This window comes from Vanellus vanellus, assembly GCF_965231255.1.
Source record: "Vanellus vanellus genome assembly, chromosome: 7".
NCBI lineage: Eukaryota > Metazoa > Chordata > Aves > Charadriiformes > Charadriidae > Vanellus > Vanellus vanellus.
Window position 1 is genome coordinate 16,001,375 of NC_138912.1, and position 142,636 is coordinate 16,144,010.

The following is a 142,636-nucleotide window of genomic DNA, read 5'->3' on the forward strand; positions in this document are numbered from 1 at the left end:
GCACAGAGCCTGAGTCTGGAATAAGGAAGGATGGAAAAGAAGAAGAAAAAAAAAAGAGCAATGAAAGCAAGCTCCAGGAGCCTTCCTGGGACGTAGGACATGTGGCCCTCCTCACAGCCTGCCCCTGCCCATCCCCTGGGATGGGGGTTGTGGGGGTGAGGGGTCTATGCACAGTCACCTTCGCAAACCCTCCTGTTCCCCTGTCTGCACTGAGCAGGGTCTGAGCGGTACCCATAGCTGCCTGCTCCCTGCCAGTGCCCCGTCCTCTGGCACCGTGTCCAGCCGCAGGTTGGGAACATCAGAGACTTCTCCCAGGGGACGTCCGGCTTTGCTCTGGGCAGAGGGAGAAGCATTTTGGATCCCATTTCTGGAACCCACCCTGGGCTGCGTGAAAGCTCCTGGAGTCACATTTTGCCATGCAAGTCGGGGTTGTACCAGGACATCGTGGGAAGGCAATGGGCAGAGCTGGCTGAGAGACACCCACCCCAAAATGCTCCCAAACACCTCAAAAGCTAATTTAAAAAGAAAAAAACCCAGCCAAACCTTCCTGTACTGTATGATCACAGAAATCCCAGAAAAGCACAGAAAACAGACTCCTCCATCCCCTGAAAACGCAGGGTGTCACGCACCCCCTGGCTGCCCGCACCCCTCCCCATCACCACCACCTGTTTCCATGGCAACAGCCAAATATTACGGGGTGAGGACCTGAGCCCCATTGCTGCTGAGCTGGCCCCAGGGCCTGGGGCAGGTCTTCTCCCTGGCTGCTTATGTGGAGGTATCACGGGTTTGGGCCTCCAGATTTCTCCCACCCCTCGCGGTGGGTTTGCACCCTCCCGGCACAAACACATACCCAGCTTGCAGTGGGGCACTCGCCCCCCCCTCCCCGATCTTGATCCCAGCCCACCCCACCCCACACTCCTGCCCCAGCCCAGCCGCAGGGCAACCCCACTGAGAGGTCACCTTCCCCCCCACCCCGTCCTGCTGCCGTGCGAGGCTGAGAACGCTCATTTCGTGACACAAGTGGCTCAAGTACACCCCCACGGGACAAAATTCCCCCCAGGCTCGGGGGGGATGACTGTCTCCGTCATCCTCCACCGGCCGCCCGCACCTTCCCTGCGCGCTCCCGTGCGTTCTCCCTTATTAACAATGACCTTTCCACCGCGCTCGCCACCGATTCCCCAGTCCCAAATATCTTTTAAATGGGTTTCAGTAGCTGATGCGCGCTCCGTTAAAAGGCCACCGCACCGCACCCGCGCCACCCTGCGTCCCCCCACGCCACAGCCCCCCCCCGTCCCCACGCAGTGCCACCCGTGCACACGCTCGCACTAACATTTTAATTAATGACAACGGCTTTTTTTTTTTTTTTTCTCTCCCCTCATAAGCACTTTAATGTGTGTTTGCAGCCCGGCTGATCCCCACAGCCATGGAAATATTAGGTTGACGGATGTGGTCTGTCGCCAGTGCTCCCTCAACGGGTCTGCCTGTCAGCTCGCCGATGATGACATTAACACGGGAAGAAAGTGATGACAAATGCCCGTTATCAGGGAACGAGGCCTGTGACAAATCGCACGGCGCCTCGCGAGCAGCCCCATTACGCTGTAATAAAAAAAGATGGATGGCTCAGCGCACCGGGGCCCCGCGCTAATGCGATTTTGCCTGGTCTCTCCGGGTTCTAATTAAGGCAGAAAACGGAGAACGAACAGGAGTCCCCGGTGCCCGGCCCCCACCCGACCCCCACCTCAAACACCCTGTGGTGACGGGCACTCGCCCTCGGGGACGGTGCCCCTCTGGCCACCCCGGTGCTCCAGCCCCTTGGGAGAGGGGATTTGGGGGGGATGCAGAGAGATGAGAGGTGCAGATGGAGGGGGGGCTTGTGATAGTGGGGGTGGGGGGGTGGGGGGGTGAGGGGGTGGGGAGGCGACCTGTGCTTGCCCATCCCACTTCTGCCAGGTGGGCTCAAGGCTCCTCCATCCAAGGCGAAGGGAGGAGGGGGACACACAGCCACTGTCAAGCGCGTCACTCGCAGACAAATGTCACCTCCACCATCTGCTGCAGCGCGCGAGGCTGAGGGGGGAGCTCTGCGTGGCGGAGAGGCGCCGGGACAGTGTCACCCCAGGAGGAGGCTCAGCCACTGCGGAGCGGGGACGCCGACACCAGGTCCTGTGGGGATAGAGAGGGGGTGGCCATCAGGGGGTTGAACAGTGCATGAGAGAGGGCTCTGGGTTGCTCGTGGGAAGCAGAGGCTTGTTTTGGGGTGGGGTTGGGGGAAGGCAGCTGGGGGATGGGGTTTAGGTCCCCCCTGGGGGACACGACCATCCGTACTCACTGAGCACACCCATGGCTGCGCCCTCGGTGGCAAGGAGATGGCCACAGCTGCCAGCAAGGGTGGGAGAGGGATGCATCCAGCACCCGCTGGGGGAAAGGAGCTGTGAGCCCCCCGCCACGGGGTACACAGCGAGGATGAGCACCTCACGGCCCCTGGATTCAGGTACTTTTCCCAACGGACCCCCCACACCTCCCCGATGCCACCCACCCACTGCAGCCGGGTGTCTCCACACCCACCCAGCTGCCTGCACACCCCTTGTCCCCTCCCAGCGCCCCGGCAAGGAGGTAGGTCCAGTATCCCTCCCCACCCCACACCCTCGTTCCACTTGGGTGTTTACACTGGGGTGCAGGAGAAGGAGATGTGTAAGCAGCAACTCATTCCCTGTCCTCTCCGCAGAGACCTGAAGAGCATCCACAGATGTGGTCCTACTTATGGGGTGTGTCAGTGGGCTGTAGATACCCCCACCAGCGCCTTCAGTCCAGGCCCCGAGAGAGGAGCAGTGGCACCGCCATCAGGGTCCCTCCACATGGCCGGATCTGGCCCTGCTGGCACCTTGCAGACATGGCGAGAGGCCACACCGGTGGGGCTTTTCCATCTTCTCCGCGTGCAGGGAAGTTCTGTGCACCCCCTCAGCCATTATCAGACCTGATACGGGTGACACCAAGGGGCTGCAGCCCCCCCATGCACTTTGGACCCCCCAGGGCAGCATGGAGCTACCATCTCCTGCTGTGGGTTACGGCTGAATCCAACTTGTGTTATTTGCTTTGTGCCGGGCAGTCTGCAGGCTCAGACTCTCCATTCTTTTGCTTTGCTGTGTGCATCCCCACAACTCCGGGCAGCACACAGCAAGGCACGGGGAGTGGGTGGCACGGGGTCCTGCGAAGGGATGTCGCTGTCTTTGAACGATGAGGACAGAGGCTCAGACGAAGGCTGCTCCCAGCCCAGCCACCACGTGTCCTGCTTTTGAAAGTTCTTTTTCTTTTCAGTGCATGGTTGGATTTTTTCTGGCGGGATTTGTGAATGATCCCTGTCGTGTCCTAGGGGATTTATTGGTCATTTCAGGGAGTTTTTTAAAGCTCCCATTTATTTACAGCTCCCTATGCCCCTTCCATCTGCCCAGGCCTTCAAAGGCGGGTTGACAAACTTGAAATACTGCTGGAGCAAAACTGATCCCAAGTGACAACCGTGTTCAGTGGGAGCATGCCAGCTCTAGTAAAAGCTGCTAATCTGTAGCTGGACTCACCTAACTGTACTCATCAACTTTTACATCCCAGATCTAATTTTAGGCCTGATCAGAGGGAGAGCTGAGCAGTGTCCTCCAACATCTTCTTCTCAATGAAGCTCTCAGCCTCTGGTGCTGTCTAGCAGCATAGATTTAACCTGCTCTCCTGAAGCCAGCGGCCAAAAGAAGTGCAGAGGCCATGGAAATTACTTCAAACAAATCACCTTTGCTGAAAGCCAGCTGGGAACGCGCCGAGCTCCTGCTTCCGCAGACCAGAGGACGTGCTTCCCCAGCTGGGCTGAGCTTTGGATGCTGCACCCAGACCTGTCAGTGGCCAACACTCAAGGGTGGTGCAAGCCACGAGCTGCTGGGGCCTGAATCCAGCTTAGCCCTAAGAGGGACCCTAAACATAATGTTGCAAAATGACCTGCAACAGAGTCATTGAAGAATGTGCTAAACATCTTGGGGAGGGGTTGCTGGCAAGGGTGTGAGCTTTCACTGTAGCCTCACAAAGTTAACGCTCCTCGGATGAGAATCTGGGAGCAGAAACGTGTGTTATCAGTTGGAACACGAGTGTCAGCCTGGACACCAGCGGACCCCTCAGTTTGCAAACAGTAGCAGGAAGCCTGGTGGGACCGCGACAGACCCATTGCACCTGCGGGATGGCCAGGCAGTGCCAGCACAGGCTCGCAGAGCCCTGCGCGTCCGGCCGAGGGGGTGGCAGCCAGTACACCCCAGCCCTTGGCAGTACCGCCCACCGAAAATGAGCCCTTCCCACCACAGGCAAGCAGGCAGATACTGGGCTCTGGGTGAAAGCCACAATGTCTTATGTGGATATGGTTTGCCACATCCTCATCCTTCCCAAGCAGAGAGCCGAGGCGGGGTGTCAGCAAGGCTGCGTCGCATATGCAACACCAGCCTGAAATTTGGGTGAGACCAGCGGCATTTAACTCCACTCAACATCAGTACAAACATCTGCCAAAACCTGTCCCTGGCTCTGTCTCAGAGGCGATGGTAGGGGACAGGTTTGTGCAGACATCTCGTGGGGATGCAGGTTTCACCCCAGGGAATATCTCTTAGCCTCAGGACCCTGCACTGCCCCTGGGATCATGCGTGCCACCCTCTGGGTGAGTCCCCAGCCCAACCAGTACATGCTGCATGAAAAATACACTGTAGACAGAGCTCCTCCAAGCAAAATAAAGCCAAATCAGGAGAATCAGGAGACTGGGCAAGCAGGGAGCTCCTGCAGTGCAGCCAAGGGGTGGGAGCCCTCCAAGCAACGGGACCATGGTCAGGCTCGTTCCCGGTTTTCCCTCCTCTGCTTGGGCAAAGCTGGGCTCCCGCCAGGGCTCTCGGTGTGTGGTCAGGAGCGGGGCAGGTGTTTTTTATAGCTTCCCCAAGGGTTCCCCGACCCCACTCAGACCACCTAGACTGGCAGGTCAGGCTGGCATCATCCCAGGACAGAGAGCAGCTGCCTGGTGGCTACACAAACAAGAAGGTTTGCAGCTGTGCTGAGGTCCCACCCCAGTGGTTGCTGAAGGCAGAAATTGGGGTGGCAGCTGAAATAGGTGTCCCCGAAGCTCAGCTCCCATAGTCTGGCCATGCTGGTGGGGTGGTTATCCAGTCCAGCCAGGAAAGCAAACAGGACTTACTTCTGGAACACCCAGAGAGCATGTCGTGATGGGGCTGAGTGACACAGGGCCCATGTGAGTCTAGGACCTGGAGGGACATATGTCCTAAGGTAGGGAGCAGGAGGAGTGTAGCCCCCACAGGAGATTTCTGCACCCAAGCTCATGGATCATAAAGCTGGGGCCAACAGACCAAGGGGCATGCTTCAGACCACTGACTGTGGCATCACACTCTGCTGTACCCATGCCAGGTCCTCCTGGTCCCTCATCCCAACTAGCCTGGGCCAGGCAGGGGCTGAGCTCAGATACCTGGTGCCCTCCCTGGGTCTGCTCTTAATGTTCCTGAAGCCATCAGTCTGTGGGTGCCTCAGTTTCCCCCCAACAAGGAGACATCCCTCCAGGCTCAATGCTGCTGACCCAGGACCCCCCTGGAGGTAAAAGAGGAGGAGAGCGAGGTCAGGGAGAGCCCTCAGGAGACGGAACAGGGACAGGGTGGAGGGGGACAGGCTGGGAGCTACGTCTGCTCCAGCCCTGCTGCCCCTGGCTCTGGGTAGCCATTGCAACGGGAGCCTCGATAGCCTCCCCCCGCCCTGCGTCCCCCGTCCCCAGCCCTTACCAGCCACTTCACTTTCACTGTAGCTCTGCTGACCTGCCATTAGTTATAATGCCTGAGCCAAAGTAGGAGGTCAGCGCAGGCTGGCCCGCACATAAATCAGCTCCCTATGGGCAAGGAGACTGGGGGACAGCAGTGACAGGCACCAGCCACATCCTGCAGGACCCCCACTCAGCCCTGGGATGCTGCCCAGGGATGGAGGCCTTAGCCCACCTCCCTCACATCCAGCCAGGCTCCCTGGGGACCATGCTGATCCTGCCAGCAGGTCCTCAGGCTGTTGGGAAGCGCTGTGCCACCCACCCCGTCTGGTTACAGGGGTGACAAGGGACACAGCGGGGTCCAGCCAGAGAGAAGTTGCCCACGATGAAGCAGGAGGGCTGAGCCCCTAAAAGCCTAGAGGGGGGATGGAGGACCAGCTCAGGAGGTGTCCACGGCAGAGCTGGGTGCCCACAGGGGTGATGTGTCTGGAGCCAGGTCAGAGAGGTGGCACTGGGGGGCTGAGGGGACAGTCTGCAGGCGGGGGGCACCTCCCGCGGCCCTGTTGGGGGCAGCCTGGGTGGACGGGGGGGAGGGAGGGGTGTCTCCCCCCAACATGGGGCTGGCTGAGCAGAAGCCCGTGCTGCCTGCAGCCTGCCCATTGCTGCCGATACCCAGTCCTTCAGCTCCCTCTGCCGCCTGCGAGGGCGGCGGCAGCCCGAGCCCACCGCATCGGGGCTGGACCAGCCGGGAGCAGCTTCTCAGCCGCCCAGGGTCCCCAGTAAGGTTCTCACCCACGGGCGACAAAGGTGGCTGTACCAGCATCCCCACCACTACTCGGGTCCGCCGACCCGGAGAAGGGGTGCGGGCAGGGGGTGGTCCCGGCGAGCTGCGGGGGACATGGGGCACCCAGTCTTGAGCAGCCCCTGGTGCGGTTGGGGAGCCCGGTGGGTGGCTGCAGACCCCAGAGACCCCAAGGAGGGACAGACCGTGGTGAGACCTCAGCCTCGGTACTAGACACCCGAGACTCCACACAGGGACGGCAGCTCTGAAGTCCAGGCGTTTGTAAACCGCTCCTTTTATCTTAGGTGATTTTTTTTCTCCGGGTAGACACGTGTGTCCACGAACACAGGCTGCAAGTGTCAGGAGCTGCAGAGCAGCCAGTCTATTTCTTTTTAAAACTTGACATAAGCAGGTAAATTATCCCCAAGTAACGCATTTACCACGAGAGGGGAAATGTTGGCGCTGCTGCCGGAGCAGGAGCGCCTGCCTCCCATTCCCGGCAGTGACGGGGAGCCTGAGTTATGGCCCTGTTGGAGAGACAGCGGGTTTGTAAATGCCTCTGTTTGTGCCATTTTCCAGCCCAAACAGAGCCCATTGATCACCAGGGCAGGAGCAAAGCGAGTGAAGAGAAGCAGGAGCAGGAAAGGAGGAGGCACGCAGCCAGGGCCATGCACGGGGCTGGTGCGTCCTCGTGGGATGCATGGCCATGTCATGCCAGGACCTGGACACATGGTGGGATGCTCAGACCTGGCCTCCCCTGGGACCTCTGTGTCCTTTTCCCACTGGGAGATCCCTGGTCCGAGGACACAGCCTGTATCTTTCACCCCTCGAACAAACTGGTTTGTTTGGATGCAGACAGCAATTGCAAAAGGGTTTAAGTCAGGACCACATGGCACTACAGGGGAAGCTCCCTGTGCCAGGGTGGTACGAGCAGGGAGCCTTACGGCACATATATTTGGTGTGAAGCAGGTTGGTTTGAGGGTGAGGACTGAGCCTTTAGTTGGCCACATCTCACAGCCTCTAAATGTTACCATGGCTCCTCAGAGACAGGGACGCTGCTTGCACACAGTGAACACCAGACCCTGAGCCAAACAGCAAACAGCCTCAGGAAATTCAAGGAGGAGGGAAACTGAGGCACAGAGTGGCAGCGTAGCAAGTGGCGACATCCTGGGTTTCATCCAGAGCCTCAGTACTGGGCCCTTTTACAACCCCAAGCACTCGCTGTAGCACAGCAGTGCGGAGAGACTTATCTGAGCAACATATAAACGGCTTTGAGTGAATTTCTGCCCCCCACCCCACCCCAAGACAGGCAACAGGAGAGCTGTTTGCCCAGTGTCTGAGCTGAACCCGAGCAGTCTGGGCATTCACATCCCCCACGCTGCTGCAGCATCCCAGCTGCTCACGTGTGCAGCGAGCACGGAGGAAGTATCTCAGCACCATGGGACATGGCAGACATGGGGGCCATGTTAGATCCCCAAAAGCCATTCCCTACAGTGGGGTGGGGTGGCACAGCTACTCCAGGCACAGGAACTGCCCTGTAAGAGCTGGTGTGCTTTAGGCACATGGTTACAAAGCCCCGCACCCACTCTGTGAGCCCTGCGCAGAGCTGGGATGCTGCACACAAAGGTTAGGCATGGCCAAGGGGCTGTGTTGGATTGGGGCACTCAGCTCACGAGATCCTACCTGCAAGACACAGGCAGGTTGTTCCCCATAGCCCAGGTAGGAAATTGAGGCAGGGAGGGCTGCTGGGACACGGGGAGCAGGGGAAGGCGGTAGTGGGCCTGTCCTGGCTGCATCATCCCTGCTAAGCCATAGGGAAAGTCACTCATCTACCAAGAGTGAGGCCACTCTGCAGACCACCCCCATGGGATCGGGGTTAGCATCCCCCGCACCTGACTGGGAGGATGATCCTGAGGTGCCCAAGAGGGCACCAGCTCTGAGCTTTGCTCTTCCAGGCACAGGCTCATGCTGACCACCAGCCCCTGCTGCGGCCTCCACCACAGTACGTGGCACAGCATCCTGCCATAAATCATGCCACGTTCCCATCAGGGTAGCCCTGCCATCACCCAGGTGGATCTTCCAGCCAGAGATCAGCAGTACTGGAAACAGAGACTGCGATGCTAAGCATCAACATCGGGACCTGGTGCATCCCCTCCTGCATCCCTCACTCCTGCTGCCCACTGGCTGCCCAAGCAGGGCTCTCGCTCTGCATCCACTCACCCTGGGGATGCCCCACGGGGAGCTCTGCCCCCCCTGCCAGATCCCCCCTGCCTGCACCCCAGCAGCCCTTCCCTCACGCTCCACGCCGTGCCAACATCGCCCCGGCCATCAATAGCGCTCGGTTAATTAATTTGATGGGAACAGCAGGGACCGCACTTTGCATTTAGTGAACTTCCGAGAACTTCCAACCTCATCTTCATAATTGGCCTCATAAATTTGAGGAAAGAGAGAAATCAGCAAAGCCAGAGGAGCGCAGGAGGCAGGAGAGGCCCCGCACGCGGGAGGGCGGGCGAGCGCGTGAGAAGTGACTCTATTTGGTGTCCTTATTTAATTTTATTGCAAAGATCCATCTTCACCCGCCCCCTCCCTGCCTAGCCCTCTCTCTCCCGCTCTCCCTGCTGGGTTCACCTAATCATGATAAATTCATATTCATTTCCCTGCCTGCTCCGGCGGGGGGAGCAGCTCCCTTACATTCGCCCGGCCATGCTGTCATTAGCAAATATTTATTTATAAATACGGAGTGCCAGCCTTAGAAGCCAAACCACCCCTTTTCCCCCAGCCCTGGCACCCTCCCACCCCTGCAAGAGGACAAGCATGACAGCTAAGGATGGGTGTCCCCCCCACAGGGCAGGGAGCAGGGTGGGAAGAGCTGCCTAATGCTCAGCGCTGCAGGGACTTGGCCCAGGCTTTTTCTTCCTTTTACCCAGCAGGAGGTGAGAGGGCAGAGAAATGCCTGATGGGCAGATGGGAATCGCCTGAGCCCCCAGTCTGGGCCCACCTTAGGGGTGCAGGGAGGTGGGGGGGGGGAGGAGCAAGAGGGTCTGTGGCAGGAGCTGAGCACCCATCCCAGCTCCCTGACTTTCCATTCAGTCTCTAAGTGCTGCTGTGTTTGGGTTTATTTTTAATTTTCAGGATGATCAGACTCACAGCCAGGGAGGGCAGGAAGGGGATGCGCTGGGGAGGGGGAAGAGCCAAAGCCCCTTCCTGGGAAGTAGGAACCAGGCGACACCTCATTAGAGATGCCTAAAACCATCTTTGCTCACCCTGCCTGCACCTATCCTGGGGGCTCAGCACCCACCTCCTCCCAGGCACTCCAAGAGCCCCATCCCTTGTACCTTCTTCACAACTGTGGCATCCCGGGGTTTAAAAGAGGCAGAAGCTGTGCTGTGGTGAGGGGGTGCCCTGTTGCAAGGGCAAAAGTGGGGTCTCAGAGGAGTACGTGGCCTCAGGGGATGCCAGGCTGGACTTGGCCCCTGGCTTGGTGTCTGCAAGCAACTGGAAGGATGGAGAGCAGGATTAGGGGCACAAAGAGCAGACTGTGTGGGGCAGCTCTGCCCCCTGCATCCCGGGCAGGAGGGACTGTCCAGCCCAGGGGCTGGCGGTGGGCAGCACGGTCCAGCCCCTCATGTTTCTCTTGCATCAGCATGAAGGAGAAGCAGGAGTCTTCAGCATCCAGAAATGTCACCCCCAGATGCTCTGGACAAGCTCTTTGCCGTTCTCCTTCACCTCCTGCCCCTTTGCATTCATGGCAGCTGCACCCAGGGGAGATGGCCCCCATCCATCCTTGGCCCACCCGGCTGCAGCTGGCCACAGGAGGGCCCTCTGCCCTCTCTAAAACTCATGGGCAGCGAACACGTCCCTGTGTCTGCCTTCCCCCAGCCCCCAAGTAAAAGCAGCGTGAACAGCAGGGCCAGGGCTTTGATGTGCTGCTGCAGCACCCGTTTTCCACCAGGATGTGAATTGTGTCCCTGGAGGGAGTGGGGTGTGGGGTGACAAAGGGGAAGGAGTGAGGGGCCAGCAGTGCCACATTTCCCCCACCTCCAGTGATGTCGCCAGCACGTGGCCATGGTGAGAGGGGCAGCCCCAGCCTCCAGGAACAGCTCATCCCGGCATCGAGAGCTGGAGTCAAACCTGTTTTCATCAAGGGACCAGGGTGAGCAGCCCCATACTCTGCTCCCTGCCCCAGCCCAGGCAGAAATAAGCCTTTGCCCAGGGCTGCCAGCCTCCAGGATCATCCTAGCAGCACCGGAGGGACGAGGAGCCCCCATCCAAGCCAAGCTCCCTTTGGGGCAGGGCTATCCCCAGTCCTGGACAAGGCCAGCTGTGGCCATGTCCAGCCAAGCCTGGCTAACCCCAAGGATGGGGACACACTCTTCTCTGGGGCTGCACAGCCCTCCTGGGGACAGAGTGCTCCCCCTGGACCTCCCAGGCCCTGGTCTGGTTCTGACCCTGCTTTGGCCCCAGAGAACGCAACCCAACCCTCACTGCCTCTGCCCACCCACGCCACCAGCCCCTGTCCCTCTCCAGCTTTTCCATCTCCCTTTTGAGCCAACATTTCTTGCTGCTCATCTCCATGTGCTCCCTTGGCTTCCAGGCTGCTCAGATTCCCCTTGGACAACCAAAGAGTACCTCCATGCTCAGGAGACTGAGCTGTGTTCCAGGCACAGGAGACAAAGCAGCAGCCAACTCTCATATACCCTGCTCTTTGATGAAATATGGAAAAGCTGACAGCAATCCCTTCCTGACTCCACACCTGAAGTAAGAGCTCAGGCCAAGGCTCAAAGCTCGGGAATCATCCCTTTCTCTGGGCCTGGCCAGTCCCAGCTCAGCCACAGGGCCAGCTGGATGCTGGGCCAGAGCCAGGTCCCAGCTCAGCCACAGGGCCAGCTGGATGCTGGGCCAGAGCCAGGTCCCAGCTCAGCCACAGGGCCAGCTGGATGCTGGGCCAGAGCCAGGTCCCACTTTGCCATGGGAGGATGGTGGCCAGCAACTCCCTGCCCAGAGAGCCAGAAGTGGTGGTCCAACAGCGTGAAGGTCTCCATCACCTTTTCCCTGCCTGTACTGAAAACAAGGAGATAGGATGGCACAAGAGGGGATCCTGGTCAGCCAGAGGGAAGAGTCCCAATAGCTGCAGGGCGGAGAGCAAAAAGACAGAGATGCGAAGGAAGAAGAGAGAAGGGATTTATTACACTTCAAATTTCAAAGCACCAAGACACACCAGAAGACATTCATTTCCATCAGGTGTTCAGCAGAAAGGCTGGGCTGACAAATGACACTGCTGGGGTCAAGGTCTGCCCAGCAAACACCCCAGCCCCACTGTTGGTGCCCAGCAGCCATGGCTGACGGTGCAGCAAGAAACTGTGCAAACCCATCAGGTTTAATGTCCTTGTGCCTGCCCTGGCAGCAAACACGCAGCTTGTCACTGCACATGACAAAGACATGGCAGAGTGCAAAGCAGGTCCACCACAAGACAAGGGAGTGGGAGGCCAGGCCAGGCCCAGAGGGAGCCCCGGGGTCCTGGCACAGAAACACCCAACCTGGCCTTCCTGACAGCTGATGTTGCCGAGCAGCACCCCTGCCAGGAGGGACCACTGCAATACCCGTAATGGAGACAGAGCACTCAAAGTCTCTGGGACATTCATCTCCAGAATATAAATATAGTTGAGGTTTCCTGAGAAATAAAAATCACTCCCACGGAAGGGCCAGGACACATGTGCATGTGTACTCAAATACACACACACACTCTGATCAAAGACCAGATGACTCCATGGCTTCCGCACATACAAAGGGAAAGCTTTGCTTTGCCCAAATTAGATTTAAACTATCTCCTCGTGTTTCTCTCTGCCTCCATGCCTTCTATGCACAAACACACAGCCCCGCCAGGTTGCATTCAGTGCCATCACATTCAAACCTCCCTGAGCACAGCTCCCCTGAGCCGTGAGGTTCGCTCCTCTCCTGCACTGAGAGGAAAGGAGTCCTTGGGGCCAGACGAGGGGGATCACAGCACACAACGGGCTCAGAGCAAGCAGGCACAGCACATCAGGTCCCTATGCCTCCTTCAAGGCTCACCTGGCACCAGGGGAAGCTGGTGGCAGTCGCAGCAGCCTGGCCCCACCCAGGTGAGACCCACCAGAGGACACAGGTCAGCTCAGATGGAGGGAGGACACAGCAGCAGCAAAGGGGGGCCCTTCATGATTCCCACAGTAGCAACTGCTAGCAGCAGTGTGAAGGGGGAAGGTCTGTTCCAGGGCCAAGCCAGACCCTGGCTACCTTCATACACAGCTCAGGCCAGAGATTTGGGGGTTTCTGTGCTCAGACACAAAGGAAGACACATCCCGCTTCCCCTGTTCCCAAGCACTGGAAGGGGCTGGATCACAAGACTCTGCAGCCCAGCGTCCTGAAGCTTCCCCGGGGAGAGGAGGGCCAGGGTAGCCAATGGGCAGCAAGCCCCTTTGGTAGTCAAGGGCTGCCTGAGAGCTGTGACACAAGAGGCTGTGTGTGGCACCAAGCAGTGCTCCAGCATAGTTCCAGTCAGCCTCTGCTGGGTGAAGCCACACAGCTCTACTAGCAACAGGGCTCTGAGCTTGTGAGGAGCCCCAGTTTGCTGTGAGGTGTTCCCCAGTCTACAGTCACCACAGAGCAGCATGGGGGAAACCAACACCCTTCAAAATAGCACCACGGCAGTGGACCCAGGGTGTTGGGTGAAAACCAGCTGTCACCAGTCCCGTTCTGAGGGCTCTCGGTAAGGCAGCCCCAGCTGAATGAAGACATCTCTCTCTGTAGGGGTGGGCAGAGTATGGCCGGATGCCACCTTGACGCCTCCAGGGCCTCGCACCACGGCTGAGCTGAGCGCATGCTCCGAGAGGCTCATGCCCTTGGTCTTGGCCAGGGCCCGCATGGAGCGGTTGAAATGAGCCGAGCCAGTGAAATAGAGCAGAGCACAGGCAAACTCACTGTAAGGCACCACAATGATGTCAAGCCGGCGGTGACGCTGGGCTGGCCCAGGGAGGCGGCACACCCCCAGGTACTTCTTCTGATCTCCATTGTCCTCCTGACTCACCAGGTCATCCGTAAGGAAGCCTAGGGAGAGAGAACAGGCAGAGAGGAGCTGAATGATAGAGGCTGACACCTCTACCACAAGCTCCCCACTGTCCAGACAGCAGCTGAGGTGTCTCATAATGTGCTGTGGGACCCCAAGGGAAACCCAGCCTCAGCCTGGACAGCCTCAAGCAGACAGGAGAAGCCATGCTGAGCTGCAGCAATACTCCCTTCTTAACACTGGCTGCAGAGCTGCCACTGGAGCGGGGCCAGGACCAGGGGCAGTACTCTAAGGACTTACAAGATGTTCTGTCTTTGGGAAAACTGACCACCTGCTGTGCTTCAATGAATGCCATTCACCTTATTGCCTCCTTGCCTTGGCCATGCTAGGAACAGCTTCAAGCACCACGTGCCAGTCTCCAGACCCCTTACCGCTCCTGTGGAGGCTGTCAAGCAGCTTGCTGAACACCCCACGGTGAGATTGTCCATCTGGGTGAGTGACCAGCACATCCACGTCTCCACAGGTGGGCTTCCCCCGACGGTAGGAGCCACATGCCACACACACGAGCCCAGGCTTCACGGCGAGGGCAGCTTGTCTGACCTTCAAGAAGAGAAAGAGGGATGAGGAGTCAGAGACCAGACACTACTGGCACTACTGTCAGTCATCAGCTCTTCAGGGCACTGGGCTGGAGCTGGGTTGGGTCAAGCAGGAAGATGCAGCAATGCTGAGGAGGCAAAGTACAGTGTAAACTGTCAGAGCTTTTGGTTTCTGAGACAGCAGGAGAGAAGAGGGTTTTCAGCTCTCCTGTGGGCCAGGAGGGCAAAGCTCACTAGCTCTGCCCACAAGGAGAATCAATTCCACACAAGATAGTCACAGGTCCTGTTTCAGAAGCAGAGGTAGGCTCATGGAGAGTCTCCCCAGCAGGACCCCAGACAGGAGGAAACCTGCAAGTGTCCCTTAGAGTCCACTCCTGCCAGGAGCTCTGCCTTTGCAGGAGAGCTGGGCTTCCTGACACAGAAAAATCACAAATGTGGCAGTGTTTTAGACCGAACAGATCCCAACATTCTGCTGCCAGCAATCAGACACGTATAATCAGAACTTCCCCTAACGCAGCCACCTCCAGGATGGACTCCAGATCCTGTTTTGTGCAGATAGTGCTAATTCTGATGGCTTCATTCATTAAATGCTTAAGAAAGGCTCCCAGGTCCTTGGACAGGAGTAAAGTATTCTTGGTCTGATCGTGCCAATCACCCTGCTGGCAGCAAATAATTAGGGGCTCAGCAATCCCCAGTGATGAGGCCATCACAGAGGCTGGGGTTCAGGAAGGCAGTGTCCGTGCCCAGAGCCCCTTGTCACTCTTGGGGATCATCCTTCATTAGCAAGAGATAAACCCATTAACCTTTGCCCCAGAGGTGCTCCAAGAAGCCACAAGTCTTTCTCATGCGGAGCAGGCCCTCCTCTGGTGTCCTTGCCCCCCTTCTGTCTTTAAATGAAGATTTCTAGAAAACTCCCAGCCCCACCCAAGAGCCTAAAAGCTCCTCAGATCTCACTGTGACAGGCAGCACAGACAGTGACTAATCCCTCATTCTCTCTCCTGGGCCTGGATCAGAGGTGTGTGCGTGTGTATGGAGGGGAGTGCAGTAATCCCATCAAGATAACAATAGACCCACCCCCAAGAGCCAGCTCCTCAACCCAGCCTGCCTGGGAAAGGGACCACTCACCACCAAAATGGCTAATCCGGCACACGGGACTGACACCCCAGCAGGAGCCTGGCAGGAGTGTATTCTTTGTGGCCAGGCCCTGTGGCCGAGTGACAGGGTCATGCTGGCTGCTGCTTCCATGGTGATCAGAGAGCACAGGGGTAGCAATGACAACGTGTCCCCGAAGCTCTCTGCTCACATTAGGGTACACCGGTTTAGCACTCCATAATCCTGGAGTGCCATGGCATACTAGAGCAAGCAGCACCCATTGCAACCTGGATTCCCCTTCGCTTCCAGCAAGGATATCCACGCTCTGTCCTCCCACTGACAACTAGCTCACAGGGTGCTCACAGCTTCCTTTGGAGAAGCAGCACCAGGGAGACACCTCGGAGAAGACGAGAAGCAGGAAAGAGGAGCTGGGAACCTGTTCATCTCACCATGCCACACACAGCCTTTTTCAAAGCAGTGTGTAGAACCGACACCTGTGAAGTATCCTCCTCCTTGCCAGGCACTCAAACTGAACCTTCCTGCATGGCAAAATAAGGTGTCTTCTGTGCCCATACCTAAAAAGGGTCCCCCAAGCACTGACCCTGCTCAGAGGAGAGGCTGAAGAGCTCAGCTGTAACAGCGAAGGACACTTCCATAGCATGCAACCTCCTGTCAGGTCCCAGCAGGTACTCCACTCTGAGGGCCCAAGGCCAAGCTACTCACGGTCTGTTCTATCTCTGCAGCTTCCTCCCGAGGCATGCGCTCCAGGAAATCTGTGTAGTGCTTTAGGCCCACAGCTTGCTGGCTGGTGAGAGTCGCCTTGGTGCGGATATCATCCAGTGTCCGGAAACCCTAGTGTAGACCATGAGATGATATTCAAACATCTACCGAGAATGTGTCCTTCAAATATTTTCAACCAAGATCTGGGGAAGATTGTATTTAACCTGTCTCAAGTCCAGGCCAGTCACAGCTTCTGAGATCACACTTCAGGACTGGTTCCTAAAAGAAGGGATTTAGGCAATCCCACTACCCACACGCACCTCTAATCTCCACCCCACAATGACTTTGAATCTTAACTAAACCTGACAGAAGGCTACTGTTCTTAAGGTACTGTGTTCCTACAACTTGAAAGAAAACAAGTGATGCAGGTAAAGGAACAACACCCAGAATACCCCAATGAGGAAAGCCTACAGTGTGAACAGAACCGTATTTTTAAGACAGCAAAGATTCCACTCACAAATCAAACACTACAGGAAACCAGGCTTCATTAGCTGTGCTCAGGAAATAAATTGTTTTTAAAGAAGGAACCCATCCAGTGCAAGGTAGACGGCTGCTCTGACAGTCAACAGACCAGCAACTGGACCAGGAACTTTCACAGCCAAGATGCTCTAGCTCAAGCCTGGCGCTTCGCAGTGTTATTTCAGTGAACAGTGTGAGATGAGCTCCAAGCAGCAATGCTAACGGAAGAGGTAGTGCATCCCCCACTCCTCCTATTGCATGTCTCTGTTGCCTATCCTCCACCCAAACTCATGTCTCAGCTGGGTGCACCCCATTTTCCCCAAACACACCCACAATGGGCCTCAGCCTCACAGCTCCTCCCATAACACCAGACTCAAATCCCATCTGTGGGTATTGGCAATTGGAAACTATTTGTGAAAGTAATTCTCCTGCACTCAGAAGCAATGTTGAAACCCTAGTCTGAGAACCTCTTGTATAAGGCACTAAACTTACCTGCTGGTACCACATCTGAGCTGTCTTGACACCTGCTCCCCAAATGTTGGAAAACAACTCCAGCACAGGCACACTCTCACTGATGTGATCCAGCTTGCGCAGATGCCCACTCTCCAAGATCTCCAGGATCTTCTCTGCCATTCGTTTCCCAATGCCAGGGATTTTACAGGCTTCCTAGCAAAAAACCAGAGCCACTACTGGAAAAGTGAAGACTACAGACAAGCTGGGGAGTTGCTACCCACTCAAAGCCTGGTTAGCCATTTGATCAGTGATTCATAAGGGGCAGGACTAGTTCTGACTGCTGCTCTCTTCTCTAGGCCAGGCTTACATAGGCTACATCAATTCAATGCCAAGTGGAAAAGGACAAGCATGCAGAACAGGATTGAAACACTAACACAATGAATGGCTGGGCTGTTACAGCCAATCAGGCCTAGATCCAGTTAGTTTGATATATTATCTCAAATGCTGGCAGTTGCTGATGCTTAAGAGGAAGGTGAAAATGTCCCTGCATTGAGCCAGGAGAAGGCATTTATCTCATTGGTGCTCAGATCTGGCCATAAAAGACTCGGACTCCCCTTTTCCGCTCATCTGAAAACACCACAGGTGATCAATAAATACAACTTGCACTTGCTACATAACTTCCATCAAAACCCTCCAACAGGAGGGAATTGCCAAGGCCTGAAGAGAGACTATTCCATGTACAGAAAGAAAAAGGAATCTGGCTTGTAACGGAGTTCGGATTCTGGGTCTGTCTACCTGCTCCACCACCCTGGGAAGGTGTTTTACCTGGTAGGAGGTGACTGGTTTGTGGTAGCTCTTGAGTGCATTGATGGCTTTGGAGTAGCCCAGAGCTCTCCACTTGTCTCCCTGGACAGAATAGGCCTTTGCCAGCACTTCCAGTTTCTCTGTAATGCACTGGTTGTGGTTCTCCTTCTTGCTGTTGGAGGAATGGGCACAAACCCACTTGCTGGCAGGCTGGGCCACCGTGGAAGAGCTGTCACTGGTCTCCTCTGATGATTTCACAGGGTAGCGTCCAGAAATCAATGCTTCCAGATCTCCCTGGGTGACACTAGCATCTTCTCCTTCACTGTCTTCATCATCAGAGACTTTCTTTAGGGAGAGGTAGAAAAGCAGCCATGTGAGAATAAGTGCGTGCCTCACATATGTCCCCTTGGCACAGGCTGCTCCTGAGAGCACGAAGTCAGAGCACTAATCAACCTTCAGGGCATGCAGTGCTCAAATTGCCATCTCTGGAAGCTATGCACACCAGAGCTCTTCATGCCCCAAGCTACACATGTGCATGTAGCTTCAAGGGGTACATCTCACAAGGGACTAGAGACTGCTATCCACCTGTGATCCAAGCACGCACGCACACACACACCACTCCTACAGCCAAGCTCCTGAGACCTAACTGAGCAACTGCTGCCAGCAGCATGGCATGACAATGCTGAAATCCCTGACTTGGGGAGAACCCGACTCCCTGCTCCCACTGGGAAACCTTTTGCTGGTCTGGTGGCTGCATAGACACATCTCACATTCAGACTCTGCACCTTCCATCCCATGAGGCAGATGACAGGAGATAGCCACCGAAGCCTGTTTTCACATTACAGGCACAAAATCTTAACAAGGTAGTAAATTACAACACCCCCCCCCCATTTTCCCCATGGCTATCTGCAAGAGAAAAGGGGTAGGAAGGAATGACACAAAGGACTTCACATTCCTCAGTGACAGAAGAAAGAACCAATGTATACATTTGCTGATACCCTCAGCATTAGGATGCCTCTGTGTGGACTTAAGAAACAATGAGCCTTGGCTTCAGGTAACTGAACAAAAGCAGATAGAAGTGGGAAGCCGCACAGAGGCTTTGTAGACCGCTTTGCTCACTGGGGTCCCTCTCTCTCCTGGTGTACAAACACAGGAGTCTGTGAAGATCCAAGAGCTGCTGTGCTGTGGAAGTAACCCTGAATGGCACAGGGCTTGTTTGGGATCAGTCCAGCAATTATGTGCAGCACACAAGTCCTGTTACGAGTTTCTGCAGAGCATCAACCTAAGTCAGAGCCATATCCTTACAACCTCTGGTTCTGCTGGCTAAGGAGATTTGGAGACACAATTCCTGCAAGGTATAGAGCTGAAGTCTTTAGGCAGAAGAGGCAGGATGTTTCCCTTTTGTAATCTTGTTTTATAACTCTGAAAACTAGGTCAGACTGAGGATTTGGTAGACTAAAGCAGTTTTATTCACCTTGAAACTGTTGAAACGCAACTCCCTTAAGACACTGTTCCCTCCAAGGGCAGCAAAGCCTCAGAGTGTTCAGATCGGTTAGTAAGCCCCTTAAAAGCATTTAAGGACCATGTTATCCAACCACAATGCAAACAACTCTGCAGCTGGAGCATGCAATTCCCAACCTCTCAGCCAGCAGTGTCATATAGGTGAAACAGCACATAAACCCCTGACTCTCTAGGCTTCACCAACAAAGCTGATGGATTCTTTAGAATCATATGTGCAAAACCAACTAGTCCCATTAGCTTCTAAGATACTCCAGGATCCTACAGCAGGTGACTTGCTGGAGCTGGGTAAGACTGGGATGCAAATGGTTTGGCCTGAGCACAGCACAGGAGCCAGGACAGCAGCTGAAGCCCAGTAGCTGAGGCAATACGCCACTTGAGAGGGAGGCAGGCAGCCTGGGGTAACAGCCCTGGGGTTCAGTCAGTGAATAACTGGCACTGCTCGCAAAGGCTGCCTTGCTGAAAACTACTGCATCCAGATGCCAGTCACACAGTGGTTGCTACAGTTTGACTGGTAACGGGGTTTCCTCACAGGAGTTTACATCCAAACACAGAACTCCCAGAGCAGCCTCTGTCCAGTATGAAACACTGGCACACTCATCTCTTCGAGTAAAGAAATCCAACCAAGCTAGAAAAGACTCCGTGCTTAAATGGAGACTACTTCTAAGCTGAGATTTCAGATTCAGCTTTAGTGTTTTAGCTGGGTCTCAAAAGTGGTTGGTACTGTCTTTAAAGCATAACCCTTGGGTTTTCTTCTCTTTCCCAAACTCACATAGTCCAAAGCTTGGGACAAGGGATTATACTGAATTGTATACAAATAATGCTTTTGCGCACAGACTAACAGGAAATATCATTGCTGGAGGGGATTTAAAAGAAAAAAAGGCAATAAGGCTTCGGACTCCAGCAGCTGTCTGACCATGCAAAGTAAACATGAGCAGAAAGCAGGGCACGTGCCACAGGATCCATAACAGTACTAAAGATCCCTTCTCCCACTAAGTGTGAGATTTGTTAATAACTATTGCCACTCAATTAGAGTTACAAAAACCAGCAAAGATGGGGTAACTGCAAAGGTGATGAATTTCAGAAACAGCCAACTCTGCCAACAGTACACTGGATAGTAAGCCTAGGGAGAAAAGATTCCCCCCTACGCATATTCAAGAGAAAGCTTAAAACAAAGGAGCCCTCAGTGGACTGCCAGTTAGGGAGTAACTTTGTGGAACAAAATTTGAGACTGTGTTAGAAAACAGATGCCAGAATTACAAGGCAGCTGCTGCTCTAAGAGGTCTGGGGTAACTTTACTACAGATAGATTTGAATGATGCCAATGCCCAAAAAGAATTCAGCAAACTTGAGCAAAAACAGAGAAAGGAAAGAAAGTTAACAGCAGGTCGGAGAAGCTGACTCACAGCAGAGGCCACTAATAACCCAACACAGATATTTTAAGCATACCACCACAATCGTTCAAGTGGCAACCTGATCCACTGCACATGTGTCTGAACAGGGTGCTTGCCAAAGAGTGGAGAATGGGTCAGTATGGCTCAGGGAGGAACACTGGATGAAATATCAGAGCGAGCTTCCTGAAAGGGAGATGTTCTCAGCTAGGGAATACTGCTCAAAAGGACGCAGGGGAAACATGATCACGGGAGTGAGCCTTGGCCTGATCAGAGCACCAGGACTGCTTCAGCTCGAAATGTTCTGATGGTGACAGGAATTTCAGGGGTGTTGTTTCTACTTTTAACACCTAAAAGGGACAAAGAGAAGCAGTAACCATGTCCACAGCCTGAGTCTGCCAGCACCAACCCACTGAAACATCCAAACGCCTTCCCTTTGCTGAGAAAATCTGGCACTGTGTCCCTGCAGGGATGCTCTTAGCCAGGAAAAGCAACATGCATGATCTGTTCACAAGAAGGGCTGGTGCGGGAAGCCTCACCTCAGCCACCTGCTGCTGTCCAAGGGTGCCCAGGCCTTGCTGCAAGGAATTCCCGACCTGTGCTTCAGTGTTTGGTTTCACTGCTCCCTCCTCTGCTGGGGGCTGGATCTCTTCAATGCCCAGGACCTGCTGCTGCTGCTCTTTCTGCAGTTCTCCCTCCTCCAGGTACCTGTCATGGATCAGATGCCTTAGTATAGGAGAAGAAAGACTTCTCAGGCCCCAGAATTTTGAATGAGAAACCCTTCTGCATGTTTTGGGATGGAGCAAACAACCCATGTGAATTGTACTCTCACAGATCACAGATTAATTACTCTGGTTCTGGCTCAATTCCCCAGTTTCCATCCAGCTTGGCTGACCTGCAACTTCCACTCCTATTTACTTCACTCTTGGAGTCTTTCTCCAAAATTTTGCCAAAATATTTTGATCCTAACCTGTGGCTGACTGCTGCTCCATTCCTTGTTTCCTCTTGTGCCTAGCAGTCAATTCTCTCTCTACTTTTCATCGGCAATAAGTAAGAAACACCATTTAATCCTCAGCATTTTCAAAGAAATCTCCTTGTTATTGCTGATGGATTAGGAAGAACTGCCTTTAGCACTGTAGCAAGTGACAGGACTCCTCTTACCACTTCTGGACCCCATTCCATGTTTTGCTACCTCACAGAATGGCAACTGGTCACAAAATCACTAAATTTCACAGTCTGTATGGGGAAAAGTGACTTTAAGTCATGCCCACAGGAATTGCAAGGATTGCAGTCTGAGATTTTGAGCAGAGGTCAAATTTTAGTGCTGTTCAGTTTAGTATAGAAGCGCTGTAGAGAGGAATGACAGCATAGCATTTGCATACCTGTGAGGGATAGAGACACCATAGCCAGCAGTACTCAGCAGTTTCTGGTCTCTGATGCAAGCACTTAGCCAGGATGCCTTCACTAGCTGCAATCCTGAAGGCAGCTTGGTTAATTTAAGGAGCCGAAAGGCCCGAACCCAGTCCATGTCTTCAGCCACAATGATGTGTGTCACCTCTGAGGAGAGCTGGTTGTGTATAACACCCCCATTCTGGACAATGTGCTTGTGGAAGATCTCCGCCCTGGCTTGGCCGATGCCAGCTTGCAACACATAGGCGGTGACTGGTTTCAGCCACTCTGCTGAGGAAAACACAGGGGCAAGAGCTCAGTCGCAACAGAAACAGTGTCCCAAACCAACTAGACTACGTATCTCATGTAGGACTTGATGGCACCAACAGTAGCAGGCAGTCTTTGGGGGACTCCAGCAGGATATGCCAAAGCAACCTGGTCACGGTCTCTACAGAGAACACTTGAGGGCCAGAAAAAGCCTTTGGGGAACAGCACCCCCAGTTAACAAGCTTGGGTAGGAGTATTATATACCATGGCATGGGCACACAGGACTTACCCTCAGGTATCTCTGTTCCTTCCTCTTTTGGGATCTTTGGAGGGACGCTTTTCTCTGAGTCATCCCTCACTTTCTTCCTCTTGGGAAAGGCTTTGACAATCCCTTGTGGCTCCATAGGCCTGGCAGGAAGCTTAGCTGCAACTGCTGAATACCAGTAAGAAAGAGGGAGGTTGTTGCTTAGAACAGTGTTACACAATCACAACTTAAGATTCACTCATTTTGCTCGCTGACTTTGTTGGCTTGGGGGTTGGATTTTTTTGGTTTCGCCTTCCAAAAACACTCACCCTGAGGAGGACACCTGGAAACAAGAATTTCAGCCCACAAGGTCAGAAAAATTAAAGTTAGAAGCCACTAGAAAGCCACTTAAGAAGACCCTGCTTAAGTGTCTTAGAAACCACTAAACCTAGGTTCTTATAATAGAAAGTACTCAACTACTTTAACATTTTGGAGTTCCTTCCTGCCCAGCCAACAGAAGCAACTTTATTTCCCAGACATTTCTTAAGCACATTCCCATGAAGAGGAAAGGCCTCTCCTGCCAGGGCTGAAATCCAGTCACTAACAAGAAGAGGTAAAGCAGCTGATCAACACCAAGTGCTTCATAGCCACAGAAGGAAAAGCGCCAGCCCAGCTCCAGCTGGAAATACCAGATTAGTAAAGATTAACTAGCCAAGTCCAATACAGTTACAACTATAGTTTTACTATCACAAACCTTGTAAAGGCAAACTCTGGAGCTTTAACTACTGACCCAGGCTACCAGGAACTTCAGTTTTCTGTAGCCCAAACAAACTCCTGAATTGCTGTATATCCCAACAGCCCCTTCCACCCGGCTGCAGTGTTAGGTCAACACCAACTTGGTTTCCTCTCTGTGCAGCACTTTGTGTTTTACTTAGAGGTTTCTCACACACAGGACAGCAATAAACCTATCACATGAAGCCTGGAAGAGCTGAAAATGGTCCCACCTGGCCGTGTCTTCTCCTTACAGCCACCTTTTCATCCAAGCATTAAACACAATCCTCTCTGAAGACCCACCCAGAGCTGGACTCGAGTCCTTCCTTCTGCAAGGAAGAGTTCAGCTTCAGGGGAGAAGAAACAGCTACATGTCTAAAACTCAGCTTCACATAAACTTTTTTGTTTTCACGACATTTTAACCAAAACGCCACCACTCAAAAGAGTAATACTTTCTACTATACAAAAACAAAACAAAACAAAACAAAAAAAACCAAAACAAATACACAAAAGAAAAAAAAATCTAAGCTTTTAGGTGCCTAAATCCTCTTCAGGACTTGGAAGAGCGCTTTACTAGGTACTATTTTACTGCATCTAAACCAAAACATGCACACCAGGTACCAAGCTCGCCTTGCCAGCATCCTCAGGCCACGAAGACTTCTATGCCACCAACCCAACTCGTCTCAGGGCTAGCGGCGCCCAAAACCTCCGGGACAGAAGACGATTCCCCCGAAACCTCGCGGCCGGGCCCGAGCCCGGGGGAGCCGAGGGCCAGGGGAGGAAGACGGGACCCCCCCCGACCCCGAGCGGTCAGAGAGCCGAGACACCCCCTCCTCCCCCTCAGCGGGGAAGCGGTCGGAACCCCCCGCGACCCCAGCCGCAAGGAACGGAAGGGCCCCCCCAAACCAGACTGGGCGGGGGGACTTCCCCACAGCCGGGGGCGGAAGACGGGCCACGGGACCGGGCCCGACCGCGGGGCCGCTCTCACCTACAGGCCGGGCCAGGGGCGGTGGGAAGTACTTCCGGTTGGCGGCCGGAAGTGTCCGTGTTGCCGTGGTGACGGGGCCCGGCCGCCATGGCGGTGCCGAGCTGGCTGGAGAGGCTGCGGGCTGCCAGCAAGACAGCGCTGGTGCAGGACGGTAACCGCAGCGGCGAGACGGGATAGCCCCCCCCTTCCCTCCCCCCTCCCCCCGCCCCATTTTGGGGTGATCCTGAAGCGAGCGAGCGGGCGGGGAGACAGAGTGCTGCCGGGGACGGCCCTGCACCCGGGACAGGGCCCCAGGAAGGGAAACTGGGCCACCAACGCGGGGACACGGCTCCAGACAGGGGGATGGGTTGCCAGACAAGGGGATAGGGCCATATACCCAGGGATAGGTGTATTCCTATTTACCCCTACCACTTGCCTTGCCTCTAGGGAAGCGGAAGATCCACTACCTGTTTGAGGATGGGAAGGAGATGGCTGAAGAGTATGATGTGAAGACCGGTCAGTTAGTCAGTAAGTGGTGCTCTCGGCTGGGCCCCAGCAGATGGGGGTCCAACCTCCTGGTCAGGAAAAAATTGCCCCTAAGTATTCTGGGAGATAAGCATGCCTATTGCTAAATTTTGTAGGGACATAAGCATGGTTCAATTTGGGTCCAGGACTCCCTGACTGCCATGGCATAGCAGACCTTGTTTTAGCCAAGGATCTCTCCCAGACAGCTTATCTGTCACAACAGACTTGGACGGACTCAATGGGATTGCCATCTTGTGCAGCCAGGCACCAAGTCTGTAGCACATGCTGGGCTGAAATATGCTTTTTGGGTGGCTTCTGCAACCACAACCACAAGGTGTCGGTTATGGCTCTTGTCCAAAACCACATCAGCTGCGGCATGGCACCTGTTGCAACCCCACCATGGCTTCGGCACCAAGTAGCAAAAAAGAGAGGCTTTCCGTACATACTTTCTGACTTCAGGAATAGGCCAGCTAACAGATCTACTCACACCACAATGGAAATGACTGGAATTAAGAGGCTTATCTTTATCATCTCAGTGTACTGGGCAACTTCGGCAGTCATTTGCTGGAGTTGTTCTTCTAGAGCAGAATAATGAAAACCCTTCTTCTCCCTTCCACAGGTAGAAAATGGCGAGAGAAGAATACCCTCGGGGGTTCTGGCAAGTGGCAGGTTGAAGTGGGAGAGCCAACCTCACCGCTCCTGGGCACACTGGAATCAGAGCTCATAAAGGAAAGCAGCTCCAATGTATGCAAGGGTCTGATGGCATGACTGTACCTAAAACGGCTTAGTCTTGTGCTTACAGCAGTAGTTGGTAGACCATAGATAACTCACAGCCCCAAGAGACAGCCTTAACCTGCCCCCGGCACTCTGCTACAAATCATCCCAAAGGTGTAGGGCTGGGTAGAAAGAAGGCACAGCTTAAATTGTTTTGGGGTCTTCAACAGATTTGTGGTTTCCTTAAATAGAGAAACTGTACTGATGTGTTGGCCAACTACTATTCTGGCTTTTGGAAGGGCAAGGAAAGGAAGGGCAGTGCCAGGATAAGTCAGTGGGTGGAAAGCAGAGGCAATGACAATGAAAGGCCAATACAGGCAGTGCATAGCAGGCTGCTCCTTAACATAGCATGGCCTGTTTCATCTTCATGTCCCACTAGCTTAGGGGACAGAGGTTTTAGTCTCTCACCATCTTTTCTACAGACCTGAAACACAAGCACAGCCCTGCACAGCAAATTGGGGCAGAGCCAGGTCTGAATCCAGCAGGTCCCTAGGGTAGGCAGAGCTCAGTATTCAGTTGCCTATGAGGAAGGGGCCCATTTTTCCTGTAACCCTGTACTGCAAGACTCCCTCACTGAACATTTTCAGCCTCCTACAAGCAGGTAGGCAGTGCCTGGGTAAAGGCAGAGCAGTGCTCACTCTACGAAAGTGATGCTTAGGCAGTTTCTTGAGTTAATCCCTAATACTCCAATGTGAAAAGAGCTTCTCCCCTGTGGAGCATCTCAAGGTAGTACAGGAAGAAGGGGACAGGGAGGAGAGGAGACAGCGGGAGGGCCCTTGCTAAAGGTACTTTTTTTCCGTAGCCTGTCTTCATGAGGAAGGATACCCTGAGCAGCTTCCAGTGGCGGATCCGTAACCTGCCCTACCCCAAGGAGGTCTACAGCGTCTCCGTGGAGAAGGAGCAGCGCTGCTGTGTCATCCGGACCACCAACAAGAAGTCAGTAAGGACAGCACTGCCAGTGCTGACAATCCCTTGGGGTGGGCTGGCTAGTGGTTGCACAGGGGGGTTGTCCTGTCTTCCCTTCTGTTCCTGGTGTGCAAGGGCTGAGAAGCCCCACACAGCTCCTGCTGTCCAATTTCCAATCCCAACTGCCCCAGACATGTTTATGGCAGAGCCCCTCAAGCTCTGTGCTGGCCTTTGCAAACTTACAGTTCCAACAGCATGGTGTTTGCTCTGTTCTTTATGCTGCTCCCTTAGAAAAATAAAGTAAGAGCCTTGCAGACCTTTTGAAGCTAGGGCATCCCATCTTCTCTCTGCCCCAACATGATACCTTGAGCTAATCATATCTCAGAATGCACAGAGCTGCAGGATTCAGCAGGTACAACAGTCGTGGGCACACTGGCAGACAGATTTCCCTAAATAAACCTGTAGTCACAATGGCAATGCTATGACCTGGAGGTAGCAAGAAAGAAAGACTGAATGAGTCTAGAAAGGAAGCACCACAATATTCTGCCAAAAGAAATTTGAGATGGAGGCAGGGAAGCTGTCAAGCATCATCTTATACTGTGACAGTACATGGCCTCTCTCATGGAATGAAACACACAGTGCTCAAAAGCTTTTACAGCCTCCGTGAGATAAGCCAGGATGAGCAGTAGTTTTGGGAAGAGATAGCAAGGAGCAAGTATTGTGAGAACAAGGGAGGATAGTGGAAGATAAGTGAAAGCTATTTACAAACTGGGGTAATATACCAGTGTAGAAAGCTGGGCAGGCTGCTCTCTGCTTGCCTTCCCTCCCCAACATTGCTGCAGAACAGAGAAGGATCAGTTTCATGGCTAAAACGAACCCCGGTGTTTCCCAATCGGCCCCCTGCCCTCGTTAAGCCGCTCTTAGTAGCTGGCTGTAGGTGGTGCTGTTGGCAAAGAACTGCTGCACTTTTACTGCTGGACACCTTTCTGATGGCAGAACCCGCAAGTCTTCAGGCAAGGGTTTGCCACATCAGAGGCCGTGGCAAGAGGATGTTTGAGCTCTGCACATGAACACACCTGGACGCTCAAAAGCAGGAGGAGGCAAGGCAGGAGGAAGGGGGAGCCTGCCCCATGAAAGCAGCAAGCAATTACGGCTCTAATAGAGAGACTGGCCTGAATCCATGCAGAGAGATTCATACAAGAGTGGTCCTTCACTAGGGAGACCTATGTAGCAAAGATGAATGAGTCCCATCAGCCACATGTAGGTACCTATGGAGCTAGGACAGGAAGGGAGTACGTGAGCCTAAGTCCAACCACATACTATCACAGACAGGCTTATCTGCTCCCAGTCCTTCTGATAGTAGTGTGTATGTGGGAACCTCCTTGCCTGTGTAGGTGCTGTAAGGTTATAGCGTACCACTGAGGCTTCAGCTATGCCCTACCTAAGTTCAAGCATTTTTGTCCCACCCTTGGGATAACAGTAGTCTCTCCCCACAAGCAGTCAACTCCTACACACTTATAGACTAGAGACAGTTAAAGGACCTGAAAGTGGCTGATGACCTGCATATGAAAATTAAGGACTTTTGGAATGAAAGCTGAAAGTCTCCTCACTGGGGACAAGAATGACTTTGCTGTCAGTAGGGAGCAGGGACAGACTCCAGCACCAGAACACTTATTACAGGCTCCAAGATATCTTATATCATTTCTCCTGGGTCTTGGCCAGGGCAAGACACCACTCAGCACTAATTCCAAGATAGCAACAAAGGCATGGAGTCCACGGAGAGTGTGCATCGCTGTGGGAGAGAAAGGAAGCCTCGGAGCCTCTCCAGCCCTTGGAAGTCAGCCACGCTGCTTCTGAGCAACAGAGCTGTGCTGACCGCCAGCCAGAGGCACAAGCAATGGGATGGGTTGCCAAGTCACTACTGAGTAGCTCAGCACTAAATTCTCAGCATACCAGTAGCAGTTTTCCCTACAGGCTGACAAAAAGTGGGTTTCCAGTAGGAAAAATAATAGAGGTGACTTCACATACGCACTGTGGATCTCGGGCCAGGACCCAGGCTCAGAGTGCAATACTGCCCTTGGCCATGGGGTGAGAGGCGAGGGCAGAGAATCTGCCTGCCTCAGCAGGGATAACCGCCCATCAGCTACCTCCCCAGCCCAGACAGGAGCTCTTCACTTCCACCCGTCAATCCCGTTCCCTCTGGCCTCGGCAAGGGCTGCTCAAGTGGGATTTGCTTAAAACCTCTTGCTGTAAAATAAATCCATTAAACTAAACTCTAAAAACAAACCCAGAAAGCCACCTCCCCAAACGCCAAACCTGATTCAATTATTGTAGCAAGAGGCAGTGGTAACGTTAGGAGGAGGAGGGGGTGGCCAGGCAGATCTGGTTTCCTTTGATCTTGTCACAGATTTTAGTTTGAGGCCAGCCAAAGCCATTCTTCTCCCCTTCTCCTTAGTCCTGGGGCAGCAGAATGCTGCTGTTTCATTGATGACTCCCAAGGCCCTTTGAAACAGTGGGTTTTTTTTCTGTGTACTGCTTTTTTTTTTTTGTCTAATCGGTAAGAAGTTAACACTTCCTTAACATGTCTTTGTGTTCATCTAATCTCTGCTGTTTAACCTTTGACATCTCCCTTATTATCCATGTCTGCCACCTTTTCCAAATACCGACAGCAGTGACAACACAGAACGGTTTGAGCCCTGCGGTAACAAGCTGTGTACATTCCTCCCACTGCACCAGGAGAGCCATTTGCCCTTTGTAGCTGTTTTCACTGTGACTTGGAAAATAAACTGCAATTTGGGCAGAGGTAGCTAGAGAGGCCAAGCCTCACACACAGCCAGCTGAATGGAGAACCACCCCTCATGGCATGACAGCAGCAGCTGCCTGTTCCCGCCCTGCTCTGGGCACTTCAGTACCAGCTACAGGACAATTCCTTGAAGAGGATTGCTCGTGAGAGTGCTGGAAGAGATTAAGAATCCAGTCATACCTCTACACAGTCAGAGGACCATCAACTACTGTATTTGGTGCGGCTCCAGAGAGAAGCAGCAGATGCAGGGCAAACCATGCCAAGGAAGAAAGGTCTCAGGCGAAGACAGACATGGGTCTACAAGGTTCTGGTCCCAAAGTCTTAGGAAATCTCTTAGCTGCCTAGACAGCTTATAACCACTCCACTTCCATCTGAAAGCCCAAGGTTTGGTCGGTGGAGAGACACAGGCTGGATAAGGAGCTGGCAAAAACCTCTCTGTCCTCTGTTTGGATGTGAGTGGTGATTGGGAAACTGGGATAGAGACCAGGCAAAGTTCAGCCAGGGGAGCTGGGAGTGCGGAGGAGCACCACAGCCTCCATGGGGGTTGCATGGAGATGCTGCAGAGCAGAGGGTCAGGTGACTGTGGGCAGCTGCACCTGGAGCGCTGTGCCTGAGCACCACTGTGCCACCAAAGCAGGAATTGATCTCAGAACAACAGCAAGAGGCCAAAAAGATGGGTTTAGGAAGGATCGCAACACAAAACAGTGCATCACTCAGGAAATTAAGTCACAGGGCACAAGGCTTTGACAGCTATTTTGTCAAATAGTTGTCAAGAGCTAATGGAAGCTGCTACTTAGAGGGAATGAGAGGCCATGAGCAGGGACAAAGACAAGGGACACCTCTTGGTAGGGCTGAGTAGTCTGTCCCTAACCATGTCTGGCACTACTCAAGGGCAAGCTGGAGGGACCCAGCCTGCTCTCACACACTAAAGCCCTTCAGGACTTTGCCAGCTCTGATTTCCCATTTGGAGGTTTGTTTTCAGTGCTCCTGCCAGCCTGGGGGCACCAGCAGGCACTCAACATGGCACAGGGTCCTCCTGCCAACCCTGAGAGGTCTGTTGTCCTCATCTATGGCTTGTAGAACAGCACTCCATAGCTCAGCACTGCTAGCAGGGAAACAGGAACCCCACCTTCCTCATTTCTGTCTCCTCTCTCATTTGTAGGTACTACAAAAAGTTCTCTATTCCTGACCTGGACCGATACCAGCTCCCCTTGGACACAGCAGCCCTGAGCTTCACCCATGCCAACAACACCCTGATCATCACGGTGAGGTTTTAGCCACACAGAACAGCACTTTGCCCTTCTCTTTATGTCCACAAAGAAGTTAAAATTCTTACACATGGGGAAATGAGGCAGAGCAGGGAGATCTGCTGAGGGTCACTGATGAGCCCCCTTCTGTGTCACACAGTCAGTGGGAGTTTCAGATTACACTGGGCATGCTGATGCAGGCCAGGACAGCCAGAGCTGCAGGAGAGGCCCTGCTTGCTGTGCAAGGTGACTTGCAGGTGAAAGAGTGTCTGTCGTGTTCCATTTTCCATGTATCCTCTCCCTCAGGCCTGAGCAAGCCTCCACTCTCAGTGACAGCAAGTTTCTCTTGTCTCAGTGCATAAGTGTTAAGAATCTAAGGACCTGTTGCACTTAGAGATCTCACAGTCTTAAAAAAAAAATTGAAAAAAAAAAAAAAAATCACTTGCTGGTTTCTGCCAGAGAGGACACACTTCCAGACACATGGTAGAAGTGAGAGACTAGCAAAGCGGGCATGTGTTGTTGCAAGGAGCAGACAGAGGCAGACAGATGCTTTTGAGCAGCAGGTGCTCAAATTCTTAAATGTAGAAGTCACCTACCAGAGAGCATCCCCTCAGAGGGAAACCTTGCAGCAGAGCTGGAGGTGCACATGCAGAGGAAATAGGCAAAGAGGAGCACCTTGAGTCCTTCTGAGCTTCTGTTTGCTATGGGCACAAACCCTTGCCAAAAAGCACCTGTGTCCACCGCTAAACTGCAGCTGGGCAAGGGGGCTCTGAGGGTAGGACAGAGGAACTGCAACTCTTACTTCTCTGTCTGTCTGTTTAAAAATGCATATAACACGTGTGAGCATACGATCAGTGCGCACACAGGGATCTGCATGACACAGCTTGCCAGGCTATTCTAGAGGGGTTGGTGGGGGCCAGGACTCTACATGCAACTGTGAAGTTTTACTCACACTGTAAAAGACACTCCAGATCTTGGCAAATGTCCCTGGCATGGTGGCACCACCTCTCCAAACAGGCTTTGGAGGCAGCTGATAACAGAAAGGCCTCCCTTGGCAGGAGGGCCCCAGCTATGCTGGTAGCACCTGGCCCCAGTTGGTCTGCTTGGAGCAGAGGCTGAACAGGAGTGCTAAGGGCATTTCTGTCTGTCCTACAGTACCAGAAGCCGAAGGAGATCCTGGCTGCAGAAGAGCAGTTGCAGAAAGAGCTGAAGAAGATAAAGCCAGCAAACAATGGGGATGGCGACTGTAAGACACAGTAGACAGTGGCTGCTAAGAGGCTGAGGTGGGGGGCAGGTCTCCAGCACAGGTTCATGGTATTTATTTTGCCTTTTCCAATAAAAATTAGTCCTGTTGTTAATAGAGATGTTTGGAGGAATCTTTGCAGGCCCAGAGAGGTGGCAAGGCAGTCGGTCTCTTTACTGCCTGGTCTGATAATTTACACAGACATTTGTGATCCTTCTACGAGTTGTGGGAAGGTGCAGCATACAAAGGAAGCACACCACCTCCACGCCCGGCAGCCCGCTCCCCATCCTCCACGAGCAGAAGCAACATGAAAACTAGGTACTTCCCCTTGGGAATTCCCTCTGTCTGCCTCCATTTCTGAAGGCAGTATCATTTGGAAAACAAGATCCCCCTCCTCGCACCCGTTACCTGCCTGGGATATACTTGGAAGCAACTCCCTCCTGTGCCATCATGCAAGGTCCTTTGTGCAGTTAAAAAGATGCTCTGGTGACTCTGGTATCTCTGCAAACAGCATCAAAGCTGATGGGCATTGACTGGATGGGCATTGCCTGAAGGGGCACAGCCTACAAAACAGGATGAAGAGGACGACACCCAACTGCTTCCTTACCACCAGCCATGTGCGACGTGACATGCAAAATGCAGGCAGCTGTGCAGAGCACAGGAACCAAAACGCAGCTGCCTTCATTTGCATGGCACGGAGTGGAAAGTGGCAGTGGGGGACACTGGCCAGCTCAGAAGCAGCAGTAGCACACCCCTTCCATGAGGGCACAAACATGGCCCATCACAAACCTCGCTGCACAGATGGCACCCCATGCACAGGGACAATACCAGCAGTGCTGCTTTAGCAACTTGCCCTCCAACTGGCTGCTGTCTCTACCCGGAATCAGTCATCCCTGTACTTAGATTTCTTCACGTCCTTCCATCCTGGTTCATATTTGAATGGCTGCTACCCAAACAAACCCTACTTTTAAGCGAGCCAGCCACGGGCTCCCAGCATAGCTCCCCTGATGAGGGCTGCTTTCAAACCACAAAAACTCCTTGGAGCCTGGGTGGCATCCCCAGTTAGAGCCTCACTGCTGGGTCGCTCCAGGACCCACCTTGCACAGTCCTCCCCAAGACAGTGGAGACACCATCAACTAGCAGGGCTCAGCAGAGCCAGTGCGCCAGCCCCACTTGCAGCTTCCCCATTCCCCAACGTCACCTGAAGTGTGAGGTTGCATCCTTCAAACCACCAGCGCTGGCACCACCGCGGAGCTGCAGCTCTGCTCCAACCTTCAGCCAGGAAGAACCTAAAAGCAGCTACAAGAGTGCAGGACCCACCAACATAGGCTGCAGAAGATAAATGGCAGGACTGGCAGCAGCAGTGTTGCAGGCAGGCCTGTCATGGGAGGAGTTTCCTGCACCAGTGATACTTGTTCACCTGCTCAGCTCACATGCTCATCCCCACTCTGGGTCTTGCCCAAGTCCCAGTGCAATAAAGAACCTCTTCTCCCACCCCACAGTTACTCTGGTTCCTTCACAGCCTCTCCCTAAGGACACTGCCGAAGACATTTAATATCTCCATTCCTCCCCTCCCAATTTCATTAAAGGACCTGTAACACACCAGGACCTGAGAAAAAAACAGACCTCCCCCACTCCCAAGCTCTGCCAGCTCTCTCTGGTCTTCTATCTCATGCCTAATCACCTACCTCCTCACATGCAGAGGCCCAAAGTGCTCCAAGCAATACAGCAGCAGTATTTAGCAACCCATGATGCAAAGCACCATCATTTCAGCAACAGCTCAGTGTTACCAATAGCCTAGAGGTCACCTGAGAATCATTATCTTGGTCTGGCAGCCTTTGGGATCTATAGCTTTGAGCTGATGGAAGATTGTTCCAGCCATGGCATCTTTTTACAGCAGTAGATCATTGCTTGGGGCACTTGGACATCAACTCTGCCACTTAAACAAGGAGAATATGTAGCACCATGGTAGCTAGAGGGGAGTCGGCAGCAAGCAGGCACGAGTGGCAGCAGAGGGACTGGCACAGATCAGGAACTATGCTGGAAAGATCCTTGTGAGAATGTGACCCTGCAGCAAAACCATGCTTTTAAATTACTTTGCACCCTGAGCTGCTGTCTCGCATCCACTGGGAATGGAGGGCTCCCTTCCAGAAGGCGAGGAGCTGCTCGGTTCCACTCCTGCCCTGCTCGGGCAGGGGCTCCAGCAAACATCCTCTTCCAGTTTTTGTGCATCACAAGGGAAAAGCAGCCTCTTGACAGTGGAAATTACCTACCAAGTTCTAACAAAGGACCACGCTGTGTGCTTTGCTCTAGAAGTGCTCCCAGTTTGTGATACAAAACCTCTCCTTTACCTATCCAGGGTACTCAAACTCACAGCCAAGTAGGGTTCACGTACCTCCTGCCCCAAGGAGGACCAGACCCCAGACACTGGTGCATTCACCCACAGGACATTCATCCAGACATCCACATTCATCCAGACAGCAAGACAGCACAGAACACGCTGAAAGCTATGGTTGTCCTGAGACCCAGCTCGGGTTCAGAAGGCTGACACAAAAAGGAACAGAGCCTGCTTAAATGCACCTACAGGATCCCAGTAAATCACATCAAGGCCTTGGTGTTTGTACTAGTCCAGTTTGCTGCTTCATTATGCAGGCAGCATGCGAGTTGCAGATCCTACTTTTTGAATTCTTCTTTGACTAAGTAACACGAGATACAAGATCCCAGGAACTGCCTTCAACGCAGCAGTGTCACAGGGCCTAGCCAGGGAGAGAGACCCATTAGACATGTAGACAGCATCTGAAAACAGGCCCAGCCTCCTCTACCCAGCCAAGTCTCTGCAATCAGCAGGTAACAACACAGCCCCTTTGGAACTTGAAACAAAACATACAGTCTCTTGTTTCCCTTCAGAGTTTTATTTAGCAAAACAACCATTTCAGCCCTGCCAAGTGCACAGCCTGACCTGATGGCCAGCTTGGGGAGGCATACACTGAAGGCAGGGCTGGCTCTGCCTTTTAGCTCAATTCTTGCTCTTGGCTGCGAAGGACAATGCAAGCAGCTGTCAGGAGAGCAAACGCAAGTGAAAGGTGGGCCCTGCTCCAGGCACCTTTCCCTTCCACCAAATTAGTCCACCCCACACAGCCTAGACTTGCTTCACATGGCTCAGAGCTCAGCTGATCTCAACCTGACCAGCACACACACAGCTGATAGGGCACCCCGGCTCAACTTGCCCCTCAAATGCTGTATCCACAGAAAAAGAAGAAAAAAAGGAAAATAGAACACAGTTAATAAAACAAACCCTGACTTGCACAAAATAAAAAGGGTAAAGGACAACCGGTCTTTATTTCCACTAACGGGCAGGTGAGGTTGAGAAAGTCTGGCCCTTTGTGCACTCTTCAATATAGCTTTCTGGCAGGCAAAAAAAATCCCTTCAGAAGCCTTGGGGGCCATTCTCACCTCTCCTGCCCTGCGATTCCCTGAGCCAAGCATCAACTCTGCTGAGTTGGGGTGACCAGAAGAAGTTGTGGTGCTCTTCACGGGGCCGTGAAGTCTAGGACGTGCAGGGCTGATGCCAGGGCAGCGTACAGATGGGTGGTACTGAAACGGAGGCAGTACACTGGGCTGCTGGTAGGTGAAGACAGGTGAAAGCTCTGCAAGAAAACAGGAGAAACAACCTTTCAAAGAAGAGGTCAGCCCAAAGACCCCAAACAGTGTTACAGACCCAAAGGCAGAGATGCCTGAGCAAAGCAGGCTTTTCCCTGCATATAGGTTAGGTTCCCCATGGTGGGCTTGCCCCAAAGATGGTCCAGCACCCTCTGTCTCTTCTTCCAAAGAGACACAGGTGCTTGGCTGCCAGAGAACAACTCAGCAGCTCTGCTGCTGCCCAGCCTCTGGCCAGCCCTCACCTGCAAGCACCGAGTCTGCCGCTTATCCCAGAGGCGCACCACGCCGTAGTATGAAGAGCCGCTGGCAATCATATGGTTCTTATCACTCCTTATGCAGTACAGGGCGCTGTCATGGGGCTCTTCCCACTCCTGGACACACTTCCTGCAAGGACAACACAAACCAGAGAGGGGCTGAGCCTGAGCTCTTCCACCACTGGAACTGAGGCCCAAATTGCCTGAAGGAGCTAATTCAGCTGCAGGCAAGTCCCCAGACACTGTACAAGGAGAGCCCAGAAGCCTCACGCAGGCCCCAGATGCCAGCAGGGTAGGCTCACCTGGTGCTGGTCCGTATGTCCCAGTAGCGGATGTAGGTGTCATACCCACACGAAAGGAGAAGAGAGGGTGTTTCGTAGAAGACATCAAGGACTCCAGCTCCACGGTGGAAGTCAGTCCCTAAACAAGTCAACAGCTGACCACTGCAATGAAACACAATAGGGGAAGAGTCATTCAGAGCAAAGCGCCCTTCCAATTCAGCTGGCCAGAGCAGAGATGGTATCACAGAAGTCTCCTAGATCTCATGTCTGTGATTTAACAGAATGCAAAAGCCTGCCCAGTCTTCCTCTCCCTCCCCCAGCTTCTGCTACTTGGGTTGGGCCACTAATTGCCATGGAGGGTGACCAGCAAGAGTCACAGCTGTAAGAGGAAGAGCCAAGGAACAGGCACAGCTGACCCCCAGAAGAATGGGATCATTTTCCTTGGGAGAAGTGATCAATACTCTGAATGACAGGTTCCATTTCCATGGGAGACAAGTCTCAACTTAGTCAAACTCTAGATAATCAGCAACAGCCACTTACCTGATCAATCCCATCCCATCCCAGACTCCATCCTTCAATATACTGCCTATTGGGGTATTTCCCTGTATCTTTGACACACAGTTCAGATCCACAGGCAAATTAGACTCTCCTGACCCAGTCTGCCATAGCTGCTCTTCTCAACCCCCTCCAGTGACACTGCATACCGCAAAGACCATATCTGGGGCCGGATATGACAGGTCAAGAGCAACCACCCCAGGGCTGTTCTGGAGATCGCTTTCCAAAGGCTAGCTTTTTTTTTTTTTTTGACCCCCCCCTCCTTTGTGATTCCTTGATCGCTCTGAAGGAGCAAAAGCAAAATCTCCATGAAATTCTAAGACAGATGCTTTATGGCCATATCACTCTGCTGCTTGTTCACGCGCAGAACCAGCAGCTCACCAGGTGGATGGTACCCGGTGAAGGCCTACCCTGCCAGACTGCAAGAAGGAGCTTGAGAACCTTTCCTGGGCCATAGGAAATTGCATCAGGTACAGCCTATCCCCAGTATCACACCACCTACCCCAGCAACAGCAACACCCAGCCACGGCAGACTTTTGGGAACAGAGAAGACAATCTGCCTAGCTGCTTGAAATGGTCATCTATTACAAACCTTCTTTTTCTTCCTCCTCCTCCTCACACCCTCTAAATCAAAAATGCCAGACACAATAAACCTTGAAGCACCTGCTTTTCAAACCCTGCCACATGGCCACCCCTCTCCAACAGGCTCTTGGTTCTCAGGACAATGAAGCGGTCCTGAAAGCCGACAGCACAGATCCCGCAGTGGGGTCACTCCCAGCATCTCCCCCCATTATTTTGTTACTTTCTGCTCCTTGATCCAGCATCACACAGTTCTGAGGCACATCGCCAAATGCCTTAATTCTGTCTGTAATCTGGGCTAAAGCCCTCGTCGGGGGATAAAGACCACACAAAAGAAGAAATAGAGTCCCGGGAGATGTTAAAACAAGTAAACACCTTTGTGTCAGGAGAGAGAAATCGCTGATAAAGCAGATTAGCGCCTCGAGCCCTGGTGTCCCCAGATCAGAAGGCGAGCCCTGGCCGATCTTTGCAGCCAGCACGCTTCTATGATCACAGAGCTGGCGGCATGCTGGGGCCAGCCTGTTTCCCCACAGTCACTCTCCAAAGAGCAGATTATGTAGAATAACAATTTCTTTGTGGCTGTGTAATTCCCTCCGTGACCGTGGCTGTGGGCAGCTACATTGGCCCTTGATGCCAGGGCCCTAGCAACCATTTAGAGAGGCCAACCAGCCCTAGCGATGGCCCCCCCGTGCAAACCTCTCGGACAAGCTTTAACATCAAGTGCATGAATTAATCCCCCCCAACATGAATCCAGGGGTGCTGGCTTATTGGACTTTGTGTTTCTCCAGGCAAGTGATCGAGGGGATTCTAGGCTTCAGCCCTTTGCAACCTTCTCACAATACATTAACCCTTGGAAGGTTACTTGCAAACCAACCCAGCAGCAACTCTGCACCTGTGTGCAGGTCGAGAGGTTGAAGCATTCACAGTCTGAGCACTGGGAGCAAGACCTGCAAGGTTTGGCTGCGGCAGATGGGTCCTCAGCTCCACCACAGACTGAGACATGGATGGGCATCTCTGAGCTCTGGCACTCTCTTGCCCCTCCAAGCACACGGATCCCCTCCATCTGCTGTTCTGCAAAGCCAGGAGGACAGATGGACATGCACACAACCCTTCTCAAGGCTTCCACAAAACCTTCTTCATCCTACAAGTTGTATGTGTGGCCTAGAGTTGTAAGACATACAACAGAGGTATGAGGAGGAGTCAGCTGCTCTCACAAACAAGAACCCTTGGACTACCTGTGAAATGAGTAAGGGGCCAAACTCCCCAGCCTGCAGAGTCCTCTGCCAGTAGCTCGGGCAGGAGCAGGAAGTTACTCACAGGAGATGAGTTATCTCAGCAAGTCCTAGGCAGCACCAGCAGCTTGGACCTCTCTCTCCCTGCTTCCGCATGCTACTGCTTTTTTCTGGTTTTGCAGGTTAGCCCCTGGACTGGTGCTCTGAGCACATGGCACTTTGGCAGAGGAAACAGGATGGGCAGCTGCACATGGGCTGCGCAGGCCAGCAGCACATCTGTTTAATATCTCCTGCTAGCTAGCTGAAGCCCGATTGTTTTATTTCCCCTCCACCATTTTCCCTGCTAACACATTTAATATATAAAGGACTAACTGAGCTCAGGAAAAGCAAAGCACTGTGCTGAGGAAAGGTAGTAGGATGCAGAAGCACATCCAGGGATCTTCTACTCACTAGGACTAGCTCTCTTCCTCTTCTCAGGTGCCTGAAATGAGTCACAGCAGATCTCCTCATAGTTTCCCACCTCTAACAAGCACCCATCACACTCAGAGTGAGCCTGGCCATACTAAAGCTTGTCTTCCACCTCAGTCTGCAGTACTGCAAGATGGCAGTAATTTTTAATGGCAGCCTGGTAATGTCTCCAAGTGAAAAATTTCAAAGGGACAGGGATAGGAGAAACCAGAGTCTGGATTCCTGCTTTCAGAGCTTCCTGTGCAGCACTGAACACCACCCAGGTGCCTTACTCCCAGTGTTTCTCCATGCGTTCACACCTCACTACAGTGGTACCCGAGCATCCCAGCAGAGTCACACCTGTTTTCCTCCCTCCACTTCCCTTTCCAGCCTAGGCAACAAAAAAAAAAAAAATGAAGAAAAGGAGGTGGAATAAAAAAAAAAAGGGGGGGGGGGGGGCATGGATTAGCTTTTCTTTGCAGGCAGGAAAGGAACACAGATACTTATAAATTACTGCAGCAAAACAAACCTTGCATTGCTGGTTTGTTAATCAGTTCAATACCCTGCCCCAAGAATAGGTCAGCCAAAGCAGCTTTCAACTGGGAGGTCCAGCCCCTGCATACAGCAGCAGTCCTTTAGCAGTTTACAGAAACAACATATTAGTTGCTACAGTGAAGCACTTATAATCTGACACAAGGGGAAAATCATACTGTGCTGTACACTGGGCACACAAACCAAAAAGACCTAAGTGTTCTGGCATGTGCGTACTTAAATTGATAAAAATGCAGAACACGATTAATATTTCTCCCATTTTTCAGCAGATTAAGGTGACTCTGGACCAGCTACCACCATGCCAGCCTAGCTTCACATCTCTGCAGCATACGCAGCCATGCTGAGCAGGGAACTCTCTCCCACCACACGTCTCCCAGCCTTGGGATCACAAGTTAGTGCCCCCAAATTGTCCAGTCTTCATTATCCCAAATACTCCCTGCCCTCAAACCCCAGTCCCCAACAGTTTCCACATCCTAGGGAGCAAATCCCACAGCTAATCCTGAAGAACCCATACAGGATCAAGATAACCCATCAAGGGGCAACAGATGCGCCACCCATCACCAATCATTTTCTAACAACTTACATGGGCAGAAGATACTTACTCAATAAGGGACAGAAAGAGATGTGACAAATATTTTGAACCTTGTTTCTCACCAGCTTGCAGAGATCACCAGCACCAGCCAAACACAGCAGGGAACAGCCTTCTCCTTTCCTTTGTGGGCCTCTTTTCACCCTCTGCACCCAAACACCTTCCAAAACCCAGGTAGCTGATCCTCAGCACTTCAGATGCCAGGATGCCCCATCCTTCTCAAGCACTATGAAAGTTAGTCAGCAAGTGACTATGAAGTCCAAGCAAGAACAAGCATGGAAGGTCCACACCACCTCCCCGCCATGCCCTGGCCCTTCCAGCAGTAGGAAGTAGAGGCTGTTTCACTCCCAGGCCTTCTTCAGACAAGCCAGGTAGTTAGCTGTGCAGATGGTAGGAGTTTTGCTATGTTTTCTGTACTGAACAGCCTGGGCCAGATAGTGCCAGGGTTCAGTCCCAGTGCTAGGTGGCACCAACAGAAAGAACTCTGCACCAGTGGAGCTCTGCAGCAGAATCACAAACTGGTCTTTCCAAGAAACCAGGGCTGTCACATCTAGAGACAGAGCTCTCGGCTTCAGCACCTTAACCACAAACCACCTGGGCCCACGCAGCACCTACAGACACACAGGTAGGCCTCCAGTGCCCAGCAGGAAATTCACAGATATTGCTAGTTTCTCCTACTTTCTCTTAAGCACCTAGACAGACTGAAATCATATTAGCAGTAATCTGGTACCAGCTCACAAAGAACAGAGCCAGAGCAAATCCAGCAGCCCATTTTGTCCCTACCACAGGAAAGTTGTGTTGGCACCAGCCTCCAGACTCCTTGCTGATAGAATAAGATGTTTAAACACAGTCCCTATGCCTGGGAAATGTATCAAACTGATGACACCAAACAATGAAAGGCATTTTGCTCAGGCACTATAGAGAATCCTTTGATTCATCTCATCGATTCCCATGTTCTTCAGAAAACAAGACTTTTTAAGATAACTTTTTAAATAAGCTATTTGTTTGGGATTTCTACATTTCATTCTTTTCTTTCCGTGCTGGAAATCTAGCCATGAGCATTGCTATCATGATTCCTCCAGAAGACAGGAGCCTTCTAGCCTGGAAGCAAAGTGAACTACAAAAGAGTGGCAGAAACAAACCGTTTTCTTTAAGTTTGTTTTGTTTTTCTTTTTAAAAACAGCTTAAGGCTCTATTACTCCTCACCTCAGCAATATGAAGACAAAATAAGATCAATCACGGCAGAGCCCAGATGGTTAGTTTCCATATAACCCACAGGACGCTGCTGTCACAAAGTTAAAGCCATATACAACCTCCCAAGCCACAGTGATTATTTGTGGGATCATAAAAGCTCAGGATTTCCCTGAGACCTTGCTGATAGCTGGAATCCAAAAGAAGCTGGCACCTCCCTCCCTGTACCCTGCTCATTTACTGCAGGTCTTGGCCAGCTGTCTCCAATACACATGAACTACACTCTGAAAGCTGGGATGAAACAATAAACACTTTTCTCCCCACCCTCAATTTCTGGTGACCCTGATTCACTACAACTGATATTATACAAATATGCAAATTCTAGGAAACTGCTGAATTCAAAACATCTGCTGAAAATACAGATATGCAAAATTGAGGACATACTCATTTGCTCTGGAAACCTCATCTGTGAACCGTGATCATCCATCAAAGATGAGAAGCCATTGCTCATAAACAGGTGACTATCAGAAACTGAGCAGAGCTCTGAACCAATATCTTAGACCCAATACCTACTTGCAACAAGCCAGGTCTGAAAGGGGAAGAGGGTCTTTCTAGCGGGGCTTACTGACAGAGCTTTAAACTAGGCTTGAAGGGGGAGGGGAATAACATCAGGCTTGCCTGTGACAAGCTGTGGGATGACACAGCAGGGTTAGAGGGACAGGATGCTAGTGAGAGCCCTCATCCTGTTGCTCTGAGACATGCTGGCTACACTGCAGCACACTCGGAAGTCTTACAGAGATGAGCCAGGGACTCCAGAGGTAATAGGAGCCAGAGGGAAAAACTGATGACATACCTCAAAGGAATTAAGGGGTGTTCCTCTAAGAAGGTGACACAGCCAACAGCCCAGCTGAAGTGCCTCTACACCAATGCACACAACACGGGCAACAAACAAGAGTTGGAAGCCATCGTGCTGCTAGAAAGCTACGACCTAGTTGCCATTACTGAAACTTGGTGGGATGAATCCCATGACTGGAGTGTGGCTATCGATGGCTACCAGCTGTTCAGAAGGGACAGGTGAGGAAGGAGGGGTGGAGGTGTTGCCCTCTCCATCAAGAAATGGATAGAGTGTGAAGAGCTGTCTCTGAAGAATAGCCACAAGCAGATGGAAAGATTATGGGTAAGAATTAGAGACTGAGGCAAAGGGAGCCCTGTGGTTGGTGCCTACTACAGGCCACCCAATCAAGGGGAACCTATTGATGAAGCTGTCTTACTCCAGCTACAGGAGGCATTGCGCTCGCAGGCTCTCATCCTGTTGGGGGACTTAAACCATCCCAACACCTGCTGGAAAAGTAGCATGGCGAGCCGTAGGGAATCCAGGAGACTCCTGGAGTGCATCAAGGATAACTTCTTAAAACACATAATAGACAGCCCCACTAGAGGGGTTGTGATACTGGATCTGTTGGTCACCAATGCAAGCAAGCTCATCAGTGATGTCAAGACTGGAGGCAGCCTGGGCTGCAGTGACCGCGCACTAGTGGAGTTCACAGTTTGGCAAAGAGTAAAGTTAGCACCCTGAATTTTAGGAAAGCAAAATTCCAGATCTTCAAGGAGTTAGTCAATAGGACCCCCTGGGGAACTGTCCCCAGGGACAAGGGAGCATAATAGAGCTGGCAGAACTTTAAGGACACTTTCCGCAGACTGCAAGAGCTCTCAGTCCCCAGGTGTAAGAAATCAGGAAAGGAGGGAAAGACACCAGCATGACCAAGTTGAGACTTGCTGGTCAAACTAAAAGGCCAGAAGGAAATGCACAGGCAGTGGAAGCAGGGACAGGTATCCTGGGAAGAGTACAGGGATGCTGCCCAGTTGTGTAGGGATGAGGTTAGAAAGACCAAGGCGCAGCTGGAGCTGAACTTGGTGAAGGATGCAAAGAATAATAAGAAGAGCTTCTACAGGTATGTCAGCCAGAAAAGGAAGGTCAAAGAAAGTATACCTCCCCTGATAAGCAAGACTGTCAAACTAGTAACAACAGATGAGGAGAAAGCTGAGATACCCAACAACTTTTTTGCAAGTGCAGCATCCTGCACCTGGGTCAGGGCAAGCCCCGGTATCAATACAGGCTGGGGGAAGAAGAGATTGAGAGCAGCCCTGCCGAGAAGGACTTGGAGGTACTGGTAGATGAAAAGCTGGACATGAGCTGACAATGTGCGCTCGCAGCCCAAAAGGTGAACCATATCCTGGGCTGCATCAAAAGCAGCATGGCCAGCAGGTTGAGGGAGGCGATTTTGCCCCTCTACTCCAGTCTGGTGAGACCCCACCTGGAGTACTGCATCCAGCTCTGGAGCCCTCAGCACAGGAAAGTCATGGACCTGTTGGAACAAGTCCAGAGGAGAGCCACAAAAAAGATCAGAGGGATGGAATACCTCTCCTGTAAGGAGAGACAGAGAGCTGGGGTTGTCCAGACTGGAGAATAGAAGGCTCCAGGGAAACCTTTCAATACTTAAAAGGGACCTGCAGGAAAGATAGGGACAAACTTTTTAGCAGGGCCTGCTGCAATAGGACAAGGGGTAATGGTTTTAAACTGAGAGGGTCGATTTAGACTGATAAAAGGAAGAATTTTTTCACTGTGAGGGTGGTGAAACACTGGAACAGGTTGTCCAGAGAGGCAGTAGATGCCCCATCCCTCGAAACATTCAAGGTCAGGCTGGACAGGGCTCTGAGTGACCTGATCTAGTTGAAGATGTCCCTATTCATTGCAGGGTGGTTGGAGCAGATGACCTTTAAAAGGTATCTTCCAACCCAAACTATTGTATGATATACTTTGTTAAAAAAAAAAAAATGTGGAAAGAGCACTGTTCAGTTCAAAACAGTGGGATATTTGAGCTAAGTATTGCACAGAGAAAGGAAACAAAAAACATTTAAAAACAATTATCGAAAGTGCAGCATCTGCACAACTTCTTTCATCCAATCTGGAGAGTGCACCAAAACCAAAAGGAAGAGCTCTGCAAGGCGCTTTGCAACAGCGACTGAGGCACCCAGGGCATGCAGCAGCTTATGCTAAGAAGGGAAAGGCTTGGTCAAACAACATCTATAATGTATGTACAGAGATACACAGATCTTTGGCAAAGCTGTTCTTCATATAGTTATCCTAAACTAAGGTTACCCTTGCATTTAAGCCAAGGGTACTAATTCCTGCAGGGAGATGCGAGATTGGCTTGGGGAATTTTGAAGGAGCACCTCCATGTGAAAAGGCTCAGAGATGCTGTTATAAGTGATTTTTCCGGAGAAATGCCGCTCTCAGCTTCCTCAGCACAGCTGAAGGGACTTGAGGCAGTAGGGGGGAATGACACCAACGATGGTTTGAGATTGTGTCAGGGGGGAGAGACAGAAGAGGGAGTTTTGCCTTCTTTTCTTCTGCTTTCTCTGAATTGGCCCACACACGCTTTAAATGGTCCAATAAAAAGATACAATTTCTTTACCTTTCCAGCTCTGGGACCCTGTGAGTTTTTGTTGTTCGGGTTCCCGTAAGGTTAAGTTCAGAGGATAAACTGACACGCTGGGCTATGGGAAAAAGCCAGTTTCTTCAAATAAAGCCACAACGGTGCAAAAGAGACCCTGCTGGGGCTTTTATTTGGGAAAACAAACAGAAATGGCACCAAGCCCTTCTGCTTTACGAACCAATTTAACTACAAAACCAATGTTCTCCCTCTCGGGGGTGAGGAGGGGAGAGAGACAGAACACTACAATAGTCCAAAACCTTGGGGAGAAAAAAAAAAAGAAGATAGGACAAAAAAGGTTGTCTGTCCCCTTTTCTTTCTTGTCCATGGCTCCTTTTCTTAGCACACGTGTGTTCTTGTAAAAACGATTAGATTGCAATTTGTATAACATGGTGACCCCCAAATTCAGACATTTAACCCCTTTTCTCTGCAAAGAATGTCAAGAATGTCTTCTCTGTCTTTCTTTCCAACGGGAGGAGTAGGGGGGAATTCTCTCAAACTGTGATTTCTTGAGGGAAGAGAAAAAGAAGGAGGCGAGGAAAAGAAGCAGGGAATTCTCAAAGCCTCTCGCCTTTCGCCCCACTTGTGTGGGAACAGGCGGCTGTATTGCTCCCTTTCTGGACAGAGCTCTGCAGGTCTCCTTTAGCGGGGAGACAAAAAAAAAAAATGGAGAGTCCAAATCAAAACAAAGCCATCTGTTTAAATGAGCTACTGCTAGCCAGTGGCAGAGGGGGTTCCTCATTCACTCCTTCCCATTCTTCTCTCTTGCCTCTGTTGATTCTCTCTCAACCCAGGGAAAAATAAAGATTGCTTTTGCTTTGGCTCAGAGGGATGAAACTGATTGATGCGCTTGGAGTGTCCAGCCCCCACCCACTCTCTCCAATTGTTCAGTGCCTTGTAAAGTTGTCATAAATACGCCTGAACAGGAGTGCAAAGGCCACAGCATGCCCTGGACATGCACACATCCAAAGGGCAGCAGCTGGCCTCATGCTCGTCCACAGTGAGACAGGGCCAAGACCGCCACGGGAAGGGCAAGATTTAGGATAAACAAATGTGTGTTCTTCCTCTTACAATAGTTTTACATTTAGGTTAAGATGCACCAGAGCCCTCTTAACAAAAAGGCAGGCAGAAGATGCCCAGCTTGTGTGAGAGGGTTCAGAAAGACAATGTAAAAACAACAAAAAAACAAAAAAAAACAAACAAAAAAAAAACACCAAACCAAAAACCACCACCAAACCCAGAAATCAGTAAAGAACTACAAGGCCCCAAATGGTTTTGAGAACACACGCATACCATACATTGCACAGACAAGACTGAAGCTATCCATTATAGCCAAGAGACAGAGCTCTGAACAAAACAAAGTCTGCTAAAAGCAACAGTCATCCAAGAGACCACCACTTAAGAGGCTCCCTGCAGCAGCAACCTTTCTCCAGCACTGGCTCAAGTAGTTGGCTATAGGCCTGGTGTCCTGTCTCCAACAACAGCCAAGATCTCAGAGCAAGAGAATAAAATACTACAGTTCAGAGCTCCAGAACTGGAACTTTCTGCAAGAAGGCAGGAATTTCCTTCTGGCCTTGTCAAGTGTTTAATTCATGTCTTCAGACATGAGATCTGTTTATATCCTGTCTTGCTGCTCAAGTCACAAGTGGGATTGCCAGCTCCATGAAGAAGGATCTGCTTTTCCCTTTGCCTAGATCTACATCTGAACTCTCCATCCTACCTACCTTACTGCAGAAGGAACAGTTCCCGAGGACCAAATTAGAAATCCAAAGACAGTCATTGTGCCAAACTGATTTAATATGAACAGACCAAGAAAGGGTTCACCTGAAGACTAGAATTCCCCTATGACAGACCCTGGTCCGTCACTTCACCAACCCTTTTTCCTTTGAATTTCAGGAAGACAACATGGTATTTGTGTTCTTGATTAACCAAAGAACACACAAATAGGAATACTGAGAACTGATGCTTTAAAAAAAATAGCCAAAGCCATCTGTGGATGGGAAGTGGGAACAGCACAGCAAAAAACAGGCAAGAGAGCCTCGGGAATAGAGAATGAACAGCCATCTGAGAAAGGCAACTACCTGTGGATCATCCCACTGCAGTGAGTGGAGGCAGCAGAAGGCACAGATTTGCATTCACTTACCTGATGGAAGCACAGCCCACAAAGCTGTTTATCTCACTGTTGGAGAAGTTTTGGATTGGTTATTGTGATTTAAAACTGTGTTCAGCCAAGACAGAGATGCTGAGAAAGAAACCCAAGCCTAAAAGGAGCAGGAAGCCTCTTTCCCACAGAGCCTGGAGAGAGTCTCCTTGGCAAAAACAGATATGTGGCATGATGAACCTATAGAAAAGCAGGGCAGGAGAGGGGAATCTGCATCTACAGCATGGTATTATGATTCTTCTGCCCCTCAAGTTCTGTGAAACTTATCAGTGCCAGGATAATATTTGTTATTGCTTGTCTCTCCTGTTACCAGAGATACCCACCCACTTCTCTGTGACTGGATAAATCCAGTTTAAATGTCTGGGTGAAAGACTCCTCACACTTCTTGGAGTCAGTTACCTTTCCTTTCAATGCAGCAACTCCAGTTCTGAATCCATTTGATCCCTCCACCCAACAAACTCCTTTTGTTATTAAATTAGAGGGTCTCAAACTTGTTTAAACCTTGAAGTTCAAAGCTGTGGAAAGAATGATCTTCTACAGAACTTGCTTTAGAACACAACTCTGAGAAGTCTGTGCATCTCAGGCCAAGCTTCTACATTAAAAGCTTTTGTTGAAAACATTTAACAAGCTTTATAACAAAGAACTAGATCTGCAAATTCTCATTTCATTTATCTATTCCCCCACAATAAAAAAAAAAAATAATCTGAGCACAACAGGATGCAAAGCCAGGGACTGGATTTAAACAGGAAAGCATCAGCAGCGATCAGCTAACCAGGGTGTTCTGTGCTACATACTGCAACTGTCAAATTACACTTGCTGTTTAAGAACAGCACAGGGACCCTAAGTTTTAAAGCTCTCCCATCTTGTTGACAATTGCTCATATTCACTAGCTCAATGGGTCTAAAGAGCCACCAAAGTGGATGCAGATCAACATATGCCAAAATTTGAAAGACAGCAACTCGTTCTTGCCCACCCCACTGCACAGACTGATGTAACGTAGCAAGGGTTCCATAGAAGCACATACCAGAGATGAAGCAGCAGGTAGTTAGCAAACTTCAGCCAGCTGCTTATGATGGCAGTGCTCATGCTGGCTCTCAGAGAGAAAGAACGCAATGCATTAACACTAGAAGCAAATAAGGATTACTAACCCACTCAGCAGCTGCCTGGCTACTCTGAAAGACTCCTCCCCACCCCTCTGCTGAGGGCACCAGCCACACACCTGAATCTCCCTTCTCCCCCACTCCCAAGCCACTCGCATGAATCCTCTACCTTCCACTTCCCCAAAACTTGCAGACATCAAAGGCACCTGCCTTGAACACCTGAAGAGCAGGGGGGGCTGACGGTCAAGAAAAGCAACTCTGTATCTTCCCCTTCCATGCACTCTATTTTTTTTTTCCCTCCATCCCTTTGAAAAAGGTGGCAGAGATAAATGGAGAACAAAGAAACAAGAAAAACCCACAGCTTTGGCCCACACCCTGCCTATTACTTAAGGGGGAAGGAACTCTTCCGAAAGAGGAGGAAAAAAATGTGCTCAGACACAATGGCTCAAAAGGCCAGGCAGCAAACCGGGCCACTTTGTACTGCTAACAAGGGAAACCTAATTACAGGAAGAGGGCAAAGAGGGACAGATAAAAGGGATACAAAATTTCAACATCTGTTGCCATAAAGGGATAAGAAGTGGGGAAACGCAAAGTGTCAGTTTGGTGTCAGTGACGGCGTAAAGCCACTTTCAAAGGGCTCAGGAGAGGGAGAAAAACCGAACAAGAAATTAGAGGGTTCTTAAAAAAAAAAAAAAACACCAAAAAAACCACACAAACCAAACACACACAAAAAAACCCACCCTGCCAAAAATGCTTTCAAAAGGGGGGAGGAGATGGACAAGGACTGGATGTTTAAAAGGTAGAGGATCTGGGGTGGCTTGCAGGGCACAGCTAACTTTGGCTTAGTTTTCACAACAGCTCTCTTGCCCTGCGTCTGTCGTGTTGCGTCACAGGAAAGGACAATGTAGGACTTGTGCATTCAAAGTGTGTACAGCATGAGGACTGCCAGACACATCACCCGTCCATTTCAAACATTTGGGCTTGGCAGAATAGCTCCAAGAGTTGCTGCAAAGTGACCTCTGGAGTATCCTACCTTATGGAAAAGCATTCTTGAGGCAGGGTCATTTGTCTCCTAAGGACCATGACTACCTGAAAGGAGGCTGTAGATCTCCCGAGTAACAAGCGATAGGGACAAGAGGAAATGGCCTCGAGTTATGCCAGGGGAAGTTTAGATTGGATATTAGGAAAAAATTTCTTCACAGAAAGGGTTGTCAAGCATTGGAACAGGCTGCCCAGGGAACTGGTGGAATTGCCATCCCTGGAGGTATTTAAAAGATGGGTAGATGTAGTGCTGAGGGACATGGTTCAGTGGTAGTGTTGGCAGTGTTAGGTTGGTGGTTGGACTAGATGATCTTAAAGGTCCCTTCCAACCTAGACAATTCTATGATTCTGTGACATGCAGACCATCACAATAAGCTGGAGAGCAACCGTTCTCCACAAGCAAACAACGACAACCGTTCTCCACAAGCAAACGACAAATGCTAGCCTTGTAGCTCTTCCCAGTGGTGCGTCACCCTTGTCTCCCAAGGAGTTTAAACTTTGAAAGAAGACAGGAGGTGGGAAGAGAAAGAAAGAGAAACAGGATCTGAAGAAAATTTCCTTTTCTCTTGCTTGCCATTAACTGGCTGTTCTGCTGAGCCACACACTAGCACTGGCAGATGGGACAGGAAGGTCTGAGCAGGGAAAGGCAAAAGGGAGCAGAGGTACCTGACCTGCAAGAGGGGCAGCTGCCATCATATCCCTCACTAGCGCAGAGAGTCAAGGGGACTTGCAATAAACCAAGGAGTCCGCAAGGCCTGATACTTGATGCAAGGACACAGGTTAGTATCCAGTGGCCTATACTGCTAATCATCCTCTTTCCTGTGCAGGCCTCTAATCACCAAAGTTATTCACACACACCCCTCTGCACACACCCCTTGATCTTGAGTGGCAATAAGTGCACGGCAACTTCCCCACCTCTAAAAGCAATCAGATGGCACAATGTAGCATCTGTGGGATGAGACATGTCCTCCAGAGGTGTAGCTAGCCAGCTTCAAAAGCACAAGAAAAAAAAAAATAATTCCTGCTTCATTACAGGAGAAAGGGCCAGGTGTAACAGCAGCTGGAATTTCAGCCATCAGAGACAGTGTCTTGGCATTATGTGGTCATTCCCCTGCTTTAGACTCCCCTTGACAATTGCTTGTTGCTGCCTGTTGCAGCTTTGATCCAACGCCATCATCTCAACAGAGCCAGAAATGAAAGACAGTTGTGGGGGTGGGACGCAGCAAGAGGTGTTTCTTTTCCCCACTAAAAATTTCCTTGCCGTCAAACCCAACCAAGCCCTTTTCAAAGCCCAGAACATATTTCCAGGTGAAGACATTATCCCCGTCTTCTTGGAGGGATGAGAATGGCTGCCTCAGGGTCAGGGAACAGCAAAGGTCATAAATACGAAAACATACCATGACCAACAGCTACAAGCACCAGCCAAGGACTTATCTGGCCTGGAACTAAGAAGATCAGTACACAAAAGGTTATTTAAGCCTTAAATCCTTTTGTAGCATGTTCCAGCTCTCAGCTGTTGGAGAAAAAGACCACCTACCCCAAGGGAAGAGAATGCCACAGAAACTGCTGCAATGTTACTTACACACAGCTCCACGCAGAAAAAGCCCAGCTAACTGAACTAGCTGGTCTTCAACCATGCTAAACACCCAAGCGGTACTACGGATTCTGTAGTTTTAAAGATGTCTTAAGCTGCCATTTATTTCAGTGGCCAGTCCAGCCCAAACCATGACAGTATTGCTTTACATGCCTCTTTTTTGACAGAAAAGTTGCCTGGATTCTGCTCTTACAGGTAATGTCCTTGCCATGTTTGGCCTCTGCAGGTCAGACTCTGGCCTTTTGTGGCCACAAGGAAGAGGTAAGCAGCAAAGTCTGGCTTTGTCTGCCAGATGTTAGCAGGACACACTGGGCACAGGAGGAGCTTTTCAGTCCTGGGTAGTTCTAAGATTTTTGAGTTTCCATGCCATGGTCGCAATTCTGGAGTATGACCAGGGAGACAACATGCACATGCCTCAAATGAAGAGACAGCATTTCCCTACAAGATGGCTTCTGGCAACCACTGGAGCCTTCGAAAAGGAATCCAAAGCTCCGCTAGGAAGAACAGTTTATGGAGAAGTCAAGACCTGGAAGAACAGCTCTGTAGTTCCTCACTATGAATGATCATATCAAGCTTCACGTGCTAGTTTCCTGGCCATGCTCCCTACTCACCCTCCGGCCCTGCACGTGCTGACGAGACTCTCAGCTCACACACAGGTCCCTGGAGAGGAAAAGACCCAGTGGCACGGTGCATTCCAGCTGTGACAGGTGAAGAGGGAAGAATAAGTTTGACACTCCAGCCATTGCAACAGAGGCCCAGTGGCCTAGGTTGCCTTGGCTTTTTTATTTGCCTGTCACTCAGGCTTTGACGTTATTGAAAGATCAAACTCCGTTGTGCCTGTTCATTACCTTAATCCTATTTTCTACACAGCTTTATTATCTCTTCAGGCTTCCCTGGGAAAGGCTGTCAGAGAGGCTGGGGCAGGGGGGAGAGGGTTGCCTATCTCCTCACTCCTGTCAGATGCCTCTATTCAAGGACAGCCGGAAGACTTGATGGGCTGGGGTACCTCAGCACAGCCTACATCCTTATGGGGTACTCCAAAGGCACCATTGGATAAGGTCACTGAGAAACATGCACCATAGCTGAATGCACTGGCGCTGTCTTTCCTGCTCTAGTTTGTCCTTTGTGGGATGCATTCTTTGCAAAGTCTTTATTTTTGTTACTTCAGAGAAAAGCAGGTTTAGATCTGTATTTGATGCAGTTGACTAAAATCTAAACTATAGATTAGAAGGCAATTGGCCTCAGACCAGCCCTGCATCCACACCAATCCTCCTCTATCTCCTTTCCCCACATGCAGCTCTGCTGACACCCCTCAGACCCCTTCTGACATTGTCCCCCTCCCTCCCCTCCCAGAGCCCACTCAATCCTGATGGCACTCCCTTGATAATCTGTGCTGTGCCACTCCTACCCAGAGCATACCAGTCCTGGAAAGCTGAGCTAGAGTTCAATAATCCTGTCAAATATTTGCTATCTGTCCATCACTACACAAAGACCCCTAGGCTGAGAGTTTCAAATTTGTCAGCAGTCGAGTCTCACATCAGGATGATCCCAACATTTCCCCAGTTGCTAAGGTCAGCACGTTCACCGAACAGGAACTACTCAATGGCCCCAAATCGGAAGCCACAGCAATTAACCTCCTCAATGCTTATTAAGACAGAGAGAAGACAACATGCTTGACTTAAGTCAATTCTGTAGATAACCTGTCACCACCCCTCACTTCCCTGAGCTACCAGAAACACCAGCCAGGACAAGATGACTATAGGGCCTGCATTTGCCTCTGGCTTGTAAGCACCACAGACAAGTGGGTGAATGGGAAGATGCATATCACCTTCCTCATCTCTCTGGCTCAGTCTGAAGTATCAACTGAGAAAGATGAAGAGGAAGGTATAATGGGCATATTCTGACTGTACATGGGTAACGGGAAGAAATCAGTATGGCAGTGCAGTCAATGAGAAAAGCTGGGAAGAGAAGTTGAGCTGCTCCCCACTGAACCAGAACCACCCCCCACATACACCTTTCCACACCAGTTTGTACCATTCCCCACTCCATCCCACATATCATGCTTAAACATCCCTTGCCTACATAAATGATTTTACGGCATCTCCAATATTGCACTTCCCATTGTTATTCACTTTTCTCGTCAAGTCCCTCCCTGTAACCTGGAAGTTCACTCACCTTTCAAGGTCCCAGATTCTCAAAGGTGAGGTGTGTCCACAGCAGGCTGTCCCTGTCACAAATGAGCTGTTTAAAAAAAAACAAGCAAAGAAAAAAAAAAAACACTTACTAATCCTCATGTTCTGAAGAAATAGTGCATGAGCAAGACAGAGAAAACAGGCTACAAAGACTCTGAATTCTGGTTCAAGACTGTTTCAGCACATTCCACCATATTTCACAAGGGGCAGGGAGCAGCAAAGGGAGCGATGCTCCAGAGCTCTCAGTAGCTGAGCTTCCCAGATGCAGCAGGTCGCAACTGCAGAGAATTGGTAGGACATAAAGATGTATTTGCATACGCAGAGGGAAAACCTAAAGTAGGAACAGCTGTAAATTGCAGCAGCATTTGCAAAACAGTTAGCACTCAGCAAGTTTCATATAAAGTCAATGCTGCAAGCTGCAGAAAGACCCCATGAAAAATTCCCTGTTACTTCCCACTTCATGTCTCACTGCTGTTTGCTGGCAGTTTCTAAGCACAATCATAAATTGGCTGCAGCATCACAGGCCTAACGAATCACAGAACAGAGTTCTCCAGTCCAGCCTGCTCAAAGTAGGGCCAATTTCAAAAGCTGGATCAGGTTGCCCTCCTCAGTGCTCAAGCATTCTCTAATAGAGGCAGCACAGCTCTCCTGCAGCAATATTTGGCTCAGTTCACACTCTCCAGCAGGGTCTATTCCAAAGGCCTCTTTGGCGATGCTATGTCCTTGCTGTACATGCTGGCTCCAGAGGTCACCTGACAGCCAATGGCCTCAAACTAGTTGATACAACAAGAAAAAATCCTTAAAATCAAGCAGCAGGAACACGGGTGCTGTGGCTCTCCACACCACACTGCTTGTTTTGTGCCAACTTCCTATTCTCAGTCCAAATAAGAGAAAGCATCTCATCCAAAGATTTCTAAGTAAGCTATAAATGACCTCTCACAAAGCCGCATTTATTACAGCTACTGAGAATAAAACGCCAAAACTATGTTTAAGTCATTGCAACAAGGATAGCATGAAGGCAGGAAATGGAGCCTGCTTTAAATAAAAGCCGGCTCTGTGCTTTGCCTAAACATCTTTTGCAGCGTGACATGGAGCTGGCAGCTGAAAGAGGAAAGCAAAATAAGGAAACAATGTCATGCCTGTAAAAATAGCATTTTTAAACATTTCTTTGATCCTCTACAACATTCTTCTTTGGAAGTCAGAAGGTGTCTCCAAGCCTCTTCTGTACCAGGAAGGGATTCTTGCAGCGTCCTTGACTTCAGAGAAGCACTATTACTGGTGTTACAAGGCACCCAGCAGCAAAGCAGTGACCACGCACTTAACTCAATCAAAGCCAGAGAAGAGCCACGTGGGAGCAGGGCCAGAACTCAGGACTCCTACTTCTAGCTCTGTGGTTTAGCTGTGTGATTGGTTTCTCCAAATCGTAAGGCCAAAGCAGCCTTGCCTATACCCTCTACAGAAGAGGTAAGCAGATTATATCAAGCCATCTCAAAAAGCTACAGGAACCAAGGAAGAGCTACAGCTACCAAGGCTCTCTTTTTTTCCTGACTTCATCCCTCTTACCCAAACTCACATACCTGGAGGCGTTCACAAGTCCTATGACCCTTAGCTGCCCCTTAGGGCTAGACAAGGCCTGCAGCACCAGAGCTATTTCAAAGCCTCTCCAACTAGGATGTCTTACGTGCAAAATCCCAGGTTCATTGGCAAGTGCACGTGCCATTGACCCAATGCACCTGCAGCACGGAGCTCTCTGCACAGATGCTGCAGGGTGCACGCATTATTCTCCATGAAAGTCCCTGATCAAAATCTGAAAGCCTAAGGAAAAGCCAATTCCTGCTGCTGTGCAGCAGCCACAAGGGCCAATTAAGAAAGCGGCAACATTTCATATTTGGAAACAGAGTTTGTGCTCAACACCTGTGTTCTGTCCACCATAGCGCAGGACAAGAAGGAACATTTCCCTTTTGTCAATGTCTCCCCTCTCAGAGGAAAACAAGCAAACAACACCCACTCTGACAGCTCACCAGTCAAACCCCATGTCTGGAAAGCAGCAGTATGGTCAAGGAGTCCCTCAGCTACAAAGCTAGGTGTTGGGTTCTGTCCCTCCCTCCCCAAACATAATCCATTAATAACTACTAAAGCCAATTACCGTGGTTAGAAACATAATAGCAGTCAGGGAGTCAGTCAAGCAGGCAATTGGGTGTTTAAGATTTTTCTTTTGGGGGACAAACTGACTCTGCCCCAGCAGAGAACACCCTCACATGGGAGACAGGCCCCTTTGTGCAGAAGGTATGCACAAGGCTTTGATGGTTGCCACAGGTCTAAATTAGCATGGAGGCACACCAACAGGGAGAAAGAGGTGGGAGGAACAGCAAGGTCTAATCCCTGCTCAGGATGTCAGTTCTGGACTTCAGCTTTCCCCCCCTCAGTCCTTACTCCCCACCCCACCAAAAAAAAAAAAAAAAAAAAAAGAAAAAGAAAAATAGTATTAGATTAAGAGATTTCTCTCCAGCATCGCATACAGGCCTCAGGGCCACAAACAAGTCTCTTCTGGGTAAATCTGACTCCATTCAGTCAACAGGAATTTTTTCTCATACTTCAGCAGGATCAGATTTGCAGGCCTTATCTTTAACCGGCTGGAGGCCATTAGCAAGCAAAGATAAGACTTCTCACAGAAGAGCGGGGCACCTTCACTGCCAGGATTAGAAAGCAGCATTCACAAGACACACACATGAAGTGGTGCCAATGAGAAATTGTCAAAGCCTGGGAGCGAACTGACCTGGAAGTTTGGATTCCCAGGGGATGATACAGGGCCTCTCACCATGAGTCTGGTCTGCAGGCATACACCTTCAGGCCTCTTGTAACTGGGAACCTCACAGAGGCGACAGTTTAACTCCAAGCAAAAGGCCAACACAAGTCAGCTTTGGTAAGCAAATTGGAGCTAAGCACGTAAAGGCTGGCTCCAGAACTTCGGTTCTGTGGAATGATGTTTCAGAAGCCTTCTACTAGATTTGCTTCTTTCAGTTTACCTTCAACAAAGCTTTTTGTCTTAGGAAGCACAGAGCACACACTAAAAACCTCTGACCTAGGGAAGTGCAACCTCTCCACTGGTGTTCTTGCCAGCTGCTCAAGAGAAACAACTCAAGCTGAGTTACTAGCTTAGTGAGTGTCATTTATTTTGCCTACAATGCTTTCAGGAGTCAGACTAGATTGGAAGAGGAGAGCACAAGATACCCTAATATATATTACCGCATGGATGACCCATCTCTCTGAAGTATATATGATACTACTGATGTACAGAGACATCGATCAGATGCATCTACATACTACATAAAAGACTGCTATGGCCAAGCTTCAGATGGCTTTGGAGATGCAAAGTCCCTTCCCCACTAAGCTTTCCTCTGCCCTATGAAAGCTGCTGGGTACCATGACTACAAGCTCCCTCCAAAAGGACCCTCTAATGGGAAAATAAGCACCATTGCAGGGCTTCCATAACAGGGCATGCTGGCTTCACAGGGATCCCCCAGGAGGTAAAAACAAGCAAGCCAACACCGCATTTCCACATCTGCCATGCCAGGAAGGCGAGGATTTTGCAGAGCATTGAGACACACATGCTTCATACACAGCATGTTTTTGTTGTCCAAAGCAAGGCATCTTCCAACTCATCTAATACTTTGATGTTCTGTTTCCCATTTGAAACACCCAACAGAGAAGAGACAGAGAAGAGAAAAAGAGAACCACTTCTCCTGAAGCCAGACCTTCTCTATGCTACAGAACAGAAATTTCACTAAAGATCATCCCGCCACAAAAGAAGCTGGACCAGGGGATGAGAGACAGCATGTATCCTGGCAGTGCTGTTGGAAGAAACACAAGAACTTCATCTGACTGACTTGTGGTTGTTGGAGATTCCATGGCATTTCTGGCAACAGCAGTAGTGCTCTGGCTACAGTCCAGCTACAATGATCCCATGCCTGCTCCCAAGGTGGCAACTATAGAGTTTCACCCCACCTGTAGCATCCCTCTTTACTCCATCATTGAGAGAACATTGCCAGATGTAGGTGAATCAGAGCTGCACATCAGTCTTTTTGAAAAGATGCTCTTTGTCATGAGGCTCCCATTGTACAATACATACCTTCCTCACTTTCAACCCAATCTTCAGAGCAAGCACTGCCTGAGCTGGGACTCCTGCAATGCAAAGTGACTGAAGGAACCTGGGTGAAACAGGCCCTTTTCCAACCTCTTCTGCCTAAACTTCCCCCGTGCCCCAGGCTTCCACCCTTCCCCTGTACTGTAAACAGATTGCTTCTCAAGTCCTATTCTGCTCCTTCAGGGATTTCAAATCCAGAATCTGCTTGACACGTGCAAGAGCCTGTTCCTTCCTCCTCGCACGCTCCCCTGCCCCCTGGAATTGGACGTCGTTGTTCCATTTTGGAGACTATTATATATAGAGACTCATCGGACCGGGAAACAAAGAAGTTATTACTTGACAGAGCCCTGCAGCTGGGAATGTGGAAGGCAGGGGGAGAGGAGGGGGAGCACCGAGGGAGACAGGATGGGGGGGCTGGTAGCAGTGTTATGAAAGCGATCAACAGAAAGGACAGCTCAAAGATGGGAAACATCCTTTTTAAAAAGTCTCAAGTGGGATGAGAAAAGGAGGAGAAGAGAAAGCAAGTCCAAAAATGGAGAGTGGAGAAGAGAGAAAGCAGTTGGTGCCAACGGTGCTGCGGGTTAAACACACGGGTCTGTGGGTTTGTGTAGCCTTTGATTCAGCACTGACACGCTTTGGCAAGGGAGGCCACCGGAGCTGTCAAATCCTTCACCAACGTGCCCATCAATTGTATTCAGCTCTCCCCGACCCGCACTGGCATTTTAATTACTGTTGGGTAAACTAATTTGTACAAATGAAGGCAACTCTGCCTAATAGAATATGCAAGCTCTCTGACCTCTGACAGGCGATGACACAAGATACAAAGGAGGCAGAGGAAGGCTTTTTATCAGAGCCTTATTACTCTCTATTACTCCAATTAGTTAAGCTCCAGTGCTCCTAATTGGGGGAAAAAATTGCAATTAAATCAATTTTTGATGGGCTGAAAGTGGGTTACCGAACCGCCCTGCCTGTGAAACACTGATATTATAGCAGCAAAGGTCAAAGTCTTTGTCGGCACCTGTGGGGCCCCCACCTCCCCTCTCTAAGCCCCTCTTTGCCCCCCCAACACACACACGCAGCTCGCTAAGGCGAATCATTAGAACATGTCATGTCTTATCGTGGCCGCCACCATCCTGCTAACCTCATCAGTTGACATCATTACGGAAGGTAACTCCTGCAGCATGAATACAGTGCTAAGGTCACACAAACTTGATGGAGCCCCTGCTGAAGAGCCCAGGAGGCTGGGGAGCAGATGCAACAGTAACAACATTGTGAAGGGAAGAGGAGGGGGTCGGAAACTCAGCACAAGGAGTTTTGGCATCTCCAGCATGAGGCTTCTCCAACAGACCAGATACACACAAAGGGAGGGAGACTGAGATGGTGCGGGGGAAGCAGGTGCTCTTTCCCCAGGAGCATTTTTTTTTTTTTCCCTGCAAATTAAAAGTACAGCATCAGTTTAGCATTTTCTTCTCCATGAGAAAGCAGGCACCACAAACATGCAACAAGTCTCACCTGCCTTTGACTCAAGCAATGCTGGACAAAGCCAGATTGGGTGGTCATGCAGGGCTGGTGTTGCCCCTGCACTTCCCCAGACCATCCCCTTAGCACTACTTTGTGCCTCTAGCAGGATGACCAGAGAACTGAACCAAGCACCTTCAGTATCTCAGAAGTAAGTCAGGACAGCTGGGTTATATGCTAACAACTCGGCAACCACAAACTGAACAAAAATCAGCAGGTAAGGAAGTTGCACCAGAAGTCTGGCCACTGTTAATGAGCCAAAATTACAGCTTTACAGAACAGGGAATGTGGGGAATGGAAAGCTATTTAGAAGAAGATTGGAAAAGGTGAAGAAGCCAATGACATACGATATAACTCTCCAAAACCTGAAATAACAAGTGCAGGTTGCATCCAATTTACTACAGCTCTGCAACATTCCTCTGGCTTTTCACTCCAGACTACGTCTTTCCATACTCCTCAGTCCTCAAGAGCCTTCCCATCCTTCCAGTCCCATGTACCTCCTCCCACATCCTCCCATGTGCTCCTCCCGCACTGTTGCCACGCAATGCTTCAGCTCCAGATCTTCAGTGCAAGGAAAAGACAACAACAAGGTCCATCAAACTGACTCAAACATTTTCTATCTATGTCGCTGGCTGCTGTTCTAGGCTCAAGGTTACCCACACTGCACTTCGCTGAAGCCTGGTTTCAGGAGTCTGTTGGCAGTCTCCTCAGGTCCCTGTACTACTCCAGACTCAGCACACAGAAGAGCTTCTAGAGTGCTCTAAAGCCAAGCTTGTATTTGGGCCCAACTGCTTGCAAGCACACAAAATAGCCTTGTATTTGGACTCAATAACAGGACTGAGCTCACCTGAGCAAGCAGAGACCCACTGCAGTATAGCCTCATCTTTGTTCAGCAGTGAATAACATTGCCAAAGAGAACCAGCAGCTGGAGGCAAATGACCAGGCTTGTTCCACAAACAGACTGGAAAGCGCTGGCATGTTTGCTGCTGCTTCTTTGAGACTCGTGTGCATGCCGCAGCGTCCCTCAAGGCATCAGTCAGATCAGGGTTGAACTGCGCTCCTGATATGCATCGTAAATTGCACACAGAGAAGCTACAGAAGAGCTCTGCCACTCCCCACCAGGGACTCAGCACAGAGAAAACAAAACACATAGAAGACTGCATGAACGCCACAACATTTACAACCACTACTGCTCCAAGAGGAAATGCTGTACTCTGGCAAGAAGCACCAGTGACACAGGCACAGACAGAGAGACTAATAACTCATTCACATGCTGCCTCGAGCCTCAAGTGGACCACTAGAAAGGGGTCCCCAGAAAGAAGGCATTTGCATTTTGTACTGAAGGGCACTGTAGAGATGCTGGTTTGAAACAGTTAAGTCTCACATTTGAGGCAGAACTCCAGCATATTTGAGAGAAAAAATGCTCACGTTATTGTCTCCCATATCATTTACTGCGTGCCTCAGGGCAGAGGGAATGTCAGCTTCACCTCTCCAACCCTCTGCCTTGGCCTCTAAATTCATGTCTTCAGAGACCCACACGCTGAAGAACAGAATAAGCCTTTAATATCCCCAAAGGTCCAATTCCCCGCACAGCAGATGGATCACCCCTACTCTAGCAAGTTGCTTAGCAGGTACCCAAGCTAGACACCTCCATCTTGCCTTCATTGCTTTGCAGTTTCACCCCATATTGTCTGCCCAAGTCATCCCATAACCTTGTTCACTGTCCCTGCAGTAGGCAAATTTTGTGAAAACAGGCAGCCAGATATAGAACGTAATCCCCATTTCTGGAGAAAGACTGAGCTCAATGACATTAAGACAGACATTCCAGCCAGGACAGACACACGCACACAGGCCTTCCACACTGCAGCACTGAACAGGAAAATATCCTTTACTAAAAACTAGTGAGTCCACCCACAGACAGTCCTGATGTTCCATGGACTGTTTGCATCTAAATATAATCCTCATGACACATGCTTTTAGGAAGAAGAAAATGTCCAGGACAGGACCACACTCAGATTAGCTCTATAAAAGTCAATTGAGGGTCCTGAGTGTTCCCATAGAAGAGGGGTTTTCAAACAGTGCTTTTCATAGTGCTGCTGTCATTTTTCAGAACCTCAAACAGAATGGCCTTTGTGGCTGCACAAGTACTTCTACTGGGTTGATATCAGCCCTACTCCTTTAATAAAGGGAAAGGTTTGATAGCCCATGTTTAATGGTGTAAAACACTTATTTGCATGGTATGTCCAACCCTCTTCATCATCCTTCCTCACTCCCTAACCTCTGGGCTTGCAAGGCATGGAGTGCTTGTTCAGGACAAAGGTCTCTGTACAAGAACTCCTGCATCCCTAGCTCTCTCCAGACTCAATTTAACCCCCAACTGATGCTCAAGCTATGACTGTTATTACAGGAGGGGAAGAAGGGGGCAGGAGAGAGAAGACTCCTTAACCATAGAAGAAATGTAATTCAGTACCTAACTCAGGCACTGGTCTGAACAATGTGTACCAAAGGGGGCAGAAAATCCATGCCAAAACCGTTTTGCCCCTGCATGCTTACCAGGCCTTTCTGTGAACAGAGCCCTCTTTGCAGGCTTCAACTGGGGTTACATCCTGGAAGCCAAATCAAAGAAACATGACTCTGCTGAGAAACCACTTCCGAGTCCAAAAGCTGGGCTATGCAAGAGACACAGTTCTCTATTCCTACCATAGAAAGCTTTCTGGGGAAAGACAAAGGTGGGGGGAAGAGGAAGTCTAGGGACTTCCAGGTCAGTGCAAGAGTAGGTGGTTAAACACCACTACAGTAGGGTTATTTCAGCTTCAGCTGATCAGTAACCAGAACAAAACCTCACAGGACACTTTTAATTCTCAGAAGCTATAACATTAGAAAGGCAAATAAAGTCAGTACTACGGTTACATTTGAGTTTTGAGGAGTTTAAGGTGGGGGGGCTTTTTTTGTGTCTTCTTTTGCAAGTGCAGGTGAAATAACCACAGCTTGCATCTGGACTTCTTTAATTATATTATGCATTCTCTTTTCCAATATCACTAGGGTAATCTCAGCCATCTGAAGAAACTTCATCCTACGCTCTACTCTTGCCTATCTGTATTTGAATGGCTGCTCTGGGGAGTAGAGCAAGACTCCTGCTAGGTACCGACCAGACAGTATGCTCTACCTCCAACTGCTGCACATGCCATCTGCAATATAGTGCAAGGAAACTGCAAGGTGACTTCATAAAACCTCCATCTTGAGCAAATCCACTGGCTTTTTAGAACCAATTGAAAGGAAGAAACAGGTGAAGCTGCTGACCGAGCAGCAGAAAAACATGGTCCCTGAATGAGATACACACACATGTATTAGACACCAGACACCATCTGCTCCTGGGATAAGGCAGGACACCTACAGACCATCACTTATCTCAGGCAGATCTCTGAAGGCCTGGCACTCATTTCTCACCCACTTGCACAGCCACTATGAGCCTTCACACCCAGCACCTATCCCCTCCATACTGGGTTCAACAGCATTAGCCTCCCCCCTCACCGCGATGGGGAAGGCACCCTGAGCCTGATCCTCACCCACTCCCCCAGATCCAGTAGCCCCCTCACACTCAGTGCTCTGCGCCCACACACAGCCTTACAAGAAGCTCTGAACTCTAGCCCTTGCTTTCTCAAAGCCTGCCCAGGTGTAAAGCTCCAGCGATTCCTTTTTCTTTGCCATTTTCCCTCCCTCCTCCCTCTCCCCCTAGCCCCACCAACACTTTCAGGCCACACAGTGAGCCAGGAGCAACCTCCAACAAGTACACGAGGACCACTACAGCAGTCGTGCTGTTTCAGGCCCCCCCAACTCAAGACAATTTCTAAGAGCTATTTCTTATCCTCCTCTCCGTGAAATGATTTCTGTTAATTGCCTGGTGGGAATCACTTATAGGTGGGGGAGACTCTCCCCCCACACACACCCTGGCCCCTAATTGGCTTATTGAAGTTTTAACGGGGCTTTCACCTGGAGAAGCTGGTAATTATTCTCTTCATTCCCCTCTTGCTTGTACCTGTAGCTTCACACTTGGGGCCTGCCTGGCTCCACAGGGGGGACTTTGTTCCCTCTAACTACAGGCCCCACACAAATGGGCCCAGCAGCAGGAGAACACAGCAAAGTGGTAATTTTCAGCCCGGCATAATTAGCCAAGGTTCTTTCAGCCCAAACTGCTGAATGGGGAGGGGGCTGCTGGGGAGGGTGCGCCATGTGGGAATGGCGGGACAGGGGCTGCTCTCAACAGGCGGACAAAGACCCCTCAGGGGCTGTGATCTGGAGCAGGAGGAGGGGGTTGGAGTGGGATGGCCTGCCTGGCAGAGCAGGGGCATGGTCAGCAGTGGGACACATGCCGAGGAGGTCAGATCATGACAAGCATCTTTCCCACAGCCTGTGGAACAGGGCAGTGCAGGAAGCCAAAAAGGGGTAAAGGAGAAAAGAGATCCAGTAGATGCACAACAGGAGCATATGAAGAGGTGCGATGCATGACAGATTCTTGAAGGCTTGGTGTAACCTACACTCCCAGGGCAGGATTTCTAGCCTAGTACGTTTGCATTGAGATTAAGAAAGGCAACAGACTTGGGAAGAGGAAACTGGACTGTGCAGGTCCCAGACAGGAGAGCAAGAACTGTGACGAGGACAGAGTGAGAACTATTATTGCTGAGAAAAAACAGGGAAGAATCATTCACCCTTCCAGCATTTGCCCCAAATGTCAGGCAACAAGCAGATCCAGGAGGACAGCAATGAAGGCTCCAGGTTCTCTTTTTGCTGAGCCATTTCCCCTTAGCAAAGCAAAACTGCTTTTTATAGTGGGAGCTCGCATATTCCACCTCCCTTTTGCTACAAGCCTTTGGTTCTGCAAAACCTACCAGGAAACCTGCTGCATGTGGGCTGACCAAACGACTTGGTTCCCAGTGTATTCCTCCTGAGTTGCACCAGACTGTGGAATCAGTTGTACCGCAAACTAGAAACTGGCATTGTGTGGCACAGTGCCTCTGTTGATTCTCCAGACTTGTCAGCATCTACACTTTCTTTGAATTATCACTGTTACCTTCAGGATAGAAATCCTTGTCCTGGCTGGTCAGCTCCAGGGCTATAGACAAATTAAACTTGCTCAGCTGACTTGATCCCAGCTCTAGTGCAATAAGGTCTTTTTGTTGTTTTTTGATGCAAAATTATACTTTGGAAAACTCATCTTGTGTCCCTTATGACTGCAGCACCCTACTGGAAAGCAAGAACTGTCATGGTCTGAAAGCTCAGTCCTTATTCTGCAATGAAGACCAAATGGTAAGCAGGCAAGTAAAAAGATGCCCACTGCTTTCATCAGAGCACCAGTTACATAGGAGTGCTGAGCAAGCCCTAGGAAATGTAGTCACAACAATCTGAACAACAAGGAAAGGAGATCCCCAGAGACTCAATATGTAGCAAGGAGACAGGCAGCACAACCCCCAGGGCACAGACTTGTAATTTCTGAGCTGCCTAAAATGCATGACTGTGACCCAACACTGCAGCGGTTTGCAAACTGGATAAGTTGCTGGATTCCACCCCACGATAGTCTGTTTTTTCTTCTTTTACTAAAGACTCCCACAGAAAAGTCCATTTCTTAATCTCAATTCATTTTTTTTTTGCAGCCTCACCCAAGCTGCTTTAAGTGCTGGCCACGGAGATGAGTTCAGCTAGATATTGTGTGCCTTCAGCTCATCAGTGCTCAAGACTTTTTCCATAAAAGCAACCTTTGACACTTCTGAACAAAATGTGCTTGCCATGAAATCAATGCCAGCATCTGAGAAGCAGACGCCAAGAATGTGCATGGAAATATGCAGACCCAAGCTGACCAGGCCAATTTCAAGGCTACGCAGAGAAATACAGTGAACAGTCCCAGTGCCAGCAGGAAAAGATACGTAATGTTGCCTGTACTCATACCTTATCACCAGCCTTACAGTTTCCAGGGCTTTTTCTTCTTACAACCCCACACCCTACAACAAGGGGACATGTAGAATTGGTTTAAGTAAATACTCCAGCTGTCATTGCTTTGGACAAGAGTCTAAATACATGCTTATGCGTAGAAAATGGTTAGAGAATCAAGATGCAAAAGAAGAAAACCTCTCCTATTTTAAAAATATATCCTTTCTATTTTTTAAGCTTCAGGACTGCCAAGGCCAATCCCAACATATTTTCAGACGTGACTGGCAGAGTTTTCAGTTAACAAGTATTCTTTTAAAAATGCATATTTATAATGACAGCTTATCTAAACTTTTCCATTAGAACATGTAACAGAAAATGGCTTTTCAACAAGCTAGCAATCCATACATGCCAGTGAGATCAGGGGGAGGGGAGAATCCTTTCAGGTTTGCCAGAACAACTAAAACCCAAGAATGTTTCAGTTTAAAAGTAGGGGTGGGAAGGAATCTGTTTTCCTGGTGCCACAAACCATGAATTATTTTTGTCTTATTCCTTTTGCCATACACACGCATGTATACCAAATTCAAACTTCCCAATTTAGGAGAATTTTGAAAAAAGTGATCAGAGTGGTGAGGAAGAAGAGGACTTCTCAACAAACATAAACTTTCATCAACTTCCCACAAAGGGCGGCAGTTCTTTCTCCACTTCATGCAGAGGCAGGAGCTGCACTTGTTCAAGTTTATAGGGGAAAGAAGCCAAATCACTTAAAAACAGAGTGTTTGATCTTCCTTCTCTGCTCTGTGATATTCAAATAATTTCCAAATGAAGTCTAAATGAGTTGTTCAGCAGGGGAGAAGGAAATACCGCTCAGAGGCTTTTAAGAAGCTAAAGACCAGGAAAGGTGAAAGGGGAGAAGTGTGTATATGTAGCACATGCTGCACACAGAGGGGTCCAGGACACTGAGGCATGGAGACACAGGTGCTCTGTGGAGGAGGCGAGCAAAGCCTCATCTGCGTTTAACTCAGCCATGAAATGACTCCTAGAGCTTTCCTGCTCTGATCATTCCAGCCCCGAGACGGACACGCTTGCAACAACCTCAATTCACTTGCTTTTAAAGCTCCGGGCAGCTTCCCCCTCCCCAGCTCTCTGCTCTATGTACTATGATTTGCTTCAGGGTTTTCATGCTAAGTGTTTGGAGCATGTCAACTGTTTACCCCTAAGCAAGCAAGATCCTGAATGAAGCTCCTGCTCTCCATCTGCAGGTTCAGGGCAAGCTTGGTTGTGAGTAAGCACCAGAATGAGAAATAAAACCCGCCAGTCAGGCTGGAAAGCCCCAGCCCTGTATGCAGCAAGGCACACAAGATTTCATTAAACAAGCCGACAGACAACACGCATCTAAGGCATAAGGATGTTTAGTGGCCACCTCCCACACAGGTCCTGAACTACCCAAAAACCTGCTGAAAAAGTATTGCAGGAGCCAGAGCTCAAACCATCCTGACATCAATATACAATAAAACATAGGTTCACAGCACATGTTATCTTCAGTATCTGTATTCAGGCTGGGCTGCAAGGCAGCCCAAGAACTACTGAATTCCAGTGATAAACAAGATTAGCCAGATGAAGATATGAAAGGGATCGGGCAAAACAGATGCTGTAGAGACAGGGAAAGGACAAGGCAAGAAAGCTAGAAGTAATTTATTATGATGCTTAATGTCAATATACTGGGAAAAAAAAATACACAGAAAATGGAGTAGGAGGGAAAGGATTGCACTGGAAAGTACTGGGAAAAAAAACCCTTCAGGCACACGTCTCCCAAGTCTGCAATGGAACACAGGATTCCCTAAAGCACATCATCATTTGATGTCAAGAAATATCTGATAAAGGGACATGAAGTACCCCACTGCCTCCTGACCCTCAGTAAGCTGCTGTCTAGGTGAAGCAGGACAACCTGCTGGCAGTCAGTCCTCCAACACTTCAAGGATCAGTAGTCTGAAAGCTTTAGATGCACAGGCAGCTTTGTGGGCAGGAGTGTGAAACCACAGTTTCCTCCTTTCCTTTCCATGGCCTGCCCCATTCACATGCACTCTGAGAGTTTAGGAAATCTCATCCAAAAACACAGTTATTAAAAGAACCATTTTTACTTGGCAAGTCAAACTTCCACATGAAGAAATGCCAGAACGAAGCCTGCTCACATGTCCTCCACCAAAAAGAGCACATTACTTAAGTGTCAGTATTTGATTCTGCAGCAAGAAGTGTCTCAGTCAAAGCTGTCACTGATCTTTATCATGTGGATACACAAGATCCAATTGCATGACCATCCATTCAGCTTAGGCTGCATCTCTGTGGACTCCAGTCAGAGGCTGCACTGGGAGGAAATGATGAACTTACCACATCTTAGGGACACCCATATGTGAAGTCCACGCTAAATAAATAACAACTGGCCAGCAAGTACTCACAACAGTCATGGTTTGCTACTGCTTCGCACAAGACCATCAATACTAGAGTTGGGGTGGGCTGGGAAAAATACTAAAATTGTAAACAGAGCAGAAGGTATTCAGAGGGAGGTATCATTCACTGTATATCCCCATAAGACAATCAGGCAAAAGGTTTAGAAATAGAACAAAGTGTTTCTTCCTCACAACAAAATACTGAATCAGAAAGGAGCCTATGAAGACCAGAACATTAACAGGTTAAGAAAGAAGAGATGAGCTGCTCACAGAGCTACCTTCTGCAAATATGAAAGAAACACTGGTCTGGATACAAACTCTAGCCAGGGAAACCCTAACCTCCTCATCACTGGAAGCTAGGAAGGAACAAGCAGGAAAGGATCTTTTTGCGCTTGTCTTGTTTCTTACCCTTCTCCCTAGACATCTACTACTGACCACTGCTGGACACTAAACACTGGACTAGATGGATGCTGGACTGACCCACCATGGCCAGAACAACATGAGAAATGTCCACCTTGGTCAAGCCACGGCCCACCTAGCTCACCGTTTTGTCTCCAGCAGCAGTACTAGCAGATGCTGTTTAGGAAGAACATGTAAGCTTGGCAACTTTGTGTGATCATTCTCTTTGTACTTCTCTAGCATCCACAATTACCATATTAAGGATTTAAGAGAGTGTATCCCCACCTAGTCCTTCATTATGGACCTGCTACCCATGAATTCGCCAAATCCCTTTCAAAACTGTTGGCATCATCCCCCTCCATAACCTTCTGGAGCAGGAAGTTCACTACACACTGTATGAAGAAATACTATCTTTTGTCCATTTTAAAGGCAGCTACTAGTAATTTAAAATGTTTCTAGTTCTACTATTGTAGGATTTACTGAATAACACTTCCACACTCAAGCTTACCCACCACCATCTTACTCTCCATATTTCTTTTCAGGCTGGTTTTACCAGAACTGCCTAATGAAGGCACCCAAATATCAGTAGATCAATAACTTCCGCAGATCATTTGACTTGGGACCAAATACGGGGAAAGACCACAAAAACAAGATACAAACTAGTAACGCAAACTGGTATTCCTTTGGTATAGAGGAGTGTTTCTCTGCTGTGTCTCCTCTTCAGACCCTGTTGGTTTATTGCCCCTTCTGAGGCAGGTTAGAGCTAATTGGTTACTCCAAGCTTTGAGGCTTCAACCAGTCTCAGTCACTCCTAGACCAGCAGGGACCTGTATCACTGGCTCCATGGCAAGAGCTAGAGAGCCAACACAGGTCTGAGGACCATCAGGGTCTCGCAAACCATAGTTTGGGAAGCAGAGGACAGAGCCACAGCACAACAAGAACAGTACTGTTCACCTGCACTCAATACTACCGAAGTACCTGATATTTTTCACCACATAACAGAAACAGTAATTCCTTCCTCTGCCAGGCTACAAACTTATCCAAAGTGGTCTGCACACAATCCATGTTCCCAGATTGCTCTAAGACCATCAGAAGACAGGTGCTAGAGAAACATTATTGCCTTTCTAATTTCTGGAGCAGGCTCCCATGCTTCTCCACTGTCTAAGAGGAGAAAATCCAGGGGGAGTATATGGAAAAGGAAAAAAGAAAAACATGCTACAGGTCACATGCGCTAATAAATACTCTGTGGAAGACAGAAAATAAAAAGCAAGAGAAAGCCTATTCCATCAGACAGTCCTGTTCCATCCCCATCCCTCATTAAATTAGCCTGGACAAGCGAAGCAGGTCACCGAACAAAGTGCAGGTGCAAAATTCAAGACAGCTGCACCAGGAGGCAGAGACCACGCACAGCAATAGTAGCAGTTGCTGCTTGGCCCAGCTTAGTCTGTAATTGCTTCCTCTGATCAGTTCACTTCTTTCTTTAGTGTGTCCCCCCCCCTTTTTTTTTGGGGGTGGGGGGGGTGGGGGGTGGAGGGTGTAAGGTATACACACAGATGACCACCAGACTTCTCTTTCCCTTGAAAAATACAAGCTGTTGGGTTCCAGTTTGCCAGCCTCCATCCAGCCTCCACACTAATAAATCTCTGGGACTATCCATCACCTTGGTACAGGTCTCTCTTCTCAAAGGAAATGGTCTCTCTCTCTTCATTAGCTGCCCGTGTCTACCAACCATAGCAGAGCTTCATTTCAAGTCCTCTTTGATGGACAGCTAGACTTAGAGGAACATGTACCTCAATCTCAGAGGAGAGAAAACAAGGATTTACTAATTAGACAGGGCAATGCACGTTAAAAGCTGGCTTTAACACATGGCCCCAAATTAGCCCTGCATCTGTGAGGTGTCAGGATGCCTACAAAGCAGTACAAGTACATCTCATGTGCAGGCATGTGCAGAGAATGGAGTGAATAGAGCATCATGAACCTGCAATACCTCTTTAGAGCAATAAAGTGGCTGCAGCAGTCATACTTCATGTAGGCAGGAGGGAAGGTAGAGAAAACCTGACAAATCCTAGATAATGAACCAGGGAACACATTACAGGCAACATTACACAGAGAGAACAGACTTTCCAATCTGCCTTCCTGTCTGGAGCAGTCTCACGCTGCTCTGAAAAGAAAACAGAAGCAACGGAGCCAAGGAGAGAATCACAGAATGGTTTAGGTTGGAAGGGACCTTAAAGATCATCTAGTTCCAACCCCTCTGCCATGGGCAGGGGCACCTCCCACTAGACCCAGTTGTTCAAAGCCCCCTCCAGCCTAGTCTTGAACACTTCCAGGGATGGGGCATCCACAACTTCCCTGGGCAACCTGTTCCAGTGTCTCACCACCCTCATAGCGAAAAATTTCTTCCCGATATCTCATCTAAATCTACCCTCTTCCAGTTTGAAGCCATTACCCTTTGTCCTATCATAGTCATCCCATTCCACTCACAACAGAGGTGCAGGAAGACAGCCACTCAGAGAAGCTGAAGCTTAACTACAGGCAAGAGGTACGCCCGCACGCTGTATTTTAAAGGATATTAGTACACAAGCCAGATGCACAATGGCACACGTTGAGGAGAAATTCCCATTCTTCAGCAGAAGAAGTTTCCCTTCAAGCCTGACTATCTTCTAGTCATTTGCACCTCTCCAAACTCCAGCCTCTTTGGTCCTGCTCCCATCTCCTCTCTACCGCCCCCAGTGTTTCAAAAGTAGCTTGCTTGACTAATCTAGAGCCAGACTGATGCATTTGCCCATTTTAAACAGTCTGGAAGCATTTTTTTGCAAGAACTGAAGGGACTAGAGAAGACTGGGATGGGACACATGATTATCCTGATGTGTGCCAGACCTAATACCGCACATTTCCGAGCCATGCCTTCATTTTTAACAGTATTTTCTCTAGGCCTGAAGATATTCCTGTGGGCAGTGCTATGCTCTGTGTCAAAATGCCAAAATTCAAGGCTTAAGTTCAGAGATTTACATTTATGAACTCTGTAAATTCCTATCATCTGCAACCTCATCCTGGACACATGGATGACAGAGCCTGCCCAGGATGAAGGTAGTGCTGCTGTAAACAGCCTCCCTCTCTGCTAGGAACCACCTTCTGTGCAGATAGGACCCTTCCTTCAGCAGATTCCTACAATCCACATTCCTATGCTTCTATATTCCCTCTCCTGATCTGGAACAAGAAATTTTGTAACTGTAGATTGGCAGAGCAAGGTAAGTTGCATACCACACACCTGAAGCAAGTCTCCTTTATTTCTTCTATTTTCCCCTCCTCTCCTTAGAGCACTCATAATCCAATCCCTGTTTGGAAAAAAAAAAAAAAAAAAAACCACAAAAACCTGTCTCCCCCTACTCCTAATCAAGAGCCGCAATGCAAAACCTTGTCCCTTGAATTTCCTTTAAATTATTCTTAGCACCCGTTTATATGTAAAGATGCACATATAAAGAACATCCATGCATGCCTGTTTCTCAAGTTGGCACAAACTATTTAGACCACAAAGCTATGCATAAGCCCCAGAGCAGGCACAAGACATTTTGCACTGGAAGCTGGCCATTGCATTCCCAGGGATATATCCAAATTCCTGTTAGATATGACAGCTCTAATTAGAGGCAGAATCAGACAGACATGCCTTGAATGAGTGCTTTGCACAGCATGGATTTGATATGCAGTGTAAAGCAGGCTTGAATTGACACCACTGATTTTAGTCATAAAACATATATCCCTATGCTTCAAACTAGTGTGTTTTGGATACAGTTTACAAATTTGATTCAGCAAGTACTAGCATCAGGCAGCTACCATCACCTGCAGCCTCCTGTAAACTTTGTAGTTTCCTTCAGGAAAACTAAGGCTAGCACCTGACGAGCACTTGTGTGACATGCACACAATCATCACTTTCTTCTCTTAATAAACAGAGAACTGGTGCTTTACTATTATTCCTCTTCCTGAAGCAGTCTGAAACCTTCATCTGATAAATTCAGTCCTTCTCAGTTTTCTCCTAAATATATTTTTTTAATTTTAGAAGAACTAAGGGCAGGGGGAAATCCCTCAAAGAGGCCCAGTGCTTCCCTCCTTGTAATGAAACCCTGTAATGGAATGCCCTGCACTCCAATTAGGAAGAAATGCTAATTTTCTCCAGTTGAGCACCCCCTCTAGATGTATCTAATTTGTTTCACTGCTTTCATCTCTCCCCTCCATCGCATTTTCATTTAAAGGTTATGATCTGTTTGTGCCCTTCATGCCGCGCCCTGACAAGACACCCCTATGAGAGGTTGCAGGGGCCACGTAGCCCTTCCTAACCCCCTTCCCAAACAAAAACCAAAGCTTTTTTCCCTCCACTGCCTCTTTAAGAAATGAAGAAAGATGAAGGGGAGGAGTAGGGAATTGGGAAGACAAGAATTAAAAATAAAAAGTAAGTCCTCTTGCCAGTTGGATTGTTGGTTGTTTCCAACAAAATGTTAAAGACCTTTGCACCGTGACCAACACCAGTATGACCAGTGCAGGCCAGCTGGGAGAAACAGCATTACAGAGCTTTTCTACTTCTGCAGATCCATTTTAGGAACAGCTGACACGCAAGAATACCTTTTTGCAAAAGGTTTTGAGATGCTGAATTGTTTAGCTCCTTGCAGGGCTGAGGAATACGTTCTCTCCCACCTGTCGCAGAGAGAGTCTGGTCAGAAAGGACAAGGAAAGTTGGCTTAGCTGAGGAGAAAGCCTCAGTAAAGCTCTTCCCTCTCCTCCCAAAATATGTTATGCCTTGTTCTGGGAGCCCGTGTTTTGGTAAGTTCCTTCAGGAGAGCAGAAGCTTGAGCTGGGTAGCATAGGCTTTCAAATAGCTCTTCGTGGCATCCATGATTTGTGCTGCTGTGGTTCTGGCTGGCTGCAGGCAGGCTTGTAAATCCTCAGGGCAGAACCCATCTAGACAAGACGCCTGCCCAGAAGAGCTTTCTACAAAGGCTCTATCTGTAGCACATATGAGACAGAGATCCAGATCACCATACTGGTGCCACACCACTTCCCACAATTTTCAAAGGGCACTTTCACCAAAAGAATATTAAAAATAATAATAAAAAATAATCCTGCTACCAACCTACCTCTGTTTCCTCCAACAAAGCCCCTTGCAGCCTGCCACAGTATTCTCAAGCAAAAAAGTATCCCTAGAGTTGAACCCAAGGTCTGCCCTATACATTCACACTCTGCTCCTAAGCTGAGCCATTCACTAGTTGTGTTCAGCCTCTCCCTCCCTTCACATGTCAATCCTCTCCACTTTTATGTAAGAAAGAAAATCCCTCATCTACACTCTCTAGACACAAGGTTCACCACATATCTGTTGTCAACACCCTAGAAGCTGAAAGTACCCAAAGAACCTCTTATGAAGCAACGCAGCTAAGTGGTCCCTGACTGAAATGGAGTGGGAACTGCTGGGTTCTGCCTGTGGCACAGCCTGGAACAACTACCCTCTTGGAAAAAAGAGAGGAACAGCTGGATACATTGCCCAGGCTGAGCATTGAGCAGCCTGTTCTTGACAATAAGATGAAGCTGGAAAAGTACTGCAAGAGTGTTTTCTGTTATTAATAGGCACTTTGCTAATACTGCCCAAGATAGCCAGCTCCCTCTCAGTCATTTCCTGCTGCAGCCACTGAATCCCGTCGGTCAGAGCTATATGCTCCATTACAAGCGGTTTCTTCTCTACGTTTGCAATGCCTCCAAAAGCTTTTACAGAAAGTTCTGATGGTCTCCCTTCCTGCCTCCCTCCACAGACATGATTCCCTCATAACTCTTTCTGGGACCATAAACAGGGAGTGGGTAGGAGGCACACAAAGATTTACTCTTCATAGATAGCACCCTTGCCCTTTCCTCCCCCCCAGGCCCCCTCTCTATCTGGTCCATGCGAACAAACCCCGAGTGGGAAAGAGCGTTTGGAAGAGGCCTGTGTCTGGGCCAGCCGCCTTTCATCCAGAAGATGCCTCTTCTCGTCGGAAAATAAAAGCATTGTGTGAAAACATTTTAATATATTCATGCACATTCCTATAGCTCGCAGGAGCGAGCGGGTCCCAGCACCCTCCCCTCCCTGCCTTCCAAATGATTTTCATAGGCAGCGATGCACTGGGAATGCCACCTGTTTTCTCGAATGCCCGCGAGTATGTAAATTGTGGGAATATGCGGGCCAAGCGCTGCGGGTTTATTGTGCTGCAGAAAAGATTTTACTAATTACTTGCCTAAACTCCAAAGAGTACGCCTGCTTTTTTACAAAGCGGGAGAGCAGGGAAGTGGGGGTGGTGGGAAGAGGAGGAGGGGGAGAAAAAAAAAAAAGGGGGGGGGGGAGTTAAAAAAAAAAGAGAGAGAGTAAAGGGAAAGAGGGAGAAGGATAGGGAGCGCAAGGGATGCATTTCAAAGTTTCTCCAATTGGATGGGGAGGGGGGGAGCTGGGCCCAATGTGAAATCATAGAGGTCAAAGGTGGGTCTCCCTCCCTTGTGAGAAAGTGGTGAATCAGGACGGTTTATCAAACGATCATTTTCTTTTGAAACTGGGAGGCAGCGGCTGGGACAATTCTGCAGATGTGCTTGATGAGTTCAGGACAAAAATGGGCCGCCTCCTCCCCCCCTCCCCCCTTTAAGGTCTCCCATCAGGGGTTGCTTCTCCCTCCACTGCTTCCAGGACCCTCCCCTCCCTTCTTCAGTGGTCAGCTGAGACCCCCACCCACTGATCGCCTTTGTATTTCTGGCTTTTGGACACACTGACAGGGCCCTTTATGAGACCCCAATCAAGACCCCCATGTCACAGGTACCTAGTAGAGATACCAGACCCTTTTCAAATGAGGAACAACAAGGAAAATATGCTGGCCCATTGTCCCAGCATGGCACCAAGGGAGATGAAAGGGACAGGCTGCTCCCTCTCCGCAGACCGCCTGCCAATCAACCCCAGTTATTAAGGTCACAATGTGGAAATTCTTTTGACCTACACCTAATCAAAGATGCACCAGGGCCTTTTGAGACAACATGGGGGAAGGTGGGAGGGCAGGCAACCCCCCGCCCTCCCCACCCATAAATACAGTGGAGCTTCCAAAGAGAATATAGTAGGAGTTACCCCAGTTAGTGCCACAGCACACTTGCCCCGAGTACCGCTGGGGCAGCTGAGCTGGGCTCCATGCTGGCATCCAGCCTCAGGAGAGCTTAAATTAAAAGCTTTCCTCATTGAAAAGTTACAGACTGAGCAACACTGGAGGCAGCTCAGAAGTCACAATTGGCAACACTGTGTGACAAGTACTAAGCATCCTCTTTCCCATTCCCGATAGCTTTGGTTTGCACAGGCTGTGGGCTTCACGAAACATATTCAGCACTATCCATCACCAGGCCCTGAAGAAGAAAAACCTCAGTAAGCACGAATGTATGAAGTTCTAAAAGCTGAAGCACCTGGAAGAGTGAATGGATGACAGTAGTGCAGAGCAGGCAATCTGAATCCCCCTTGCATTATACCAGATGAAGATACCAAGATGACTTTGATGGTAGTAGTTCTTAGGATTATGCAGAAATTTCTCACAGAGAGGAGTTAGAACCCACCTGCAGTGAAAGAGCAATCAGGTGGGTGGTACAAAAACAGAGCACAGGTCAGACAGAATCAGAGAAGCACATCCCACCACACAGCTCCAGAGCGCTTGGAATATGGACAAGATCATCCACCCCTGAAAATTTGTTGCGTATCACTCGCTGTCTGAGAGTCATCACCACACACTCAGTAACAACACAGTTAGATACGATACTTCAACCTGACAACAGTGACACAAGAAGTGACAGACTACAATCTGTGGTAGTTCACACAAAAGGGCAAAAAAAATCCAAACCCCAGAACAGAAACATTTTCCAGCATATATAGGAGGCTTCTGCAAATGCATGATTTTGAATTAGGTCCTCCAGAAGAGCCACGTGGTATAAATCACAGCCACCACCAGCACAAGTCCAGTCTTGAAGAAGCAGAAACTTCTGGCACGCCATCTACCACCATGCAGGGAACACCCTTCCCAATCCCACTGCCAGCTTGCTGCTCTCATCCTGTTGGCATCCTTAAAAGCCCATCCGGGCCAAGCTCTTAGTGAAAGGCAAGCAAATTTGAGGTAGTAGAGTGAAGACATGAACAGTGTGACAGTCACGGCAATGAAGCTGCAGGTTTCATTATGCTAAACACTTCACTCATTGTTGACTCATTTTCCTCTGCCTTTTTTCTATGTTTAGCTCATGAAAGACATCGGTTCAGAGCTACTCAGAGTCTCCAAACTCCCATCAGAGAGCTCACAGAAGGTCACCACTGGTAGGCTGTTATCAACTGGGTGGGAGATGAGAAGTGGAAGATTCCAAAAAAGCTTTGGGACAGACACACATGTGTTTACATAAATCCTACTATACTGCTTCTCCACTGCAAGTCATTGCCATTCCTAAAACTGTCCCCTTGTTCCTTGCCTCTTACACATTTCTGAAGCAGGTGGAACACAGTTTTTTCTTCTTTATGTTAAACCAACTAGTTCCTATATCAGAAATTACTTAGCTACAGCAAGGCGTGGCCTGGTTTAGGCTGTTGTAAGCCAAGATCCAAATGGCCACTTCAAACCAGCTATCTTCTGTACAGTTACAATAAGGTGCGGTTCTCAGACCAGACATGACTTCACTGCTGCAGCCCAGAAGACAGAAGTGAGTTTCTTACTTCAAGGCAATAACCTTCACTATCGCCCTCCTTTCAAATGCCAATGGTAGGTTGAGGACCAGCCTCCTGCTGTCCTCAGAGTGAATCAACACTCCTTTAGAGGGACTAGGCTGCTATCTTAGGACACTACAGCTCCACTTCCCACCTCAGGGCATGAGCTCACATCCTCTGAGTGACACCTCTGGCCTCATCTGGGAGGAGTAACAGTAGAAGCTGAGCCTGGTTAGAGGCATCTGCACCTGGGGCTCTCACCGTGCAAGAAAGGTCCATCCCTCTCTGTCCCTCCCCACCCTCAAAAGCAGTTCTTTGAAAGGCAGGGGAGGGAACAGAGACCACTCTAATTGTAGGAGTGAAACCTGGCATCCTCCTGCCCATCTACCTTTGCACTCCATTTCTGATTCTCTTTGAACCTCTGGTACAGCTTGTCAGGTCGCTGCCCTTCTGGGAGATCAGAAAAAAAAAAAAAAAGGCAGTGATTACTAATGTACACTGATTTGCAAGCTGGAAAGAGAGAGAGAGAGAGAGAGAGAGAGAGAGAGAGAGAGAACAGTCTCCATGTGTCAGGCTATGAAAGGGCTGTGACTCAAGCTGCCTGAAAAACAAACCCTTAATTTAAATGTTAATGAAAGTGCTGAAGAGACATCAGAGGCTTTCGTTTCTCTACAAGGAGCAGAATCACCAGGTCTAGAATTTATGGCCCCCTTCACCTCCCCTCTCCCCTTCTCTGCTCCATCAGCCAGAGAAGTTAGGAAAGGAAAAAAAACCCTAATTTTAACATTAACTCCACACTTCCACCCTGGGATGCAATTGCTAAATTATCTGTTGGCAGGACACTGATCAAAGGTGGAAAAACAAAGGCACACTGCACAGCCAAGCAAAGGTAAACAGCAGCCAAGTCCGGTGAAGTTACCTTCTCCCTCTGCGAATTTAAAAAGCAAAGAGAAAACGATCGCAAACTGGAAATAGAAACCTCAAACCATAAGGCTGCCACCCCCCTCAACTAAGTTTCTTCTGTCACATCGATTAAACAGACATGGATTCTCTTGAGCAAACCAAGCAGCACAAGAAAGATGCTTCCCCCAAGCTTTCCAAGACAGACTTTCCCCTCAAGCGAGGGGAAAGATGAGAAAAAACTGCAGGGGGGAGAAAAAAAAAAAAAAAAAAAAAAAAAAAATCAATACGCAACATAGCTCCACAGGATTAGAAACAGATGTCTGGGTTCTAACTCAGTTAGCTACTGCCTCCCAAAACCTGCTCACCTGCCCACAACCACTAGTCAGCCAATTCACAGAGTCACAGAAAATATATACATTAGTGTACTGGCCAAAAGTGACAAAGAAGGAGCAAGCAATCAGCTGTGTGAGCTTTAGAGGGCAAAGGAAAGAAAGTGAAGACAGGCAAGTTGCAGTTTCTTAACCTATAAAAGTGTTTGCATATGTGTTTGTTTCTAGAGGAAAGGGAAAAGGGACATGTAAGTTTCATGTGTGCGCCCATGTGAAAAAGACCAAATACAGTCATTATCACACAATTAAAGAAGGTAAAACAAAGTCTTCTTCCTCCCAACATCAAGGGAACAGGCAGGGCACATGGATAAGACACAGGTGTCATTTCAGCTTCAGAGGGGAGAAACTGATACTCATTTCCTGCTCTTCAGCTTGAGGGTAAAAGAGCACCAAGTCAGTTATGACTATATGACATATCTAGAAACCCACATCCAGATCACCCTCTGAGGTCAGTAAGAGATGGTAGTTAACGCCACCACTAACTCTACAAGTCCACCCTGGGATCTCACAGTTGAGCAGGTTCTTCCTGCCCCTGCTTAAGAAACAGCTGCAGGTCAGAGTCCCCTCTCAATTATTCAAACCGACCAGGCTCTACAGAGATCCCCAAGGACAGCAGAGCTAAGGCTGCCTGCTATTTTGCTGGCAATACACAAACCAGAATAAAACCCAGTTACTTGTCCCAAGTCCTAGCAGACTCAGAGAGGTTAACTGTGCAAAGCTAGGTCAAAAGAGAGCACCACTATAGCCAAAAGCTCATCTTGATATGCAGTAGGGGATATCTGCTGATAAAAATGGAGTACTAACTGCTGCACGTTAGGGCTTCAATTGCACAGTTAAAACCACTGCAAAGTTGCTGTGACTCAAGTGGGTTGTTTTGCTCTAATGCAATCTGCAAGATCAGATTGTTTCACTTTCACAAAAAGTTTCCAGATAACCATTAAAAAGAAGCCCTCAAAATTAATCATTTTGATTGTTCCCGATGGAAGAGAGGCCCATTCAGGCAAGGTGCCTGTCAGTAACCCTTCTCTTCCTTTCTCTCCCCAGCAAATTTTGAGTATGTTTTACAACTTGTCTGAGGTGGTCCACAGGGGCAGAGGTCTCTCAAGATATTACTTCCCCATAATATTCCATGGGAGAGGCAATTAGGTTAACAGAGATTTAAATTAGCACGTTAAAATAGAGGAGTCAGGTCTCAACTACACCACCATATAAGCAGAAGAGAGAAAGCAAGCCTGGCTTTCTAAATTCAACTGCTCACAGAACTACCAATTTTCCTTTAAATTAAACATTTAATGCAGATAGCTAGTCTTTGGTACAACCTTTCCTCCTCTCTGGAGTAAACCTGCACTTCACCAAGGCAACATTTGCAGGGAGAGGTCATGTACTGCAGTAGACTAATGACACAGTTGGAAAAGAGACTGTCCTTTGGGCTCACACACCCAAAGCACATCTTTGCCTCAATAGGGCACATTATGGTTGCCTGATGTTGCCCCAAACTGCATCAAAGTTTTCCTAGCTTTCTATTGATAGTTGCACATTGAAAACCATTTTTATGCCTCCATCATCTCTTTTTTTGGTTTAAAATTTGACTCACTGAGTACAACATGGGAAGATGAGCTCTCATGATAAATATTTTAAAATCTGAATAGTAAATGCCAGTGGCCAGATCCAGCAGGAGAAGCCAGCTTAGATTTGAATACTTTTTTTAATCCAACACCAAAGAATTTCTGAATCTAAGATTAATAATGAATTACGGTCCACTTTTTTTTCTTTCCCCTCCAGTTTACAAGCTTTTTTGTCATTAGGGGAAAAAAATTGCAACAAAATTTCCCCTAAATAAAAGGAACATTTCAGTAGCACAACATATATCATGAGCCTTATGTTTCTGCAGCCATAAATGCCAGGCAATTGGACCTAATTTTCTCCATAAACCTATTCCTCAAATTAAACAGGGTACAGTGGTCACTTCTCTTCCTTGGCTACTGCCACCTCAGGGAATCACAAAGCATGAAGGTGCCACTATTCCACTAGAAACCCCTGGGTTTGCCTCACTTTGCACATCTGTATTGGTCCACTGCACTCAGGCTTGCCCTGGTCCCCGAGCACACATAAGTCACTGCAGAAAGCACCGTTAAATGAAAGTTTAACGTCTGCATGATGCAGAGTTCAAAAGGCAAATGAACTCGGGGGAGAGGGGATTACAAGCAGCTAGGAAACATGGTTGAAGCACACAGCCTCTCTATAAGCACACCGTATTACTAATCCATGGAGAAGGACAGCTTTGGAGACCAATTAAAACAATTGCCAGAACAAGCTGAGGGACCCTTAAGTATCCTATTTTAAGGATACTCTCAGACTCTTCTCTAGTCCCTGATGCGACAGGTAATGTAGGACCTGCTGTTCCAAGCACACCGACCAGCAGAGCTATGCAGAAGACTTGCTGAAAACCCAGAAGGAACACAATGCCCTCCCCATCCCCACTACCCTGCAGGGCACTGTCAGAGATTGCCAAAGCAATGAAGCTCCAATAACACGCATGGATGTGAAGGCAATTCCATGGCTGAAAAGGTTATACAAAGGACTAAGCACAGTTCTCCCCTGCACAGTAAGAGATGATCCAATACTCTCAGTACTCTTTTACTGCCTTTTACCCTACTTAATCTCCCTTACAGGCATCGTTCTGTTTGCAGACCCTCCAAGGCATCCAGCCCGGCATCACTCCACAAAGAGCAAGGAAGCCTCCTCCCTAGCTCTGCACATCTGCAGGAAGATCTCTGTAATGACACAGGGAAACTGCAGATTAATCAAAGCAGAACACCCAAGGAAAGATGCCTGTAGCCAGGCGAGCTGCACTTTAAGAGCACAAGTCTCTGAAGCTTAGCTTGGGCGTACAGGCGCTGTTCATTAGAGCAGCAGTCTAGCAGAGCAGGACTGCAGCAGAAAACCCAGCACATAGGATACTTTCTAAGGAAGCTTCACACAGAGGGAGATACCACTCAAAAGCAAAAAGAAAAGTTTCAGTCCTGCCCATTAACAGCTGAGGTTCAGTAAGAATACAACCCTGACTACTCTAGAGAGTTTTAGTCCTGGCAAACCTCCAGGTCAGGAAACTGCAGCCTCTCCAAAACACTTCTGAATGACTAGAGCTAGAGGACCCCTCCCTGCTCCTACCCCACCACACACAATTGCTTTGAGCTGTTCCTGAGCTCTATGTGTCCATAGTAGAGAAAGCTGGTGGGTTCTCAGCAATGATGGGCTAAAATACTTTGGTGGTTGATGCCTGATTCTACAGCAGTTCTACACCAGTAGAACTATTCATTCTTGCAGAGAAGCTCTCAGTTTATACACCAGCACAGGTGAGAAGGGAGAATCGGGAGGGCATGTCAAACGTTTAGGAGGAAGTGGAGGTTATAGGCCATGTTCAGCCTCACTGAGGAACAAATGCATGGAAGCTCTGGCAAGAATGATGGGGGCTGCAAGGGAGGAAAAGCTTCACACCCAAGTGCATAGGGTATGCATACGGGTGAAATAGGGGCTCTTTCAAATAAAACAGAAACCGCAGAGCTCCCCAAAGCAGACCTTACTAGAAACCAGATATTATCTTTTTGATACTCACCCTCATTAGACAGCAAGCAATAAAACCTATTAGTGAAAAATTCATCTCCTCTGCCCCTTGCCCCGGCCCTCCCCCATCACATGCCCTCCTACTCTGATCCTCTCTCTCTTCTAGGATGGCTGCGATTTGTTCTGAGAAGCGACAGGTTTATAGGTTAGCCGACACCTTCTCTCTGTGGAATTTTAATTAACTTCTCCCATCGTCAATATGTTAAGGAGCAGGGTTCCCATTATACGAGGTCAGCAGTGTGTTTCAGGCCCTGCTATATCAGCCGTCAAATTGAAGAATTAATGACGTGGCTAATTGGCTCTAATTCTCCAACCCCCCTCCCCAAAATATGGAGGGGTAAGGCGGGGGCAGTAGGGTAGGCTAGTGGGGGAGGCTGGAACAGTCCACAGTCTCATTAAAAAAAAAAAAAGTGCACAATTTAAGCCCACTTGTTCGTGGGGTAGCTATTCCACCACCTCCCATTTATCACCCTGCAGGGAGGAAAGGGGGGGTGGGGAGACAGTGGGTAAATATTGTGACAGAGAGTGTGCACAAGCGTGCACACCAGGGAGAGGAACACTGTCCTGACAAGAGGCCACCTTAGTAGGTCATCACTTAGGAGTAGGAAGCAGCATGCCACTGGGCTCTAACCAGCCATGGTGCTAGAGTCAGAGCCTGTCTGCTAGAAAAGGTGCCCTCGCAGCACACAAGACAGCAAAGAGCTTCTATCTAACATCTTGCAGCAGCATTAACGCATATGGCAGCTCTTCAAAAACACTGTCTCTAACACTTGGAGCAATGGGATGAGGGAACAGCAAAAAATCATAGCAGGCCTCGAGAGTCGTTTCCCTGATAATGCCATTAGTTCCATACCACTGAGTTTCTGCTGCCTGAAAAAAAAAAAAAAAAGCTTGGAAATCAAATGAGGATAGCAGTTGTGGGAAGCACTTTGGGTTTGTACAAGCCTAAAATTCACTAGTTGCAGAAATCACATGGGCAGCAACAACAGCTCTTCTGCCCCCTCCCTTGAGGAAGGCTGAGGAAGAATCTCTCTTGCATGCAAAAGACCAGCTGAATAGTGAACCAAAGAGACAGATTGTTGCTGGCCAGTGTAAGATTTTAACAGACAGAGTTTAGGTTTCTCAGATTTTTCACTTCCTCAAGAACAGGAGCATTTTGAAAAACACCCTGGAAGACACTGGTGTAGGTACTGCCCTTGCCTCCCAAGCTGACCTTGTAGCTGTAGCATCACGCCCGCACTAGAAGCACAGGGCTACAGGCAATAGAGGCTAGAAAACCTCATCCCTGAACTCCACTTCCATCTCTCCCAGTTCAGCATACTGAAAGAAAACTGAGCTCTAACCACTGTACACAGATCCCTTTTTGCTTGGCATCTCTCCTGCCAGAGAATGAGAATACAAGTTGGCATCTTTTCAGTACAGAAAACTTCAAGAGGATCCAGCTCATTGCTTCTAATTAGCAAGTCAGAGTTTGCTCTGCAAGTAAGAATGAACAGGTCCCACCTGAGACAGTTAACAGGAGTGCAGGGCCATTTTCACAGCCTCTTTATGAGTGGATCGCCCCACTGTTATGGGGAACAAAGACCACATGTTCCTCCCTGAGCTCCTGCTGTAGGCACAAGCACCTGATCAGCTTCCACCCAAATCAAGTCCCTGAAGCATCACACTGGTGCCTTGGATAGATTTGTGGACACACAGCCTATCCAACTCCTTTACTTCTCTGTCAGAAATTGAGAATAAAGAGATCTCAGTTACCTTAATAATGGGCTGATAGCAATGGACCACACTCGATCCTCTGTCTGCACTGTATGTAGACACTGCCCAACTCTGCCCGCGGACAGGGACCAAACCTAAAGAGAGAGATGCATGTTATGCTACATCACCCAGAAGGTGCAGAATGTAGGATGCACACTGCTAATGTTGTGCTGGAAGAGCTGCCAAAACTGCCATGCTCACCTTCCCCGAGATCCTCTCCCTGAAATCCCATCTCTTATTTTTGAGGAGCAAAGCCTTCAATCACTGGCAGATGCAAGCACTTAAAGTAACACAAAGATTCAGCTTACGAGTATGACCTTCCATCCCACTGGTAACAGAGAGAGCAACCCCATCACCACATGCTCTCTAGGGCAGCACTCAACACAGACTTCTCATCTTTTGTAGTTAAATAAACAAGAAGTGGTATTTGTTCAAGTCTCTGCTGTTCTCTTGAACAGCCTGGGAAGACTTTGCACCATCTCTGAAAAATTTCCATTCATATTATCTATAAAATTAATCATTCACTAGCCTGTACAATAGTTGTTGCTTTTTTTTAATAAACCCACCCCATTTTGACCAAGTTTCTTAAGTGTACCCCAGGTTATTTTCAAACAGGCCCCCCTTGCTCACCAACAACATGAGAAAATCTCTTCTCTTCCCCATCTGTGCATACATGCAGATCCCTTTCCATCAGTTCACCACACACACCCCTCTTTGTTTCTGGGTCCTAGTAATGCCCCACAGATTCTTGCTGGGGCTTCTGCTTGTGGCCCTCCTTTTCTCCACCTTGCCTTCATTCTTGGCCCACAGGACTTGAGCCCCCAGTTCTCTGTAACCGACCCCCAATGTTTCACTTCAAGACTTCAAAGCTGGGAGTGCCCTATTTGTTTGTTTGTTGATAATGCCCAGGATTGCAGGCTATTCTTGTCAGCGGGGAATTTAGCACCTAGTGTCAGCAAAAGCAGGAGAAAAGCTTAACTCTTTTAAGGCATCCCTATCTCCTACAGGTTAAAAATATTGCTCAGAGCACACTATCTGTTGCCTATCACAGAGGAATGTACATTAGCAGCTCTTCAGGGCTTAGTCCTAATCAACACTCAGCAGAGCCCTCAATAGCTTAGACACTTAGAGCTCCTTTAAAAGGCTGGTAGGATTCCCTTCCACCCTCCAAGAGTCTCATTCATGCAAACAAGACAGCCTACAAAAGAGATGATAAAAAATAAGAGGTGAACATCCATAAAGCCTATGCTGTGGGGAGCACTGGGTGGGCAAGATCTCACACCAGGTCCAAGAAAAACAGCCCTAAAATCCCCTGTGGCCTTCAGGAATTTGTTCTCAAGGTCAGGGAGTTCTGTCCCCCAGCTGCCAGGGAAGCAGCAAGAAGGCACTCTCCCAGTAAAGAGGCTCCACAGAAGAGAGAGGAGCAGCCCTGCTTAAGTGTGAGACAAAGCAGGATCAAGGCCTCACACCCAGGAGGCAAGCAGCATCCCCAACAGTACCCTTTGCATCTGAACGCTGCTCTACTTGGGAGTGATTTTACCCAGGAGTACACCCATACAGAGGGACCAATAAGAACAGATAGGGTCATGCTGCTCAGCATTACCACACGCTTCCTATAAAACCTTGAAAGAGACATTTAAGCCTTTCTTTGCCCCAACTTCCCCTCTTACAAAACAAGAATACAAGTTTTTCCCCTTAACTCCATTAATGTTCTATGATATGTAGCAGGGACCAAGAGTATCCATCAGCCTACCCTGAGCAGCAGCCAAAGTTTTCAATGTACAGCAACCACTTCCAACGATGAAACAAGTGGTTGTGAAGATGCTACAGGTACTACATCATGCCAGCAGGACAAGGGTGAAACACCTACATGGAGTTTCCTAAACTACTAAAACAGAGCTTGTTACAGCTCAGGAGAACAACTCTCCAGGTCCGTGTACAAACACCGCACTGCCAACCAGATCCAGAAGGACAAAAATCAAGTGTCCTGCCTCAAAAAGAAACAGCCAAAAATTATGTGACAGGATTTAGTGATGCCAACTGGAAGAGAAAAATAGGAGCTAGCAGTATCCATAGTCTAACTTCACTCCTGGCTTGCAAACCAAGAACCATAAAAAATTAAAATAAATACATTTCTTAAAAAAACCCAACACCAAAACCCACAAATAAACAAACCACAACGCCACAAATTTGGAAGAGACATCATGCTATCTCTTAAAGAGATCAAATACACAATAGGGATCATGCGAAGCAGCACTGCATCACAAAGCAAGGATGTGCTTGAGATACATATGGCAAATTTCAGACTAACTGGCAGGGATCTCCACTGCAGTGTTAGATGGATGTTTTGCTTCTTTAGTGAAGCAGTACATCAGCAGCTGCCTTCTGCACTTCCTGGTTTAAACCAGCAGCTGATGTCATAAAGTACTGCCAAAACTCTTTCTTAAAAGCTTGGCACAGCAAGCACCTTTTCAGAGACATGAGCCTACACCAAGATACCCAGCTTCTCTTGCAGACAAGTAAGACAGGGCTCACAACTGTTGTGCTGACACTTAAATATTCATGACACAAGACCTCTGAGGTCACTTCTGCAGCAGCACCTGCAGCTGCTGGAACTTCACTGCTCACCTTTGCTGTTCTGTCCCGGGAGCCGCTGACAATCAGGCCACCTTGGAAGTCCACACAGTTCACCTCCTGTTCATGCGCAGAGAACTTGATGCTGTAGGAGCCATGTATCTTGTGAAGGACAATATTTCCATCTCTGAAAAACAAATCCCCATATAGGGAGTCTGTATCAGCTGCATGCACCTTCCATCAGTGCTTAGGAGTGCCACAAAAAGATCAGGACAGATCTCTCACAGGAGCTGAAATTCATGCAGTGTTATTAACCCTCCACTCCTCACACATCACCTGTTCTCTTGTAATCCCACATCTGGCCAGTAAAAGCCTGATCTGCCACACATTAAAATCTTCCCAGCTATCTCTCTCCACTTTGTGTTAAGCTGCAGAAATTAGCAGAGCAGCCATTCCTCCTCCTACTGCTCCTTTGAGCTTGCCAGAATCCTGCCTGGATGCTGAATGGCTGGAGTAAGGGAACAAGTGAGAGGTCATTCTCACCCATGTCCAAGCCTCAGCTTTTCATTCATTTCAGAGCAGCCGTGCAGGGTATCGTGCTTTGAATTAACTACAAAGACATTTAGATTTTTTTCAACCAATACAGTTACTGGAATTTTAAATGCACATCTTCATTTTTCACCTGAATTTTGGGCTACAGTTCACCAGGGAGCCTCAAGACAGCCAGGGCAGACAGCCATGCTCACATCTCCCAATTGTGTGCTTAAGTACTCTGTAATTAATAGCTAAAATTTTATAAATAAAAGTTCTGTCATTTGCTGTAATTGAAAAAGGCCAGTCAAATGCAAAATTAATTGGAGAAGTGTACGTGTGCTGGAATGCTTGGCAGTTTTCCCCCTCTCCACAATTATATCAGTAGGTCTAATAAACATATACTTGTCTCTAGAAAGCTTTATGCACCACTGCGGTCCCAGTTAACCAGCAGTTCTGAATATTAGAACACAGTCTAGCTACCTGGGCCTTAACAGGGAAATAAATGAAAATTGTACATCAGTCAATCCTGATTCAACAATCCTGTGCACATCTATACAAGTTCAAAAGAGAAAAGGACACTTTATAAGGTCAACAGCATGAGACTCAGCTCCTCCATGCTACAGAAGCTTTTTCAGGACAGAACCAAATCATAAGAGGAAGCAGCAGCAGTTGAACATGGCCAAGCATAAGGATAGTGTGTGGCAAGATTGACCCTTCTGCACTGGGCTGGAGTTACACAAAACCTTTCCACCTTCACCACCACACTCCTTGGGCTCCTTCATTCACGCAACTTACCCCCCTCCACTGACGATGTGGGAGTTGACAAGAACAAAGCGACATACGTCCTCCTGGTGGCCAGAGAAGATAGCTTGAGGGTGACGCTGCAAACCTGTACCGTCTGGACAGAGCCGGTAGGCCTGGATGTTCTCGGCTTGAGACAGGTAGAGATACTCGCCATCCAGCTCCATCCAGGGCATCAAACTGCAAACAGATAGCAGGTTGGGGGAGTGCAGGGGTAGGGAGAAGAAAACAAAACAAAAACCTCACACCCAAAAAGGAAAAAAAAAAAAAAAAAAAAAAAAGACTGCATATGTGAACATATCAACAATAGCAAATGCCCACTCAAGAAAACTGTGATGTTGAAGCTTCTGGCCACGTGCAAAAGCAGGGCTTAATATAGTAGCAAAGCTAAGAAGCGAAGCTTCTCCAGCAACCTACAAAGCAGATCACATTGCTAGCATTTTTCTAACAAAGAGCTGAGGAAAAGGAAGCATTGAATCTCTGAAAGAGAAGATGGCCAAGAGCCTAGTGAGTTTAGATAGGAAATACTTAAGGCTCCCTGAACCCTCTTCATAAGCCCTGTACTTTCTAAGAAACTAGACTATCAGGCATTTGTGAGCTATGCCAAGCATTTCTAACAGAGCCTTCAATATGAGGCTGTTGATGCAGTCAGTCAGTCTTGATCCTGCACAGTATTTACTGATGCCCAGCAGAGACCACAAAGCTGCCATTGTTTCACCTGCATCTGAGCAGGGGAGCAGGTCACATCAAATAACACAGGTCTTCCCACAGACAGAAAGTCCTCCACCTCCTGCATTCTCTGTATGCTGATATGTAAAGCAGCAGGGTAAGCCTGAGGCTATCCAAGAACTTTTGTGCTCATCATGTAGACAAGGTATTTTTCTACATTCACACCTCTTCCACTGCTGAGCCAAAAGCAACTGCAGAACAACCTCTTGATTTCTGTTGCCCATCTTTCAGAAGAGCCCATACACCCTTTCTGCCCCTTGCTGTCTATGGAACCGTAGCAGGTTCCAGGACAAGAGCAGTGGACTGCTAAAGGAGCTGTTCCAAAGTATTCTGAAGACTGAAGTTACAAATAGAAGATATGCTTCCTTTCCTGGGGGAACCAAGAGAAGGAGACATTCAAGGAATGTCTGAGTCAAGTCTGTCATCACAAGTTTATTACTGAAATAAACCCAAAATACAGAAAACCAGAACAGGCTACAACGCACACTTAGGCAGCGAGCTCTGCTCAAGATCTTGCTTTTGTGTAGCCACCAGAGAATCAGCAAATAGGCCTTCTGGATACAGCAAGGCCAGATACAAAGAGACATGGGGCTCATATCCTATGGGGCATGGAAGCATGAAATTGTCTCCACTTTGCAGTCATTGCTGAGTGCACCAATACCCACGCAAACACCGAGCAAAACCAGAGCCTTTCCATAGCACAGCTTTCAGTTTTCAAACTATTCAGGAACAAACTGTTTTAAAAGCAAGGGGCTTCTCATAAAAACTTGTCTCCCTCTTTTTTGCAGATCATTCATCCTCAGAAGTCATAATTTTCTGTGTCAGCAGAGCCATTACACACAGCCACACTCATAACATCACAATGAGGAACTAGAAACAAGCAAGAGGACAAGATTACTTATTAGATGGAAGGTTCCTGCTTGCCTGCATTCATCTCCAATAACAGGGTTTTAGTCACACAGGCAAAGGAGTTGAGCACAGGTTATAATGGTCATTTGGGACTTGATCATATGCATGGAAAAAATAAGAGGCATCTTCGGAGCAGCAGCTTTGGTTTTAGGCAGGCTTCGATTTCCCTTTCCTTCCTCCACTCCTACGCAGTCGTCTAAAAGCAAGCGAATATCCAGCTTACCTAGACTACAGCCAGTTTCTGTGGCTCTCCTCCTGCTGCAGTTTAGCATTTTACCTTTTTCTATGGCTTTTTCATAAGGAGAACTAACAAATTTGAAGCAGGATAAATGAAAATTAGAGGATGCACTTTAGATGGTGGCCTCATTAAATCAGTCCTTGCCTTTTCACTTGGGAAGCTGGTTTAGTAATGATCTCTAACATCCACAGAGCCTGTCTTCACAGATGGTTGCAAGCACTTCAAAGGCAGGTATACAACCTGCACCAAAACCCACTCTGTTCATTACAGCTGTTCCCAGGACTTTTGACAAGCAGTGGCACATTATCCACCACTTCAATCTACACAGCACAAAAAAGCATGAAATCTCAATAGCAAGTCCGTGTTCTTCAGCAGCTAACAAACCATAGTCTTTCATTTCTCCTTCTGTCTGATGATGTGAAGGCTGAAAATTTAGATGTGCTGTTCAGACAAAAGACCTATCTTATGCTTTGCTTTGAAAGCTGAGTACACCTTTGCAAGCAAGAATTTAACAACAATCACAACAATCTCATCTTATTAATATCAAATATACTTTTTTTTTTTCTTTTAGTGAAGGATGGAAGCACAAGGTAGGAGAATGAAGAAGCATAAAGTAGAAGAATGGCAATTAGCATTTTAGACTTGTACATCCAAATCAGGGGCCGGAATAAAGCACAGGAGACAAATCAAGGATTCTGGGGGGACACATAAGTCCATGTCTGGGACCAAGGTATGCTCATTGTGAGAGCAGGACAGGAAATTGCTCATGGTATACAGCAATAGGTAGAAATGTAACAGTCTGAAGTCTGTAGTAAAGATTGCTAAATCCAACTAGAAGAGGAAAGATCAGAACAATGCCAAATTCAAGGTCTTACTAAGAGAGGAGCTCTTGACTCTCAGAATGAATCTCTAGGGTAAGACAGCAACTCCAATTACCCCACATCCAGCTAACCAGCCACATCCAAAACAGGCCAGCGACATCACGTGTAAGACCTCATGGATCACAAGGAGCAGGAAACACCCAATTTTAGGGCACAAACACAAACCAAAGGCCCTGAAGCAGCTGACACAGAAAAAAGTAGAAGAGAAAGGAGCCACTTGCTTGCATTTCCATTTCAGGACTGTCTCCCTCCGGCAGCGTCCGTGCCTCCAGTTCTGAGATACTTTCACCCTTTCCTTCACTGGAATGCCAGCCGCTCTGCAGACAAAGGAAGAGAGACAAGATTAACAACCAGGACTGATGCTATACCTACAACAAATACACTTAAGCTGGTCACAGGTATGCTCTCACTCTTGTTCCACAAATTATGAACTGGCAAACATTGACGGTGCCTGAGCCATACCAGCACAAGGGCACTCGTCAGAGCTGACAAGACAGGAACACTGAGCAGAGTGGGTACTTACCAGCAAAGAAAGCCATCCCTGATGATCACTAGTGTATAAGTCTTAAATCTGATTAAAACTTGATCTAGTATATTGAATGCAACTCAGGTTCAGGCAAAATGTAATCAAAACAAGAAAGAAACTATGACAACTAGAGAAACAGGACATCGCTCTTCCAATAGAGCCTAAAGAAAGCCAGTTAAGATAAGGGCAACACCATACAAGAACAAATGGAGGAAACACTAATCAACAGAACACTGACACTAGAAGCCAGAAGAGCATGTCTAGCCAGAAGACTAGTAAAGAAACTGCTCCAGACCCTCACCTGTCTGACAATCACATAACCAGATACAATAATTAGAAATCAAGATATGTTCAAACTAAAAATAAATGTTATTCATCTGTATAAGCACACAATGCACACATGCCCCAAGACGGACTGTCTTTTGCAGCAGCTCATCAAAGGATAGAGAATTCCACCACATCACTGGAAAATTCTCTACTTACAGTCAGACAAAGTTACTAAAAGAGACTGCAGTTCATAAGCAGTTGCTGGGATACAAATCAAAGTTATTGGGACAAGCTGAGACGAGCCAAGATCAACACAGCTCAAGAGGTGACAAAAGGTAGGCACCAAGGTCTCTTTAGAGTCTACATGAACATACCCAGTTCAAACAGCTGTTCAACATCCGCTTTGCTTTCATGATCCAGGGCTGATTGGCCGGGGGGGGGTGGGGGGGGCAGCTTTAGCTCCCATCTTTCTCATATCATAAACTCAATTACTCAATATCCTTAGTGGAGCTGCTTAGGTAGAAAAGATCAGAAAAGTACAAACAAAAAGAAACTCTTGAAGTTATCCTTTGTAACTAGGGGTTGGGAACCATTCACTAGACTGCAAGAGTCTATCCCCCTCATGCATTTCTCAACAGCCAATGTTCTCAGGTGCACAGGATGAAGGGAAGATCCCCAAGAGATGGGGACTGGTGCCCAATCAGAATCAGTTCCCTCCTCCCATCCCTACTGTGCCTCCAACCCACTTCTCAAAAAGTGGGATTTTTGGGTACTCTGTCATTTTTAAAACAAAGATTAGCTCCCTGTAAATAAACATCTCCTGTGGTTGTTAATGGGTGTAAGAATCTCTAACCTGGCCCTGGGGCCTGGCCAGATTCTCATTTTCCCAGCCTTCCTTCCATAGCCTCAGGCTCCTTTTTTTTTTTTCTGCTCACCCTTCCCTCCCCTCTTCTATGCTTTCCGGCACTTAGTCACCATTATAATTTGACTGCATTCCTGGGCACGTGATCCATTTTAAACGAAAACAGAAACCACACATAGAAAAGCTTTTCATGCCCTAGAAAGCTTTGCAACTGTAAGTTTGTGATCAGTAAAGCCTCACCAAATAAAACTGAGTTTATGAAGATACAAGCTCTTTATTTCTCCTAACCCTTTAAAAAAAATAAGATAATAAAACTATAGAGTTAGCCTAGTCTGCAAGGAGAGGAATTCCTTTTCTAAAGAGAGCACTTGCAGGAGCTCACGGCCAGATAGTGTCTGAGATGAGGAATGCACAGCACTGAAAAGTCAGGTCAGGTCCAGCAGCCTCCTCATTGCTTATTACTCTCCCAGACAGAGTTCAGGCTCTCCGCCTACATCCAATTCCATTTATTACTCCAAAACACTTCTCCCCACACTCAACCCTCAGTTAAGTTCTCCCCACGTACAGATTTTAAGTCACCAGCTTGCACAGTGATGGAAAATGCACTCACGCCACAACCCCCTCCCAACGCATACTGGCCCAAGCAGACATCCTGAGCTCAACGCACAAACCCTACTAAGACTAGATGTCATTTCCAAGGCTCCGAAAAAGGTGAATACAAGGTCAAAAAAGTAGCCTCCATCTTACACCGCTGGTCACTTTTCTAGCTGGGGGGAAGGCTTTGATCCCCCTGCTGCTGAAAGGGGAATTTCAAAACAGAGTCACACACTAGCTTGGCCCACAGTACCAGTCCAGTATGGCGGTTACTCCTGTAACAGATACCTCTTCCTTTCACGCAAATCAACAGTTCCTGTCTGGAAGGGGTGAGGGTTGGGTGGGGAAGACTTAAGGGGAAGGTCTAGTAGGGTTTTGGCAGGTTTTGTTTTGTATTTTTGTTTGTTTTACTGTTAATAGGTACATTATTTATCCAGCCTGCTTCCTCCATATACCAACTTTGGATCTTTTAAACTTTTAAGCTCATTTAAACATAACTTAGAAACATCCACCTTTTATTTTCCAGACATTTTATTTATTCATAATAGAGTGAAGAAAGGGGACAGAGCATATGGAGGCCATGAGAAAGGGGATGTAGAAATTGGACTGATACATCCCTCTCCTTTGCCAATACCAGGGTAGCAGAGATTGAACTGCAATGATTTTCAAGTATTGGTCAGAGGTATTTGATCCCCTATACCAGCAAAGAAGTTAAATCAAGGCCACCGATGGAATCAAGTGCCGAGATACAATTTGATCATTTGATTTGCTCCCTCAACAGCACCCCCCAGAGCAACTCCCAGAACACATCAAAAAATGTGATGAGCATCAATGCAATGCACCAGAGCAGTTCTCAAACCTTAGAGAGTTAAAAAGGGCATCACCATATAAACTTAATCGTTTGATAAAAAAAGACCCTTTTCTCCCCTACAAAGACCATTTTGCTTCAATCACAATCTACACGCTTTCTACACATGCAAAACTTTAAGAATTGTTCCATGATGACCCAAGACAATCAACAGACATCACACATCCACACCGACTGGTAGACTTAACCAAGTACCTCCCACTTCAGCAACTGCACTGAACATCCAAAGACTCAGGAGGCTAACCCACCTTATGAAGACAAATGCTATGTAAAATGCTGTGGAAGGACCACTATCCACCAGCCAATGAATACCCTGACCTTTCTTAATATGCAATCCAGTGAAAAACTAAGCCATGTGCTTAAAATTCAGTACATGCTTAAGTGCCCTGTGAAATCAAGATCTTGGCATCCACATGCTCAAAGAAGCCACCCAACAGTGAATTTCAAGACTGCTGAAGGTTGACTCACTGAGGAAGGACTGCTACTTTTACCAGGACCTACACAGCCCTGCATTGGAAAGCAACTGAAGTACAGCCCAACATCCCAGAAGGATGACAGGAAACACAGGAGGAAGGAACCAGTGAACACTGAATGTGAAAACTCAATAAAATTCAAGCAAAATGTTCTTAAAGCACAGAGTCCATCATTTTACCACCTCTGTTAGGGTGCAGCAATTATCAACAGCTCATAAAGTTACATGATCCAGAATATGCAAGGCTATCTTTGCTATTAATTAATTAACCAAAAAAACACTCTATCAGGATCCCAAACCATGTGGTGCAATAAATGACCTGAGCTAATGCATGTTTCCGATTGCACACACTCCTGATGGAAGCTCCCTTTACAAAAACTTTGTTACACTAAGAAAGAGAAGCTGAACATTTCTTACAGCCTGAGAGAGAGTTCCAGGATAAAAGCCATCCCAAGCAACCCATTATAAAGGACTTTTCATTTCCCCCTTCCTACGTCACCCCACCCTACAAAAAAAGTTAAAGTATTTTGCTCAAATTATGGATTTCCTCTCTTTCTTGGCAGAGTTACCAAAAGAAATGTAATATTCCTTCTGGTGCTCACTTCCCAGCTGCTGAAGTGAGAGACTAGGACTATCCCCCCACAGCACCACTGACCCAGGTGACCTCAGAACCACGGCAGTTTCTGGCCCAGGCCCCAAAAGAAAGCAACAAAAGAAAGAATCACTCAGCCAGAGACTAAGCACATCTTCTCCTAGAGCTTCATCTCCAACAGTTTTTGCCTTCAATGATCCCCTCCCCAGCCAAAGTCCTTTGCCACCAGAAACGGTATTTCTGCAATAGCAAAAGCTTCTGTGGTTTACTGCATCCCAGGGAGATTTCTACTGGCCATCTACAATTTCAGCATGTGCCAAAACAACGATGCCTGCAACAACACGTACTGTGTTACAGAAGGTAACACCAACATGTCATACTGTGTATTTTCCCAGCTGCATGGGGCATCCTAACCCACCAAAGTCCTTCACATTTTGCTACATTTTAAGCGCTGAAGAGCTCATCTGGAAATGCAAGTCTGTAGAGACCTGCTGAGACCAAATCTCTTCTGTGGACAAAATCTGCTGTCTGCACAAAAGCTGTCACCGTCTTGCCTCAGACCTGACTGGAAGGGTCACCCAGAGGAACAAATAGGTCACAGTGGCTAAGCCCCACTTTCAACCTTGGCCCTGTGGCAGGGATGGCTAACAGAGGGGCCAACTGCACTTATTTGTGTAATTGGGACACACCTGTTGAATGGCAGGGTCTCGGTGCAGTTACAAGTCATGGGCCACCAACAGACAGCCAAGAGGGAAAAGCTATTTATGTCCAGAGCTCCTGTTGCTGACCTCAACAAGTTGCCCGGCTTTCAAAACGTCTCTTCCAGTACAAAAATTCCACCTGAATTCCTTTAGCATATGACCCTTATTCAGCTTACCGCCAGGTTCAGTCTGTCTTCTATGCTCCCCCCCCTTCCTATTTGACATGGGTTCACATAACTCTGAGATGGAAGAGAGCTCTGCAGACTCTTCTCTCGCTGTTTTTTGCCTCCTCATGTGTCTATGCTATCTCAGTTAGATGTTACCAGGCTGTGTAGGTTTACGGTTACACTTCACAGCTCTCATTCACCTGCACAAAGAAGCCAGAGACTCTAATAAGAATCAGAGATGCAGGCAAATTCCTGTACACACAGCAAAGACACACACCTTCACATAAGCTTCCCCAAAAAAGACCATCACAAAGACTGAGCCAGATCACTCTGCCATCAGAGGCCCTCTCCCTTACAAGCGTTTGCAATGGGAACGCAGCTAGGAACTCCAGGCAGGGTTTGGCCTCTCTCAGGGACTTCTATAGGGTTTTTGGAGGTGAAATCTGGGCTGCTTAAAAAAATGCATAGCCCTGGGAAGATCTGAGAAAACCTCCAGCTGCTTGATAGTTGCCATGTATATTCTGATTTGAAAAAGGAGACTGTCAGGGTAGTATTTATATAGAGTGAAATAACCCATAGCTAGTTCACTTATGCAAGTTACAGGCATAATAGCAACAAACGCAGCACACATTTTTTTTAAGTCATGAACTAGACAAAATTCTTTTTCCACTTTGAATTCATGAAGATTTAAAGGAAAGGGCAGGCAGGCCTGAAAGAAGTCTTACAAACAATTTCACATTCCCAGAACAAGAAGCAGTTTAAATGGAGCTGTCCTGGCAGATCTGTCCTCCCAGAACTACCAGTTTAAGACAGAATAAGAACAAATCTAACTCTAACAGGAGTTTCTAAAAACCACTGACTTTTCCAGCACAAAGCAATAGCTGTGTGCCCTCTTCCAGGCCTTTGCTGTTATTGCAATATCCTCCCCAGAGTATTTTCCTCTGCATCATCTGCACCAGTTCATTGCCTACTTCATTTCTGACTTAAAGTAATGAAACTTTGATAGAACAAATTTTAAAAGATGAAGGAAACTGAAGCAGCTTTACAGACATTCACACTCCCTCCCCCTCCAGTACTGAAGGCAGAGGTCTCCTACGATTGCTGCAGTTTGCATTTGGATTTGACTTGCATAGATTGGCCATTTCCTGCTCCTGCAGGTGTATATATTTTTCCAAGATCGGGAGAAAACACAGCTTTTATTAACTCACAGAAATGCTTACACAAGTGCTTAAATACTCAAAGATGATAAATTCATCCATTAATGAATCTGTTTCTCTGAACTGGAGAACATACCATGATCCTAGTGGGCTAGGGAGACCAGGAGACAGGGACAGACAAAACCCACAGTGGAACATTTCTATATTTTGACAACAGCTATTAATATATTACAAAAAGCACACTGTCAAGCTATTTAGGTTGCAACTTCTAACTTGCCCCTAAAATTCCTTTGTTACAAAGAGGAAATAAGTTTAGCCCAGCTGCAACTTTATTCCTTTCTTCCATGCTTTAAATAAAGAGCCACCTTGCAATGAGCTCTTTGCTTCTCCAATTTCTCCAGTCCAAGGTGGTCCGGCAGGCAGGCACTGGATGAAGGCTTAAAGCACCCTCTGCTATTCCTGGCTCTGACACTGACCTGCTGCACAGAGGGCAGTTTGGCTGACATCTCTCTGCCTCTGCTTCCCCTTCCAGCCCTTGTTTACCCTGGCTATTTAGGTAGCAAGCTGGTAAGGGCAGAGACTGCTCTTGCTGGGCCTGTACAACAGCTGGCAAAACAGGAACGGGCCACCAGACACAACTGTAATATGACTATACTCACCAAAAACCCCAAAGGGTTTGTGCTACTGCTTAGCTACAGTTTAGCTGCAGAATGTATTCTTAAGCCTTAATTTTTCTGTGATACGCTGCCATGCATCTTTGGAATAAAAATGCTCCATTCACCTTACGTCATGAAGACACGACTCTACTCTTGCTTCAGCAGCTCCTATGACTGAGTAAAGCAAAAATCTTCAGCATAGGGGCTATCTTTTTACCATCCCCATGACAAGGTCTTGTTGCAGTACAGGTCTATACATAAAATTAACATTACTATACAGAACAAGTGGCTGCCTGACATAGAGAGACTTGTAGGACAGGTGCCAAGAGCTACATCCATCTAAAACCACTCTATAAATCCATAATAGTGACACAATATTCTATTAAACATTTACTTACTGCTCAAAGAAGCAACAGCACATTTTTAACACTAACAGTGTACTTTAAGAACCTTCCAAGTCAGGCCCTGCTGTCCCTAATATACAGTAATTCACACTGATGTGAACCTAATGATTCCCTCCCCTGCTAAGGAATGAGGTATACAGAAACATTGCTCAAAGCAAACTTCTTTCTTCTTCTGCAAGTGCATGACTGAATCAATACATTAAACGCTTAACTTTGCTTACATCCACAGCTCCCACCAGAAAGGGCAAATATGAAAGATTGTCAATGTTGTGAATATGCCTTTCAGCATAACAGCTAGTATCTCGGATTAAGTCCACATCTTCCTTGGACAACATTAGCAAATCAATTTAACATTATTTAAGTCTAACTAACTATAGCTGCCAATTTTTAAAGGTAGATAGTCAGGATGAGAAGTAGATAATTTTAAAAATTGTTTCAGGTATACTACAATTTCTCTTTTCCATGCTGCTAACAGCTAAGGTTTTGCAACCAGTTTCTTATAAATTTTCTCTCTTCCTTATTTCAGCATAAAGACATTTTATAAGCAAGCTGACTGAGCAAACAATTGTTCCATGTACAAGCTAAAGCCTGTTGCCTCTGATCTTCTTGTTACAATTATCTGAAGATATACTTAACAGAAACATTTTAAAGAGTGGAGAAGTAGGGGCAAGAGGGTAAGTTTCACAGCTACCTTACACTCCAGGCTCAAATTTATTTCTATTTACAAAGCATTAACAGATGGCTTATCAAAAGCCATTTAACAGCAGAAATGATCAAACTATTCTGAGACTTTTTTTGGTTTTTGTTTTAAACAGTAACTATTCCCTAGACTAGTTTTTAACTTATGCCAGCCTCTCAGGGACCATCAGCTCAAGATCTAATGTTAGAACCATGCACATTATTTCATTAAGTACATTTACCATAAATGGTCTCAGCCTTTGCTTTCTCAATTGCAGACAGTATTGCACAAAAACGTCTTAAAAGGAAAAAACAAGCATCCACCTCATGCACCGTTATCCAGAACATGCAATAGAAGCTTCAGCTCTTGAGTGAGTCAAAGCCAAGCTTGACAAACTCAAGATTTACTCTATATCACTAAGAAAGCACAGTTATCAAGAAGGTCCAGCTATCTTCATCACCTTTCTATTTACCCAGTGATATTTTAGCTTAAATACCTACTTAGCTCAAATGTAACCTTCAATGAGCGACCTATCAGGTTCCTACTTAGAATTACTATCAGGAAGGACTGTGCCCAGAAGCCTACCTCAACCCCCTCCCCAACTTATATCAGTAGTCAAATAAAATATAACCCCTGTCTGCAAATCTTACTCCCTCAATTGCAAGAGCAGCAATCTTGGAGATTGCTCTTGATCTTGGAGACATGCATGAGGAGCAAATGGTACGGAAGACACATGGCTATTTAAAACCCTCAAGCTGCCACAGAGACTATTAAGCTCCTCTTCAGCCAAGTACAAATTTTACAGCTCTACCACAACTCAACACACATACTAATGCTGGTTCTTCTGGAGACATACAGATACCCAGAGCCCCTGGTACTGCGATATGCCCTTGTCTTTTATCTGCTGCCAAAACTGTCTACCCTACTGGAGCAAAACTCCTGTAACTGTCCCCAGACGCTGGATTTCTGCACAAGGAAAACAAGTGCTTGGCTTTCAGGTATTCTCCATAAGGTCTGGCACGCTATTTCAAAGAACTGAGGATTGTCTGAGTCTTCCATTAAGTTAAAAGTAATTAAAGGATTCATCCTCCAGATATATCTCAAGGCTCCTGCATAATCAACTTGTAACGTTACTTTCTGTGTTACCCATGATTGAACTCCCTAGGACCAGGGCAGTGCTGACCAATGCTAAAAGCAGCACTCAGTACTAGAGTTGTTTAAAGAAAACTTGAAAACAGGACTCAGCATAAAAGCACATCCTAGAATTACTATAAAAAAAACATTCATAGAAAACCTAACAGCATTGAAATCCCTGGGAGCTTATGATACTCAAGCAGCCTTCCCTTCACTTAAACCCTCTGACCTAGCAAACCTCTTCTGTAGCTGTTTATAGACCTGCATTCCTCTGCAGGGGGAAGTGGTGGTCCTTACATACACTGCACCTGCTCTGCTGTACACCTGATCCCTCCTGCAACTGAAGGAGCATAGTATCACCTTATTCTTAATGAAAAATACAGAACTTCATTTCCTCAGGAGACAAAATCATATATCACAGTAGACAGAGTCCCACGTACAGCCATTCTGCAGCACTTATTCCTGCCGACTTCCAAATGAACTGTGTTCAACTTTCAAGCTGTGAAGACCAAATGGGTTGAAGTGCTGGCCTGAAAACCCAACACAAGGAGTTTCAGCACCACTGAAGTTCTGCTCCTGCCAGCAGGAGCTATAATTGTTTCTCTAAAGTCTGTGCTATTGATGCGATAGCAATACGACACAGCAAAATAGGCCTCAAAAACTGACATCCCTTCTTTTGATTTATGTCAACACAGTGTTTATGGAAACAATATTGAGTCACTGGATGACAAACAAGATCCTGAGATGGCAGCTAAAGGGAAACCATAAGAAGGGATTCAGAGATCCTAAGAACATAAACTTCCTCTTGGGATCCCTAAAGTAGCAAGGAAAGCCCAGATTGTGTGGCTGACTCTAAGTGGTATTTCATACACTAGCAAATTTGAGAGGAAAAGCAATCTTTGGGTCCTCACCAACCACTGCCAAGTCCCAAGCCCCAAAGGCACTTCATCTAGAAAGATGCTGCTGTCACACACAATAAAGCCAAGAAGACTCAGACCTATTCCTAACCTGTGATGTGCTCTTATATTAGGGAAAAAAATGATGGGGAAAAAAAGAATAACAACCCCTACCCACAAAACTTTAAAACCCAGAAGCTATGAAAAGTCCAAGAGTCACTTTCTCTGTGACAGCCATCACCAGCTGTACCAGCAAGCTACTCTGTGAGGAAGAGAATCTAAGAAACACATATTCCTGCCCACCCCCCCAAAGGCGCTTCCACCCAAGAACATACATAAGCCTACTCTCCAACCTTTCCCCAAGCCACCAGCCCAGGCCTCACTCCCTTGTGGCTTCTTCTCCAAGGTGCCTTCGAGACAATGGCAGGGGCAGCTGCTCAGAAGCCAGGAGGGAGCACGGACACGCAGCAGTCACCCCAGCTGCACATGGTGGCTCTGTCCTCCCCAAGCTTGAAGCCCCCGACCCTACGTGTTTTGTCAGGGGAAGTACGGGGGACCGAGGTGATCTGGAGAGGGCCTCAGGCCCCGACGTTTGAGGGCCGCTGCCGCCGGGCCTGTCGCCGAGGGGGAGCTCAGGAAGCTCCCGCCACGCTCGCCCGCTTTCCCGCGGGTAGACGAAGCGCCTCCCCACAACCCCCTAAACCTCCTGGGCAGAGCCGGGGTCAGGCCCCACCGCCCCGGGACCGCCATACGCGGTCCCGCCCCTCCCAGGGGCGGCCGCACTGCAGGTCCGGCGCTACGGCCCTTCCCCTGCCCTCGCCACCTCTCTTGGCGCAGACTAACTACGGCGCAGCCGCGCTTCGAGAATAGCTCTCCCCCCCCACACACTTCCCCCGCCCCCTCACGGTAGCGGGGAGCCCCCCCTTAGCGACTACGCCAAAAGCGCAGAACGCCCCTTAGCAACCAGCTAGGCCGCAACATCCCCGGCCTTTCCCAGCCGCCGCGGCCGCCTCCCCCCCGCCCTTCCGCCGGGAAGGCCGCGCTTACAGGTCGGTGCCGAGCTGGGTGAAGCCGGAGTTGAGGCAGCCACGGGCTATGCGCCTCCACAGGAGATCGCGGCTACTGAGGAAGCGCAGGCGGCGGCAGACCTGGCCCAGGCGGCCCAAGGCCTGCGCGTCCAGGTAGGAGCAGATGAGGAGCAGTAGCTCCTCGGGTAAGGCCCACAGCGGGGAGGAGGGGGAGGAGGAGGGAGGGGGGGAGGCGGCCCGGGATCCCCCCTCCGCCTGGGGGGATCGGGGGCTGCCCTTCCTCCCCATGGAGCAGCAGCTCCTGCCCCTCCTCCCCTGGAGCCGGAGCTGCTGCTGCCCGGGGGAGGCCAAGCCATGGACGGGGGCAGCCGCTCCCCAGTCACATGGGGCAGGAGCCGCTGCCTGTCACACACCCCCCTCCGGCGGAGGAGGCGGCTACCGGGGCGGGAGGGGGTACGGGGCCGCCGAGCCCACCCTCGTTAGCGAATTAATTCATTAACGGGAGCCGCTGGGACTCCCCCTGAGCAGCTGCCCCCCCCCCCCCGCAGCCCGGCGTACGGGTCGGTATTCTCACGAGCTGGGATTAATAACATCACCTTGATCCACATATTCATTAATAACGTGAATAATTAATGGTGAGAACGGTGATGCCTGCTAACCAGAGCATCTGCTCCACCACCTGGAGCAACCCCAGCTAAGCACTGCATCCCTGCAAAGGAAGGTGAATAGCAAGGTGATTAATGCTCATTAATTATCCTTGAGCAGGGTCAGGAGTGCCTGTCACTCACGAAGTGACGGCAGGAGTCATCTGGTGCTGCACAGCAGTTTTCAACACTCCCAGATTCCTGGGCCACATAAAATAAAGGGTCTTCCCCATGTAAGAGCAGGCCCTGCTACAGTGGATTTAAGGCTGGCTTTTCACTCCGACCCTTCAGTGTAGCCCATTCCCCCTTCCAGGGTTCCACAGAGCAGGGACTGAAAAGTGCTCACACTTCAGATGTGTGTGTACATATATACAAGCACAGTGCCATGAAAGAACAGTTCATAATAACTGAGTCATTGTTGCCATCCACAGGAGCCTGGAGTACTGACAACACAGAAGGATTTTGATCCAAAATGGCAAAGTAGCCCTACATGGACAGTGGAGCGGGAAAATATGAGTCCAGTGTTGTGTTACTCTTTCTTATAGTATTTTCCACTCTACAGAAGCCTGAGATGCTTGGGGAAATTTTTCCCTTAAATTAAAAAATAGATAAATTATAAGAAGTTCATCATCTGCCTAGAATGCTTTGAACAGGTATCACTTACCCACCACAGTCTACATCACCTTTTGCACAGTGGAGTAGGAAAATAAATTTCAGCATATAATGAGGTTACCATAGCATACGGGCCTTTAGACAGTACTTGCATCCTGTTCCAGAAGGTCATCTTGTCTGTGTAATCTCAAGCACTCAAATATTCATACGTCTAAATCACCAACTCTGGAAGCCTTGTATTTGAGAGGTCCAAAACTGCTGGCTAAGGAACTATCTGGTCCATTTACACCAAGTTTCAATATACGCTGGCAGTCAGGGAAGTTACAGAAGGCAACAAATGTTTTATCAGCATTTATAATGAGTGAATCAGATGGCCCAAGTAGTTAAAAATTTCTCAATCTAAGTTAGAGCTCAGGTGAAATAACCAGCACATCTAGTACAGGACCTATGTAGGCAACTGAAAGAGAGGTAATACAGCAAATTTTTGCTTAACGTGAGATTATGGAATTGATGTGAATGCAGTTTTATATCACCTTAATATATTTTTGATTACATTAAACTTGGCTCTTTTGTAATAGACCAGCAATGTCTGAAACATTAAATTTATTTAAAGCTGAATGAATTCTCTGTCTTAAATCATTATTGTAAAGACATGTTTATTATCAAGTTGATCTTTCTCTCGTGAGATCCCACAGAGACAGCTTATGGACCCTACATTATTTTATATTTTTACTAGCAACCTGAAAAAAAATCTGAAAAGCTTTGTAGAAGGTGCTAAGCATTGGGCAAAAGGCAAAGGATGATTATGGCTGCATAACCCTATGCATACATACAATCAAATCGTATGTATTTCAATCAAGCCAAATATAAAGTCTCACATCGAGGAACAAAGAATGTAAGTCACACTGAAAGGACGTAACCCTATCCTGCAAAGCTGCAATTCTGTAAAGACTTCATTAAGATGAATAATCAGCTGAACGTGAGCTCCTTCTGCAGAGCTGTGACCAAAGGGCTAGTGCTGTCCTGGGAAACAAACAAGAGCCAGGAGGTTCTTTTACCTCTGTTTTTCACTCTGTTGTGACTGCTTTGGAAATAATTTGTCGAGCCAACATTTCAAGAAGGATGGTGAAAAACTAGAGGGGTTTCAAAGAAGAGTAGTAAGAATGATTACAGGACTGTCAAACATGTTTTATAGTGAGACCCAAAGTGCTCGGTCTATTTAGCTTTCTAAAGAGAAGGTTAAGGTGCGAGGTGATCATACCTTATGAGCACTGAAACAGGAAGAAAAATCTGGTAATACCAGGATCTTCAATTTAGCAGACAAAGAGATAAGATCTCTTGACAGAAGGTGGTGGGAAACAAATTCATAAATAAAGTGTCCTTTTGTAGTGAAGAAAATTAACTGTTGAAACAGCTTATGGTAGATTCACCATTACTGGATATTTTTTTTAAGAAACAATATCAGGGTTTTTTCTTCCCTTAGCGAGCGAGCTTGGCTAGACCACAACTACTAAAACTTAAACCTGGAATTGACCTGGCGAGTCCTAACTCAGGATCAGACTAAGACAGTCAAAGGGGTCCCTTCTGGTCTTAGGCTTTGTTACTCTGCAGAGCCTACATCTGCGTAGCGCGTGTTTCCCCGCACTATGTGACACCCATATTCCACTGTACAGTAATCACCAGTCTGTGCCTGTGCCGCTTCCCAAGGAAACTACTTGGTGTAATCCAGAAGGAGCCTGGGAGCAAAGTAACACATGGAGTGTGACCCTCTGGGGTACCATGACCAAGGTATGACAAGCGCATCTGTAGAAGCAGAGCCTCAGTGCTCTCCAATTTGTGACCCGAGGTATAAACAACTATGAAATATTTGGCTAAGATGAAACGTGTGTTTGCATGCAGTAATCATGGAGAGGACCAAATATGCTTCAGGCAGGGGACACAAAGAGTAGTATGAAGAAAAAAATATGTTACGTTGCTCTTAAATGAAGCACTGCCAGGTAATTGCCTTACAACATAGTAACAACAATTATTCTTTGCCCAAAACATATATATCATCCGTTATTGTGGGGTTTTTAAGAGAAATGGACCTGCAACTGCGTATACTTCTTGTTGGGCATGGTTTCAGCTACTGTGACTGCTGTGGAGCTGTCAAAGCTGTGCATCATAGGCTAAGAACCCAATGACACTAGTCCTCCCAGCAATGCCGAAGTGAGCGCATATGTAGGTGTCTGCAGGAACAAGAACCAAGGAAGATTCTGAATCATTACTAAAACTGTATGTGTAGCATGATTATGCCCACTACATTGTTCATACTCTAATAAAGGACTCAGTGCAGGTGCTCAGTGGAGTATAATCATAAAGTCAATAATATACCCTCCAAACCTCTAGAAAACGGGGTAGAGTTCTGTGCTGAAGTAGCAAACTATTCCAGCATCATGGCTTGCAGGGTTTGTAAGCTAAAAACGGGGGAGCTTATACCTGTAAATCTTGTGCTTTAACAGTGTAAGCCAATGAAATCCAGTTCGGAAGAAACAGCATTTCAATACATGCCTGTCAATTTTTTTTTTTTTTTTTTTTTTTTTTGCTGTCTTCAAGGGATTTTATTCTTGCAGTGCCCTCAAATACACCTTCCCAGCTAAAGACACAATCATGTGGACAGCCCTTTGTTTTCTTTTTCCTTCCAACCAATGCTTTTGTGTATTTCTGAAACTTAAGACACCTCCTCTGCTACTACAGTACTTATCTGTAACACCATCGCTTTGAGGGATTAAAGCAGGTTACTTGTTACACACTTAGATCAAGAGTTATCTGAGTAGAAAGTCTATCCCGTTAGGGTTGGCGGAATCTGGTTTTGATCTTGAGTTGTTTTGATTTTCTCTGAGAGCAAGTAACATGTTATTTTAACTTCTGAATAAGGTGTGCTACCTGACTGTGTCTCTTCTGTTTGGCAGAAAGGATTAGAAACCTCCATGGAACTTGCACTCTATTAAAGCAGAGTGCTCACCATTGAGAACCAAGGAGCTGAATTGTTTTCAGATTACATGTGTGTGTGTCTTTCCCACATCAAAGACTTTGATGGAAGCTGTTCATGCTATTGTCAGGAATGCAGGGATTGGCACAAAGGTGATTAGCAAAATTGCTTTTCTGCAGGAGAAGCACAAAAATTATCAAAGGATTAAAGAGGATAAAATTAAAAGGTTATGCTGAATTTGGGGGTAAATTTTCTTTTTGTCACAAACTATACATATTGATTTGGTTTTACCTATAAAAGGTCTGCCAGAAGAAATCAGGATTAGAAGCTATTTGGTATGGGTTCTGTTAAAGGGCGAGGAAGAAACTTCCCTGAAAAATTATCCCAACAGACCCTATTCTGTGCTCTTCTAAACCACATCTACAAGGAGCTTTTAATGAGTACTAAGGGCAGGCACCCAGCCAGCAGCCACCCCTACAAGGTTCTCAGCAGCCACAGGATCGGGACCTTTAGTCATAATTATGATGAAAATTATGAAAACAAACGATTCCATAAATCAGTTTGTCATCAGTGATGCTGTTTGTTTACTTTTCTCACTTCACTCTGCTGACAAAGATACTAAACTGAGGGGATCGCTTTCATTATTCACGTGTTGGGCATATGCAATGCTTTTGTATTTTGATCAGCAGCTGAGCTGCTTGAATGGTCTGGAAAAAAAGGCAATAAAAATGGATTCTCAAATATTTTAGTGTATTTTTAGTGTATCAAAATGAACAGCCGAGCCTTCCAGAACCTCTCTTGCTTGGCAAAACTGCAGTGCAATAAAAAAATGTAGCACCTCCCATAGCCAGCAGAGTTGTCTCGTCTTGCTGGTTTAGACTTTGTTTATTGTTCATTTTATTTTGAACAGTCCGCTATTATTTGCTAAGTACCAGCCATATACCTGTTCCTTGTCTTTGCATTTTGAGGTTGTTTGTTTGTTTTACTAATCTGTTATTTTCTGGAAGTCACCCAGAATATTTTATTTGGTTTTAACCTCATTTATCAAAGTATTATCTACAGCATCTGTTCAGAAAATGTTCATTTTAACTGTTTTCCCAACAATGACCTTCTTCCTCCCCCCCAGGCCACATCAAGTTGTCACTCACCAGACAGCTGTGGAATTTGGAATCATTCCTTTTAAACGCTTTACAATTCCAAATGGTAGATTTCTAATGGCACAATATGATTGCCACAAAGATCTTTAAATTTCCCAATCCTCCCAGCTTCAAAGGCTGGACCGTCCTTGATCTCCTGAAGGAATGCTTTTGAATCTTGTGCTTTTATAGGGGCTACCTATGAAGATATTTTAGGGGCTTTTCCCTTTCATACTTAGAGCCTGAGGAACTAAACATTCAAATACCCACCAGTGTCTTTCAGAGTAAGATCAAGTCTTACGAAGTTGTTTCTAGAGATTTTCGGCTCAGTTTTCATTAATTCCATAGTTTGTTCCAAAACTTTTTGGAGTGCTTCTAAAGCAATGTAAGAGTATCCTCGGTGTAGCAGTGGCTATGATACTGTTTTATCCCATATCTGCCTTCCACCTACATGGCTACTTCACACAGTGGCCTGTCCATGAGCACACATGATGGTGTCCTGACTCAGTGTGTGCCCATGGATGCAGTGGGGTCCCTCGCTCTTGGAGGATGCTCCACTGTCATATCACTTACAAGGTAATAATTTGCTCAAGGAAAGTGAGCAAACCTAATCCTACAAGCAGTTTTGGGTCTGCCTCAACCAGGCAACCAAGACAGAGCCTAATTACCTGCAGTAATTACAAATTTGCAGAATTACTAGAGTTCTAGGTTTCCTTCTCTCTTCCCCTACAGCCAGAGGCAACATTTCACTAGTAGTTCTTTCTTGCACAGTAGGATTTCTCAATCAGGAGGCTGCCACTTTTTATTTCTTGCTGGTTAATTCTGTTTTATCTCGTCACCGAAACAGAGACTTCATCAATCTGAGGTTAAGAGATTTATAGTGCAGCAACAGGAATCTGGTTAGTGATAGAAACAGCCCTTATTTCTATTCAGTTCAGCTTATGCCAGGCCATAAGGCAAATTTTACCCTCTATTTTCTCATTAATGAAGCACATGTGTATATTAAAAAATATAGTGTATCCATACATTGTAGGTCCTAGTCCTGTAATGGAGCCCCACGTGAGTGCAAGGTCCCACCAAGCAGATTCATCTGTATGTTTGAGGTCTTCGGCTGAAAACCCCTTGGGGAAAGCGCTGTGCTTTCTATGCTGCTACATGGCATGACCTCTGCTGTGACTGCCGGCTCGTAGGTATTATTATAAGGAGCAACTAATGCTCTGCCACTGCAGTAAGTGTATGCTTAGATATCCCTTATTGCTAATGCACATGATTTTTAACTAGTCCACAGCCTAACCTCAGGGTTTGTGACGAGAACAACAAACTGCAGGAACAACTAATTACTAACCCAGTTTATGGGTCAGGGAACAGGCCTTAGATCCTCATTTACACAGGTTTCTTATGATCATGTAAGACCTACCTCTCCAAGGCTATTTTTGTTTGTTTGTTTAGATCAGTTTAAAAAAAAAAAATCCCACATCCCAAAATAGAGAATGTTTTCCTTTGGAACTGGAAGCAAACACACTTGATGGGTTTAACATCTGCTGGACAATGCGTGGATGGGTGGTGGGCACCTCACACAGTTTTGTGACAAACACATGTGCGTACAGCGTGTCAGATTATAAATCCAAGAATAAAGAGTCATTAAAACCTCCCTTCTCTAGCCCACCTGCCATGAAAATAGGCCTTTCACTCTGTCTATTTAAACTCAAAATGAGTATTGGGAAGGAAAACACCGACATTCCAGGGATTCAAGTCAAAATCTCCCCTCCAGTAAAGGAAGTCTGTCAACTGAACATAAATTGATCCATTGTCTGGCTCCCATCAGGACCCACAAACCACCCCATGCACATATGATTCTATTCTTGCTAGAAAGCGGGACCTCGCAGCCCAAGACCATCACAGTAACATTTACATCTGTTGCTGTCTTGATCTGAAACTCTGCATAATTCTCAAATACCTTTTCTGCTTTTGCAGCTTGTTAGTGCCTGGTGCAGTTTTTGGGTGCAGATTCCAGTGGGGTTAGCAGAGGACAAGCCCGCTCAGCTCCACCATGAGGGCAAAGCTCTTGGGAGGGAGGAAAGGAGAAAGAGCCTCCTGCACTCTGGATCGGCTTTTACCAGAATTCACTTGAGTGGTAGATGTGGTCCTATTCTTCCTCTTTTCCTCCAGGCTGGCAGTGGACTTAACATTGTTAGTGTGTCTGAATTATTAGTAGCATTGTATTGAGAAGCGTCTCAAAGCACAAAACAGCCAGGCTGTGCGAGATGCCCATGACCCTGCAGGGGAGTGAGGGCTTCTGACTTAGAGACATCAGTTGTGCCTCTTGGAACTGAATTTACCGGTATGCGATGACTGCCAAATCACAGTGCTTCTCATAGATTATTCTCCTTACCTGTAACTGTGCCTTTTCTTCTAGACTTTGTCAGCCTTGTAACACACCCTGAGCCTTATGACCGCGTTAGTAATGCCAGGAAGAGAATACCTTTTTAAAAGGGGTAGAGCCCACAGCCCTTTTTTTCCCGTTGCTTATCTCTCTTTCCATGCACACAAACATACAAACGTGCTTTTTTCTTTATTTTTCACCATGTATCTCTGCACAAGGAATCGGTGAAGCCATCTACTTGCTTATTTTCTGTCACCCGCTCTGAAGTGCAAGGCCCATTTGCTGCGTGGATGCTCTAGCAGGTGTTTGGACGTGCAGGTGTGTGCACAGGCAAAGTCCCGAGCGCAAGCACAGACAAAGATTCGAATACCGGGGCCTTTCAGCCCGAACCTGACACTGCCGCTTTAAAACCAGAGACACGGACATCAAAGTTTTCCACTCCCCAGAAGGAATGGACTATTTTGTACCCTTCCAAATGATGTCTCTCATCTCTCTGCCTTTCCTACAGCCTTCTCTCTCTCTCTCGCACACACACTTTTTCTAATACTATCCCTCCCTCTCCACTTCAAACCATGGGAAAAACCTGGGAAAAGAAGCTTGCCGACTAAGGGACCGTTTCGCTGCATTGTGTTTTCCAGCTAGACCTGAACAGACTGAAATCAATTCAGCTCTCGCTCGCTCGCTCTTTCCCTCCCTCTCCCATGTCTTTTTTTGTTTCTCTTAGATCGTGCTCTCTGCCTTAAGAAAGCCCGGTTTAGTTATATCCATCCCCATAGCAATCAAGTGACCAGTGGGGCTTTTTTATTGCTTGTAAAAACACGGTATCTTTTTCATGGGAGTCAGGTTCGGTTTTGGTTTGAAATGCCCAGTGAGCAGTGGCAACAACCTGCAAAATCTTTGATCAATTCTCACATATCCATTCGAAGGATCTTTAGTAGACCCATCAAAAGAAAAGAGCTTGGTAATTAATATTTTAATGTAGTGTACCAGTCTTCCATTGTGTTATTGGCAAGAGGTCTGATTTAACAGAAGCACACAGAAATACCTGTATCTGATCTGAATCGCTACGTGCTCTAAAATATATACATTATTAAAGCTGAAGTCCAGCTGTTGCTATATTAATATCCTCTGTTTTTTATTTGCTCCTACCTTTTGGAAGGTTTCAGTTTTCATTCTGAAATTTTCCAGGCTTGCTCCCAATACCGAGGTTATAACTGCAGGGTAGGAACCAGAGGAGAATGCAAGAAGGTTCACTGGAAATTTGAACAGGCGAGATTCAGCACAGGAGAGCCAGCAGCACAAAGAAGGCAGAAGTGTCACTTAAATTTTGATCGTACCACCTGTTGACAAAGGGACAGAATTAAGATGTGCGTGCAACCTGACTTTTATGCCTTCCAAGCTTTGGAATAGTTAATTATACAGTTAGTGTTCCCTTAACATATTTTTTTCTTTCCCTGAGTTGTCCAGGGTCTCCGGGTCAGGTGTGAAGTTGCTGTGAAACAACAATTTCACTGCATTTAGCGGAATTATGCTGCTTTACACCAAAACGGGGTATCACCCAAAGCCGACACAAAAATTGCCCACCGGGCCTATCCAGGACTTCCATAATAAAGAAAATCTAGCAACCAAGACTAACTGCAAAACAGAAATGTCCAGTGACAGCCAAACACCACCATTGCAAAACAGTTTAAGCAAGAAAAAGAAAGGTATTGCGAAATTGCAGGTTACCACCACCACCCAGCGGACCTGAGCCCCAGTGGGGATTTTAGAGCTTGCCATAAAAAACATAACGCTCTCCCAGTCAAACTGAACTTGCAAAGTCCAGTCAGCAGATAATGGCATGCCAAGAGCTTCTTCTCACGAAGCCCCAGTTGACCACAAAATGGTGAGACCCTGAGATGCTTTAATGATAGCTAGATAAAACCAGCACTGAGAAACCCGCTCACCACTTACAAGACATTCAGTTCGGTTCAGTTCAGTTCAGGTCATCACCCGGTCCCGGGGCAGGTACATCCCGTTTAAGAACAGAATTGTCACCTTCTGTGCTACCTGCAGTTTACAGCTGGGGATTGGAGCAATCCTAAATGCAATTCATCACACTGAAACCTGCCTTCCAGATTGACAAACTCAAAGCTGTCTGTCTGTCACTGCCTGCTAAATATCTGTGAAAGTCAAGCAGACCTATTGGGTGCTCAACACCACTGGAAATGTCATTTTATTTAGGTGCCTAAATACTGCTTTCAGTGTCTAGCTTCTAACTCTTAACACTACACTCACCTGCCTTTTGCACTACTTTGCTGTGGTACGAGCTTTAATACTACAATTCCAAATTCTTTCCCAAACAGCACAACACAGCACGGGCTGTTCTTCCTCTACCACCTCAAATACACCGGCAGTATCAGGTAATTGCCTTGCAACTTAAACTACCCGAGATGTGTAACCAGTATCTCCTTAGTATCTTTATTTTGGCAGCACCCAGAATGTGGCCTAATTATTTTCAGCCAGCTGCACAGCTTTTCAGAGCTATGTTTCAGGAGAAGAGGTGATTAATTATGACCTTAATTTTGTGCAATACAGACTTTTAGGTAAAGGAATCGAAGAGCTCAAGCAGTCAGGTCAGCAACAATTTCATTTGGTTTATACAAGTCAGTATTATCTGTGTGTTTATAAATAATCTCTGTATTTAATAAGCGGTGTACTGTGTAAATAGTTTACCAAGTATTTTTCCTATGAATTAATATATGCCAAGTAACATACAGTATAACAGAATCTATACAAAATTGCAGAAAAGGGCAAATCAAATATTGTACAATGAGGAAATCCTAGATGATAACAGAAACTTGTCTTAGAGCATAAATGAAAGCAGCTAGAGCTAGTTATCTCTACAGCGAGGCACCTCCTGATTAGCGTGCTTAATCATACAAACCTAACGGTCTCCTGGAAGATTTAGCACTGTGGTTTTCTTTTTTCTTTTTTTTCTTTTCTTTTTTTTTTTCTTTTGACAAAAACAATGCTGTGATAAAAAGAGAGAAAAAGTAAAATAAAAAAAGGAACTAAACATGGGACAAAGCTTCGGTGTATTGTCATTGTTGTGGCTGTATTTTCAGGAGTAGTTTTCCAAGAGCTCAGTCTCTTACATGCTATGATTTCTTCTGACTGTTCTGACTCCTTATTTTATATAATACAAAATTAAAATCTGAGTATAAGCTATTTCAACCACTTGTAGGTGCTGAAACTATCTGGCAGCCCTAGTTGCCCACTTCTGGGACTGCTGAACTTTTCTAGCTCGCAAATAATTGTCATGATTGCGTGTAAATGCCATCTCTTGGGACTCCTGCGATAGATACTGTAGGAATGCAGTTCCTCTGGAAGCAGCCAAGAGGGATCCACTTCCCTGCACATCTTAAAACATTCTTTGGGGGAAAACTCTTTCTCTCCATCCGGACTCTCAATTACATCCTTGAAAATCCTGTTAAGAGGGCTGAAAACAGGGTAAACGCTCCAAGAAACAAAAAATGTGAAAATTAACAAAGGAATGGGAGAGAATAAAGACATTTTCTCTACTCATATGAACAGATGGACAAGAATAGCCTTCTGAGCAATCTGAACTTTGTACAGGAGCGTAAAGGCGGCAAACGAACATTGTATTATAAAGGCAGAGCAGAGAACTACAGTGAGAAAGCAGAGAGATGGTGTTGAGACATTTTCGGGGGGAGGGAGATGATTCGTTAGGCCAAGTGACCTTTTCCCATCCAGCAATTTCTTCTGTCCCAGTGCAGAATGACAATGGGAACCCAATGGCAGCACAATCTGACATCCACATCCACACCGAAAGAGATTCAACTCGACCGTGCTGCGCTGCTGTGGCCATGGGATGCTGTGAAACAAGCCAGACCCAAGTTTCCAACTTGCCCTCTTTTCTGTTGTTGTTGTTATTGCTGTTTGTTTCCATTCACCCCCTTTTTATTCTCCATTTTTTTCTGTCTTGACTCTGATGGGGGCTCTTTTTGTGCAAAACAAGCCCTTCTGATCTCTTTGAAAGGCCAGCTCTTGTCATTCTTCCAGATCATCATTGTATGACATGTTTTTATATCAGACTGACAAAGGAGCTATTTGATCAGGGGGTATGGTGTGTGATTGTAAGAAATTCAGCTAGCCGGTGGCAACCATTGTTCCCCAAAGCGGCTCCCTGACCCCATTCTATTCAAGGAAAAACTCCCTTGGAGTGGCCTCTATTCATTGAGTAACACCAGTCCGCAGTCTCACTCCAGGAGTATGCTCAATTCAGAGGTGTGTCACCGATATTGCCCATCAACCAGCCTTTAACTCTTTCATCAGCATTAGGTTTCCAACACAACAGCTGTTATCATAGGATGAGCTGGGGAGGGGGGTCGCGATGCATTCCAGTTCACTGGAGCTCTCCTTATCTTGGAGAAATTCAACCTTCCTTTCAAAAGTTGCCTCGGAAAGTATCTGTCTGCTGCTTTCTGCAGAGTGCAGCCGGAGTTGTTTGCCTTCCCATCTCTGTCCCTTGAAGTGTTCCAGTTTGTTACTCAGCTTCTAAAACAAGTGTCTCTGGGCTCGCTCAAGCTAATGAGGGGCTTTGCATTGATTTAAATGGTCTTTGGATTTGGCCTAAAATGATCTGTGACCCTCCTGCATCCTAATCCCACAACTCCCAAATAATCTTGTACCCATGTGTGCATCCATGGCACCGGCGCAACTATGGGCTGCAAGAAAGAACACACAGCCAAGACTCATCTGTCTCCCTAGGAGACATTTCATTTCACGTTATCAGCAGAGAAAACTTAAGGCATTCCCACAAGCTTCAAGAAGGCTTGTCACTAAAACTACTTCTGCTTCCTCAAACAGAGCCCTCTGTACACTAACACAGAACCTCCAAAACCCAGGGAAATCAGTGCAAAGGCTACCGTTAGGTTTAAGAAGCTGTGAATCAAGCCCACAGTCCTATGCGTGCAGTGGTTATAGAGCATCGCCATGCAGCCAGAATGGGAGCAGACTCAGGCGCAAGACAGCAAGCAGCTATGGGTTTGGTACCGCAGCGATCGATGGTTTTGAACGCTATTGGGAGAATTGTCTAGATGACAGGATTAAAACTGGCCAGCCCAGTACGAATGCAGGTACACAAGTCACTGACTGTGCCTTGGGGAAGTCTCCGAAACAAATTAAACTCAGTTCATCCATATTAGCGTGGTTCTCCTGCATCTTTCAGTGCAGATTTTTTTCCCCATGCAGTAAGCACGTCCACTGGCTCTTGCAGGCCATTCGCCTCTTGACACGGTTGCAGTGTCCCAGGAGCAGAGATACTTGCAGGCCCTCCTGGTGAACCACTAGCTTGCGTTCCTGGTTGGAAACACAGCCCTGCTCTCAGCATCGCCGCTAGACCCCCTCCACCTTCTGCAGCCTTCCTCCACCGGCGTGCATCCTGCCCGGGCTTTGGTACCACCTTGATAGCAGCTATCTCCGGGATCGGGATTTGTTAATAAACTCGGGCTCCCTCTGCTGGGACAGAGCACAAAATACTGGGGCGGGGGGGGGTCCGTCTGCAGGACGGGGTTACTTCACTGCTGGGCTTTTGGCTTTTTTTCCCATGACATTTCAGTAGACGTCACGATGAACCCTGCGTTTTTCTCCACTGGGTGATAACAGTGGAATAAACAGCAACGCTTTGCACTGCAGCATCCTTCACTGCACACTCCAAAACCTCTGGGAAACTTGCATTAAACTTCCAGTGATCTGTAAAGTGATTTGGCACCATCTCTGTTTCAAGCAGGGGGCAGGAGGAGCTCAGGTGGTCGACCAGTTGTTCCATGTTGTGAGCTGAAATCCGTGGCTCTCTCCTCTGTCCATTGAGACACAAGTATTCCCACACCACGATGCTGGATTTAACCCCTCTGAGAACAGTCCCTTACAATGCTTCTGCCACAGACCTGCTCTCCACCACAGGAGACTTTTTGCATCAACCTCAGATGACCACAAAAGCTGCAGCAGACTGGGGAAACCCTCTCCTGCCCTCGCCCAGGAGTGAGACCCAGTTGTGTGCACAAAAGCTGCTTCTTGGGGGGGGGGGACGGGACACGGGACAGGACTGTGCCTGCACAGCCATCTCCGCATCACAAGTGGAAGGCACTTCCCTGCTCCCCCCATGCTGTGCCAAGCTGCCGCTCCATCATTTACAGCATAGGGGAAAGAGTCAGGTGCAGACCTGCTAGCCAAGCATTGCCAGTGTGCAGAGGTGCAACATCCCTGAGCAAAATCAGTTAGCACAGCAAAGAGCTGCGTTAACTGGGGCTGCTGGGATAAATCAAGAAAAGGGGAACATGAATTAAACCTCAGGAAAAAGGTCCAGGCAAGAGTGAAACCTGCTAGGAAAGGGAAGCAAACACAGTCCTTGAGTAGAATGGACAAAGCTGTAGAGAATACTTCAGGGAGAATTTCCCAGTGGGTCTAGGACTCTTTCCATCTGGTGCCTATGAATTCAGCACGCTACATTATCTCTACGACCTTTAATCCACCCCTAGTTACTGTGCAGAATGTTACTGCATCAACGTTTTTTCCCCAACAAAAACTGCAGCGTAGATCGAATTAAATGCATTTCCTCAGCAAACCTGCTGCCTTCATCGCTCACGTCTGTGCTTCCTGCCCAGACATCACTGCTGAGGGTCAGCAGGCTGGGCTGCATGCTCTAGTTCCAAGGAAGGTCAGACATTTCCCTAGCAGCTCAATACTGGCCAAAAACCTCAAGGAGACTTGTTGCCTTCCATGCCAGCAATGACAGCTCTCGTCAGTGATTTGGGCACTCAGCTCGCAGCTAAGTTCAGAGTACTGTCCTGCAGCATCCTGATCTTCAACCCTGCTGCCTCTGGTCTTATCTAGAGCTGAGCCTTCTCTGTGTAGGCCATTGGCAGAGGTATAAATTTACTGTACTGATGGGGAAAGATTTGCTACCCCACAATGTGTGTCCCTTAAAGAATACAGCAGCAAGTAACTTTGGAGCTCTCATCCTTGTAGGAACCAGCTATAGGTTTAAATCAGAGGAAGCAGCGGCACAGGAAGCTTTCTGAGGACGTGGGCTCCATACCACGTCGCCAACTCTCCTCTTCCCTGCCCTGAGCTCTTCATGCCCTGCCCAGCACCCACCCTACCTTTTTGCCTGGCTGACTGTTCTTTGGGCTTCTTGTGGCCTTTTGTATGATGGCCACCTACCAGGTGTCCTGCTTCAAATAGCAGCGCCAAACCTGCCCCAGACAGCAGCAATGGCATGTATCCCATGCATAATAACCAGCAAGGAAGCACACCTGGCAATAAGGCAGCCAGCACACACGGAGCTTTCCGGCACAGACGGCAACCCCGAAGGCTGATGGGTTTGGTCCGCAGTACCTGTGATGCCACCCAGACAGCAGAGCAGAGTCTGATCTCAGTGTCTGACATCTCCCCCAAGAAGTCAGCAGAACTCCTCTGGACGATGCGGCAGGACAGGGTATGGCCAGGTCAGCCCAGGTCGCCATGCTGTGGGGTGCACCCAGCTCTGGGGTGAAGCAGGCAATGGAGGAGCAGCGAGCAGTGGGTGCTACCCAGCAAAACAACCATGACTTAGCTGCCTGTGTCACCAGGGTTTTGCCTTGCTGGCATTTCCCTAAGCAAGGGTCCCCTAAGCAGCCATTAGGGGTTCACTTAGTCTCAATAGCAGAAGCTGCACATTTGTCACCTCTGGGTTCCCTCGAGGTGACAGGAGGACTAAAAGCCTCCTCTATCCACAAGGATACATGCCATGTGCTTCTCTGACTGGCTCTAGCTTCCCTCTCCTCCCTGTGGGAATGTACTTTAGGGAGCACAGGGATGGGACCACAGCCCCTCCTCTCTGCTGGCAAGTCCAGCTGCCTTGCAGAGAGGGCTCCTCTGCCTTCTGCCTTTCCAGCTGGGACTTACCCACGCTCCTGCTTGCTTTGTCCCCTCCACTGCTTGTCCCTTTACTCACATCACCAGGAGACCTTCCCACACCGTAGGTAGCAAATACAAAAGAAACGGCACATCCTCACCACGTGTAAGGTGCTCTCACGTCACAGCGATGAAGGTTTGTGCAAAATCCCAGCTCACGGACCCTCACGTAGAATCAGAATTGTCTAGGTTGGAAGAGATCTTTAAGGTCATCAAGTCCAACCATTTAAAAAAAAAAAAAAAAACACACAACAAAAAACAATGGCAGACTGCCCCATGCAGTGCCTCACTTGGATGTGTCACCATCAGGGCAAAAACCTCAGCTGTGATTTTCCCTTCCCTGTAGGGAAATTTCTCATCCTCATTGATGCTCAAGGCATCAGGAGAGCCCTGACTGGGGACCAGAGTGCCTGGGACCATAGTGGCCTTGGAGCTGCCACATCCTACCATACCAGCTGGCAGCATGACCCGTGGGGAATAGAATCATAGAATAGAATCATAAAATGGTTTAGGTTGTAAAGGACCTTGAAGATCATCGAGTTCCAACCCCCCTGCCATAGACAGGGACACCTCCCACCAGACCAGCTTGCCCAGGACGCCACCTCCATGTCACACCGCACCATCCTGGTGATCAGCCTTGCACCAGGAATGGTACCATCTCCTTGCAAGGCAGTTATAGGGGAGCATTGGTGGAGGACAGGTCGCTGCTGCGGTGGAGACAGTCATCAAGTGCAAGTCATACCCCTGCGCCAGTGTCAAGTGCACGGCAAATCCATGGCTCTGCAGGGGGAGGTGGTGAAACCCTCAGCTCCTCACAATGATCGCTCTGAGAGGGAGTGAAGTGCAGACACTTCTCTGGGCCCCGTGACGGAGGCTGCGAGGGCTCAGCATGTGTCAGCAACCACCACTCTTCCCTCTCAGTTCCCCCAGTCCTTTAGGGGCTGGGGATGTCCCTTCTCCAGCCAGCAGCAATTAGTAGGAAAGAACTTTTCTTATGATTAACCAGGTCATGATAGAGGTGGGATTTGGGTCAGTGTGGCAGGTGCTGCATGTACGGCCACAAGGCACAGCCTTGGGAATTTGCAGTTTCCACAGTACCTTTCCTCTCCTTGCCCAGTTGTGTCCTCTCCATCTTTTGGTCACACCTCAGCAAGTGCTGTGGGACAGCATCTGGAGACAGAGACCAGCTCTTCAGACACTGATTCTGCAAAAACCTTTGGGTATATGAAAACCTCCGCACTCACTGCTGCCGCTGTGCTGGCTTAGTGTAGGAAGATTGCAGATATGGGTGTTGAGGATAATTAGGTCAACAAACCAACCTCTGCTCACATCTGAACTAATCCAGAGCGATTCTAGTGAAGTCAGAGGAACAACTGGGACTTTACCCATCACAACTGAGAGCAAAAATAGCTCAGACTTCACCAACTGAATATTTGAATGACCAGAGGCAGAGCCCTCCTGTGCAAGAATGAGACTTGGAATTTCAGGATTCATTATAAAATAAATGCTACCTGTGGTTTAGAGATGTGCTGTAGCCTTTGCAGCAGGAAACAAGAGGCAGGAGACTGTAACCATGCCTTAGCTGCACCTCCTGCAGGGACCATCCATGCCGCTCTTCTTCAAAACAGACTGGAGTTACAGTGATCCCGACAAAATGAGGGTTACAGCTCCACAATCAGACTCCAAAAGTCCCTGCAAGAACCTCTTGGAAAATACCAGCCCTGAGCAGAGAGAGATCACTTCAGTGGGTGGTCACTGCATCATTTCTCCCAAGATCCTGGACACAACCAAGCCAATGCCGGACTTCACCGCCAGATGCTGCGGCCAAAACACTTGGCTGCACTTCACAAGAGATGTTGACAGATGGGAATCAGCTTAAAAATCCGTACAAGAGCTTGGAGAGACCTGGAAACCTGCTTGCAGTGCCTGCAGGAGCCTGGTCAGGTTGGATGGCACTGTAAGATGGAAGAAAAGCTTGCAAGATCAAGTGCTGTGAGTTGAATTTAGGCAATCTGAAACCAAAAATATGAAATAATATTGAAATACGGAGTGCCTGTGGGATACCCTTACTTCCCTTTCCTTAAACAAGGACTATGGCTTTCACTCAGAAGGCAGTGAGCAGGATCCTCTTGTCTGAGTATTGCAGAAGACAGACATTCAGAGTAATCCCCATGACCTTGAAATCTGCTCGTGTACAAAAGCAGGTTCCTTCTAGCTGGGATATGGGACAGAGTCCAACCTTCAGTCAAAGCCGGGGAATCGGACGTAAGGTTTAGAAAAAGATCAGTTTTGTGGTTTGTACTTCATTTATAGCTCAGGTTATTGCATACATACGCTGCTTCCCCCATTGGGCCACTTCCATACCTTTTCTTGGCCTCCTGCAGATTGATTCAGATGATTCATAGCTCTGCCAGGATTTCTTTCAGATCTTAATCTTTCTGTGCACTAATTCCCCCCACTTCTCTAAAATGGGGATATGCTGCTTGCTTTGAGCTTCAGCTGGGAACTCCTCAAGGCTCACCCTGTGTCTGCGCAGAACCCAGAAGAGCATCGGCTGCTGCGGCACAAAGTAAAAGGAGGAACGAGGATGCAAGACTTCAGTGAAACTGCCCTGGAAAGTCTGTGCCACTTCTCTTGCTGAATCCTCTGCTGAGGGTTTGGCTCCATTTGCGTTGGCTGCTGAAAGCTAAACCGCCCTGATGATGATGGAGCATTTTTGATGTCTAAAAAAAGCCCCCAGCAAAACCATCCATTTCTGTTTATAACTGACCTTCTCTGTTATACAGAAAAAGTCTGAGCAGCCAGAGCTCACCCGGCTCCAGCAGGTGAGAGGCACCCGTCACCACCTCCTGGAAGGACACATTTAGCAACAACTGAGGGGGAACGAGACGCTCAGGAGATGCACAGACCAGGATCGCTGTGTGCGCCCCAAACAGTTAAACACACAAGCTGCAAATCAAACATTTTCTTACAGACCCAAGGAGCGGGGAAACTGGGTTATTAGGTCTCCTTCTTACCCCAAATTTCTCATTTTTCCCATTGTGAGAATCAGATTCGCCTTGTACGGACCGGAGGGAGAAATCCTGACTGAGCCCTGGGATGCGGGACTCACTGCACATGCACTGCCTGGCACAGGGGGAGTGCCAGCCACAACCGGCCTCCTCGATAAGGGTGGCAAGGTAATCCCAACATGGGCGAGAGCAGAGCTACTCTTAGTAGGTATTTGATGGAATAAGCAGCTTTGTCCTGATTTCACGAGGAATATCTAATACAGAGAAGTACAGAAAATATGCGCTGCGCTGGGATACGTACTGCTGGGCATCTGGGATGACCGTACCTCCCACCAAAGGACAGCAAAAGCATGGCATCGGGGGGAACCAGATCTGCACTTGGAAGAACCTTGCAGGAAAATCTTTGAAACATCTACACGAGTCTTGGGTGCTTTCCTGCTGAAAGTCACTGGAACCCAGCTTCAGAAACAGAGCTCAGGCTGCAGTGTCAAGGCCCTGGTGGGACCACAGGTCCCCAAGCACCCTCAAAAGCAGGAGGACCATGGTGTTGTGCGCCGAGACGCTCACTCCTCGCCCTGCACCACTCTGCTGCCCGGCACCATCAGGGTGTATGTTTCACAAGGTCAACCTCTGCAGCACGTCCTCTGCGTTTTCAAAGTCTTTCACTAACAGGTGGCTGTCTCCCTCCTCCCCGTACATGCTGCAGCTTGAATCGGCCACTTTGATCAGGGGAAAAACATCCCAGGGAGAAAAGCCCTTGATGTAGCACTAGCAATGTGTTATCAGAACCCACCAGTGCACAGCGGAGAACCAGGGCCTGAAGCTGCGGAGGGAAATGGATGAAGACACGATCAGTAGTCTTAAACAAAACCCTGCCTGAACCCTGGGCTGTCGGCCTTACCTGGGACTCAAAGAGTATTTTATGGCTTTCATGGAGATGAGTCTGCATTGCCCACCAGCAGACACAGGCCAGCATCGGCCCCAGGCTGCTCAGAGGCATCTCCAGGCTGGCATACGCTGATGGGAACCACTTTCCCCTTACAAGTTCCCAGCTGGTTGTGCAGATGAAAATGGCCCAGGTGATTTGTGGAAACACCCGACCATCTAAACTGGACAAGCTAATCTTTGCAGGTTTGCTGGCTGGAACAGCAACTGTGGAAAAGAGCTGGACGCCAAGCAGTTCCCATCCATGGAAACTTTGAAAACCATGATGCTCCACACAGCAGTGGCTGTCTACCTGGAGCACGGCGCGGTGGCCTGCTGGCTGCCAGTTCATCCTAATACACCCCAACAACCCATGCTTTAACCAAAACGGATAGAAATCCTGGCCATCACCTCGCCCGCTCTACTGGTGTGGGACATCTCGAATGTTTGTCTGAGCCAGATGCATTCACAAAGTCTTGGCTTTAATAGCATTTTGTGAAACAGGTTGGCTCCTCCACTGCAGCCCCAACTGCTGAGAAATCAATCATTACCAGCAGTTAGCTGTTTGATGGTTAACAGCCTGAACCGAAGCCAAACTGGTTGTTAATTGGGCTAACAACTGATTTCAAGGGGTTGTTTTGCAGGGCCCAACACTCCCAGCAATTGACTCGGAGTTGTAACTAGCAGCCAGGCAGCAATTAACGGAGCCGAGGGAAATTCGCGGGCCATTACCAAAGGGCCGGCTCCCAGCTGGGCATCTGCTTCTCACGGGGGCGATGGGGAGCGCAGCCACGTCCCGGGGCCGGAGCAGGCAAGTACAGCCAGCGCTCAAGGTTCCATTTCACATCTCAACAGCCAAAATTTTCCTATCGACATACAGCCTGGGTCTCATCATCCTGCACTTCAGCTACTCTAGCAGCATTTTTTTTGTTGATTTTTTTGGATGTTGCAATTGGAGTTTTTCTCATGTTTGCTACGAAATTCCACAGGGACACCTTCCAGCCATCCTTCAAATCCCTTCCCAGCACTCTCTTCTGCTGGGGTAACAACTAGACCTGTGGTTAGGGCTGTCTTGCCAGCTTAGGCCATCTGCTCCGGCCAACCACACAAAAGAGCACATCTTTGGGGCAAAGGCTGCTGTTTACTCTCTGAGCAGCTCGTAAAAGAAGAGACTCCAGCCACTAAGATGTGCTACTACAGTGGAAAGAATTGGCAAAATAATCACAGCAAGAGTGCGGCTGAATTTTTCCTTCTCCTTCTGCTATAAAAGCTTTAAGAGAAAAAAAAAAAAAAAGAATATCGGCCATATTGGAATATCGGCCATATTGGCGGGAGAGGTCACCTCAGGAAGCAGAGACCCTTCTCCTCAACCATGGCTAAAGTGGGTTGCTCCATAGCTGAACAGAGGACTTGAATGGGAGCAGGGGCACAGGTCAGGCACCCACTGAACTGGGGAGGCTCTGGCAGACCTCACCATCCCATTTCCAGTCCACAACGATTGACAGCACAAGCTTAGCAAAGTGGTAATACCTGGGCATGGTTGGAGTGGTTCTTCCCAACACAGCCAAGCTTCCCCTGGCCTCTGAGCCAGGACTTTGCAACCACAGATTGCATCTTGGTCATCACATCTGACAGCCTAGAAGAACCTTCTGCTGCTACAGCAACTATGAATATAGGAGAGATGCTGTAAGTCACATGAAGCCCCAAAACATCCCGTCTGCTCCCAGTATAGCACATCTAAAGTGTGTTTTGTTGAAGAGTACCCTGAGCCATCAACCAGGTAATCTGGAGTAATGGTTGTAATTTTCAATTCATCCATACGGGATGCCTCTCATCCTCTGGCTGACATGACACAGGACCAGTAGGTAGACAAGCAGCTTTGCTAGAGCCCAGAACCACTTTCATGCTGATTCTGACCCAGAAAGGCTGGAGGTTCCCATTAACCAAGTCCCAAATATCCCTCCAACATCTCCCAAGAGTTCCTCTGGTGCATCAAGCCACAAGTACCACGTGACCCCAGACCCATGGGCTGTCACACCAGAGGACACAGACTGTGCCTTCTCAGTCCAGGATGAAGGTAAACAGCAAACTTACCCATCAAAGGTCTTCTGCAGCAAAGCCAGAGCAGCCAACCCATACTGCTTACCCCAGTTCTGGAAGGCAAGATTCCAGCCCCAACCCCAAAGCAGAATGTGGTTGCAGCTCCCTGTGACCTTGCCCTAAAGGAGATTTCCAGGAGAAAAGTTGAGGGGTGGCTCCATTTCTAGAGGAGAGCTGTTTCTGCTGTAGGCATGCATGGGGAGGGGGCAGAGACACTGCAGATGGGAAGCAGGGTGGTAATGAGGAGCAGATGTGTAGGTGCTTGGAGCATCCCAGGTGTTACAGAAGTGCTAAGTGTTATTATCATGGCCAGGAAACGGGCTGTGAAAACCCACCATACTCCACATCCCTTCGCTCTGCTCTGTCTCCAGGATCTGGAGCTGACTCTCCCCATGAGCCCCAGGAAAACAGGAGCCAGCCTGGAGGTTCCTTTGGCTGCAGCTGTACCAAGACACTGTGGTCGGAGGGGCTGTGCGGAAAGGAGAGGAGCACAGAGAAACCAAGGCTCAATAGGAGAGCTGGGTCTGGTCCACATGTGGCCAAGACGGCTTTGAACCTCGTCACAGTGTGACACAGTCTCCCAACACATGTGTTTCAGTGGCAGCATGGAAAGATGTTTCCCTACATGAGATTAATTTTGTGGTCACCCTGCCCAAAGTTACCCATCTCAGGAGCTCCTGGCCCTGGGGAATCACTCCCTTGAGACAGCGCTGAGCTCATTTCTGCTCCATCCTGCGCCTCCCACCAGGATACTCCCACAGTCCTTGGGTCCACAGTCAGGGCTTGCTGGCACCAAGCAGGGCATGGGGCAGCGGTGAGCTGTCCCTGCTGGCAGGATACAGCCGCCAACGAGACAGTTTGATTTGGAGTATCTGTGCGAGAGCAGAAATATGGGATCCCCCACTGAGCTCCTGAGCATCCGCGTTTCTGGCTATAAACCCCCTTCCAAGGAGGGGTCTTTAGAGAGTGGGGCTGAGATGATCCACAAGCTGCGGCTGTCCCCCGCCCCCTCCCCAAGAAGAATTGCTCTCACACAAATGAAATGTGCGTAATTAATGGGCAGGGGGCTGGACAGGTCCGAGATGAAAGCGTTTCCTGGACTTGTCCTTCATTTGCATGGTATCAGAAGCTGTTCAGAAGGTGTGACTTTTCCCACAGGGAGCCCTGAGCTCGGTGGCACAATAAAGCCAGGACTTCTTACCCAGAATTAATTAAAGGAGGGGGATGGGGATGGCAGGGAGATGTTTGAAAGCTGAGCCTGATGCAATAAACAAACACCCCAGTCCTCCTTCCCAAGGCAGGGCATGCCCAAAGGGGCCTGGGCGAGCCCCATCCCTCCATCCCTGCCACAGCATCGCACAGCCCACCCCTCTCAGCGGGCACCCTTCCCTGAGCAGACCTCGCAGCAAAGTTCTGATGGGTCAGCCCTGCAATGAAGACCAGCAGTGTTCGTACAGTGAGAGAGGGGATGGGAGTGGAGACAGCATGTGCCGAAAGCTTTGGGGCTTGGTGGACCAAGCCCTGGTGCAGCCCCTGCTCAGACAGCAGGGACTTCTTTCCTTGCCACTTTGATTTATTCCTCCCTCTCTACTGTTTCTCTGCTGTAGCCACATTTAACATAAAAACAGGCCTTCTCCCTGCCTGGTGTTGCCCTGGCGTGTTCACCCCACATTTACTTCTTACCCCACATTGGCTGGCTGGACCAGCTGGGTGTCCTGGTCTTGTCTCACGAGGCAGACTCTCAAACATCACTCAACTCCAGCCTTGCCACTGTGTCCAGACAGCATCATGCAGCAAAGTCCTGTACAGGCAGGGACACGCACGTACCACTGCTTGGAGCGCAGGACGGGGTAGTCATCCCTGTGCCAACAGCCAAGGCAGTACAGCTCCTCTCCTGCTTCACCTGCCACCTCCCTCTGGCCAGCCGGTCACAGTGAGGGCACCACAGGGTGACACTGGGAGTGGTGGTGCTAGGGACAGGCACATCTCCTTCACAAGGACTTTGCTAGCTCAGAGCAGGGGGTTCTGCCCAAAACACCCATGCTAACAGCATGAGTTGGTGGAAGCGAACACCTGCCTCCAAAGCCTCCTGTCCCCAGCACTGTCCTGGGTCCATCCCTGGCTCAGTGTCCTGCAGTCCCCAGGGCCTTTGGGTGGCTGTGATTCTCAAGTTTGGCCCACACACCTGCTGATGAAGGAGGAGGGAAAAGTCCCAAATTCATGGGCTGATGACTGACCCTGTGCGTTCAACCAGCAGTTAGGGTTTCTGCATCCCTGGAGAAACAGTAGGTACCAACACGAACTGTCCCCATCTCCCTGCACGGGTGGTGGGAGCTACCAGCCCTGGAAGACCACACGCTCAGGACCCTGCAGGGCCCAGGTCACCAGGAAGAGCATGAGCTGCTCCAGTCATTCCAGAGACTAAGCCGTATCAGTACAGAGGCAGGGTATGAGGAGCCATTAATTAATTCACTTACTCATTAACTAACTAGTAGTGGGCTCTTTAATCTTCCAAGCAAAGGCAAAACATTTGCTGGCTGGAAGCTGAAGCTGGACAGATTCAAGCAATAAACAAAGCCCCAAGCTGTAGTGTCCCTAGGCAGAACGGCCACCCAAAAGCCCTTTAATAAAAAGGGGGTAATTAACCATGGAAAAATCAAGCCGGGAAAGCAGGGGGTCCCTTCGCAGGAGCCAGACCTGGGTGCCTTTTATAAAGGCAGGCTGTGGCAGAGCAGATGGCAGGAGTTGGGGACAGTGTGTGGTACAGAGCGGTGCAAGGACGCAAGGGTGTCCTTCCTCAGCTCAAACCCCAGGGTGCTGGGTATCCCCTGCTCCAGCCCTCATCTGCACTCCAGAGTGGCAAGGATGGGGGAACAGCCTTACTGGAGGCTGAGCACCTACTCCTCACCCTTCCCTGCCATCGCTGTTCCTGGGGGACAGATAACAAGGGAGGAGAGCTCTGCTACCCTTACCTGGAGCAGCAACCCAGCACCAATTCACCCTGCTTCACAAAGCCATTAGGAAAAGCAATTAGACAAATTAATGAAAGAAAAGCACCCATTAAGGACTATCAAACACCATCTCTGCCTGGGGAAAGGCCAGGAGCCATTCACTTTTAGTTCTTGTCATCTGGAAACCACAACATGGGCTTACCCTAGTGCTGCAGGCTCCAGGCTTCTGCAGTCCTTGGGTCCCTCCTGGGGCAGCCAGGCAAATGCCATCTGCCTTTACCAGCACTGTCCTATGGCCCAAGCATCACCCACGACCTCTGTGACGCAGCAGCGATGCTCAGACAGAGCATGGCCGAGCGCTCGGTCCCCAGGCTTCCATCTTTGAAATTAATGGTATATATGGACAGCTCAGCCCAGCGTGTGGCACCAGCCAGGAGATGGCTCCTCCTTGCACCCTGCCGACAAGCAACACCGAACACTAAACGATGCTGCAGGCACCCCCTGAGGATGGCAGCACCATCAGGGCTGGCGCTGCCAACGGCGACACTCTCGCCTTGCAAGACTGCTCTATTTCTGCAATTATTATGTTTAAAGAAAAAAAAAAAAAATTATTTTATTCTTGCATCCTTCCGTATCTGAGACCACACCATGTCCGAGTCCTCCATCAGCTCCTCTGAGCAAGATCTAGCACCTTGGCAGGGCTGAGTATCCTCCAAAGGAGGGGACGCAACGGCGTGTTTTGCACAGATACCAAGCTCATCTAGACCAGACACCAGCTGTCTCTCTTGGAAAGCCTCATCCCATGCTTAAAACTAGTGCTCAAGGCTCCGCTGCACTATGCCCCCATCCAGCCTGCAGGGGGCACCTGTCCCCACAGGGCAAAAAGGTGGCATCTGCCCATTGAACCTGGAATTGGCTGGAAGGAAAACCATGATTTCCACAAGACCCATCGGGGACTGAGATCTCAGGGCATCCTTACTCATCCCACATCTTCTTCCCTGGAAAAGGGGCAGCCTCAAGCAGCAGCCTCAGCCCCATCCTGCACTTCGCCATCCTCCTCTGCCCCTCTCCAACCTGCCTCTCCAGCCCCAGCCCCTCCCTGGAAAGCATCAGGCTCAGTTAGACTAATACAAATTTTTAATGCACATATTAAATAAATATTTCAATCATTTCATATTTAATTTTTACACAACCAAAACAAAACAAAAAAATCCTCAAAGAAACAAAAAACAAACAATAAAAAAAAAAAAAGGTTGGATGAAAAGTCACCCCTGGTTCTGGCTTTTATCCAGTGTCTTTGTTTGCCCTCCCCGTGAAGAATAATTGCTTTAACCCTTTGGAGAGAGTCGCAGTCCCAGGGCAGCATGTGCAGAGCGGGGCTGGCTGGGGATGTTCACTCAAGAGATTTAATGTTTCCTTCGTTTTTTTTTTTTTTTTCCTAAATAGAAAATTTGGCTTCTGTCAACACAGAAATTCTGAAAGAAAACCTCTCCTTTCCTATGAGGACAAGGACGGTGGTATTTCGCAAAAAGCAGACCTGAAAGTTGACAATGGAAGTGCCAACCACAAACTGACTATTACGACAAAACTAGCCAGAAACGGCTCCACAATAATTTGTAAACTTTTTTTAATTTTAAGGATGAAAAATTCCATCTGATAAAAAAATATAAACAGAAAAGATATCAATTTTTGGCGAGAAGTTCACATTTTCCACATTAAAAAAAAAAAAGAAATAAAAAAACCAAACCCAGTTACCAGCCTGCTCCACGGCAGCTGTCACCCACTGCCTCACCTTAGTAGTTTAAAACAAACCAAACGCCAGAGATGCTCTCATGGGTAAGAGGTACCAAGTCAGTCCAGGACTTTCTCTGGGGCGTCCATAACCCCTGTCCTCTCCTGAGAAAAATTAAGCTGGGAGTCACGAAGCCAGCAGCGTTTCTGGAAGGATGCAAGCGGCTTCCAACAACCCCTCGCTCAGCCGAAGAAGTAGGCGCATCCAAGGAAGGAAAGCATCCAGCGGTCCTCACCCCGGGCGTTGCAGCCAGCCCCCGCATGCAGTGCCCACACATCACCCAGGCTGCAAAACCTGCCCAGGAGACCTCAAGGCCTCCTCTGAAATAAATCCCCTTCCCTTCATTGTTTTCCAACCTTTCCATCTTCTCCGGTAAGCATTAATTCAGTTCATTTAAGTAGCACATTGCTCCCAGATTTGGATTGCCTTTTTTTTTTTTGCTTGTTTGTTTTAAATGGTGATTTTTTTTCTCCTTTACCCCTAGAGCTACAAAAAAAATTAAAAAACAAAACGCGACCCCAAACAGACTAGAACATTTCTAAGTGAAGGGCTCTTCCCCCTTCACCAGTCTTTGAACGTTTCATTTCTTTTAAAGTTGGAGTACAAAAATAGAGCCTCTCTCTTCTTTTTTTTTTTCCTTTTTTTTTTTTTTTGTAAAAACCAAACAACACCTCCCCAACCCTCCCAACCCCCCAAATTATCAACAACTAGAGCAGGTAATTTTTTTTTATCCTCCCCCCCTCCCTTTTTTTTTTTTGTTTAATACCCATATGGGAAAGTCTCTACATATAGTCCACCAAGCTCAAAAGAGAGTCCTCCAGGAGAGGTGCAGGCAGGGTGGCAGAGGTGAGCAAGTCAAGGGCTCACCCTGGAGTTGGAATTTCTAGTCCTTTTACTTCTCCGGTTGAAGGGGTAGTTGAGGAACTCAAAGCGTCTGTGGGGCTCGGTGGTCTGGTGGCCTTTGGGAAGCCTCTTCATGAAATGCACCTCCCGTTGGTGCTGCCGGGTCTTGGAGCCCTTGCGCGGGCGGCCCTTGCGGGTGAAGGCCATGTACCAGCCCTCGTACTTGGCGTTCTGCAGCGCCGTGTAGTTGTTCTCCAGGACAATCTCCGTGAAGACGCAGTCCTTGCCTTTGCCGTTGCTCTGAGAAGGGGACAGAGGGGGGGATTTAAGCAAAGGGCGCTTGGTCAGAGGGCTTCTTCTCCTTACCCCAAGCTAAACTGGCTGGTGCGGCAACAGGGCTGCAGTGCTTGTGGGCACCCAAGGACTCCCTTTTCCCACCTACAGGTCAGAATTGCCCAAAATCTGCTTTTCCTTAGAAAGCTGGGGGGAGCAGGCACTGTGGCACAGGCAGCCGGTGCTCGTTGTGGCTCACATCCTCCACGTGATGCCAGCACCAGGCTGCAAGCCCCAGGGTAGCTTGTCCCAGCCTTCATTTCTGCTGCACCCATAAGGGGATTTTTTGCCTGCTCCCATCCTGCCCCCACCTGGACCAGGGACTGGATTCCCCCGCCAGCATGACCGCAAGCCAACTCTCCATCTCAGTGGCAATTCACCCACCCATCCTATTCCCCCCGGAATATTTAATATAGGAGGAGCACCAGGGGGCAGGTGATGCGGGGTACTTGGGGACAGTGGTGGCAGGGAGCATGGGGGCAGCTGCAGGATGTGTTCCCCCCCATTATGGGAAGCAGTGGGACCAGGAAGGGTCCCTATATTGGCTGGCCCCAGGGAAGGAGCTGCCATGGAAAATCCTCCCAGACAATTGCTGTCCCAGCAGGATTTTGCACATCCAGCCCCCTCTGCCCCCGGGGAGGGAGCGTGGAGGCTCAGCTCGGAGGGAGCGTGACTAACCAGCGTGCAGTGGGGCCTGGCCTTGGGGCCAGCCCCACGGAGCATCTTAACATTCCTGGCACTTGTACCATGTAATCGGGGAGAATAGCCCGGCAATCCGCCTATTTGTTCGGGGAGATACAAGGAATGCGCCCCACACGGCACCCGCCCGCCTCCCTTGCTCGCCCCCTTCCCTCCCGCCACCCAGGCTGCAGGGTGGCTCATGTCCATGCCTGCATCCAAAGGGGTGCGCTGGCTGAGCCCATCCCTGGGATTCTCATCCCCACGGATGGGCTCCGTATTGGGTAAGAGCCCCTCTCCCAGCAAGTCCTGCTCAGCACCCACAGCGCTTCCCTGGCTCTCCCGTGCCCCTGAGCACAGCACCCTACCTTGCCAATCAGCTTCCCCTTCTTGTTCATGCAGATGTAGAAACCTGTGGCTGCCCCCTTGATGCGCACACGGCTCCCGAAGGTGTCCGTCTCCACGATGAGCTTGGCTAGGGAGAGAAGCGGGAGGAAAGAGAGAGGGAGGTCAGAGGGGCTCCGGGATGGGGCAGGCACAGGGCTGGAGACCCCAGCGATGCACATTGCTGGACGCTGCGGGCACGCAATGGACAGGGAGGCGGCTGGGCCAGAGAGAGCCCTAAAATCAGGGCACAAGGTTAAAAGCCAGCCTTGGCCCCTCTACCCTGCCACTGTGTCCCTGCATGACCTCGGTCACTTCCCTTTGCCACCCCGAGCCATGCTGGAGGAGGAGTAGCTCTGCCTTGCCTGGCTCCATGGGGCTCAGCGGTTCAGGTGCCACAGAGATGTCCCAGAGGGGAGGCAGGGCAGCGAGTAGGGCGCACACCGGCCGGTGGAGAATAAGCCAGCTGCCCTGCAAACGGAGGCAGGTCTGGGCCAGCCTGCAGGCAGGCACCCTCTGGAAGCATACAGCGTGCTGCCAGCTGTCCCCAGCCCAGGGGACACCGCTCCGCGCCTCTCTGCCGGGCCAGGACTGCAGGAGGAGCAGTGACTTTGCAGCTGGCAGGGGAGGCGTGAAGGGTATGGCCATCCTTTTAATGCCTTTCACCTTTGCACGAGTCGAGAGGGCGTATTGATTTGGTCTCAGTTTTTTAATGGAGGCATCGATCGACTTCCGAAGGAGCTATGCAAATCGCCGGGTCGATGGGCCGCCTATAAATAGACCTGTCACCTTCCCTCCCTGCCTCCGCCCTGGGAACTCGAGCCCCGAAGCCCATCCATCCCCAGGGAAGGGGGAGGATGGGGACAGGACATCCTTCTGCCCAGCCCTGCAGCTGCTGTCCCCAGAGCCAGCTCCCCTCCCTGGGGCAAGCCCGGAAGGAGATGGTGGCTACCTGTTTGCGCCTCAAAAGGTCTGTGCTGTGCCAAGCACCAAAGATTTCCCTGTGGCACTGAAAAGTCAGCCGGGACTATCCCATCTCACCACCATCACCTCTTGCCCAGCATCAGCCCCCGATACCACAAGCACAATTTGGCAAGGTAATTGGAGCACAGACCACAAGGCTTCCAAATTTATAGTCTTGTTACAAGAATAAGCCCATCGATGCCTTATTTCTCCTCTCTGATCTCTGCGTGAGGGTCGCCCAGTTCCTCAGGACTGTGGTCCACCCTGGCTTGCACATCTCTACCCCAAGATATTCAGTCACTGGTGAGCCCCAGCGAGGGCAGTGATGTGGCTCTGGAGCTGGTGGCTTTGCAGGAAGATGCTTTGAATGGCAGGAGGCGGCTATGGTCACACACACAAGCTAAAATGAGCCTAAATCACACTCCGGGCTAGGAGCAAACTGCCTCTCTGCCTCTGTGATGCCTTGATCCTGCATCCCTTGCATCACAGGCACTGCTGAGGTCAATGGCACCGAGGATGGGGACAGTAAGCAGGCAGTGCTGGCAGCAGCCAAGTTCGGCAATGGAAAGGGCATCCCAAAATTTGCTGGGATCAACTGATTTAGTGCTGCCGGGCAAGCCAGGCTCGATGCACATGCAGGCACCCTCTCCCTACACTCCCTCCTGCCTGTGTCACCCTGCAGCATCTCTCATCCCCCAACGGCCCCATGCCTGCAGCCCCCCCACCCCCAGCCAAGCACAGACTGGGCTCAAGAGCCGAGAAATTTGGGAAGAGCCAACTCCAGGCTGTGCCACCCCAGCACCAACGCCTGGTATGGACCCAGCATCCCCAAAACCAGCCATGTGAGCCACGGTGCTCTGCAAACGAAGCACCGAGACAGTGACCCCCTATTTATCTATATTGGGGAAAGGGGAGGGAATTGATCTCGGAGGCAGTAAAAGGTTTGAGGAGAATTGATTTTTCTCTCCCAGAGATAGAAAGAGCAGGGAGGGAGGGAGGGACGGAGGAGGAAGGGAGGGAGCAGGGAGGCCTCAGCCCCAGCGAGCACAAAACCCCACTTTAAAGGTGCACTTCGCTTTCCTTTTGGCCTCCCCCCCCCTCCCCCCCGACCTCCGTGATTTACAGCCACCAGCCGGGTTATCCACCCCGCATGAGCCCAGCCAGAGCACGGCTCCGGCCCCGCCAACCACCAACAGTAAAGGACAAGGACAACCTGTCCCCAGGTACCTGCATCCCCAGACCCATGCGGGTGACCCACAAAACCATGCAAACCCCCACCCTGACCAGCAGAAAACACCCAGGCGCAGACAAAACCAGCAAGTCGGCAGGGAGCTGCGCCCGTGTCCCCGGCCACTTGCGGGGTTTAGTCCAGGCTGCAGCCGGCAGCGGTCTGCTCGGTGGCAGGCACGGCCCAGGAGGGACCGAGGTGGGCTGCACCGGCCACCCGCCTTCCCTTAGAATTAAAAAAAGTCAATCAAATATTGACAATTAAGACAGATAACTGAAAATGCCGGACTCGATGTTAAGTCAGCTGTAAAAACGTCAGCGTGGGGAAAGGGGTCATCTGCAAAAATAAATCAACCCCTTTTTACACGCCCACCCCCAAAAATGAGATAAAAAAAGCAGAAGGAAGGGCTCGGGGTGGGGGGGCTCTTTTCTTTCAAAGCGGATTTCTAAATAACGTTTTGGGGGAGTCCTTTTTTTTTTTTCCTTTTTGGGGGGGGGGGGGCTTGACGTTTTCAACTCTATTCTTTCACTTAAGTGACAGATTTATCCCAGTAAAATTATGTTTCATGCTCAAACTTTGAAGGGAAAGTGGCTACGTAAATGCTGAAAAAATGCAGCGAGACACACTTGATCCCCCAACTGGACTGCGAAGAGGAGAAAGTATTCAGGAAATGTTAAAAAAGGTGAAAGTAAGAAGCGTTTTAATAGTTCTTCCAGACATGGGGGCCTCCCTAGAGATTCATATAGAACAATCCTGAACCTCTATTTTAACATTTACAGACTTGCAACTCTTTTAAAACTTTATATCTGAAAAACTGCTTGTTCTCTTTCTGGTTTAGATCAGTCTTCATTTTCCTCCTTAGCTCTTCAAATGCTTAACCTTCTTTTATTACATTTTAATAGAGTTTTTCAAGCCACCACCAGTCCCCTCCTTCTGGCCTTATTTAAACCTGGTCGTTATTTAAATATGCACTAACTACTTTTTAAAATCCAGGCATTATAAGACTAAAACAACGTGATTTTTTTTTTGCTTGGGAAATTAGCTAATGCCCTTTCAAGCCAGAGCTGCTCTAGGGTGGGAATAATTCATTTGGAAGATTAATGCTGGATGTATGGAACACCGTATAGATGGAATCTGTGCTGCGCTTGAACTGCTGAAGTCCAGCGTGAAATTTTCAGCCAAAGCAAAAGGATGGAAAAAAAAAACAACCCACCGAAGGGGAAGGAAGAAAAGTGTTTCTACTAATCTCCCCAAGCAAGAAAGGGAAATTGCAGCTAATACCAAAGAAAAACAATTGTGATTCCGATGTACAACACACGCGAATACAGGCACTTCCCTGATCCAGGTGCAGGATCAGGCCTCCCGCAGCCGGCCCCGCGGCAGTGCCGGGGCTCGCTGGCCCCGCTGACCCCTGCGTGGCGTTTGACTGTCCTAGTGTGTCATTAGTGCACGTAATCAAAGTATTTGGGCTTCGGGTGTCTCTAGCAGAGGGATCGGTCCCCCCGGGGGAGGTTTTGGGGAGGGGGTGCCGGGGCCAGGGTGATGGCAGAGGGGCCACGGTGCAGTGCAGGCTCTGGTGCTCGCAGAGTCCCCCCACTTTGTCTCTGGAGATGCTGCAGCATCTTTGCTCACAGACAACTGCCTCGCTGACCCTCTGCTCGGGATTTGTTTTGAGAAGGGGGGGAAAAATACCACTTCGGACAGTTCTAGTTTAGGGAAGGTTTCCAGAGCAGCCGTTCCCCCTTCCTCCCCCCTTTTCTTTTTCAACTTTCCTTTCTATTTCTTTTCCAAAAGGAAGTCTCAGAGATTCCCAGCCCTGCAAAGGGCTGGGCTGAGACGACTGATGCTGCTCAGCACAGCACAGCCCTGAGCCCTCCGAGTCAGGTGCAAACCAAGAACGCAAAAGAAAGGAGAGCGGAGCCCATCCTGCGAGCACCGATCCCCTCCCTCGGCACGGGGAACCTGCCCTCACCTTGAATCACACAGCCGCTGATGGCTGACCCCTATGTTCTCCCTTTACAAGCCCCCGCAAGCCAAACGATTTTAATGATTTCTGGCTAACAAACAGGACGGAAATCATCAATCGCCACGCTGCGAACACCTCCCCGGTCCCCCCCCCACCCTCGCCCGCCCCCATCGTGCATCCTTACCGTGCACATCCCCATCCTCTGCCATCGCATTGATTTTCTTGTTGTCCAAGATCTGCACATGTTTCCCGCTGGTCCGGCTGTACAGCTGGTAGGTACGGACGAGCCGCCGGCTGAGCTGATCCGTCACCAGGCTCTGCTCCCTCACATGCTGTGTAAAATTAGGTGGGGACTGAACAGTTACCTTTAGGAAATTAAAAAATATACGACACACCATTATAATCTCTACTCCTCAGAGGGGCAAATGGGCTGAGCCGAGATCACCGGCCTCCAGCCGGGCTTTATAGGGAGGCACGGAGCCAGGACCACGGTGGTACCTCCTGCACCAGCAAAGCCTCCCCAGGAGAAGGAGCATTAAGCCCCGGGACACAGCGACCAGAGCCCGTTACAGAACTGTGCCCACTCCGGACATGCCCTAAGCAGAAAGGTGCAGGCGACTTGGGAGCGTGACAGGGCTCAGTGACCCCAGAGGCCTCTCTGGGACTCAGCAGGTCCCAGCTGGCACCAGAGTATCCGAGATGGGAATCAAGTCTGGGCGCTCAAAGGGATCCAGGGAGGGTCATGCAGGATGGCACTGGGTTGCCCCCCTGAGGGGCTGAGACATTCGTCCCGCACCTCTGTCACCTCTGCGGCAGCATGCTACTGCTCCGGCTGCCCGGGTCACACACCCCGGCCACTGCATCATCGGTTTCAACAGCTGCCTTTCCTCTGGGTCCCAGGCTCTTTATTTGCTCCCAAACACCCCACTTATTGAGCTCTTTAAATACAGAGTCCCCAGAGAACGTAGAGCTATGAGGTATAGGAATTGTAAGAAAACCGTGCCGCAGCCTGGGTATTTAAGGGCATAAGACCCCAAGGATACTAACGCACTGCCTGTGCAAACACATGCCTCATCCGCAGCCAGCTGTTAGGTGCCGGCAGCGGGGTTGTCCCCAGCACCGGCACACCAAACCCGTTAGCCCCAGAGCTGCAGCTGAGCCCATCCCCTCCAGACCCGACGCTGCTGCTCCTGGGCTTTAAATGATTTTCATGAGCTGCCAAACCTGCTCCCCCCTCAGCCCCAGCTAGCGAGCTTGCACAGAAGTCTTTTTTTCCCCCCTCATCTCAAATCCCTCTTTTAAGTCTGGAAAGTTTCGCTGCTCCCTGACATTTATAAAGATGTATTCTGAGCAAATGTTAGGAGATAGCTCCTTTCAACATCAGAAGGCTGGGACTACCCCCCGCCACCCCCACGTCAAATGGGAAGATTTCCTCCTGTCTTAAACAACAACAGAAAAACCCAATAAAAGCAAAAGCCGCCGCTCTCCCAAAGCTGGCTTTATAGAGATATCTCCCCTTGACAATGTCATCTCTCTCCCTCTGCTTCTGCCTGTGCATGTGTGTTTCCTATAGACGGGTTTTGGATAATGCAGCAGGATTCTCTCCCCAGCTCTGATGAGGGTACCATGTGGAGGAGAGGTCATTAGCCATGCTGCTATTCGGTCTCCATCTCATACTCCAAAATATTACAGCTATGTTTTTATACAACTGCACACTCCCAGCATTTCATTCCCTTCACTTTTCGGCTGGAAACTCGATTTTTTTTTTCCCCCAAGATTCCAGGAAAATAATAATAATAAAAAATTAGCTTAAAGGGCATTTTAAACAAAGCTTCTGCACCTGTGATCTCAGGGGGAAGGGAGGCTTCACCCCAGTTTGAAGGCGCACCGCTCCCAGCGACGCGTGCCTGCCGGTATGCGGGTGTTGCACAAGCTCTGCCCGGGCTATTTAATCTATTCGTGACACTTCTGTCTCTGGCGATAAAAAACAGCGATGCTAAAGTCTGACAATTTTAAGCTGAATCAAAACCTGCACTTTTTAGTAAGGTTTTGGTGTGGTTTCGTTTCCCCCTTTTTTAATTCCACTTTACTTTTTGGATGAAGCAGCGTAGGAAAAAAAAATAAAAAACGGACAAGAGGAACCGGGGTATCCACAGTGCCATTTAGAGGTGGGGGGACGGGACCTAAAGCTACTTAAAAATAACCCTGCGCGATTCCATGAAATCCCTGGTACTCCCTGCCTCGCAGCCCGAGTCCTCCGCATCTTATTTTTGCAGCCCGGGGGGGGGCTTCCCCCTTCGGTTTCGGCTTTTTACAGCCGGGCGACTTTTGTCTCCTGGGTTTTAAACTGTTCCTCCTCCCCTCCCTCCATCCCTCCCGAGCCCGGGGCGCTCGGCGGCGGCTGAGGGGCACCCCCCCATCCCCGAGGGGCGAACAAAGCCGAGCGGGCAAGCGGGCGCTTACCTGGGCTTGCAGGCAGAGGACGAACAAGTGCATTAACCTGGGAGGGGGGAGAGAGAAAACAGGAGAGAGGTGTGAACCGGAGGGGTCTGCGGGCCCGGGGCGGGAGGGCCGGGGGCTGCCGGTACTCACACGTAGCTGAAGAGCGAGGAACAGGGGTCCATCGCGGCGCCGGTGGGGGGCCGGGAGCCCGGGGCCCGGCGGCGGCGGGGAGCGCCCGGGGGGGGCGCGGCGCGGCGCGGCGCTGCCTCGGCTCCTCGCCTCCTCTCGCCCTGCCGGCGCGTCCTCGCCCCGAGGAAAGGAGGGCACAAGCCGCTACAGAGGGGAAAGGCCCCCGCCGGCCCGCCCGCCCGCCCGCCCAGCCCCCGGGGCGCACGGCCGGCGGCCCCCCGCCGCGGGGCGACCCCCGCCCCGCTCCGCTCCGCGGCCCCGCTACCGCCCCGGGAGGCGGCGAGGCCGGTCCGCAGCCCCGACGGCGGGGGGGGGGGGGTGTGGGGGGGGAGGCGGGCACGGCCGGGGGGCGGCTGCCGCCGCCTCCGCAGGGGGAAGCCCGGCCGGACCGCCGCCCCCGCTGCCCTCTCCGGCCCGGCGGTACCTGCCGAGGCCGAGGGGGCGGCGGACCAGGTGTCGCCGGGCTCGGGGCTGGCACTAAGAGCCGGGCTTCGCGGCCAGCCGCCGGCGGGACGCCGTCCCCGCCCCGTGCCTCAGTTTCCCCATCTGTAAAACGGGGTTGAAGGGCTGGGAAGGAGGGAGGGGGCGTCGGGGCCGCGTTGCCCCCGCTGAGGGCTCGCCGCTCCACGGGCGCGTTGTGGATTGGGACCGGGCGAGCGAGCCCTCCCGGGACGTGCCAGACGTTAAAAGGATTACCGGGGGAGGGGGGAGATGGAGGGGGCCGGAGTTTCGAGAGGGAGCGAGGCTGAGCAAATACCGCAGCCGGGGTGGGCGGTGGGCAAAGGGTTCCTCCTCACCCACCCCCCCACCCCCCCCGAGCATCCCTGCCGGGCGCTTACCTGGTGAGGCGGGCGGGCGCCCTCAGGGCCGGCGGTGCGGGGCCATGGGGCCGGGCAGCGGCGGTGGCGGGACGGGGCTCAGCCCCGCAGCCCGGGCAGGGCCGCCGAGGGCTGCATTGTTCCGGCGAGCCCCGGCGCTCCCGGCCCCGCCACCTGTTGCGCACCGGGGCGGGGGCTGCGGCGGGGCTGCGGCGGGCGGCCCCCGGGGCCGGTACCTGGCCGGGGCCGGGGCCGGCGCCGCCTTGCTCGGTGCTGAGTGACAGCTGCTAATTTGCCGGCCGTGCCCCGCTGCCGGTCCCCGCGCTCCCCGCGCCCTCCTTTATCTTATCAGAGCCCATAATTACAATTGCTATTTTGTTTCCTCGAATCAGCAATCAGCGCTATCTGCCGCCGCTGGAGAGGCAGCTCCTGTCAGCCGGCCTCTGAGTGACAGAGCGGCGGGCCGCACCGCCGCACACGCACACAAACGCGTGCACAGCCCGCCTGCACACCCGCACAGCCCTGCACACGCCTGTACAGCCCTCCTGCACATGCACACGCATGCACGCAGCCCTGACACGCACGTACATGCAGGCCCTCGGCGCAGACCCTGCAAGCACGCACAGCTTGCACACGCATACAGCCTTTCCCGTGCAGCCTCTTCCTTCCCACTCACCCCCCTAACACGCACAGCCCCCCTACACACACGCGACTCTGTACACACACACGGTGCACTCCCCAGCACAGACACACACACGCCTCTTTGCTCACCCCTACCCCAAAAATACACACCCCCGATCTCGCACACACCAGCTGCAGTCACAGGACATTTCTCTCTCTCACACACACACTGACATCCAGCTCGCGCATTTTCCCCCTTGCTCAGGCACACAGCAAACCCAGACACACGTGCCCCTGCACCTCTCCCCACCGCACGCTCAGAGTTTCACCCCAAAACGCTGCCTACAGTCACCTCCAGGGATGGGTCTCCCAGAGGTGCCGGGGGTCTCACCTGGTCTTGCCCAGCGTCGTCGCCGCTGGGGGAAGTGTCACAGGCAGACAGGGGAGCCCGGGCACTGCCCCATCCCTGGGGTGGCCCCACAGGGCTCAAGGAGAAAAACATTGGTATCATCATACCTACCACAGGGCAGGGAGGGCAACTGCCTTGTTCTGGCCAAAATTTCCCACAAAATCAGCCCCCTGTGCATTTTCCTTCCCCTTTTCTTGGTGCAAAAGGCCGGAAGGATGTTTCTGAGGCATTTTCTTACATGTAGAAAGAAGCCTGTGTTTAGCTGGAAGACTTCAGGAGCACCACAGGAATGGGCAGGATGGATACTGAAGGTGCTCAGCTGAAGCAGGAGATGGTTTCCATGGGCAGCACATGCTCATGCGCTCAGCCGGTCGGTCCAGCACACACTCGGGCAAAAACCCCTTCATGTCGAGCCATGCAAACAGCTGATGTGCCATGGCACGAGTGAGGCTGCTCCCCACAGCCACCTCTCTGAGTTGCCTAAGGAAATCCAGGCAAAACCAGAGGAGGCAGCATTAGATATTCCTGATGCTCTAAATATAGACAATCCTCACTTTTTTATATATAAAAAAATTAAAGGGTTTTAGGCACTGTCTGTTTCCCAGATGCTCTGCTCAGCAGCGGCCACCACTGCTTTACCTCCGGTGGGCGCAGGGTTGGGCTGTGCGTTATCCTGCACACCGCACGTCGTGTTCAATAGCACCGTGTCCAGAACAGCCCGGGCTGCCTTAAACCGGGAGATTTATGGTGTCCCGTACGGGGTCAGAGGCAGCCGCGAGCTGACAGCCCTGCGTGCCCCCTGCCCTCGGCAAACAGGCTCAAGTGCCAGTCATGGCTGTAAAATCAAGCCGGTGCGGGATCACCCAGGGGTGGCCACACTTCGCTTGACAGCGGATGACAGACGATGCTCCTGCCAGCCATCATCAGGCCCACAGCCGAGGCCTCCACAGCCCCTCTCCTACCCCACCTTTGGGCAGGGGAGAGACATGAGCGGGTTGGTGACGGCAGCTGGGGACAGGCAACATTGCGGCTGCTGTGCTCATCCCACCTCTGCACCTACCTCGGCTCACGACCACGATCTGCTCCTTACAGGGAAGTCGGGTGCCTGCATAGAGGCATTTACCTCCTTCCCTCGGGGCTTCCCAGCCCACCATGGGGTCACCCATGTTTGCATCAAGAATGACACCCCCCCTTTTGTTTTCTAAGTTAAAAACAAGCCTCTCTGGAAAGTCTTTCTCCTGTGCACGGCAGCACAAGGGCAATCAGCCTGCCTATCAGCTCCTTCACAGGCCGTCTGGGCTAAGTCCCCTGGTCCACAGGGTGAGGGTCCCCTCCATCCCCAGGCACTGAGGCTAAATGGCTTGTCTGGCTCTCCTGCGGAGCAGAGAACCCCCAGCCCAGCACTCCTGAGACCAGTTGGGCCTCAGACCAAGCTGCTGTGGAGCTGGTGGAAGAAATCCCCTCCCGACAGAAAGACTCGGGGACCTGCTGTGTCCCCAGTGCTCCAGGCAGCTGTCAGGCTGTGATCCCTGGAGGAGGCTACCAGCACGGTCCCATCACGTCCCATCCTGATGCACCACTGCTCTGTTGCTTTGATCTGCAGAACTGGGACCACGTTTAAGCTGGGCAGGCACAGGAGCATGTCTCCCTCAGAGAACAGCTCGTGTATTCCATGCCCTTCAGGGATGTTTAATACTGCAGATGAAGCATCAAACACCAGGGATGTGAGCTGCAGCCCTTTCACCCCTTTTCCTACAAAGCTGAGGGTGCCCAGGTGCAGCCAAAGGGCTGCAAGACCAAGAAGCAGGAGCTGAGAGAGGAACCAGGACACAGAGATGGCCGACTCAGCCTGACTGGGGTCCAGGCTTGCTCCCAGGCGTTCTCCACCTCCGCCTCCCCTTTGCACCTCACATAGAGGCTCCTGGCAGCCAGGAACCATGGGGGCAGCTCCTGGAGCAGCCTAGACTGCAGTCTGGCGGTGAGCAGGCATGGAGAGAATCCGGGGAGATAGAAGTGGCAGCAGGCAAGGGACTGTGAGACACTGGGAGGGCACTGCCTGTGCCAGAGAGAGCACAGGGGGTGCTGTGGGGGTCTCTCCCCATTCCCTCTGTGACCCTCAACACTGCACCTCCTCTCCCCGTGGCCACCCCAGCATCATCCCTGCTCTATCCTATGATGTTCCTTCACATATCTGCAGGACACAGCCAGGTCCCAGCTCCAGCTTCCAGCCTGCTTCTTCTAGGGCATCAGCCCTGTCCGGCCCATTCCAGGTCAGAAGTGATCCAATGACACCCCTCTCCTCTTGCAGGGTGAGGGATGGCAGAGCAAGCCCCCAGTCCCCACAAGAGGTCAAAGCCAGCAAGGTGTAGCTGTTACCAGCTCCTCCCTGAGCATCAGCCTAAAACCTCCCCACTAGCAACGCTTATTGCGGAAAGGCAGAGCCAAGAAAAGCAGCACCAACCACAGCTTTAGAGGCAACCAGTCCACACCAGGACAAGTGGAGGCAAAGGCTTGGAACAAACTGGGGGTCCACATAACAAGAGGAGGCTGGGATAATTTGGGGTGAGGGGTAGCCAGTGAAACACAAGCGGGAGGTTTGGCTTGAACATTTCTTTACTAGGGGAAACTATCAAGCAGAGAAGCAAGCAGGGCATCGTTGTCACTCGCCAGAGACGGGCCAACAGGCACAGTTCCCCTCTTCTGCTAGGCCAGGGACATAGACAGGACCACAGCGCTAAATCTGACTGTCGGAAGAGAGCAGCACCTGCAACAGCACGCTGTAACACTGAGCTGTCCGGAGGGTGAGGAGACCTCCCCTGCAGGCACAGAGTGTCAGAGAGTCAGCGGAGCAGTTGCCTTTGAAAGGGGACAGACAGCGTAGGCAGTGGGGCAGCCAGCGTGAGGCTGAGGGCTAGCCAAAGGCTGGGGCACACAAAGAGGAGGACACTGGAGCACAGGCAGCACTGTGCTGCACCCGAGCATCTCCCTCCCCTCCAACACCATATGATGGAGAGCCAAAACGCATGAAAACCAGAATCCTGTAATATTTTACAACTGTGCCTGGAGGATGCTTGGCCATAAACAAGCTTTTGCTACCCCAGAATAAACACGTGGAGGCTTCCCAGCAGAGCCAGAGGGATGCTAGCCCGCTCCATTCTCACCCTTCCCAACCCCAGACCCGCAGCCCTGCGCCCCCAGCCCTGCCTGCTGATCCTTCACAGAGGGACTGCAGCATTAATGGGGCGTTTCGGAGGCAACAGCAGCTCCTCCATGGCTGAGCAGCACGGAGCAGCCTGGGGCGATCCCACCACTCGCCATTAACCTGAGCCCCCCCACCCAAGGGAAGGAACTTGGCCAAACCCCACCGGGATGTGTTACATGGGAATGACCTTGTCTTCGCTACCCACAGCGCCAAGGCAGCCCCGGGGCAAACGAGGAGCGGCAAGGGGAGACACAGCCGGCTCACAATTAATTCCCCTCTCTATTCAATTACTAGCAGCAGGGTTGAGGCATGTTTCATGGGCGGTGGGAACACCAGACCAGGAGACTAGCCCTGTGTTCTGGTCACAGCCCCCTGAAGCTGTGCCCACCCTTGTGCAGGACCAACCTGGTTGACGTGGCCCCGTTAAGTGCCTTTTCAGCGATCTGCTCTCATGGCTTCGTTCCAGGGAACTGGGCTCACTCCTCTGCTCTTTGGAGGTGGTTTCATCACCTCCTGTCCCTCCTGCTCAGCAGTTTTCTGGAAACGTGGCTCCTGCTTCCATAATTTCAGGCTGTGCTCCTGGAAGTGCTGGTGGCACTACCGGCTCCACCATCTTCCAGTGGCCACATGATGACTCCCAGGTAGCAATGCTCATGTGGATCAGAGTCAAAGCTGGGCTCAGCTTTCCATCCAGGCTGGGTGATTTGGAGAAGAGCTCACTGTGCACATCAGCACAGCAGGGGCAGCCTTGGGGGGCTCAGCATGGGGCAGCTTCGCTCCGGGTCCCCAGGCAGAACCGGAGTTCATCCAGGGCGGTCCATGGATGCACAGAGGGATTTTCTGTTGGTGTTAAGCATTTGTCTTATAACTATGTTTGGGTCTGCCGAGACCAGCGCTGTTTTCAGCTCTGGCATCCACACCCAGCACACGGCAGGGGTTCAGAGGTGAGCCAGACACAGGGGTAAAGATCTGGCAGTGCTGAACGAGGCCAGGAGCCTCGTGGAGCGCAGTGATGGGGATGAGATGCACCCCCAGGCCACATCTACCTGCAAGCAGAGAGAACTGGGGTGGCTCTGCGGCCACCCAGCTTGGGAAGGGGTCCACACAGAGTTCCCCAGCTGGGCTTGAGCTAAGCAAGCCAGAAACGAAGACTGAAGCTCTGTAGTGAGGGCCGTTCCTGTGGGACCAGCTCAGGGAGAAGGTGGCATTCCCAGCCCTGTGTGATTTAAACTCAAGGTTGAGCATTTTTGTGCAAATCTGCTCTGCATCTAACAGGAGCCTGACCAGGAGTGGCTATGACACGTGTGCACGGGAAGGGGGGTGACACACATGGACATGTGGATGAGGATGCACTCGTGGCATTTAGGCAGCTCCACTTCATTCCTGACCCCACTGCACAGCCCAAACAGCATCTCCAGTACCTGGTCCCATGACATTCCTGTCTGGCACAACTTCACCAGCATCGTGGCCCCAGCCCAAGCAGCAGCACCCTCCTCAGGGTCTCCAGCCTCAGGCAGGGCTGGGAAGTGGGGGTCAAAGCCAGGCTGGGTGGGAGGGGGCTCCACTGGCCACCCAGGAAGGTGGGAGCCATCACTCAGTGCCGGGGGTCACTGTCCTCTCTGTGGGAAGGGCTCAGAGGCTCCTTCAGGGCCATGAGGAGTGGAAACAGCGATGCAGAATGCCCTTTGCTGCCCAGTTCCAGCCTGAGCACCCAGCCAGCCGGGCCAGGTGATTTGGCTTTGCTTTGGGTCCTCTTAGGAAGAGGTCTCCTGTGCCCAGCCCGCGGGCTGGGGGGGGGGGGTTAAGCCTAAAACTAACAGCAGTGGCAGGGGGCAGCAGGGGTGGGGGCTG

At 49.4% G+C, this 142,636-nt stretch overlaps 4 protein-coding genes across 9 annotated transcripts; 1 reads left to right on the forward strand and 3 right to left on the reverse strand.

The window, feature by feature from the left end:
- Positions 1–11,708: 11,708 nt before the first annotated feature.
- On the reverse strand, positions 11,709–24,130 carry POLL (DNA polymerase lambda). Of its 4 annotated transcripts, none has more exons than XM_082486569.1 (9): positions 23,965–24,130; positions 22,625–22,768; positions 22,062–22,359; positions 21,219–21,387; positions 17,793–18,116; positions 17,007–17,180; positions 15,999–16,127; positions 14,019–14,187; positions 11,709–13,628 (listed from the first exon to the last, which is right to left on the reverse strand). In XM_082486569.1, exons 2-9 carry the CDS (start codon positions 22,737–22,739, stop codon positions 13,264–13,266), a joined length of 1,743 nt encoding a protein of 580 aa, XP_082342695.1. In that variant the 5' UTR covers positions 22,740–22,768; positions 23,965–24,130; the 3' UTR covers positions 11,709–13,263. The 4 variants fall into 4 exon arrangements, with proteins under 4 accessions (XP_082342695.1, XP_082342696.1, XP_082342697.1 ...); XM_082486570.1 differs by lacking the exon at positions 23,965–24,130 and adding an exon at positions 23,584–23,640; XM_082486571.1 differs by lacking the exons at positions 21,219–21,387; positions 22,062–22,359.
- A 280-nt stretch (positions 24,131–24,410) lies between these two features.
- DPCD (deleted in primary ciliary dyskinesia homolog (mouse)) lies at positions 24,411–31,930 on the forward strand. 3 transcript variants are annotated; one of them, XM_082486304.1, is made up of 6 exons: positions 24,417–24,489; positions 24,765–24,845; positions 25,462–25,586; positions 26,419–26,552; positions 30,488–30,590; positions 31,728–31,930. In XM_082486304.1, the coding sequence occupies exons 1-6, from the start codon at positions 24,426–24,428 to the stop codon at positions 31,830–31,832; spliced, it is 612 nt and encodes a 203-aa protein (XP_082342430.1). In that variant the 5' UTR covers positions 24,417–24,425; the 3' UTR covers positions 31,833–31,930. The 3 variants fall into 3 exon arrangements, with proteins under 3 accessions (XP_082342432.1, XP_082342430.1, XP_082342431.1); XM_082486305.1 differs by having other exon boundaries at positions 24,765–24,833; XM_082486306.1 differs by lacking the exon at positions 24,765–24,845 and having other exon boundaries at positions 24,411–24,489.
- A 2,784-nt stretch (positions 31,931–34,714) lies between these two features.
- On the reverse strand, positions 34,715–100,582 carry FBXW4 (F-box and WD repeat domain containing 4; the record flags this gene model as incomplete). The annotated part of the gene is given in 10 exon segments (XM_082486573.1): positions 34,715–35,462; positions 35,718–35,859; positions 36,032–36,172; positions 52,721–52,786; positions 82,558–82,652; positions 85,186–85,318; positions 86,461–86,646; positions 89,445–89,540; positions 100,246–100,456; positions 100,459–100,582. Coding segments are annotated over 10 exon segments (1,311 nt in total). The 3' UTR covers positions 34,715–35,345.
- A 26,982-nt stretch (positions 100,583–127,564) lies between these two features.
- On the reverse strand, positions 127,565–135,728 carry FGF8 (fibroblast growth factor 8; the record flags this gene model as incomplete). Its single annotated transcript, XM_082486281.1, has 5 exons — positions 127,565–127,852; positions 128,932–129,038; positions 133,289–133,469; positions 135,568–135,604; positions 135,697–135,728. 5 exons carry the CDS (start codon positions 135,726–135,728, stop codon positions 127,565–127,567), a joined length of 645 nt encoding a protein of 214 aa, XP_082342407.1.
- Between the last annotated feature and the right edge of the window lie 6,908 nt (positions 135,729–142,636).

Excerpts from the sequence above, each read along its gene's own strand:
- POLL (XM_082486569.1), bottom strand. The coding sequence starts at position 22,739 with ATGGAGCCACAAGGGATTGTCAAAGCCTTTCCCAAGAGGAAGAAAGTG. Across the intron at positions 21,388-22,061 it reads GGTGTCTCTATCCCTCACAG|GTACCTGGAGGAGGGAGAAC; the intron begins GTATGCAAATGC and ends GATCCATGACAG. Across the intron at positions 14,188-15,998 it reads CTGCAGAGATAGAACAGACC|GTCAGACAAGCTGCCCTCGC; the intron begins GTGAGTAGCTTG and ends CTCTTCTTGAAG.
- DPCD (XM_082486304.1), top strand. The coding sequence starts at position 24,426 with ATGGCGGTGCCGAGCTGGCTGGAGAGGCTGCGGGCTGCCAGCAAGACA. Across the intron at positions 24,490-24,764 it reads GACAGCGCTGGTGCAGGACG|GGAAGCGGAAGATCCACTAC; the intron begins GTAACCGCAGCG and ends CCTTGCCTCTAG. Across the intron at positions 24,846-25,461 it reads GAAGACCGGTCAGTTAGTCA|GTAGAAAATGGCGAGAGAAG; the intron begins GTAAGTGGTGCT and ends TCCCTTCCACAG.